Consider the following 144,179-nt stretch of genomic DNA (forward strand, 5'->3'; position numbering starts at 1 on the left):
TTAAAGGCTTGTGGCTCTGCGGGAGTCATCAATGGAGGCTTTCAATTACATAATGACATAATCCTTTTTGGCTTGGAAAGCAATATTCAGGTTGGAAATACACTAATTGATATGTATGGTAAATGTGGCTGGCTGAAAGAATCTCAGAAAACGTTTGATGAGCGAGGAGTTCATGATGTAGTTTCTTGGAATGTGCTTATTGCAGGGTATGCCGAACGGCGGCTCGACGAGGAAGTATGGGGTTGTTTTAGAAGTATACTGCAACAGGGGGTGTCTCCAGATGCTCTTACGTACATCTATGTCTTGAAGGCGTGTGGTGATCCTGGGGCATTTGAAAAATGCCAAGAAATACATGCTGAGATTGCAAAGGATGGGCTTGAGTCAGAGTCTCAAGTTGCCAGTAGCTTGGTGGTGCTTTACTCCAAATGTGGCATACTCTCTGAAGCGAAAGAAGTTTTTGAGACGATTTCTAATAGGGATGTTGTTTCTTGGACTGCTCTAATTGGTGGCTATGCAGACTTCGGGTTTGGAAGGGAGGCGTTGAACTGCTTTCGGAAGATGTTTGCAGATGGTGTCTCACCAAATTGCTTCACTTATGTGGCTGGACTAAGAGCTTGTAGTCTTCTTGGTGACATACAATATGGCCAAGAAATGCATTCGGAGATCTCAAAGAAAGGCTATGAGAAAAGCCCCTTCATTTGCAGCTCTGTGGTGGATATGTATTCCAAGTGTGGGTTCCTCAAAGAGGCGCACGAGTTGATGCTTCAACGAAATGTTCGGGATTTAATCTCATGGACTGCACTTATCTCGGGCTATGCAGAGCATGGTTCTTGTGAGGAAGTACTGTCATGTTTTGAACAATTGCAGCAGGAAGGTCTCTCTCCTGATTTGGTTCTGTGGAATGCTGTAGTTTTGGCTTATGCTCAAAAGGGGGAGTATGAGGCAGCTTTTAAGTTCTTCACACAAATGCAAGAGCAAGGGATATCACCAGATAGTGCAATCTTTGCTAACATTTTCAAAGCATGTGGTGATCCAGCCGCCCTTCAAGTTGGGAGGAAACTTCATGTGATGATTTACAGAGGTGGGCAGGAGATTAAGGAAGGAGTTCTCATGAATGCCGTTATTGATATGTATGGCAGGTGTGGGAGCATGGCAGATGCTCAAGAAGTCTTCGATGTCATGGCATTTAGGGATCTTGCATCATGGAATGCACTCTGCTTGGGTTATGCCCGGCAAGGGGAGAGTGACCTCGTGTTTCGCCTATATCACAGAATGAGACAAGATGATATTCTACCAGATGGATTTAGTTTCCTCAATCTTCTTACTGTATGCAGTCATGCGGGTCTTGTGAATGAGGGTTGTGACTGCTTCGAAGCTATGATCGAGGAATTTGGCATCAGCCCAACCATCAAGCACCATACCTGTCTGATTGACCTCTTTGGTAGAGCAGGCCAACTTGATGAGGCTGTTGTAGCTGTCAAAAAAATGCCTTTAGAGCCTGATTTTGTGGTTTGGAGTGCGATCTTGAGTGCTTGCCGAAAGTGGGGGGATGTAGAGCTTGGAAGGCAGTCCTTTAACAGTGCGGTGAAGTTAGAGGAGATGAATACAGGGGCTTTTGTTATGATGTATAACATTTATTCAGAGGCACAAATGTGGGCAGAGGCCATGGAAATTCATGCAATGCGCATGGAGTCCCGGCAGAAATCAAGTGAGACCACAGAGATGGATTGCTTTGTGGTAAGAGGAGCAGAATCTTTGCAGCAATGAAGGTGATGGTTCATCAAACCAGGCATATGCAACAAAGATGTCCAGTTTCAGGATTACCCAGAGTGTCGGTGTGCATTCATGCAGCTTGCCCACCAAGCAGACCAATTTTTTTTTCTTTCAACACTTATTGGAGTCATACTGGCTATGTCTCCTGTTGGTATCTTGCAAATGACGAGTTTTGGCAGCTGTAGTGCAACTTCTAATGGACAAAAGTAACTGGTTGGCACCTCAGAGTATGGTACAAAGGATTGTATTTTCCAGATGGGTACCATATTCGTATACTCTAGAGTTTGACAATGTTGTTGAAGTTTTCTGCTTCAGAGAGTCAGGTATCTGTTGATAAGGAAAAACAAGGTGAAGCCTCACCTGGGCCTTCTGAAAGAAAAAAAGGTGACATAAGCCCGTTAGAGAGAGGCACCCTTTCACAAACTAAAAATACACAAGCAGCAAATTTGTACGCCTTTCTCCCTTTTCCCTCTTGAGGCTGGTTTTATTAGGCCAAAGCAGATGTTTCAAAAGTTTAGGGTGAAACAGTTCTTTCAAAAAAGAAAGATTGGTTTTCAAATTGGCTCATTGTTTACTGGAATAATCATCGATGAATCTTAATTTGCCCGGCGTATTTGGAAAAAGTGTCTTAACTTACAGTCGTGCTACTTGAGAACTCAATAATGCTGGTAAGAGCAAGTGAAAAAGGGAAGTCCCCACCTAAAATTTAAGGAAAATAATGTTAAAATAGGAAAAAAGATTCTTTTCAAAATATCCTATAACGGAGTTGTAATTGGATAGGAAAATGATCCTTCTTAACTTTAACGAAAGTTGGGCGTGGGTCATAATAATGCAATTGTACAACTCTTTGGTACAATTCAAATATCTCATCACACCCTTCACTACATCCAAATGCTTATTGCTAGGATTCGCCTTATATCTTACTAATGACTCCACAAGCAAATGCAATGTCACCATGAGTCCCAATCATGGCATAAATCAAAGGACGCAAGCAGATGCATAAGGAATCTTGGCCATCTCAATCCTTTCCTCATTTTAGATTTGGGACAATTGTCTTAGAGGCAATGCAATTGAAATTGGCTTCCCCACCCTACCCATAGTGAAACGCTTCATTATCCTGAGAGTATTCTTTTTTGTGATAAGTAAAGAACCTTCTTTGGCCAACCCACATAATGCGCATGCCAAGAATATAGTTTGCATCACCCAAATTCTTTATGTGAGATTTTTCATGTAAATTTTTCCTTCAATGCATCTACCTCAAGACTATCGATAAGCGTACTTTGGACATATAGGATAAGCTCAGGAAAGTACCATCTATAGCTTTCTTTGTGTACATACAATGATTAATCTTACTTCGCCTATACCCTTGTGACTTCATACAAAGACGACCAAGATATGGGCTATGTCCTAAGGTAGTTAGCTTTGATATTTTAGAGCTGCTTCTATTTAAGAACTAAGTTTACACACATCTTCCTATTCTTGGGACAATGATGATGTGAGGATGTTGCACACATTTTAAGAAAGAGTTATTAATCCGAATCACGAAAGATGCGGTTGAATAGCAGGATGGACGCAGGTGGCGAGAGCAAGGACGCAACAGTTAAGGAGTGCACAAGCGTGCACAGGTGGTGAGTGCAAGGCCAGGAGGAGAGGCGCGACAGTTGAGAAGTGCACATGCCTCTGTTACAGACATGCCCTGCTGATTGTTTTTTTTAATACTAATATGGTGTTAATTTCAGCATTGAATGTGGCCTGACTTGATAGTTAAAGCATGCATGTCCTCTCCCCCACCCGGCCACCATAGTTCAAATCCGCTTTTGCTTAACTTGAGGTGATTGATGTGGGGAATTTGCGAAGAGGAAAGGTTGGGAGTTGAGGAACATTAGGAAGTGAATGTGCTATAGGAGGGCCTCTTTATTTGACAGTTTAAGGGAATGTTTAAAGCTTAAGCCAAGTTTGACCAAACCTAAAAGAGAGGGCAAAAAGGCCTATGCTGAGATTTTAAAAAAAAGCCATTTCCATATTTTGTATTTGAAAATAATCTATTTAGTAACCCAAGAGAGAGGTAGATAAATGAAATTTAAAATGTCTTTTTTCCACCCCTCTTCTCTCTCTAACATATAAAACACACTCTCTTACTTAGAACTCATTAAAGGACGCACTTTTCGGTCCCCCCCCCCGCTCTCCCCCCCCCCCCCGGTCAAAACAATTGATTTCTCACATTCTTTCACTGTATTCTCTCTAAAACGCAAGGCAATTCTCTCTCTTTCTTTTCTCCCCCTTTTTCTCTTGTCTTATCTCCTCCCAATCATTAAGGAACATTCTTTGTTGTCTCTTTCTGACAAAGTGCAAATCCTCGAAGGTTGCAGATCTGCCCTCTCTCCCACTCTCTTCCTTTATTGTCTTTCTATCTCCCACCCTCTCTCTCTCTCTCTCTCTCTCTCTCTCTCTCTCTCTCTCATGCTTCTCCCACTCTAGCTCCAACTGAGAGCAATGGAAAACTCCATTACCTCTGTGTGCAACATCATTTCTCTCTTTACACTCATGATCAACAATTTGAACTCAAAGGAGATTAAGTTGCACTCCCCCTCTTTCTTCCCTCCACAACATAATCATTTTCTTCTATCTCTGAGTACTCTCCACTTCTTTCCTTCGTAGCCACCTTCACCTGCTTGTAGCAGTCACCATTACACATTCTCTCTAATTTGCTTGATTAACTAACACAAATGTCATTCAATCCCCTATCACTGCAAGACATTACTAACAAGTCAAAACGATATCGACTAAACACTGATTTAAAGCAGGAGTACACTACTGTGCGACTTGGCACATCTAATCTCAATGCTGGAGATCAGCTACGAAACCTTGGGTGCAAGGCAATCAACTTATGGGTTGATGGCCATATTGAGGGTGAAAGGGGGGAATGGCAAAGTACTTTTTACGAGAGCCTCGCAGGCTGTAGGTACCCTGATGCGCGAGCTCCTCACAACCCTAAGGCCAGCTCATCCCGCTTGAGATGATGGAATGTATGGGTTGTTTGTTCAAGCAACACAGCAATTGTAGAGTTCATTATGAACCCCTTTGTATTTCTTTTTCCTTGTCCTTGTTCAAGGTTTTGGAAATGATTGGAGTTTGTATTTGCTTTCCTTGTTTTTGCCACCATGCTTGTTGGCTTTCTAAGCACTGCTCGACAGAAACCTAGGTCTAGTCTAATCCCACCTACAAATTTTGCAATTTACCTCAAATTGAAGGTGCAAAAAACTACCAAATTTAGAGAAATTTAGTGTAAAACCCTCAATATAGTCAATTCGCCTCTAATATTTCTCATGTGTATGTTTGCCAAGTTCTTGGAAAAAAGCTTTTTTTCGACCATTGTTTCTATAAGACTAGCTTGCGCGATCCGTCTGTCACTCGCTCTTATCAACATGCCCATTCACTGCACATGATTGTTTAAGCTCTTGACATTTAGAGAAGGCAAAAGGCGTGGGTCTCTCTCTCTCTCCCCTATTTGTGCAATGAAAGCCTCAAGGACACTCCTCCATGTCCCCTCCGATGCTGCCCTTAAATGTGATGTTAATTTTTTACTCTCTTTGTTTGGTTGTGTTATGTCCCTGTCTCTATCCTAACCCTAACATGCATTTCTAGCTCACTTTGGACTCTGCCATTGCTTGCGTGATGTTCTTGTTTCTTTTTGTAGGTCCAAAACTGAGTGATGTGTTTCTTTGTTGCTTGCCACTCGCTAGCCATAATGTTCTTAATAGCTAAAATTGAATGTGCTAGATTGTAATTCCAACTTTCTAATTACAGTGCTCATATTAGGTATGTGTAGTTCCAAGGTGTGCCTATGAAGGAAGTTGTCATAAAGGAAAATATAAACATGATTTATACCGACACATTAAGCACATACCACATTGCAGATCTTGCAAGCATTAGAAAAGTCATTGGTGATTACAGAGATCTATGCGCCTTAATAGTATTGTAGTTAAATCAAGTGATGGTAGTTAGTTTGCAAATACTTATAGTGGCAGAGATGCATGGGTAGCTCCAAGGCTTGATTCTGGTGATGGTATTCATTTGAAATAGGGTTGCAACAAATGGCCTTGATGCTATGATAGCACACATTTGGAGAGAGACGAGTTGAAAGAACCGTAAGAGCATAGGGATGCTGGCATGGAATGGTTGAGGTTGCATCATATTGTGCCACCTTCAAGGCGTGCAGGTAGTTGAGCGCGTTCTCTAAAAACATATGCTAAGATCCCAAGGGACTAATTTTTTTGCAAGGCGTTCACTATGCTAAGGGGCTAGAAAGAGGGGGGAAACTTGGGCATCGTGTTGTCACCATGTTACAATAGCATGCTGGACGTATTTGGTGAGCTTTAGGTGTAAGCGCAGGGCTGTGGAAGATGGCCATGCACCCATCCGCAAGGGAGTTTGCCTACTGTTCCGAGGCATCTGCCCAAGGAGTTTTGTGTGTTGCTTCAGAGGCTTAAATGCCACATCTTTGCTCAAGGCTACAACCCATCGTTTAAGGGTTGCCCACCTTCGAGACAGAAATTGGTCTCTCTCTCTCTCTCTCTCTCTCTCTCTCTCTCACACACACACACACACACACACACACACACACACACACACACACACACACACACACTCACTCACACACACACACACACACACGTGTGCACACACACACACACACACACACACACAGGTTAGTAGATGACCTGCATGGTGCTTATAAGTCTTACTGATGATGTCCCTAGAGATGGCGTTGCAATGGAGACCTTGGAGCCGGAATGCTTGCAGTGTCTGAGAGAGAGAGAGAGAGGAGCAAAGTGGAGGGTCATAGAGGAGTGGAGAGAGGAGGGGCTTGGTGTTTTACTCCAAGACCTGTTCCTCACACTCCCGCACTTCAAGGAGCTTTGGAGTGGGAGTCTACAATTGAAGGCTTGCATTGAGTGCTAGCCTTGTCATGGCCGTGAGAGTGCATGTTAGCCGTTTAGTGAGTAGATAGCGGGATCCATATGGTGTAGGCAAAATTCCCTTGATGTGCGGGTAGCCAAGGCAACCGCCTAGATGTGCAGGCGGCCAAGGAAACCACCTCAATGTGTAGCGGTGATTGTGCGTTGCTAGCGATGGCATGGTGATTAGGTTGCTAATATATTTGCAACTTTGTTGGTGTGGCAAGTGGCTGCTTGAGCAAATGGCGAGTGTGTTGCTAGCTCCTGGGTGACTGCATGCATTTGCAGCCACGTGTACGCTCACTTCGGCCTTTTCAATATAAATATAGATACTGTGTGGACAAAATTCCCTTGATGTGCGGGTAAGCTAAGGCAAGTGTGCTGCTAGCTTTTGGGTGACTGCATGCATTTGCATCCACATGTAGGCTCACTTTTGCAGTCACTGTTGCTGCTCACTTTTGGGTGACTGCATGCATTTGTAGCCACGTGTAGGCTCACTTTTGCCTTTTCAAAATAAATATAGGTACTGGTTGGAAAAAATTCCCTTGATGTGCGGGCAGCCAAGGAAACCACCTCAATGTGTACTGGTGATTGTGTATTGCCAATGTTGGGATGGTGATTGGGTTGCTAATATATTTACAACTTTGCTAGCTTGGCAAGTGGGTTGCCTGAGCAGATGGCAAGTGAGCTGCTAGCTCATTGGTGATTGCATGCATTTGCAGCCACGTGCAGACTCACTCCTACCTCTGTAATGTAAGAATAGATAGATAGAAGCCTTAAAGAAGAACAAGGTTAGGCAGACATTTGAGATTTTATTATATTCACCACAAGTGAGAGTCTCACCACCTCCGATCTCCCAAAGAGAGAGAGAGAGAGAGAGAGAGAGAGAGAGAGAGAGAGAGAGAGAGAGAGAGAGAGAGAGGAGCAAAAGCAAGATTTCAATGGGACTTTGGAGCATATAAGAGCAATGAATGCTTTTAAAAGTAGGGAAGAGTGCTTGTAAATGGTGGGAACGGCTGCCAGATTGGGGTGCCTAAGGTGGTAATTACCAAAATCATTTACTGAAGTAACCAACCTAGAGAACAGTCAGTCAGAGAGCTATAAATAGGGCTCACTACTTCATTTTTGAGGACTAGATCCCCAATTCCCCAATCCAAATTCTAGTGTTACTATACATTCTTAGCCAAGAGCTGTTCATACTTTGTAATTCTCATTAAGCGGAAGACTTACTTGTCTCACTGACTACACTTGTATACAATTGTCTGATCTGAATAGTACAATTCCAGTTTATGTTCTCACTTTCAGTGTCAATCTTTCCCAGTTCCAATCATCTTGTCTTTCAGTTACTGTCTTGTCTGATTTAAGGTCTCATGCCTGGTCTGAACTAACTCTAACTACCAACCTAGAGCAGCTGTCTAAAAGTGTCCAACTCATTCCATTTTGGCGATCACGATTGCTTGAGCTAAGTTGCTCTAGATAGAGAACTATCTCCCAAATGTTGTTAGAGCCAGCAGATGCCACCCAAAAGAGTTGCACGAGGTTGAAGGCCAGCTACCCGATTCATGGATGATCCAACCCATGTCAGTCCAATCTAGGAGGAATCAAAGCGAGGCTCTAGAACTGAAAAAGAACCTGGAAATGAGAAGGATGTGTCCCAAAGGCCAAGAAAAGATACCAAATTGAGGGATTTCCAACACTCAACTCATTCCAGGAGAAGGCATGCAGAATAGGCTGAACAGAGTAACTGATCCCATGGATTCTAGCGAAGCCAAAAACACACTAAGAGAGTGAGGGCAGTAAACGTATATTCATCCATCATGGCATAAACCATCCGAGAAAAAAGCTGGGGATACAGTGTGTGAGACTGAAACAGACTGACTGGATGCTGATATAGACCACTACAGTAAAAGAAGACCCAAAGTTAAGAAACCAAATCATAAATCTAGAAACGGTCACATTGAGCATTCTAATAATATGAAAATCTCCTTCCCATTATTCAAATGTGAAAAGAAGGACGATCTTGATGTTCATATTCAAGCATTTGAACAATATGTAGAACTAAAGATATAGATGAAGATGAGTGGGGGGAGTACTTTCCACAAACATTGAAAGAGGCAGTTGGGTGAAAGCACTTTAACGTGTGTCTGAAAATGATGTCCGAGACAATGCTAGGTAGTAGTGCTTGTTAGCATATGTTGAAAACCCAAGACAATTTCTGTGTTCAAATTAAAATGTCCATAAACAATTATTATCCGTTCAAATGAGGCCTTTTTTTCGGTTATTGGAGTCATGGGGTCATGGAGGGACTCTCTCTCTCTCTCTCTCTCTCTCTCTCTCTCTCTCTCTCTCACACACACACACACACACACACACACACACACACACACATCTTCATAGAACTTTCTGCCTCCTATCTATTTTTTCCCTTCTCCTCTCATCTTCATAGAACTAAGGAGAACCAGACAACAATATTCTCACTAGCCCCAATGTTGGATATGCAGATGTGTTCAATGATGGTAAGTAAATTTCCAATGTTAACTTATGATGTAGGCATATATGCCATTTAAGTGATTTCAAGTAATTAATGTTTTGTGTATGTTTGTAGTCCTCAAGAGGGAACCATTACAGGTGATGAAACATCCCAAGGAAATTAGATGAAGCATTTTTGTGAGATTACTTTGTGAGCATAGCGGGTGAACTTAATTGATGGTAGCAACATAAACATGGTACTTGATTAACTTGGCATGAACAATACTTTTGCAAGAGAGAGAGTTTAGAGAACATGACAACAATTGAGGACCGAAATCATACGGAGCCGGTCCCGTCTTCAATAGGCATTTGCATTATAGTTTCTCCCATCAAGAGAGACTTGGTAAAATACAATCTTTGTGTTCCTTGTGACCTAGGTGATGCAATGAAGATGGAAAGCTTCATGCATCACAGGCATAACATAAACTTTGTAGAAAGCATTAATTATCCCAAGCCTCAACCCAAGGCCTCAAACACCTTCGAAGGTGGAGAGAGATAGCGGGGAATGAGGATAGGGAAGAAGAGATAGCATACATAATAGCATAGTAATGAAGATGGAGAAGATGGCAAGCTTAAGCATTGAAGCATGGCTCTTGGTTGGATTTGCATTCCATAGCCAAGAGTATTGGTGTAGGTTCTCACTTCTCACAAGCTTGGAGAAGGAGATGGAGTTCCTCTCTTTTCACCAAGTGAGAATGAATCCACAAAATGAGTGCGTGTGTGTGTGTGGTGTATACCCCCCTTGCTTGCTTGGGGCGAGCTCTAACCTTTTCACATGCTTCAAGCTCATTTGACCCCTCTTTAGTCCAACCAATAGCATTCAAGCACACCATGTGGCTAAGCATAGGGAGAGTCTGACATGTGTCCCATGTGCCCCTTGAGAAAAGGGGTGCCCTTTGGGTGAGTGGGAGGTTAAGTCAAAGATTCCCCTAACTTTGGGACTTTCCCCCTCCTTTGTAGGGTCTCTTTTTTACTCAAGCACCTTCCTCATTAAGTTTGTAGGGTCTCTTTTTGACTCAAGCACCTTACCCCCCATGCATGGGAAGCTTCTCAAGCACCTTCCTCATTAAGTATGACAAGCACCTCAAGTAACCTAGTCATCAAGCATGACAAGCACCTCAAGCACCTTAGTCATCAAGCACGACAAGCACCTCAAGCTTAGGTCGGGTTCCCACCTCAAGCTCATCCCTAGCTTTCCTAAGGTCAAAGGACTTTTAACACTAACTATTGGAGGTATTCATTGAAGCTAATCCTAAGGTCTTTTAAGCTCCATTAGATGCAGGTTGCTCTTTGATAGACTACCTCCTTTTGGACCCATATTGAGATGTAACCATCTCTCCTCTTGGTCCCTTGTTGATATAAGTTTAGAAGCACTTATTTCACATTGCTCTTTGGTAGACTATCTCCTTTTGGACTCGTATTGAGATGCAACCATCTCTTTTTTTAGTCCCGTGTTGAGATAGGTCTAGAAGCACATGTCTCTATTCTAACTCTTGTTCCCGTTTATTCTCCCACATTAAATGATCAATTTAATATAAGAAAATCATTTGGTAAAGCTAGATATTATATTTTATGACATAGGGTACCATTTTTCTTCAAAACGGTGAACCAACGATTGGAGTATGGCACTCATGATGGTTCCAAAATACCCATTTGTATCTTCTCATTAACCAAATCAATAAGCTTTGTCAAGTGAGCTTTAGGAATTGGAATAGGACATAAGCTCCATGGCATGTGAGGAATAGTAATATAACCATAGGCAAGACAACACTAGGATCCACACACCATATCTCTCCTGGCTCAAAAGAAAAATCTTTACTATGTTTTTCCAGCATACCTTGAAAGCATTTGATCTCCTCTTTTAAGAAAACCATCTTCTCTAATCTTTAGTTGTTGCAACGTCTCCTTAGTAAATTTATGTCCAATGTTCTTTGGATCCCTAAGCATAGGCTGTTGAGAGGCCTCCTTTAGCACCTCATCACTCCCTTTTGGTAAAGGTGTAGACATTGTTTTTACTTTCTTTGCAATGGTTTTATACTTTGCCTCTACCTGGGCTTCAATTGCTTCACCCAAATCTTCCTTGATAAGCATAAGTGCCTTACATATGTCCAGCTCTTTATACATGTCCATTGAGTGCACTTTAACAATGTCGATTCTAGATGCTTGTTGATTTGACCATCGTAGGATTTTCTTTTGATCGAGATTCCACTCTTCAATTTCTTTGTCATCTGGTAATAACCATTTTGGTCCACCACCTTTTCTTTTTGCGAAATATTCAGTTTCCTTATCCGTATGTATACCCACTACGTATTCGTTGAAGGAATTTTCCATACCTGTTGAATCGGCTTCTCGATTTGATTGTACTCTACTTCGACCACGTATATGTGCACTTTATTGTTAATTATCCTTATGTTCTTGATCTGGTTTGGCATCCCTCATACTCTAGCTTCTTGGTTCTTCTTACAGCCTACCATCTAGATTCATTGGTCTTTCACTTGGATTCAACTTAGTGAAGTTGTCTGGCTATTATTTTCTCTGATACTTTATCATCTCCCTGTCGCGGAGTACTGTATTTAAGTCTATCTTTGCTATAGGAAGTATAGTCATGCATGCCAACATTCGTGCAATCTTGTTTGTTCCATATTTCCTACACATTTCTTCTGGACTCATTGCCCTTTTTCAGTTGCTGGTATTATATGTATTCTCTTATTAGGTCCCTGAATAGTTAGCATTTTGGTGTGCATAGTCGTGAATGGCTCCTACACTTCTAAGCCACAGCCTTCCCAATAGCATACTATATGCTCCTTACACATCTAATACCAAAACATTGGTTATAAATTTTGCAGAGCCTACCTTGATATGAAGGTTTTCAACTAAACTATTGTCCTGGACTATCCACTGATCCTCCATTTGAATTCTGAAAAGGATTTGGTTTCATATCTTGAGTCCCCAACCTATGTTTGACATGCTCCTTGAAGATGCTAATAACAACACCGCCATCAAACATTATCCCCGATAGTGGCTCCCACTATTACTAAGCTTGTAATCAATCTGGATTATTGGCACTTCATCATCTTTAATCTCAAACAAATCCATGACCATTGCATCCAGTTCCTTCTTCCTTTGCTTTTTGATAAAATTTGTAGCCTCTAGTAAAGTCCTTCTGATATCGTATAGTTCAATAGTGAGCCTTTGAATTCTTTCATAGACCTTAACATAGATCTAGTCTTGTTCATTCCTAGAGCTACTATGTAAACTCAAGACTCTCCCCTCCAAATAGCTATCCTCGTTGTGTCATGACTCTACTGGCCTCCTATGTCTTCTAATAACTGATGGATCTTTTTGTGAGGAATAAAATTGTTTCTTTTGAAAAAAATTCATCCCCAAATCTAATTTATTAGCTTCGACCACACGCCTTCCCTAACTTGTCGGACATCTTTCTGTAGGCGTTCCTTTGAGCCCTTTGCTAATTCTTTAGATTCCTTCCCAATTTCTATCTTACCATACTTATTCTCTAAGAGTCCCTTCTCCAAAACCTCTGGAGCGTTTGGCAAAAACCTTTGGATATTTTTGGCTTTTGTGCATTCAAGATTCTCTAGCATCTTATTTGAAAAATCCTTGATGATCTTGGTTGTATGCATCCTCTGCTCCTGCCATTCATCTACTTCCTTGGCCCTCCAAATGGCTCTTTGCTTCTCCCACATCTGAGCTTCTTTAATCTACTTCATTCGATCAACTAACTCAACCGGTAGCTCCTCAATGATAACCCTAGTGATCCTAGTGGTTACTCGCACCGAAATTGGGTTTGCCATTTTACTTTTAGACACTTCAGCTTTAACATTATCTAGGCACTGAGCTGTAAAGTGTCCATACTTTCCACGTGTAATAGATGAAATTATGCCTTGTAAAGCTAACTCTTCCTTGACCTTTATCAACAAAATTCTAATATCTACCTCTTCTTGGTATGTTGCTGATATTAGCCCCATTCTCCATATCCTTTGACATTCCCTCTTGCTTTTCTAGTTTTGAGTTCGTTAGTGCTATCAAAGATACATCTTTGTTCTTTAAAATGGTACATTCCAATTTTGCAACTATTTTATAGATCTCTGAATGCTTTATAGTAAGGATAGTAAGAATTTTGCATTCCAATTTTGCAGTTATTTCATAGTTGTCTCAATGTTTCACAATAAGTACACTGAAACACTCATCAGACATGTGTTCTTTTGATTTTCACTTAGCACACCATGTATCCACCTTTTCCACTGTTGGTATGGTTTTTGACATTTCAGATATCCACTTCGACATGATCTGTATCTTCTTAGTCCGCGAATGCTTTATAGTAAGTACATTGACAACCTGTGTTATTTTGACTTGCACTTTGTAGACCAAGTCTCTGCCTTTTTCACTACTGGTCTGGTTTTTGACATTTCAGATATGTGATTCAACATTGTCTCTATCTTCTTAGTCCACAATCCCCTCTTTTACTCTTTGAGTTGCCTTTTGATTCGCTTTTAGACGAATTAGAATTAGAATTGGAAGTGGACTCCTCGGTTGATGATTCACTATCACTCAAATTTCTTCTCCCCTTATGGCCCTTTTCCTTCTTTGCTTGCTACTCCAACTTCAGAGCTCTTTGTACTAGATCATTCAATTGCCTAGTCAGTGCTAGTACCTCTTGCTCTTTGAGGGTTTTGCTTTTGAATCCACTAAGGAAACATGCACACATCCTCTACTTTGAAAGAGGTTCGTTCAGTTGTCTGGTTAGATCTTTGATCTTTTCTACATAGCTTTTAACAGATAATTTGCCTTGCTTGATCTTGTCCAGCTTGCAAAGTATGTTTTCATTACCACGATTCTCACTATATTTAAGAATAAATGCCTTTTTCAACTTCCTATAGGTCTAAAGTTTGCATGTTCGATAGTAGTAATACCACTTCCTTGGCTGCATCCTTCAGAGTTTGTGGAAAATACTCAAGCCACTCATCTTCATCAATATTCTTCATGTCTGCATATTGTTCAAAGGCTTGTATGTGTACATCTAGGCCCTCCTTCCTACCACCTTGAATGTTGAAAAGGCAATCTTTAGGTCACTAGATCTTTCTCTATGTCTGGACATGTAGTGATCCAATTCTCGTTCTTTGTGTCTAGGTTTTTCCTTGTAATTAGATTTTTTCTCCTTATGTCTTTTAATGTAATGATCAATATCAACATCCCATTTGTCATTATAGTGATCGTTCGTTTTAGTCATAGTATCAATTTCGTTCCTCTGATGTGGTTTTGCATGTGACTCTACCCTTCTACACCTACTACCATCACTAGCATTAGCTACACTTTTTCTTTTCTCTTCAGATCCAATTTTCAAGACCCGTGCAATTGAGAGTGTAGCTCTCTCTAATGCCTTCTCTTGGATTGAACTGAATGCTAAGAGTCCCAAAGCACCTTAATGCCTCTCCTTCTAGGGTTGACATCAGTTTTCTCATTCTGGGATTGAGGTCCTTAATTAGATCTTTGCTTTGATTCTTCAACCATCGTGTTGATATGGTCCTGGTCTTGAACAAAAAATGTGGTGGATCCCCATCCTCTTGGTGAACATCTTGGCAGCATTGTGAATGTTTAGTTGACTTTGAATTCCAATTGGGAGACTAGTTCTTGTTTAGATCTTAACGTCACCAATGTGATTGCAAAAATGGAATGGATTGGTCACTTGAAAACTATTCCAAGTTAGAACTTAGACCATCAGGTCAACGACTACAAGGTACATACAAAATGATCGACAAGTGATAGAGATCAAAATGAAAGTAGCGGAACCTATTTATAGGTTCCCATAATGTGTTCTAATTGATTGTGCACTATATAGTTACTAGTCAATAATTACTACTAAAGCTAGTGCCTCTATAGGGGCAATTCCCACTATCTACACTACCCCACAATGGTTCATGCAATAAGTGGTAGTAGGAACCACACATAAAATGAAGCATAAAGAGAGGCCTCTAATTTTTTGGCACCAACTTAGGATTAATGAGTAAATTAAATGCACAACTCCAAGAGAGGTGTTGTGGAGTTTGGGGACTACAACTTTAGGCCACTCATGTGAGATGCTCAAAATTTTATATTTCCACTCTCTTAACCTATGTCTTGGGCTATCTCTCTATGTCATCTTCTCGTGTAAGAGTCTTTATGGGTTTGTATCCCCTTCCATGTGTACTATTACATGTGTGTGGTGTGTGTGTGTGTGTGTGTAGGATGAATTCAACCATCATAGCATAAAATAGCCAATCATCTATAGATAAAAAAGTCCAGCAATTGTATATTTATCATGTAACTTGGGCAATGTACAATCAAGGAAGAAAAAACACTCCCATTACACCACTTGCATGTGAGATATGGTAAGTCCTTCAAATGTTACCTGCCACCAACCAACAACAAAAAAGGAGTTAGAAGTGGTAGGCAAGTGTCATTAATGAAGGATACTTGTTATCGATGTCCGCCATAGCTTAAGGCAAGAAATTTAACGGGGAAGTAATCCTATGATGAAAGCCCATACCTGATTGGGGAGCTCCATATTGAATTGGTTAGGGAAGTATGGTCCAATCACAAAGTCTTGCAGACTTAAGCTCTCAACATCCCACATTGCAACCTTCATATAGATTTGTAGAGTTTCCATTTTTGAAAAAGTAGGCGAGAGTGGTTTTCTCACGCAGAGTGGGGTGGTGGGAGTAAGGGGCGACATGGGAGAGGTGGTAGGGTCACCTTCTTTGATATAGTCTTGCTTCAATATCCGTCATGCAAGGCTGCATGTCAGCGTAGTGGTCTAGTGGAAGTGTGTAAAAGTGATTTGTGGTACTTCCTATCTGGCAGACAAATATCACCCTTATGATATTAAAACCACTCACATTAAGCCTTAGTTTCCATAGGAAAAACAAATCCAAGGTGTGTGTAGAAAGAAACCTCCTCTTTACACTAGGTCATTGTTTGGGTGGATATGTATGCAAAGTGTGGTAAGCTCCAAAAAGCACAAAAAAGCACAAAAAAGTTTCAAAAATTTGTTGGGCATTGTTTGAGTGGATATGTATGCAAAGTGTGGTAAGCTCCAAAAAGCACAAAAAAATTTCAAAAATCTTTAAGCCTAGAGTGTAGCCACTTGGACTGCACTCATGGGGAGGTATGATCAAGTTGGCAATTTGGAACGGTTATTTTCTCTTCAAATCAAATTAGAAATATATGCAAATATTATGATATTCATCATCTTGTTCTTTTGAAACCATGAGCTTTGTCTACTCCATTGTGTCATCTACATAACACGTGTCTTACTTGGTTGACATTTTTAGTCGTGTAGGGCCCTTTGGCTATGCATCAAATGTGATTGAGAGGGTTGTCCATTTTGCTATGGCTAACTTTGCTAGATGCTTGCCAAAAGTATCGAAATGTAGAGCTTGGTAGGTGGAGACTTTATTGTCTTGTGCAACTAGATGCAAAATTTTATGCAACATATTTCTGCACGAGCAATTTATATGTGACTACTACCATGCCGACAAACATATCCAATGAGATATCACTTTGTGAGTAGGAGACTGTGTGCATATAATTGTGTGAGATTTACAATTATCTGTGATGGATAAGTGCACCCACTAAGGGAATTTGTGCACAATGGGATGAGGCAATAACGAGGCTCATCTTTCTCACGGTCACAAGTGCACCAAGTTCTTCTATAGTTATTCACACATTCATGCAATATTTGCTATAAGACTAAATTTTGTGGATTTTGATAGGTCGTTGTAGTAGCTGCAATGAGAGATGCCTCTCAATAAAATCTTCTTAGGTTACTCGGTGCAACTATGTCAAAATCAACATGCTTGCATAGTTTTGCAAGTACTATGTATGTGACAGAGAATGAGGCATAATTATCTAAACAAGAATGAGGCATAGTTATCTGTGAAGAAACTGGTAACTATGACCATTGCCTAATGACTATATCTCTTTTTCATTGTGAATAGAAAAAATAGAGAAATGTGACATTCAAATTAAATCGAAGTCCCATGAAAAATTCAAAATTTTAAGGATGAAAGTGTGTTTGCCAAGCCCAATGGTAGAAGTTTGCAATTTTGACTCATGAATTTTGTAATTTTAATCAAGTTAGTTAGGGCATAACATTTTATCTTTTGGGCATGTGTTTTCGGGCCCTTGGTAACTTGAGACATATGAATGGATTCTAGGGCCTTATAAGGTCCCCATCATCTTAAAAAGAAAATTATAAGGTAAAGGGACTAGGATAGTTGTAGCCCCCTTTACAAATGTTATTGTACCCATATAGTGTTGCAGGTGCACTTCGGTTGCACGGAAGACATTGTCTTAATAGTTGACATGCTATTCTATTATGGCTAGTAAGCATGGTTTGCAACCTCTTTGTTACTAACCCCTACGTGCAATATTACTTTCTTTTATCTCAAATAGTCACAATACATGTTTTTTCTCTTTAGTCACAATACCACCACCATGGCCAATCACTTTCTTACTAACAAGATTTAGAGGCTTCAAATCTACATGTTATAAATTGCTTCTTGTTATTTAGCCAGTGACCTTCTCACTTCCATAAGTAAGGCCTTGTTAGTTCCTCATCTTCGTTTATCTAGTAGCCACTTTTGACTAGTATCGACTTGTTGAGTTAATCTAGTGCAACTTTTGATTAGTAGCCACTCATCACTTGGAAAGACCATGATTTTCTTTAGTCACTTTAGAAATGCCACTAATATCTATCTCTCTCTCTCTCTCTCTCTCTCTCTCTCTCTCTCTCTCTCTCTCTCTCTCTCTCTCTCTCTATGGGTGTGTATAAGTATCTAAGGGCTGGTTCAGACTGCGCAAGCGCAGCAAGCCCTTCCAGATCTTTTCTTCCATCGCTCAATTCACATTGCCCATAACAACTAAATTTGCTGCGAAGTATCAACGAGCACAGATCTATAGTGGTGAAATCGAACGTCCTCGCGTTGTCAAGAAGTAGGCGGTCTTGCCAGGAAGGCACCGGGCCTCTTGCTGTGAGAGTTTGTGAGGAAGCTCAAGGGTTATGAGAAAGAGCTAAGATGTAGATAACATAGCTTCTAGAGCTAAAGAAGAAATGTAGCCAAAGAAGCCGCTCACTTTTCCTTACACGTGATGGAGAGAACTCATGAAAGATAGTCATAACAAAACAAAAATGAATACATCGAGATTACGATCATATCGTATCATGGGTAGGATAAAAGGGTTAATGGATGAGTTAATGATATTTAATCTTTGTTGTCCAAATAAGCTGCGGATTGCTCTTTGGAACTGTAGCTTTGTGCTTACTATAACGTATATGTTTTGTCTAGCGATTGGGATTAGTTGTGAGTACAAATCCTCTTGATTCATAATAAAATAACCACATTCACATCAAAAGAGAATTTATAGTCAATAATAGGTAGTATGATGGGATCTGGTGAGAGAAGTATTTCGTTGAGCCTTTCAGGACCAAATAGAAGCACTATGCGTTGCTGAAAGTGAATCTTTCGACTAATCCAAATGTTAACCCTAATAGATTGCACAGAATGGAAATGAAAGAAATCGCCTCTATGTGGATTATGGTTATTCATCGATGATATACTTAGTATGCTCAAAGATAAAGGTGTGAAAGAAGTGAAAGGAGAAGAAGAAGAGAGTTTCTCTCCCAAGCCCTATTGTTGCCCTTAGGCAATAAGGATACTGCGGGGAGAGAAGTACCTATAGCAAGGAGATTCTAGAGTTTGTGGAAGAGAATGAGAACCTTAAGAGAGAGAGGTGCTTGTGAAAGATGAAGATATGGTTACTAACCTTGTGTACATAATTGTTTCCCGCAAGAAGGTTGTGCCCGTTACATTGACAAGATTGTTGCTTGAATACCTTCCAATGAAACAATTAGGACACAACAAGAGAGATGAAAGGAGGAGTAAAGATAGAATTAGAGATAGATCTAAGTGTGGTGGTGGTATTAAAGATAAATAATGATATATAGAGGAGGAGTTAAAGACAAGTATTGGACTAGATATGCAAATGAAAGAAAAACTAGCAACATATATCTTACATGAGAGCAATCGCCACCACCTTAATGGAGAGAGAAGATGAGGCAAGACTTCAACCTTTCTTCAAGAGAAAGTGTGGCACTAAGATGAGTGTGACACTATGGAATTGAGCTATTCTCAGTCACTCATAAATTGTCCCCAATGAAGAGAAGGTTTCCCTTTTTATAGGTGAGGGAGCCATGTTTTACATAATCACTTGATTAGGCTAAAGAGTTAGCCCAAATCAAATGTTCTTTGGATATTTCTTAAAATGGGCAATATTAGGACTCAAAATATCATGAAATTCAACATTTTTGGTCGTTGAGGCTCCATGTGGGTGCATGATGTATGTGGGCCCCACCTAGGCATCTTTTGTGTGGCTCCAGTAGGGGGTCCCAACTTGTGTGTCTTGTCCTTCAAGGCATCTTTGAGGTGTCACATTCACATGATTGTGTCTTTTATCCTCCAAATATCTTATTTTATGGAAAAAAACCAAGATTACCTCTTTTCACTTGATTCACCTGTTTACCATCTCTTCTTGCAGTGTAGTTGTGAGAGGGTTTTTTCAATGGTTTCCCTGTAACTTTTGACCTGTAACTCGGATTGACATGCTTCAAAAGGCAAAATTGGCCTACTAAAAGAGCTTCACTTGGTTTTGGCATTTTCTGCACTCTCTTAGGTCGGGATTTTCAAATTGGGATGGTCCAAGAAGCTTTGGATCTTCCTTTTCGTAAAATCTTCTAGTAGGCCCTTCCCTCTTGTATGTATCCAAGAAGGTATGCATTATTGAAGGGTTATATTATTAAATAAATGTGAAAAGAAGAAAATCATTTATATATGGTAGGGTATAGCTGAGATATTAGAAGAAATATACAAATGCTTTTCCCCCAGACAAAAAGAGGCACAATCATTGATACTTCTCTTGCAGTACTTTCTAATAGTAATGTACATTTATATTACTTCAAAGGTAATACCAAGGTATGGTAGAAAGCTTTTATTTATGCATATGAGTATTATATGAAGTATACTTATGCGTCAAAAAGTCACAAGATAAATCGTTTAATGCCCGTTCCCACTATATACGTGCCACAACACGACATCCACCCCCTCTAAACCTGCACATCCTCTGGTATGTGCCACATTGTCTCTTTGTAAGATCAGACCTCTTGTACATCTTCCTTGCTTTCTTCTTCACTGGATGATTCCAGAGCTTCATGTTCACTTTGATCTTCACATGTGTTTTGCTCTTCTTCCTCATCAACATCTTCTAGATCATTGTCTCCTCTTCTCTTAAACATTTTAATCCTTTTTCCTGCAATGGGAATCTTTACTTCTGTACCATCTAGTTCAGACAAGCTGTAAGTAGCATTTTCATGCACATGCTTTATAACATACGGTCCAAACCATCTTTTTGAGAACTTGCGCATGACTGTGTGCTGGTTATCAAGGCTACTATCATACGCTAAAACCCACTCACCTTTGTCACTTGCTTTGCTCCTGAGTCGATGTCGCTTATCAAAGTAGTCCTTGTTTTTCAACCTTGCATTTTTGAGTCGTTCTTTTGCAGCTTTAATGTCTCCAAGTCTTCTCTCTAGTTGCCTTATACGCAGTGCAAGGAGATCTTCCCTGCTAAGCCCCTCTTGCCAAGGTAGTACATTCCATGTGGGAGTTGTATCTTCAATCGGCATCACTGGCTTTTGACCATACATTAGCTCCGCAAGCATGTATCCAGTTACTGAGCTATGTGTTGTACGATCAGCCCATAAAGCATATGGTAACAGTTTTGGCCACTCACCAACTCTTCCTTCACAAGCCTTGGCCAAAGCTTTGATGATAGGAGGATGCCCTCTTTCACTCTTTCCATTGCCTTCAGGGTTGTAAGCTGTAGTAAGAGAAAGCTTGATTCCTAATCTAGAAAAGAACTCCCTTGCTTCTTCGGCATCCAGTTCACCTCTATCTGCAGTGATTTTTCACACACAACTATAACGGCAAATCACCTCATCAAGAAGGAATTTACACACAGCTTCTGTGGTTTTAGCTCTTAATTCTCTTCCTTCAAACTGATTAGTTAGGTCTTCTTGTGTAAGAACCAAGTATCTTATCTGCCAGAGTCCTAAAGGCATTGTGACTAGATCCACAACCCATTTATAGTGCATGGCTAATGGATATGTAGGGTGCAATCCATCACGATGTCGGACATTTGAATACATTTGACAAGTTACACATGACTCTACAAATTGAGATACATCTTTATACATACCCTTTCACCAATATTTTTCTTTGAACTTGGAGAAGGTTGCCAACACACCCCTGTGTCCAGCCCATAGACTCTCATGAAACTCTTGCTGAGCTTTACTTGAGTCTCTTTTTTACATATAACCCGTTGTGGTGTAGCACCCTTTTGTTTAGGATGCTTCCACAAGTAACCATCCCTCAAAAAGTACCCATATGCTTTCCTGCGTATCCTCTTGAATTCTTGTTTAGACCAATCATCCTGTTTTGTTAGAGTACTCAAGTAGCTTCCAATAAGCAGCCAATCACCTTCATAAAGCTCTTTCAAGAATGATTCAAGTAGATTAGTCATGTAGACATTGTTACCTTTGACATGAGAGATAGAATAGAACTTTGTGCCTACATCATCTCCCTCGTCAATCATTTGTGACTCATCTTCATACCTTGCCCTTGATAGCATATCTGCCACTGTATTGTCTTTACCTGCAATGTGATTAAACTTAGGATTTAAGGACTTAATGTAGGCAATCCACCGTAACATAGCAATGTCTGGCGTTGAGCAGCTTGTAATCATCCCAAGAAGCGGTAGACAATCTGTTTCTACAACCACACATGCACCAATTAGGTACTCTTTCCCACTTTTCAAGGCTGTAACCATACCCCATAACTCTCTCTTTATCTGTGGATAATTTCTTTGGCGAGCACTTAGTACCTTTGCTCCAAATCTTACCACATACCTGTATCCTTCTTTGTCATCTTGCCCTATTGCCCATCCAATCCCTGTAGGACTGGTGTCTACTGTCACAATTACTGGCCTTTGACACTCATAGTCTACCTTTCTCAAAGTTGTTGCTGACTGGAGCAACTCCTTTAGCTTTTTCATGGATTTTCCATGTGCTTCTGTCCATTTAAACTTCTGATTCTTTCTAAGCAGCTGATAAAGATGATCAGCTACATGTGCATAATGTGGAATCCAAATAACATAGAAGACACATGCTCCCAGAAACCTTCTAACCTCAGTGATGCTAGTGCACGTTTCTTTCATTCTTTGGATGGCATCTACCTTTGTTGGACAAGGTTTCCTACCATATGGCCCGCACATGTGCCACACAATGAGAACTTCATTGACACCAAACATAGACTTTTTCCCTGACAATGTAAGATTCACTTCTTCCAACCTAGACAAAATTTTATCACAATCATTTATGTGATATACCACAAACCTGCGACATCCCTTGAGATCCAAAGCTTCATCTTTGTCACTTTCTTCACATCCTTTGATAGACAAATCATCAATGAAAGGCATTGTGATTTGAGGAATAAAGTCACGTAAGACCTTATTCATCCCATTCATCATAGTGCAACCGAGTTGGTTGCTCCCTGTGGCAAGGTACACATCCTTACCAAACCCAAAGGTGTCCTCATGGTTATCAAGTCTCTGCTTTCGATTGCAAGCTGAAATTGATCATACCCTGAGTAGAGATCCCCCATTGAGTAGATTGCCCTCCCTGCAAATGCCTCTACAAACTCATCCACAATTGGACCTGTACCTACATTTCTAATTGTCACCTTGTTTACTGGTTGCATATTTTGGATGAAGCGTAGAGAACCATTCTTCTTTGAAACTGTGAACCACTTGTTTGATTATGGAGCACAAGAAGGCTCCAAGATTCCCATTTTGATTTTCTTATTCAGTAGCTCTACTAACTTTGTCAAATGAGCCTTTCGAACTGGAATAGACTGCTGATTTCAAGGCACATGAGGTATTGTGAAAATTACCATAGGAGCTACAATAGAAGGATCAACACATCCTATCCCATGTGGCTCAAATGCAAAAGCCTTACCATGCTTTGAAAGAATTTCTTTGAAGCACTTTGTCTCCTCCTGTGTTAGAAACTCCTCGCAACCAATCTGCAACTCTTGAAAAGACTCCTTTGTGAAGGTATGCCCGATCTTTTTAGGATTCCTCAAACCTGGTTGTAAAGAAGCTTGCTCAATCTTTTCTCTGTTGTTGGGTGATAAGGGTGAAGCTACTGGTTTCACCTTCTTTGCTACACTCTTGTATTTAGTTTCAACATGGACTTCTGGGCCAACTGTTTGGCTTTCTTTAAAGGCTTCTATTACTTGATACATTTCCATAGAGCAAACTTCCACAACTTCATTTTCAAGATGCAAACTAGACCTCATTATAGCATCAAGCTCACCCATAATATCTACAAAAGAAACTTGTTCACACAAACCCAAAACATTTTCAGTAGGCTTTAGCAACCCACTCCTTTTCATGCCTATTTGTACATTATGCACATATTGCCTCTCACATCTCTTCAAATCTTCAAGTTTTGTAAAACATACTGATCCATTCCTTGTTACCAAGGAGCTCATTGAGAAAGTTTCACCTATTTTTGGATCAGGTGAGACTCTTTTTCTTTCTGTACCACTACAATCCCGCTTTACAATGGTACTTGGCCAAAACCCATCATTTCTCTTTGATCATGAAACTCTTTGCTTACCTTTGGTAGAGGATGTTCTCTGAGGTTATCACGATTTCTTTCATGGTTTACACAAGCTGTGAGAAATTGGACAGCTCGTTTACCATCTTTGCTGCATATCCTAGCATATGCTGAACCATTGTCCATTACCTTTGTTTCCATTCGAACTCCCACAATGTAGGGCTGTCCAAGGATGAGATTATATGAAGATGTATCCTGTACAAAGAAGTTTTGGTTAATCTTTACATCACCTATTGTCACCTTCACACTTGGACATCCTTTAAAGCTACTTTGAGTTCTTCCCAATTTCTCCCATGCCCATCTTTAATTGCCCTAACATGCTCCTAATTTCTGGAGCAACAACTAGCTCAAAGCTTTGAATCATCTCACCTTCTGACACTCGATGCAGCTCCATCTCCTTCACTTACTCGCGTAAGTACTTGGTTACATCTTTGCTATTGAACTGATCCATTCTGTTGACGACTGCTTGTATGGCCTTCGTTGCTGAAATCTCCCTTCTTTCAGTAGCATGTTGTTGTTGCATGAACATTGCAAATGCTTGAAACATTTGCATTGTTGCTGGGTCAAAATGCATACCCTGTTGCTCAACATGATCACCCATGGTTACCCACAAACTCTCACCCTGGAAGATTCGCGTCAGGTTCACCAAAAATATGTCAAGTAGTAGGCGGTCTTGCCAGGAATGCACCGGACCTCTTGCTGTGAGAGTTTGTGAGGAAGCTCAAGGGTTATGAGAAAGAGCTAAAATGTAGATAGCATAGCTTCTAGAACTAAAGAAGAAATGTGCCTTGGGCTTGCAATGTGAACGCCCCCTAAGAAGGTTTTGGATTGGTCCACAACTCGACAATTTCTCTATGTTCACTCTACCGGTTCCATTCTACCTTATTCTTAGAGCCCCCTTCTCCACTGGTTGCCTCTCGCACTCGCGCTTCCACACACACATTGCATGGCATTCCTTCTCCCCTTCCACTTGTTCCAAACAAATGTGGCCGCCTTCTCTTTGCAAGTTGATAGCATTTTGGTTTTCAATAGAAATCTAAGTGTATTACCTATTAAAGGCTAAATTTCATTCGTGCGAAGTGAAGCATCAATACTCTGCTCACTATATTCCTTGGGTATGACAGCACTAGGATGTCATACCATTTTCGGTGCGTGTATGAGGGCCATCATGAAGCATGCTGGAGGTCTCGCTCTCTCGCGTAGACACTAGGATATTGATTACGTGTCGTCTGCATATATTTGCCTAACCATCTGAGATAATGGTGCATCCAAACTCCTTCCATCTAGCTTTCACAGACGTAAGTGCCTTGTCAATTAAGGCCTTCTGTTCATCTAACATAGCGGTGCGCATCTTGGTGTAATCAAGACCTGTCCATGTCTCAGTAGGCCCAACCTGTGCAATCGCCTTTACCTTTCTTTTTCAATGATCTGTGCGCAAAACACCGAAAGATATGTTGCACTCAATAAGAGTGCGACATATCTCCAGCTTTGCCACCCTCTGACGCTCTTTGACCCAAGGCTTAGAAGAGATGCGACTACGCAAAGTGGTCTGCGTTGGAGTTTCGGATGTACCCTTTTCACGTGGCAAGGAGTTCTCAGCTCCACCGCCAACACGTGGCCTCTTCCTGGAAGCAGGGGGTTGCATGGAGGCCGAACCTCCTCCCACCTCTGTCTCCGCACCTAAAGTCTCCAGTTCTCCAACAAAAGCATCATGTAAAGCATCTTGTGTGCTGGGAGCACCTCTCAAACCAGAAGCACCAACGGGAAAATACTCTTCAATAAGCTACTCCCTCAAAGGTGGTGGTATTTTCTCACATGCACCAATCTGATCAGTGCACCCGTTGCCCGTCAAGTGCTTTTTGACTCGCGTAACAGTGTCGGTGTACTGGTCCCCACAATACTTGCATTGCCATAGGCGTGTGCCAAAACCTTGTGAGAAGTGGTCGTGATGATGCTCAACACATTGGTGTGGAGCGACCAGGTGGGGTTGGTTTTACGCGGCATAATGAATTTTGCACAGTGCAAATGCCAAAGAGTGCACACACATGAGGAGTACGGAGTGCGAGAAGAGTACGTAGTGCATGGTGGCAAAAGCAGTACCTTTTCACGCGCGTAGCTCGGCTCTGCAGGTCTCTGTGCACTTCTCATTAACACAACAGAGAGCCTTGTGATAATACTGGTAGATTAAAAAAGCCTAAGGCTCTCTCCCTTTCAAAATATCATCACAATCTAAAAGCAACCTTAGCGTGACCGGTTCGTAGAGATTCCGACTTTTTTTTTTTTTGTTGTATTGAACCGTACGGGATTGTTCAGTACGTACGCATGGATTCCACCTTCTTCCAAACAAATGTGGCCGCCTTCTCTTTGCAAGTTGATAGCATTTTGGTTTTCAATAGAAATCTAAGTGTATTACCTATTAAAGGCTAAATTTCATTCGTGCGAAGTGAAGCATCAATACTCTGCTCACTATATTCCTTGGGTATGACAGCACTAGGATGTCAGACCATTTTCGGTGCGTGTGTGAGGGCCATCATGCAGCATGCTTCACGTCTCGCTCTCTCGCGTAGATGATAGCTTGCTTCCAACCCATGCAGGCATTGCTCTCTCTCTCGAAAAAAATCCCCAACAACAACATGCGCTGCACACTCATTACTGTGTTGTCTTGACTTTCATGCAGCGTGAAGAATTGAAGAGTTTCATCTGCGCGCCAGGAGGAAGAGGCCTGCTGGCATGCGTCACACCGCCTATGAAAGGTGAGGGATCTCTGCCCTCGCTCAGGATTGGCTAATGATGCTCATCAGTAGGTAATTAAAATCCTGTAAATGCTTTTAAATGAGGGTAGAGGGTTTTGAATCAAGAAAAGAAGCTGGCAAAAAAGGAAACACCCAGGTAGTCCCATTTTACACGAAAAATGTTTAGTGTATATTCGACCGGCTAACCTGTTTTGAGAGAAAGTCACCATAATTTAAAACACTTTAGTGTAAAAAGTGGCAAATGCTTAAGATTTCAACCCATTTCAACACAAAATGTTGGCGATTTTTTTATTTTTTTTTATTTTTTGGGGTGAGCACTGCCATGACCGTTCTTCCCTTCCGGCAGAAGAAGAAGAGAAGTTTCAATGTTGTAAGAACAATCCATGAGACCTCGAACCCGTTTTTAACTATTATTGAACTCAAGACTTGGTACTCAAGACAGAACTGAGACAACCACCTTAATGTTAGAGAGGCTATTCCAATTGCCCCTCTCTCTCTCTCTCTCTCACACTCAGTGCTCGAAAAAAACCTAGGTTTAGTGTAATCCCACCTACAAATTTTGAAATTTATCTCTAAATTTTATTTTTGAAGGTGAGAAAACCTACAAAATTTTGGAAAAATTAGTGTATTTGGTGTAAAAACCTTCAAATTTTGTCAATTTACCTCTGATGTTTCACATATGTAGGTTTGCCAAGTTTTGGAAAAAAGTTTTTTTTCGAGCACTGTGCTCTCTCTCTCTCTCTCTCTCTATGCTTCACTCCAAACGAATTTCCATCATTGAATTGGAAATGAAAGCATGGAGAAAAGAGATGGAAGATTGGAGGAACGCGAAGACCGTTTTCCTCCGAGAAAATGAAGAAAAGGAGAAGAGGTGGAAGGACGAGAAGGATCATCTTCTCAACAAGATCACCACGTTGGAGAATAGCATTTTGGACCTCCACAAAGAAGTGTTGGAAACACGGTCAAAAAATGGGCTTGAAGAGGGGGAATTTCAGCCCTCTTTGAGGGAAGAAATTGACAACATCAATGAGGAGAAGAAGTCATGGGCCGCGGTCATATCCGAAACGCAAAAGAAAGTAGAGGAGGCCGAAAAATGGATTGAGGTTGCCAAGAAAGGGAAAGGTAAGGAAGCTCCTTGTACACCCACTCTTATCAACATGACCCTCGAAGAGGAACAAAGAAGGAGGGTGCGGGCTCTACATGTGAGGGTAACCGGCCTCAAGGACATAAACAATGTGGAAAAAGAGGTCACAAGCCTCACATCAATGATGGGGGTGGAGAAGCCTTCACACACAAAGGCATGGAGAGTGGGCAAGAAGAGTGAGGGCCCCGGAGAATCTTCAAAGGAAAGAGCTCTCATACTACGCTTCCCTTCATTGGAAGAGAAGAAGGAATTCTTGAGGAAGAGACCTACTCTCAAGAAGACAGGTATTTTCTTAGGCGATGACCTCACTCTCTCACAACTTGCGCATATGAGAGAAGTAATGCCCGAGATTCAAGCGGCAAGGGAGAAGGGGAAGATGGCCTTTTACAGAGATGGTCGGGTGGTGATTGTAGAGCGGCGCTCTACATGACGGTGCGAGACCTATGGGACCACATTGAGGATGGCGACTTGGAATTGTAATGGGTCTATGAGGTTGGATGTTGGTGCCTTTGAGGACAGTTTCAGAGACAAGGACATTGTTTTCTTTTCAGAGACTCACCAGGCCCCTGGCCAACTGTTGCCACATGTGGTGGGATACAAATGGGAGACAGCCCACAGAACAGTCACGAGATCTGAGCATGGGAGTAGAGGTTCAGGAGGAGTAGCGGTGTTGTTTAGGGAGGAGCTACAGCCACTACTACATATTGTACGGAGAGATGATCAGGCTAGATACATGTGGGTGAGGCTGAGAGCTGACACAGGTCGATTTCTATATATTGCTATATGTTACTTCCCCCCCAGTACGTCAGTATATGCTGTATCCAGAGGGCAGTCGCCTTTCTCAATTCTAGATGATGATATATGGGAGTTTTCTAGGGATGGTGATATCATCCTCCTAGGAGACTTCAATGCTCGAACGGGCAACTGTCAGACAGTCTTCTACGACACCTCAGATGAGATGCTTAGAGAGTTGGATGTGGGTGAGCTGGGGTTTGACAGATGCTCACATGACAGAGAGCAGACTGAGTATGGGAGATACCTCACGGAGATGACGACTACACATGGGCTAGCCATACTTAATGGCTTACAGCGGTTTCCTGGAGCAGCAGGCTTCACATGCTTTCCACACAGACATGGGGCCAGTACAGTGGACTATGTTATGACACAGCCGAGCTTTATTCCTTGTATTCAGGATTTCACGGTGGGAGCCAGACCAGTGGGCGTAGCAGTGGATCATGCTCTCTTGACACTGTCCGTATCTTTTCAGTTTAGTACAGCCCAGAAATCAGGAGGCAGGTCACACACCCGTTATACATTTACACCAGAGACTGACTCGGTTTATACAGAGGCGATCTGGGATCGTCTATGCACAGTTGCTCCAGGCCTCTCAGTAGAGGAGTGCACTACTTTATTGACTGAGACACTACATGATGCAGCATCAGAGGCATATCCACACACTCAACCGGATCGGAGGCGACATTCTGGGAGCATGCCCCAGAATAGTTGGTATGATGAGGAGTGCAGAGAGATGAGAGCCCAGCTTCAGAGGGATCTTCATTTAGGAGTCATCACCTACAGACAGTCGCGGATTGCTTTCCGGCGCCTTGTGCGAAAGAAGAAACGAGCTTACCTGGCCCAGATGGAGCGAGACTTGTATCAGTTGTTCTTGAGTAGAGACTCAGGCGAGGCATGGCGACTCTTCCATGAGCACTCCCCTCCCCCAGTGATTACTTCTCCTGATGTGTGGGGCCAGTATGCGACATCGTTATATACGGTTCCTGGGCAGGATCCCCTTCCAGATCCTACAGAGCCATGTCCACCTACGAGCACCTTCTTTACCACTGAGATGGTAAAGAGAGCCATTGACAGGATGAGGACCAGGAGGGCTTACGATCATGACGGTCTAGTAGCGGAGCACTTTATACATGCTAGGGATATGCTGATGGAGGTTCTTGCAGTGTTGTTCAATCGTGCCATGTGTGAGGGATTACCTGAGACTTGGAGGTTGTCTACTATTGTGCCTATATTCAAGGCAGGTGATCCTACAGAGCCTGGAAATTACCGCACTATTATGGTTGGACACACACTGGCACGATTGTATGCATCCATTATTGAGCAGCAGTTGAGTAACTGGGCAGAGGGTGAGGGTGTACGGGCAAAGGGACAGGCAGGTTTCAGGAGGGGTTTCTCCACTCTTGACCATATTCTGACACTCAGAGCTATCATTGAGGAGGGCAGGTCACATGGGAGACGGATTTATTGTAGCTTTGTGGATTTCCGCAAAGCATTTGACATGGTACCGAGAGCTCGACTGATGCGCAGACTGCAGGAGATGGGGGTGCCCACAGTGTTGATTTGGGGGATTATGGCTTTATACAGATCAGTGATGGGACATGTACGCACCCCAGAGGGGATATCTGACTTAGTTCACTCCACTATCGGGGTGAAACAGGGTTGCCCATTGTCTCCTACTCTATTTGGTATGTATGTTGATGAGGTGTCTGATTACATTGACAGAGAGGGTGATAGAGGTGCCCAGCTGGCAGGGACGTGGATCCCATTGTTGTTATATGCTGATGATATTGTCTTGATCTCTGACTCACCAGAGGGTATGCAGCGACAGTTGGATGCATTACACAGTTTTGCAGAGGATAGTGGATTGTCTGTAAACCTTGGTAAAACCAAGGTCATGGTGTTTAACACCACACCGCAGTGGATCAGGAGATCGGCACCGACCTTCACGTATGGTCAAGAGATTGTGGAGTATACAGATGCATACACTTACCTTGGGATAGTCTTCACTGGGCCGAGGTTTTCTTTGGGGAGAGCAGCAAAGACTAGACTAACCAGAGCTTATGCGGCCTTGGGAGGCTTGGAGAGGATGTGTTCGTAGGTTCAGTTCCAGGAACCTCGGACAAAGTTATGGCTCTTTGATACTTTAGTAGCCTCAGCTATGATGTATGGGGTACAGGTATGGGGACCTTCTGTAGGCCAGGATGGTTGGAGAGGTATGGAGAGGCCCTTGGTATCTATGATCTCCCGATTGATTAGAGCCAAGGCCTCCGTACCTCACGCGATCATTCGAGCAGAGCTAGCTGCCCCCCCCATGGAGATTGAGGCGCTTACCAGATCAGTGTCCTTTGTGCACAGCCTATGGGATACTACTAGAGACAGATATGCTAGATTGGCCCTTGAGTCTTCCAGACAGTTAGCTCTACAGGGGGACACTTCATGCTGGTATGCACAGATGACTTCATGGTTTCAGACGCATGGCTTCACCATGGACAGGTTGCCCCCTTTCCAGTATTCTCTTCAGGCACCCTCGCTGTCTCTTACACGGGTGGAGATCACTAGACTCATTCGTCAGGACCTGATCCAGCTCGACACCAGGAGGACATGGATAGAGCCGCCTCAGGAGTTGAGCACAAAGATGGCTTTCTATAGAGAGCATCTTCTCCACCTCACAGGAGATGGGTTTGTGATTCGACCCAGCTACATGGACACACATATGTCTCATGGTTTGCGTTGTGCCATTGGTCAGATACGCACATCCTCACATCAGCTTGAGATTGAGACCGGTAGATTCAGAGGGATACCAGCAGACAGCAGGATATGCCGATTATGCCAGAGAGAGCCAGAGACAGAGTTGCACTACATATGTCATTGCACAGTGTTCTATGAGATACGGGGGCGTTTCCACTGCTTATTCAGAGAGGGTTTTGGTCCTCTATCTAGGGTCATGAGTTATGAGGATCAGAGATGTCTTGGACTATATCTACTTGAGTTACACAGGTATAGAGACACTTTACTGGGGAGAGCTAGAGAGAGGCAGTCCCAGAGACACATTACAGATTTCTTTTCACTAGATATGGGACAGCCAGAGGAGCAGCCACCACTGCAGAGCTCGTCCCACACTCATTCGACCACTACTGGCACTCTCATCGACCGAGCATTGGAGCTACAGAGATACAGACGACCGCGACTGAGGAGAGGAGCTACACAGCATCGACGGAGACTACAACAGAAGATTCGAGCCATACTCTCTCGACATCCAGAGTGCAGATGAGGATGGATCCTCACCATTTCTTCCATCTTTGTTTCACACACTGTTACATCCAGTTTACCGGGTACCTATTGTATCAGCTGCTACACCCACGTAGTTTTAGATTGTAGTAGTAGTAGTAGTATTTTGTTCCACTTCTAGTTCTTTTCTAGTTCTTTTGTACCCAGACATGGTATTAGATTCACTATTTTGTAACTGATTGGTCTCATAGGTCATTTTGGCCTTTTGAAGACGTTAATATAACATTTCATTTCATTTCATTTCATTTTCTCTCTCTCTCACACACACACACACACACACACACACACACACACACACACACACACACACACACACACACACACACACACACACAACCATAGTTTTATCGTACGGCAATCATACGACAAACGCATATGGGCACGGAAGTGTGGTTCAGATACTCGAGAAATTTCCATACGTAGGATAGCACATGGTATTGGAAAAAAAATGCTACTTGTGATACATTTAATATTTTTTGCATCTCAAAAACTTGACACACAAGAAGATTTAGAAATTTCTCATGTAAGAAAATGGGGTCTTTTTTAGTGTTTTTCATACAATGCATAACATCACGAGCTTCTGCTCGAGAGGCGCCACATGTCTAGTTAGGTACGATTGGGGACAGGGGACCACTGGCCCTCTCACCGGGCCAACGGAAGTGCCATTGAGATACTTGAGAAATTTCCATACGTAGGATAGCACACGGTATTGGAAAAAAAATGCAACTTGTGATGCATTAACTATTGTTTGCATCTCAAAAACTCGACGACAACTTTTCAATTCACTCTTGATATAAAGCATGATTAGTATGTTTGATCATATCGTACTCATGTAATAAATTTATTATATGAGTATGAAAGAAGCTATGGTTTTAATGCTGCAGAAACAATCCCACCAGTCCTCAAAAGGTCTGTTTGACTAAAATCTTGAATTCAAGACCTCTTACTCTAGAGGGAACCGAAGGTCTATTTGACAAAATCTTGAATAAAAGACCTCTTACACAAGGAACCGAGACAACCAATCTACCACACTGGGGTTATGAAAAGGTTATCTCAATTTCCTCCTCGTATTCAAACCCATACACACATGCACCACAAGAGAAGTTTTAACTTTATAGGAACAATCCCAGTCAACCTCAAAGAAATATCCATTGAGTCTTGAACTCAAGAGGGAATTGAGGTAACCAATTTACCACACTTGAGTGATAGAGAGGTTATTATTCTCTCTCTCTCACACACACACCTATTGGAAGAGAAGTTTTAATGTTGTAGGGACAGTCCCAAGAGGCCTCAAAGATCTATTTGACGAGTGTGACACTCAAAGATGGGTTTCCGAAACCCATGAGGAAACGATATAATAACTCTGCCACGCTTGGGTGATAAGAGAGGTTACTCCAATTTTCTCCTCATTGTCTCACACACACCCATGAAAGACAAACTGTTAATATCGTATAAGGGACAATTCCAAGAGATCTCAAAGATCTATGTGACAAGTCTTGAACTCAAGACCTAGTATTCAGCAAGGAATTGAGATAATTAATATGTCACCCAAGGGTGACAGGGTATTCTAGTTTTGTCCTCTCTCTCTCTCTCTCTCTCTCTCTCTCTCTCTCTCTCTCACACACACACACACACACACACACACACACACGTACACGCACACGCGCGTGCGCGCACACACATCCATGAGGGAAAATTTTAACGATGTAGGAGCAATCTTGAGAGACCTCTATCTATTCGTCGAGTCTTCTATCCCTAGGAACTTCCGTTCTTTATTCTAAATCCGCGAGAATTTAAGTTATCGCCTCCGGATCTCATTTTCCCGACCCGGGGTATGGCTTCCCTGCAACCCTTTTTTCGACTCTAATCCCAGAGTCCTCTTCTTGCAGAACAACTCTGCTTTCTCGGATACGAAGTCCTCCTTGGGAATCTCAAGTTCTTGATCCCAACTCAAGAGTCTTATCACTCTCAGATTCGTGAATCTACTTCCCAATCTCGGGTACGAAACCCTTGGGTTGATCCGGCTCTAGTTCCTCAGAGCGCTTTTCTCCTGTAGAGGCTTATACCTTCCTCTACTCCTGCTCCTCACGAAGAGGATGTACACCTGCAAACAAATACTTAGAGATCATAACATAAAAATCGTTACCTTCAAAGTCTCGATGCTCGAAACACAACTCGGTTCTCGAAAAGCAATTCCCCGGAAGAGATCTCTACATAGAAAATCCTCTCTTCCAATCCTACACACAAAAGAGGTGTGTTCTCGGGTTCCTTCTCGTAAATCAGCCCCGTCTACGACGTTTATGGGCTGAAAACAGAGAAAAACTACAGCTTGTCGCGATGGAAACACGCTCTGTAGGCACTATTTCGCGAGGGAACTCGCGCACTAGGTCCTGGCGACATCTGGTACACTTGGGGCAGCCATGGGCATCACCGGCAGCGTCTTCCTTGCGGCTGAAATCTACAGCAACATCTCCTCCTTGCAAAAACTGGTCTTCCCTCTAAGAGAGAGCATGTGATGCTTTTAAAGCTCCCTGGCCACGGCAAAGATAGCAGAGCACTGCTACCCGCGTAGAGATCGCGGTCGTTTTTTTATTTTTTTGGCGTTGTTCTGCCAGAAAGAGAGAGAGAAAAAATTATGGCTGATCTGTTGCCTTATTTTACCAGATGGCTGCCCACTTATTAAGTGGGCGGCCGGTGTATTTTAAAAATGGTTTGAATCTGCCCAAAAACTCAATAAAACCTTATAAGTTGACAACAATGCTTTCACAGCACTTTCCAGGCGTCCTTGGATGCAATCATTTGCACAATTGCAATGCAGACATAGACTTCCTTCCGGAAAAGCATCTGCTTTCCTGAAAAGCAATCCCGCTTTCTCAAAAAACATCCGTTTTTTCTCAAAGTTTTCTCTTCATTCAAGTGCTTGCTCTTCCTTGTGCACAATTCTGACACAATTTGGAATTTCCTCTTGACAATGGATATTCCCTTTTTGATGCACGCGTCACCCACCTTGTGACGCATCAGGAATACCCATCACGTAGTCCTTTTCTACCGAACTTATGGTACAATCTCCTTCGCGATGCTCTGTCACTTATCCTATGACGCATCAGAGATGTCCGTTCCCTGATGATCGGATACTTCTTTTCGATGCTCCCTGTCACCCATCTGATGTGACGCATCACAAGTACCTCTTCCTAGTGACTGCAACTTTTGGCAGAATGGGGTATCTTGAAATGCTTGCCATGGAAACCCTAGCGGATTATAACTTGAAACTTCTCTACATCTCTCAATAGATGTCTCTTCACAAGCTAATGACCTTGGAGGTCTAGTGTGATTGCTATGTCTTGGGACTACCATCGCCGCAGAGGAAGACTGTCTGTCCAAGAGCAGATGGACCATGTTGTGGTTGGCTACGACCTTATTTCAGGAATCTAACCCGAATTTTTGGTGCAGGTTTTAGGATGGAAAGTCAGTCGACTCTTCGAGCTCGAATGATGTCGAGTTTGCTTTTTGAGTTTGAGTTCTGTTTGAGAACTTGTTTGGTGATCTTGTTTGAAATGGATGTTATCTGTTTTGAACCTGTCTTGGTGCCGATTTAAAATGTTTGCCTCTGGTTTTAATATTGGTTGCATTGATTGGTGATTTGACTCCCGGGTGGAGAAGTGAGAAATACTGTTTTGGTATTGTTTGAAAACCTCGGAACGACGAAGGTCGATGCTTGGGGAGCGTTTCGTTGTATGTTTGGAAACTTCGGAACGACGCAGACCGATGCCTGGAGAGCGTTTCGTTGTATGTTTGAAAACCTCGGAACGACGCAGATCGATGTCCGGGGAGCGTTCCATTGTATGCTAGAAAACCTCCGAACGACGCAGGCCGATGTCTGGGGAGCGTTTGGTTGTATGCTTGAACCTCCAAGCAACGCAGACTGCGGTCTGGGGAGTGTTTGGTTGTACAGTCTTCTGAGCTCATGGCCTAGACCCTTTTAGGTTATTTGCGGGGGGAGTGACGAGGTAGTCGTTGAGTAGCTTCATACCGCAGACCATTTGTCTTGGGGGAGTGCTCAGCGGCGCTGTTTGTTGTGTCACAAGACGTGCACCACGTGCCAATAGAAAAGAACAGACTGAATAGACTTTTAACACTTCAATAACAACTGAACTGAAAGAGAGAGACGACATGCGACACGGAGTGGCGGAATTTCACCCCAGAGAGTATTGGCCCCAAACCTTGGCGCCCCTTTCGGTATTTCTTTATATTGTATCAACACAGTACAAGCCGGTATTCCAGACTCTGCACCTTCTCTAGGAAGCATGCCAGAGAATGAGCCCTAACCTCATATTTAAAGACCCTTGGCCTAAAAAGCAATTACAGTGAAAAGCCTTCAAAACTCAAAAGCATATGGTCCAAAAGCAATGCTCAAAAGCTGTCAACGTAAAATTCGGAATTCCGTACAGTTGCCACGTCAGCAGTCAACGAAAAATGCAGAAATCCGTATAGCCTGCCATGCCATCATGCCAACGCAATTTTTGGAAATCTACCACATCATCAGTTTTTGTGTCTGTGCGGGTTCTGCTTTATTTTAATCCTTTATGTCACTTGGGGTCCCATCGGACGGGTTCCCCATAAGTTGGGAGGACTTCTTTTGTTACTTGTTCTTCTTAGGGTTTAGGCCCCTCGATCGGCATCTGTAAGTTGGCTCCATTCTTTAGGCTTTGACATGTCAGCAGTTTGTTACATGTTGTGTCTTGTAACGTGTATATGTAAGCATTTGTGTTGCATTGTGATGGGTCAACTACTGAATGTTCCTAACTGGATGAGATTGCTTGGGTATATAATTTTAGGGCATTAAGACATCCGTGGAAGATTAGTGCAGTCTGGGTGTGATGGCTAATTTTACTACGCCAGCATATCAAGAGTTCCGAACTGGATGAAAGGAGAAGCCAACTTCTTGACCAAAAGAGTCGAAAGGAGAAGCCAACTCCTTGATCAAAAGAGTCGAGAGGAGAAGCCAATTCCTTAACAAAAAAAAGCAAACTGATTGTCCCTCAGAAATTTTTTAAAGCTAACTTGAGTTGTTTTGCAGATATTTTGTAATCGCGGATGATTACTCTTTCAAGAAGGGGGGATGTCACAAACTGCTGATGTGTCAAGTCAGTAAAGAGCAGAGCCAACCTTCAGATCACGGCCGAGGGGCCTAAACCCTAAGAAGAACAAGCAACAGCAGAAGAAGTCCTACCAACTTATGGGACCTCGTCCGATGCGGTCCAAGTGACATAAAGGATTAAAATAAAGCAAGACACACACACACAAAGAAAGACTTGCACGTAGCAATTGATGACGTGGCAACCGTATGAAAAATCCAAAAATTGCATTGACATGGCAGATTGTACGGATTTTCGCGTTTGTGCTGATTGTTGACGTGGCAGTTGTACGGAATTCCGTGATTTTTGGCATTGCTTTTGGACCAGAAGCTTTTGAGTTTGAAGGCTTTTCATGTAAACTGCTTTTGGGGCCTAGGGCCTTTAAATATGAGTCCATGGGCTCATTCTTTGGCATGCTTTTTGGAGAAGGTGCACAGTCTGGAGTACCAGCTTGTATTGTTTTGATGCAATATAAAGAAATACCGAAACGGGCGCCAAGGTTTGGGGCCAATACTCTTTGGGGTGGAATTCCGCCACTCCGTGTCGTGTGTTGTCTCTCTCTCTCTCTCTCTCTCTCTCTCTCTCTCTCTCTCTCTCAGTTCAATTGTTATTGAAGTGCTCAAAGTTTGTTAAGTCTGTCTTTCTATTGGCACTAGGTGCCTGTCTTGTGACATTTCCCATACTATCTACAAGTACTGTCTCTCTCTCTCTCTCTCTCTCTCTCTCTCTCTCTCTCTCTCTCTCTAATTTTACAGATTGTATACGTGTGCGCTTGCGTGAACCTTTTGGCCGATCTGTTGGATATATAGAGAGTGATGAAGATTGTGTGTGCGCTTGTGAAGTTTTTGGCCAATCCACTACAAGTATAGAGAATGATGAAGAGAGATTTGTACCTGTGAAAGCATAGATATATATATATATATATATATATATATATACATAGAGAGAGAGAGAGAGAGAGAGAGAGAGAGAGAGAGAGCTCTGTACTTGTGAAAGAAAAAGGCACCATGTTGAAGGTTTCCAACTCATAGCGTGCTTGTGGAGATGAGAGTGGGCAATGGCGGTGTCCATGTTCTAGCATTTAATCTTTCCTATTTGGTTGCAGGGTGCCAAAATTGCCATCCGGTTAAATTTTGAGTGCTCAGTGCCATGTGATACAAGTGACTATCCTTCGATTCCTCTGATCTGAGACTTTGAAGGGTGTTCACTAGTGCCACGTAGACACTAACACTCAAAATTTATCATCATCCCTAAAATTGCTATTGACAACCTCTCCACTATCCACGGTTTTCCCCTTCATGCGCGATAGGGTCACTTTTGAAGCTAATTGACACCTCCTTTTGGGAGGTGGGATCAATGGCTCACTATCGTTGGTTGATCGTGACCGGTGGATTGTGTAGAGAATGCAAAATACTCCCACATTTCTGGATCTGGGGTTTGAATCTATGTCCCCTCCCTGTTGGGATTGACTCTAATCGCTTAGCTATTGGGTACTTGTTGAAAGGTATGTGTGTTAAGTTTATAGATCATGTCGTTGTAGATAAGTTCAAACCTAGTTCACACTTAGTTCACATCGAGTTCACACACTAAATTTGGTGTGGTGCATATACCCTCCCAAGTTCACACCAAGTTCACAAGTGACGGGGGATGGCCCGTGTGCTCTTAAGTACCACATGGGAGGGATTCACTTAGTTTTTTGTGGCACTTTGAGCCACTCCGAATGCTTCATGGGATGCAGTTCTAAGCTTGAGAACCTCGTTCTTTGGACATGACAGTACTAGCGTGATTATTTTATTCATGTAAGTAGTCAAGTTGTCAGACCATTGTTGGTGTGTGTAAACTATCATGCAGCATGGTGGAGCTTGCTATCTGTTTCTTCTAGAAGTCTTTTTCCCTCACATAGATGATACCTTGCTCCCAATGTATACAACATTGTGCTCTCTAACATAGCTCTGTCTCAACGCATTCAAGCATTGTGCTCTCTCTCTCTCTCTCTCTCTCTCTCTCTCTCTCTCTCTCTCTCTCTCTCTCTCTCTCGATTAAGTTGTATCTCCACGGTTTACCAAGGTAACCCTTTCCCCCCTCCCCGGGAAAAAAACCCAGCGATGTCGCCCTCCCTTGTGGACGGGGTGTTCCTCGAGACCGACCACAAACAAGAAAAATCCACTACACACATGCGTTGCACACTCATTATTGTGATGTCTAATTGTGAATTGTGAACTGGTAATCCTTAATTCAAAATGTGAAATACAATCCACAGAGGTAGCTGCAGCGTGAAGAATCGAAGATTTTCATCTACCAGGATTAAGAGACCTGCCAACAAGTGTTACACCGCCTATCTATGTAGCGTGAAAGGCGAGGGATCTCTTCCCTCGCTCAGGATTCAACTCGTAATCCTTAATTCAAAATGTGAAATAAAATCCACAGAGGTAGCTGCAGTGTGAAGAATCGAAGATTTTTATCTACTAGGATTAAGAGACCTGCCAACAAGTGTCACACCGCCTATCTACGTAGCGAAAAGGTGAGGGATCACTTCCCTCGCTCAGGATTCGCTTTACCACCACATTTTGTATAACTAGTTGATGAACATCATTAGGTAATTAATGTGTACATATTTTTAAATGAGGATGCTTTGTTAGTAGTATTTCGTCCTTTCTAATGTTGGTGAGGAATTTGAATTAAGAAAAGCAATTGACAAAAAAGAAAACCCCCCATCCAAGTCCTTTTTTTCACCATGGTCCAAGGTGCACCTATATGGCACTACCGTCCACGTGTGTGGCTCTTTCCTCCTCCCATTTTGTGATTTAGTCCCCATTGTACATATTTTGTTTTCTCACTGGGAGAGTCTCCCCTTGTTTTTTATGTAGCCCACTCTAGTAGAGGTGGTTGTAGCCCTATGGGCAGTTTTATTAACTAATGGAAGGATCTTTTTCTCGGAAAAAAAAAGAAAACGCCCATTTTGTCACGTTTTACATGAAAATTGTATATTTCTTTAGTGTATACTATATCGTCGATTGGCTAAGATTTCAAACTTGCTTTGAGAAAAGATCACCATAATTTTATACACTTAAGTGTAAAAAGTGGCAAAATGCTTCAAATGTCAACCCATTTTAATACAAAATGGAAGAAAACCATTGTTCTTTTCTCATTGTTGGAGATTTTTTAAAGGAGGCTATGATTTGTGACAAGGTGGACACCAAGCTGTAGGAGAAGACTTTGGAGAAGGGAAACCTCACATTGCAAACCCTAGAATGTCGAAGCATTCAAAAGCTTGGGCCCTTGGACTAAAAAGACAGTGAGACGCACCTCAAGCATCTCATAGCGGAGGTGGCTCTGCTAACCTCAAGAGAGGTTGTTGGGCTAGCTACTGAGAATGAGTACAAATGGTGGCTCGAAGCTAAATCTAACCTGGCTAATGAATAGCTTGAGGATTATTGGCTAGCCAGAGATCCAACCCCAGGAAGTGGATGAAGCTAGAGCGACTTCGCTTGAGAGTGTCGAGAATAAGGTTCCTCGATTGAAAGCCAACCTCTTGGAAGGGGCATTCTCTGAAGACGAATGTTCACTAGCATTGCAAGTGGCAAGGAAAAGTCCCCTGGTTGGGATGGAATGATAGTTGAATTCTTTAGAGAATTTTGGGATGATCTCAAGGTCCCAGTCACGCAGTTGGCTAACCAAGCCATTACTTGGATGCAAGTGTGAAGAGAGGGCTTATCAAACCCAGCCCCAAACAGGTCTGTTGCTCTCAACTTAAGCATTGGCGCCCTATTACGATGATGTCAGTAGCTTACAATATCATTTCCAAGGTAGTAGCTAGCCCCCCTATTGGATAGGATATGCAGCCTCCACCAAGCAAGAGTGCATTCTGCTACAGCTTGACCTTGATAAGGCTTGTGATAAAATAACATGGTCATATATAGAAGCTGTCATGGAAGCTCTGGGCTTTGGGCCTTGCGCCTCATTCACATAGTGGGGGCTAGCTACCATTCACAGCTCCTGTTTAACAATAAAATTGCAGGCTACTTCAAGGTCAGATGGTCTATTAAGCAGGGATGTCCCCTGGCCTCCTTGCTTTTCGCCATCGGATTGCATCCTCTCATCACGATGCTCGAAGCCAGTGCTGCGTGGGGGGAGTTACAAGGCCCGACTTTACCGTGTAATGATCAGCTCCCGGCAAAACTATTCGCAGGCGATTCGCTCTTCTTGAAGATGTGTCCCCAGGTTGTTAGGAAAGCTCTGGAGATGGTGTAAACATGTGTCGTGGCCTCAGGTTTCAAGTGTAATTATATTGAGAAGTTAAGGTTGATCTCCCTATCAGAAAATGACTCCTTCGACCCTCCTGATTGGTCAGGTGAGATTGTCTCAAAAGGAAATATCTTCAGGCACTTTGGGGGCATCCTTGGGAGTGGATGTAACTCACAAACGAAGATTTCAGTGGGTCCTTGAAAAAGTCTGAACAAAATGAGAAGGTGGGAGTATGCTATTCTCCCATTCTCGAGCCGGATTAAAGCGATAAATTCATTTATGCTTCCCTATATTGCCTTCACCAGTCCACTTCTCAAGATGCCGAAGTGACACTGGAAAGAGTTCTTAAAACCAATAAAAAGATATTTATGGAAAAACAACACGAAATCCTCCAGACCATGGCAATGGGCCATATGGGAGTCAATCGCTTGACGGGTGGTGGACCAAGGAGGTGTCAGAATTTTAACCCAATTGCCTATGCTGAGGCCCGTTGCGCAAAATATGTGGTCCCATTGGCTAAATAGGACCAAGCTTTGGTTGTCATGACCAAAGACATGTTAGATGCACCTAAACTTGGTTCGAAAGGTGGTAAGTGGAAAGGAGTAGAGTTTCACGACAAACTCTTAGCCCTGTCGTGGTCTAGCATAAGTCTAGGGGGCATCTTAGGGGAAGTGGTAAGGAAGTGCAATAGAGTAACTGGGGTTTTGGAGTGGGGGGGAAGTACTTCTAGAACTCCATCTTGCACTGGTCCTCTTGACTATCTAAAGTTGTGGGACCACCACAAAACCCCTATTGGATAGAAACTACCAGGAAAGTGAATAGTAGGGGTCTAAATCGGTTAGCTCACTTCAGGGACGATAACGATAAGAGCTAGAAAACCATTGATCTTCTGGCAATCCAATATCAAGTAAATGGTTGTGAGATATTGTCAATCAAGAGAGTGATAAAAGAGCTTGCCAATGTTGTAATGCCAATCTGTGAATCCGGGTTTGAGCGGAATGTGTGGAGATGGCCTGGAAGTAGTCTGTTATGGAAACCCCGTTCTAAAGGCATATATCATGCAATTATACACGAGAATAATTGGTCTAGTAAGAGACAATGGCCGGAAGAACAATGGGAGGAAGTCATGGAGAATATCTGGAAGCCAAAGTGGCCGCAGTTCATGAAGATATTTTTATGGAAGGTAATATGGGGTGGATGCTCTATCGATGGGCGTAAAGCTCAAGGAGAGAGGAATTGGGTCAGATCGATCCTTGGGGTGCAAGATAGCTAGTGAGGATCTAGTCCACCTATTCATGGAATGCCAGGCGATCAGAGGCTTGGCAGGGAATATCTGCAAGTGTGTCCAAAGGACATGGCATATCAGATTCTTCAAGACTAATCGTGTCCTTGGTGGCAAGAAGTTGGGAAGTCCTGCTCTTCTCATCTGCACTCAAACTGTTAGGTACTTCTTCTTTTATCATATATGGCAGGCAAGAAACAACCATGTGTTTGAAGGAGATCTTGGCATGGCAAGCTTCTCGGAGATTATAAAAGAAAGCAGAGTGGTAATCTATACGCTCGAGACTCGGAAGACTGGTCTAGGGCTACCCATGCCGTGTTGTCAACTTGCGATAAGTAAAGCCTAGAACTATAGTTCACTTACTTTGTTAAGCCGATGATGATAAGCCTCGATGAGAGATGTTAGACATTTAACTTGTAGTCTTTAGCACCTCAAGGCTCGGCTTGAGCTTGAGGTTGTTTTGTAATTTTATGCTGTGCTTAATACAATTCACTCACAAATTGTGAGTTTTGCAAAAAAAAAAAAAAACCAAAATTTGATGAGCATTGCCATGGTCGCTCTCCTCGTGGTAGAAGAAGATAAGGAAGAGGAGAAGTTTTAATTTTGTAGGAACAATCTCAAGGGACCCCAGTAGATAGAAATGTTATTTCGGTTTCCTCTTCCTATTCACACACACGCACACACAACCCCATATCCATGAGAAGAGCAGTTTAAACGTTACAAGAACAATCTTAAAAGTTCCAAAGAGATAGAAAGGTTATTTCAACCCCACCAATGAGAGAAGTTTAATGTAGTAGGAACAATGTTTTTTCTTTGCCAAACTCACAATTTGAGTGGGTGTATGTATTAGAATGTTGAAGAAATGTATAAAGCAGCCTCAAGCTCGAATTGAGCCTTGAGGTGTCGATAGATTGACCATTCCAAATTACAAAGGGCCAATCCTAGGCTAGAGGGCAAAAATCATTTTCTTGATTTCTTGAATAATCTTCATGAAGCTCGCTATTGAGCAGTTATTTTGGAATACCTGACGGTTTTTGGTCTTCCAATCATGCTCAAAATAGAAAAACCTAATAGTTTGTGCGAAATTAGTATCGTTTGACTTATCATCATTGTCCCTTCAAAAAACAGATCGTGCTTGAGCCTTGAACCCATTCCCTATCTTCCAAGTCCTTTGAACCCATTTGCCTAACTTTCCTGTTAGGCCACTGATCGTTGGGCATCCCCTGAACAAGTGAGAGAGGTCCTAAATGGCCTTTTACACCCCGAGCACCTATTTGAGCCAATATTTGTAGCCAAGACGTTCACACTTGTTGACAGAGCCCTTCCATAGCACCTGTGCAAGAATATCTTGGTGGGGGATCAAAGTCACAACCTCAATAGACTGAAAGAGAGAAAACAACAGTGGTATATGGCTGAAATCTGGGAATCTTGCGAGCAAAGGCGCACCAGGATAGGCAATATCTGTGGGTGAGAAGCTGAGCATTGCCCTTCCATGCCTAAAAACGCTGATGCTCCCATAAACGAATATAGGCTGCAAAAACGCAACTAGAAAAGGGGCATTTCCGGCGTACGTACCGTACCGTACGGAACGATCCGTATGCCTTTTTTTTTTGTGTTTGGGAAGCCCGTACAATGCTGATTTAAAATAAAAATCCAAATCTCTTGCAATAGTTACATAGTATATGGTTGTCTTGTAAAACGTGTCTTTGAATGTCTCTATAAGTTGTTGGCTTCTCTCTTGTTTTTTATTGGAAATGTCCTAGAAAATTTAGTACTTTGCGGTTTTTTTACAAGAGTACATATTTTTACGTACGTAAATTTTTTTCCTGTACGGAACAACGTATAGTACGTACATATACGCCACGTACAGTACGTTTGGTACCACCTTGCACTTGCAGACTGTGCCCGTCATGAAGATTCATTTTAGGATATCCCCATAATAGGTGCGTGAGGGTTTCATTCGGGTGCCTGCATTTGATACAGGCACCTTCGGCTAGACCTCTTGATTTTGCCTTATCTCTGGTTGGCATGAATCCAAACAGTACTTTCTAAAGAAAAACTTTGTCTCTCTCTTCGCATTTGGCCTTTGAGATATTTCCAACTACTTGACGCCATTTGCTTGCAGCCCACTTTTTGGACGAGATCTTGTTGAGGTATTCGATCCAAACCTTTGCAGAGCAAATCTTTTCATTAATTGTTTTAGTCTTGGGCGAGCAAAATAGTCTTTCTCCAGGCCACTTCCAAGATTTCCAATCAAGCGGTGTGGAGCAGGGAGGAAGGGTTAGGTTTGAGAATTTTTGAGTAATCTTCCGATGAGGATCTCCTCCTAGGGTGAGAGATTGCTGCAAAGATTTAGATGCTCCAAGGATTGCCAATCCCCTTTTTGATAATCCCAAAAAGAATCCAAGGTGTCAAAGCTGTTGTTGTTAAGATTCTTGGCTATTTCAATCCAATGGTTATTAAGGCCCAAGCCTTCCACTATGGGACCCCAAGGAGACCAGTTTCTGCAAAGATTTAGATGCTCCAAGGATTGCCAATCCCCTTTTTGATAATCCCAAAAAGAATCCAAGGTGTCAAAGCTGTTGTTGTTAAGATTCTTGGCTATTTCAATCCAATGGTTATTAAGACCCAAGCCTTCCACTATGGGACCCCAAGGAGGCCAGTTTCTAGTCGTACCTTTCTTGTACTTGGTCTCTTCCTTCCACATGAGTGCATTTGCGGCTTTACAACATTTTTCAATAAACTTCCTAATAAATCCACCTAATTGAGCCCTTACTTTGATGGGTGAGAGAAGTCTATTTTGTAATTTGAGGTTGGACCATGAGCCACCTTTAGACCTCGTGCGATCTTCCATTACCATTTGCCTTGCCATACAAGCCTAGCTCTCTTCTGAAATGGCAAAAATAATCTAGCACATAAAGCGAGATCATGAGTGATAGGGTCAAGGATGCCTAGTCCACCTTGAGCTTTTGGTTTAGCAATAGCCGCCCCTTTACCCCATTGCCGCGGTCTGCCTATAGCCAGTTTATTTCCCCACCAAAACTCTTGATTGGATTCAAGAAGAAATTCCAAATTTTTCGGGATAATTGCAAGAATGGTGACTTGAAGGTTATATACGGGATGAAGAAGGTTTTAATTATTGTAGCTCTCCAGTGGAAAGGAGTTAGGATGAACTCTCAACGCTCCATTTTCTTTTTAATTCTTTCTTGAACCAAGTCAAAGGCTGTCTTGTGAATAGTTCCTTCCCCAACGGGCATCAAGTGTCGGAAGATGTTACCTCTCTTAACAAGCTCTCCAATCCAACTTGAAGAATCAAAATTATCTTCTTCTGACAAAGAGATAAGTCTTGATTTTTCTATGTTACATTGAGACCTTGACGTTGTGGCAAACACTTGGGCAATCTCCAAGGCTTGTCTAACATTATTGCTATCCGCTTGGAGGAAGAGTAATGAGTCATCAACGAACATCTTGATAAGCAGTTTATCATTTTGGATTTTAATCCCTTTAATCTCTTCGCTTGCTGCCGCTTGCTGCAACATAGCAATTAGAGGGTGGTGGTAGGCGGCGAACCAAAGTGGCACTAAGGGCACCCTTGACGAATGGACCGCTTGACATCAAAGAAGCTAACTATTTTTGAATTGAGGAGCAATTCTAAGGAGCTCCCTTCCCCAAGAGCACTTGCAGCTTGACAGATTCGTAGATCGAACCCCAAAGTTTGCAATGTTTCTTGCACAAATGACGAGGTTATCCTATCATATGCCTTATCTCTTTTCCACAATCCCTTTGAAGTGCTATAGGAAATGAAGTCCCTTGACTCTGAAGAGCCTCGGGATTCTCCTGGGACCAGAGCTATGGAGACTGGGCAGGCGTCGGCAGATGTTGAGGAGTTTGTCCCTCTCCCCCCATGAACCCCACACTAGAAATGCTCAATAGAAAATAACTAACGAATCACCCACACTTGGGTGATAGAAAGGTTCTTGGAGTATTCTCTCACACACACTTCCATACACACCCATGAGACGAAGTTTTAAAGTTGTAGGGACAATTCCAAGAGACCTCAAAATTCTATCTGACAAGTCTTGAACTTGAGACTTGGTATGCAACAGGAAACTGAGATTAGCAACTTATCACCCAAGGATGATTATAGAAAGATTATTCTAGTTTTGTCCTCTCTCTCTCTCTCTCTCTCTCTCTCTCTCTCTCTCTCTCTCTCTCTCTCTCACACACACACACACACACACACACACACACACACACACACGCGCGCGCGCGCGCGCGCACACACACACACACACACACACACACACACACACACACACACACACACACACACACACGCACGCACACACACACGCATACACACACGAGGAAATGAATTTTGACATAGGAGCAATCTTGAGAGACCTCAAAGATCTATCTGATGAGTTTTCAACTTAAGAGCTCTTACTCGAGAGGAAACTGAGATAAACATTCTATCAAACTTGGGTGATAGGTATTTAGAGTTGTTTGTCTTTGTGCGGCTACTTTGTTTTGGAAGGGAGCTTCCTTGCGTGATTGCTTGTTGTCATGCCTTGCCTCCATTAGAGTTGTCCATTCTTACTCGAAGCTTAGGAGACTTAAATATTGGTCACTCTTTCAATGACTAAGCCTTATGCATTGTCACTTGCCTATATTAGCTATAAATGTTTCCTTTTGCTTGATAACTTTGTCGTTTTAGGTCTAGTTGCAATCATTAAGGCTTAGTTATGCCAAATAGGCTACAATGCGATGAAGTCTGACTAACATTCGATCTAGTGGACGACTCAACTTCGATAAGATTCTCTGACACAAGAGAACACTTGCAAAGCCATATATATATACAAGGTATCTATGGAAAAGAGATCACAGAGGTAGAAAGAGATACCAAGGTATCTCGGTCTTCTCTTCATGTCTCCCAAAGGCTCTCAATTCGTGTCTAAATTAAATCCACATGAGTTCTCTATAACTTCTTCTTTTCTCTCTCTTGTTGTCATACAAGCCAAGTCTGGTGTACGTCTAAGAGCACAACACATCACACCTCTCTAACCACCCTCATTTCTTGAATGTTGTCTTTTGGATTGCACTTATTTTAGGTTATGTCCAACATGGAAAGGGAAAAGAAACTCTAGGTTGCTTTCGTTGAATGCAAGTGAGGGCATGTCTTCAAGTGTGATCACCGATGCTTGAAACTCTTAGACGTATTATTTTGATGATGGGATTATCGTTACCCTCTATATCATGTACGTGCAAGGGTGATTTAAAACCCCTCCATCATCTATAAATTTTTCATGAATAAAATACACCCTTTTCCAATTCAATTTGTAAGTACGCACATGAATGGGTCTCTTTTTCATGGAAAAACAACATAATATAAGTATTTTAGGAACACCTTTGTTGAACTTACGTGCTATTTTTATATGTATAAGTGAGACGTCCCTCTATCCTCGCCTCCCTTCCTAGCGAGATATATGTTGCCAAGAAAGTCATCTCATGACTGCAATGTTTGTAGTATATACTAGATGGTGCAACATCATACATGTCACAAGTGCACCAAGAAGCATGGGGTTATTTGTGGTGAATGTGGAGTGAGGATAATGCAAGAAGTTGACATGCGTAAATGAATTCATGATGAGGTTGTTAGTCATAGGCTTTGTGAAAAATATGCCATCCTTCGCATTGCTTTGTTTGTACCAAGGGTTGGATGATGATGATATTCATGACGGTGAGTTACTGTAGACACATGCTTAGGAACACACACGGAGGGTGCATCTCCACCAATGTAAGTAAAATGAATTCATGATGAGGTTGTTAGTCATAGGTTCTGTGAAAAATGTGCCATGCTTTGCATTGCTTTGTTTGTACAAGGGCTGGATAATGCTGATATTTAGTGCAGACGCATGCTAGAGAACACATACAGAGGCTGCATCTCCAACAGTGTTAGTCCCTTGTTGGATCCATCCTGCACGCATGACATGGCAAGCTAAACTTACACCTAGACACACATAGTGAGCGGACATCAGGCACACCTCCCAGCCATAGAGCCAATACGGGCTCACCCTCGAGCCTGGGAGCCTGCAGCCAAGCAGGCTAGCCTTTGCGACAAGGATCGGTCTCCCATACCACCGAACCCACACCAGTAGGGGTGTGCGGGCAAAGCTTCCAAGGGCCAAGAGTCCGAGTGTGGTGATCACACAAGATGTCTTACAAATGAGACTCAAGTCCTATTTATAGGACTTCATACCCAAAGGGCCATGTTCACACTGGCCGGACATAACTGCAGACACCCATCCTGATGTCTGGGGACGTTACACTTCCCCCCTTTTTTTAAATTGTTGTCCTCAGTAATATCCTTGGTTATTAAGCCGGGGAAACGATTTCTTAATGATCTGACCGACTCCCAAGTGGCTTGGGACTCGAGACTACGCTTCCACTTGATCAAATATTTGGGGTATGAAGACTTGTGAGACTTGTGGACCCTTTGATCGAGAACCGATTCGGGTTAAAATGGAACATAACGGATGGTGTCTTCTAAGTTCGGGACTTTCTCAGGAGGAATTACTAAGTCATCCTGCCCCGTCGTTCTTTCAGACGGCTCACATGGAACACGGGATGAACAACAATACGTTGAAGTAGGTCCAACTTATAGGAAACTCCACTTATCTTCTTTGTGATCTGAAATGGACCATAATAGCGAGTAGAAAATTTCGAGCATTGACCAATTCGGATCGTTTTGGAATCCTTTGGTATCCTAAGGTACACCCACATGCCTTCCTGGAGTTAGCAGATCTGTCGATTCTGATTGGCACGATCTTGTGCTGTCTTTATGCTCTCTTTTACGATCTGAAGTATTTCTTGCATATCGTGTAAGAAATTGGCTACCAATCGCATCTTGATCCCCTTGAATCCGGTGGCAATTGGTGGTTTTGGCTCATAACCGTACATAAGTATAACGGGGCTATAGTAAGTAATCGAGTGCTTTGTACCGTTATAAGCAAACTCAATCTGTGGGAGATAGCGTTCCCAACCATATTGATGTCGGGAGCCATACGCTCGTAGCATGTCATCCATAGTTTGATTCGTGCGTTCGGTCTGTCCATCAGTTTCAGGATGGTTTGACGACGACATGCATAGATCGGTCTCCAATTTTTGGAAGACCGTTTGCCAAAATTTGCCTGTGAATTTTGGATCATGATCACTGACAATTTCATTGAGCAAGCCATATAGTTTGTATAAGTGTTCCACAAAGCGCGGAGCTAACTCATGGCTCTTTTCATTCCACAATTTTGTGAGTCGATCGACAACGACCCAAATGGCATCATGCCCACGATTGGTTCGGGGTAATCCAACTACAAAATCCATAGAAATGCTTGTCCATTTTCTATCGGTCCAGAGGTCTCTTTTGTACATAATATACAATTACTTTTCTTGCCCCACACTGACGCGCATACACACACACAGAGACCCACACACACACACACACACACACACACACACACACACACACACACACACACACACACACACACACACAGAGAGAGAGAGAGAGGACCACAAAGAATTTCTTGCTCAAGATGTTTTGTGACAAAGGTCTCATTTGAGCTTTTGGAATTGGGAATCTTTCAAATGAACAAAACCTCCATAAGTCATGAGGGGTGTGTTTTTGTGAGAAAATCCATTTTTTCCTTGGAGTTTGGAAGTTTTGGGTTAACCTTTCAGACGAATAAACCCCACGTAGGTCTTGAGGGTGTGCTATTACTTCAACATACTCATTTCGTAGTTTGCAGTGCTTAACTAATGTGTTGTAGCTAGTAGCTCCTCAAAGGCGGGGTCTTTGAAATTCAAAACAAGCGAGTATCTTGATAACAATTCAAGGCTCTGCTAATACTAGCATTTGCCAAGAGATAAGCCATATTAAATTTGGGATAGGTTTTTTGAATATTTTGAGAGAAAATTTGCTAAGGAACTGAAGAGTATTCTCATAAAAAAGTAATATATTATATGGTCAAACTAGTGACACACATATTACAACCTATATTAATTAAGGCTGGATTCAAAGGGACCCGTGATGGAAGGAGCCTCGCTTGCATGAGAGATTTCATGGGCTATCTCAGAAGCTCAAGGCTACTAGATTAAAGCTCGTCGCTAACATCCTACAAACTAATTCTTTTTGTTGTCATTTTCTACCCACATAGGCAGCTTATCTTGGTGTCGCTACGCTGTGTGAGCATGCTAGTGAAAAGCTTGTTCGTGGAAAACTTCTACCGCCGCACCATCTGCACCCTGCCATAGCTCCCTTTAACTTGTGTAAAATAAAAAGTCAAAAGTATTGTACTATGCCAATGTCTTTTTGTCTAAACATGATTCCTAGTGTGCATGCATATGGCTGAATATTATATCTACCTATTTATGCTTTTATATTTGCATGCACTATGTCCTTCTCTATATCTATTTTTGCTTGTGCTGCTAGATGTTGACACATCAATGTCCTTGTGCAAGTGTACCTGCAAATCACAGGCCATGCTATAGTGAGACTTTTCAATGCTCGAAAAAACCTTTTTTAAAGACTTGGCAAGCCTACATATGAGAAATTTTAAAGTTAAATCGACTAAATTTAAAGGTTTTTACACTAAATTTTGTAGGTTTTCTCACCTTCAATTTTCAAATTTAAGAGGTAAATCTAAAAATTTATAGGTGAAATTACACTAAACCTAGGTTTTTCCTGCTTGCACTCAACAAAGCAGCCCTTTTGAATGCAGTTGCCCACCAACCTATTACAGTTGTTATGCAAGCCGACAACTTTACAAAAGCGTTGGAATCTTTGCATTATGACATCATAACCCACTTGATGTGTGAGTAAGGAATCAGGTGTTGAAGACTATTCGATCGAACAAAGGTGGGAAGTTTACCTCCAAAGCATTCGTTTAGTTTTGTGCGGACAATGGCATGAAGCGAGAGCTTGCGAATATCAGATCTCCTCTAGAGAATGGAGTTGTGGAGTGGAAGAATAGGACAGTGGTAGAAATGGCAAGGACCATGCCTAAGCATCAAGACTTGCCAAACTCTTTATGGGCAGAGGCGGTTGCGACGGCAATTCATACCATAAACAGATCTCCAACCTCTTTAGTTCTAAGCAAGACCACATTCCAAGCTTATTTTGGTAAGAAGCCGAACGTCTCCCATTTTCGGATCTTTGGCAACGATGCATATGTCCATGTACCAAAGGAGCAGAGGGGGAAGTTTGACCGTCCAAGAGAATGTTTTTTGTCGGCTATAATACTCTTTCAAAGGAATATCGACTTTATGATCTAGAGAAGAAGGATGTTGTACTGAGCCATGATGTTGTCTTCAACGAGTTTTTACTTTGAGAGGAGGCTTCCACTCCCAAGTCCTCCAAAACGACCATTGATTTACCGAAACTTGGAGACCTAGATTATGTGTTGCCTCTTGATGAACCCTCTTCTCCAACCCCTGTACCTTAGGCTTCAGAGGACAATGCATCCATTTCAGATGATGCAGTGGCAATGGTTCTCATCATAGTGCAAAGTGAGCTCCATCATGCATAGTATTGACTAAATACCACGACATCCCCACTAACATCATCGGTGCCCAATATTGGGTGTAGACCTAGGTACTAACATATACTCCCAAACAAAACACACACCACATGTGCTCACACGAGCATACATCAACACAAAGTTCAACATGCTAAGTTTCTATCATGAAATCGGAGATCAAGGACAAACTCGGCCATAATGAAGCCTAGTTCATTTACTATGTATTGGATATCGATTGCACGATTCAGTTATGTTCTCTTCAGCACAAGTACAAAGGACAGTTTTGGTGAAGATTTTAAGGAAGCAAGTTACATTAGTGGGATTATAGGTGCTCTTCCGAGTATGTATGCAATTTGGCATATTGTATTGGATTGTCAAAGCCTGGACGGCAAAGGAAACGTGACACTTTTAGAAACACACTCTGACCATTCCGTCAAACCAAGGAAAAGAAAGAATACCATCGATCTTAAAATTGCTTTTTCAACTTTCTTAGGAAGCAAAAAGAATGATCTAGATGTATACATCCAAGCAATCGAGCGATATATTGAATTCAAGCGCATAGAAGGGGTAGATTGGACAAAATATTTTTCCTAAACTCTACAAGATGTTGACAGGAAAAGTGTAAAGGTCCAGGAAAGAGGAATTGGATCCGATCGATGCTCAGGTTGCATGATGGCTAGAGAAGACTTGGCCCACCTTTTCATGGAATGCCAGACAATCAGGGGCCTTGCAACGAAGATTTTCAAGTGGGTCCAAAAGACATGGCAGATCAGGTTCTTCAAGATTGATCTATTCCTTGGTGGAAAAAGATGAGAAGTCCTGCTCTCTCGTTTGCACTCAAATTGTCAGATACTTCTTTCTCCATCATATATGGAAGGCGAGGAACTGCCCGATGTTTGAAAGAGACCTTGTTGTGGCGAGCTTCTCAAAGATCATCCAAGAAAGCAGAGTGACGATCTATCTGCTCGAAAACAAACAAGACTTGAACGATTGGTATAGGGCTACCATGCCGTTGTGTCAAACTGAGGTAAGTAAAAGGTTGTTATTATAGTACACCTACTGTGTTCTTGTTAGCCTTTAGGAGAGGACATCCAAGGTGTAATCTTCAATACCTCAAGGCTTGGCTTGAGCTTGAGGTCGTTCTGTAATTTCTTTGAGATTTAAATACATTCACTCACTATTGTGAGTTTGGCACAAAAAGAAAAAGATGTTGACACGAAATGATATTACCATTACACAACGATTAAACTCAAAACTTAGTCCAAACTTCAAAAAAACCTTTATTCTAAAATATAGTGAGCATAAAGGAGATGAGGATTTCCTACGTGAACTAGAAAAGATACAACAAGGCAAATTTATCAATGAGAAGTTATGTAGAGAAAATTAAGGAACTTCCAAGCAACTACATGAACCGCCTTCAAAGAAGAAAATGAGAGCACGATTTCTCAGCGGTTTCAGAAGTAAGAAGCTAAGGGAACAAGAGGTGCCAGCTCCAACAGATATGTTTTAACGATTTGGTTCAGAGAGATTTGAATTTGGAACAAAAAACAAAAGAAAAGAACCGAAGAGCTAAATCTAACTCCAATCCTAATACAAATGCTTCAAAAACAACTTCATCAACTTCTAGTTCATCAGAAACTAAGCAAGACATTTAGAAACAATACTTTGAGAACATCAAACAATTTAAGTAATCCCAAAAGCTACCATTATCACAAGTTCACAACACACAAAAAGCTCAAAATGAAAGTACAACATTCCATCACCTCTACAATGCTTTTGCATCAAAAGATTTTCTTTGCAACATTCAACTATAGAGCAAAAAGTTTTGAAAACTCACTGTTGGACACCCATGTATCCCAAGTTTTGAAAACTCAACGTTGGACACCCACGTATCTCAAAACACTCACCAAGCCAAATTGCCCATGCACAAATATGCACGTTTCAAATTTTCTTCCGAAACCAAACAAGGTAGTGTACTGATCAATGTTTACATACAAATCTTGTTTTGTATGTTGTTTGGTACAATATGGATCACTGCGTTGAATGTGTGCAACCTTAAATGGTACTATGGATTTTTCTTACCATGTATTTGTTGGACACACACCTGCAATAAATACACTCAAAGAGATACATCCCCCACATGAAGCTCATCAAAATCTACTTCTACTTTCAAAAGCACCACATTTGACGAACCTATGAGACAAAGCATTGCCAAGCACTACACTGTTTTTTAAAAGGCCTTGACTAACAATCGCATCATGAATTTACTTACTTGCCCATCTTAACACCTTGCATGATGTCCCATGTCTTCAAGATACAAGCATAGGTAGAGGCATGGACGCATCTGTGATTGCATCTAGAAAGAAACCCTCAATCCACATTCATTGAAAATAGTTTATCCTTGTTGGTATACTTGCAAACATTCCATTTCCAAAAACCACATAGCGAATGGGAAGCTCCTCAAAAGCCTTTTGTGCTTTCAAAAAGTCCACTTAACATACTCACTCTGCATCAACCTATAGTTTCTTTGGCTTGCCCATGTTGGACATGCCCGACAATCAAAGCAATCCAAGAATCAACACCTTGTATCGACGTAGATGTGAACCAAAAGACATCGAAGATATACTCCGCTTGGCATAGATACTAACAAACGCCTTCCTGAAGCAGGTGTCCTCCTCAAGTAACATACATATTAACCAATGTGTTCCCTCGAGGGGTTCATTTGTAGGAAAGTATCTATCACATGAACTCAAAGGAGTGTTAAAAAAACACCATATACTTCTTGCCCTTTCTATAAATGTAATTTACAGAAGGGGTAAATGTAATTTAGTAAAGTCTAGAAAATTTTGCCAATAAAATACCCCTTCTTTTGAACTCATATGCTATACTTACTGTTACGTCCCCAGACATCAGGATGGGTGTCTGTAATTATGTCCGGCCAGTGTGAACATGGCCCTTTGGTTATGAAGTCCTAAGTAGGACTTGAGTCTCGATTGTGAGACATCTTGTGTGATCACCACACTCAAACTCTTGGCCCTTGGCTTCTGCCCGCACACCCCTACTGGTCTGGGTTCGGTGGTATGGAGGCATCAACATTCTCAGATGATGATATTTTGCAAGTTGCTGCTTGTGGCTGAGGTTCAACTTTGAAGAGCTAAGGGCAATTTGCAAGAAACATTTACCCGCTTGATTTGGTCCTCAACTCCTTGTCCATACTCCAAATTCTAGCGTCCAACCTCTAGAGTCTAGACTCGTCCAGATCTCAGAAGTCCACACTCCATTGTCCAACCTCGGGAATTTGGAGTCCAAGCTCTAGGCTCCAGACTATAATAAATAAATAAATATAAGAGTTTATATTATATATCAATTTTTCTCAAAAAAAGTACTCTCAAGGGCAATATTGGTTTTAACCAACCCTTCCATAAGAAGGGCAAATTTTTGATACAGCCCTTCAAAGGCAAACCCTTGAAACTTTTCTAGTTCCCTTGAAGGTCAAATATGGCCTCGAAAGGCTCTGCAACTTCAAAAATGAACCCTGACGTCGACGTTCCAGTGGCTCAATATATTTCCCATAGAATTTGAATTTCTTTGAATACATCAAATTTGAGAATGTCATAATTGAAGAAGATGTGGCAATTTTGTTCAAACCAGTGCTCGAAAAAAACTGTTTTCCAAAAACTTGGAACACCCACGTATGAGAGATTGAGAATCCTACTGCAAGGCGAGTCCATCATTGATAGTTTATTGGCGAATTTGTGCAAATGAGGGCTCTTTCTTTATCTACAATAATTTTGTGCTTAACTTTTGTATCTTGTTTTTTGCATCGACTTTACATTTAGCATCACCTCTACTCAGTATTGCGTGGTAACACTTTGCACTATGTGTGTGCATGTTAGGCTGTATACTTTTTGCTTAAAGCTTGTTCTGCGCATATGGGGCAATATCGCAGATGAAGACGTGTCGTTCTTCATTCTAGAAAGTGACTTCTCTCTCTGGATACTTCTCTGTAAACACTTTTAAAAGGCTTAAAAGATTTGAGAAAGTGGTCCACAAATAGCAAAATGGTGTCTTCAAACCTAAGAAATAAAAGCTGGTTTAGGTAACAAGGAGTCCATCTTGATAGGGGACAAAGTGCATGTAGGTGGGTCCTAGCTTTTACAGTAGCTTTTAAGGACAATCATAAGGTTAGCTCTGAAGTATAAGGATAGAACATGCTCAGCCACTTTGTTTGCAGGTTCTGAAAAAAGTAATATGGCTGGGCCTCTGTGAGAAATGGGCTATGATGGATCTGTGGGAGGTGGGTCCTTGGAATAGCACGTCGGGCTTGACATACACAAGCCTACAATATGCCCTCACGACTTCCCGGCTTGACAAGTGCTACTGCTCTCACCAAGCTGACTAGATCCCGTCGCTACTTGAGATGAAGGTGCTGATAATGAAGGGCGTGTCAGACCATCTACCTTTACACATGAAACTCAGGAAAGCCAAAGGAAAGGGGCAAGCCCCTAGAGGGAGTAAGAAGCGGCTTATTACTGGGGCATACCTATTCAAAGACCCTCTCTTTAGAAGGCTTACCAAGAAAGCTTTGAGTAAACTCAATAATTCAAAGACCCTCTCTTTAGAAGGCTTACCAAGAAAGCTTTGAGTAAACTCAATAATTCAAAGACCCTCTCTTTAGAAGGCTTACCAAGAAAGCTTTGAGTAAACTCAATAAAGATATTAATCTAGAAAAACCTAAAGCTTGGGACCTCTTTGCTCGGAGTATATAGAAAGCGATCAAAAGCTTGGGCCCTCAGATAAAAAAGGCTTGGGAAGAGCATTGGAAGCAGCTCGAAGAGGAGGTTGCTCGTCTAACTTCCAAAAAAGTTATTGGGTTGGCCTCCAAAGAAGAACACAAATGGTGGCTGGAAGCTAAAGCCAACCTGGCCGAGTAGCAACTCGAGGAAATCAAGAGGTGAGATTGATATCCAGGGAGACCTTCCTTCAACCAAAGGCCGCTAATCAAGCACACTTTTTTAGGGCCTTGAAAATCAAGAAAAACCAGGGCTCCATCCACTCGCTCACATATGAGAATGGGAATGCTATGCAAGACCAAGACGAAGTGGCTAGGATGATACTTGATCATCTAAGCCAAATCATTGGTTAAGCAGAGACCCGCTCTCCAGAAGTGGATGAAGCTAGAGTGACCTTGCTCGAGAGTGTCAATAGGAAAATTCCCAACCTGAAGCCAATCGTCTTGAGATGGCCTTTTTTGAAGATGAGTGCTCGCTTGCATTGCAAGCTCTTGGCAAGGAGAAGTCCCTTGGTTGGGATGGTTTGACCAGTGAATTCTTTAGGGAGTTCCAGGATGACCTCAAGATCCCAATCACGTATAGGGCTAACCAAGCTTTTGTCAAGTGGTTGTTGGATCCTAGTGTGAAAAGTGGGCTTATCAAGCCTATCGCGAAACAAGTTTACTGATCGCATCTTAAGCACTGGTGTCCCATAACTATGATGTCTGTGGCATACAAAATTATAGCCAAGGCTGTCACTCTTAGAATCGGCCCCTTCCTAGGCAGAGTCATCTCCCCTCATCAGCATCAAAGGAAGGTCAATATATGACATTATCTTGGCAACAATGGTTGGCATTGAGTACGCAGCCTTAACGAAGCAGGATTGCATTTTTCTTCAGCTAGACTTGGATAAGGCGTATGATAGGATTATGTGGTCCTTCATTGAAAATGTCATGAAATCATTGGGCTTTGGGCCCCGCCTTTGTCGACTTATACACACTCTGGGTGTAGGCAGCCAATTTGAGCTTTTGTTCAATGATAGAATTGTGGGCTCCTTTGGAGCTAGAAGATCTATCAAGCAAGAATGTCCCTTGGCCCCTCTTCTCTGTGCCATTGGGTTGCACCCTCTAATAACAATGCGCGAAGTTGTTGCTGCACAGGGTGAAATTCAAGGTTTAACTTTGCTCAACAAAGACCAGTTCTTGGTCAAGATGTTTGCATATGACTCCTTCCTCTTTTTAAAAGCCTACCCTCAGGTACTCAGGAAGGCGTTAGAGATCGTGCAAACAACATATGACTCCTTCCTCTTTTTAAAAGCCTGCCTTCAGGTACTCAAGAAGGCGTTAGAGATCGTGCAAACATTTGTTGTGGCTTCGGGATCAAAGTGTAGTATTGAGAAGTCTAGATTGATCTCCCTGACGGAAAACGACTCATTTGAACCATCAGTATGGTCAGGGGAGATTGTGTCTAAAGGAAGGATATTTTGACATCTGGGCGCTCCCTTGGGGGTGGACATTACACACAAGCGGAAGTTCCAGTGGGTATTGAAGAAGATCTAGAGAAAAATGAGAAGGCGGGAGTATGCGTTGCTTCCCTTCCCAAGTCGGGTCAAAGTGATCAATTCATTTATGCTTCCTTATATTGCCTTCACCAACCCGCTCCTCAAAATAGCCGAATGTAACAGGAAGGAGTTTTTGAAACCTGTTAAAAGATTCTTATGGAGGAACAACACTAAAGCCTCGTCGCCATGGCAATGGGCAAAATGGGAAGTTATCGCTCGATCGGTGGTCCAAGGTGGCCTCGGAATTCGCAACCCTGTTGTTCATGCTGAGGCCACGTGTGCCAAGTTTGTGGTCTCAATCGCAAAACAAGACCAATCTTGGGCTATCATGACCAAGGATATGGTAAACAAGGCAAAACTTTGCTCTATAGGTGGTCAGTGGAAAGGGATCCATGTGCACGACAAACTATTAGCCTCGAGGTGGTCTAGCTTGGGACTGAGTTGCATCAAAGGAGAGCTGGTGTGAAAGTGCAATAAAGCAACATGGGTACTGGAATGGGGTGAATTAACCAGATACTTGCAGAACTCCATCTCGCACCGGTACCCTTGGCTGACTAAAGCTGTTGGTGTAATTTTGAACCCTTATTGGAGAGAGATTGCAAAGAAGGACGAACAATAAAGGACTCCAACGGCTGATCCACTTCTGGGATGGAAACAAGAAGTGCTTGAAATCCTCTGACCAGTTGGTTGTCTAGTTTCAACCTAATAGCAGTGAGAAGCTACTTGTCAACAGAGCTATAGAAGGCTTGGACAATATTCTGATGCCGATCTGGGAATCTATTTTTGAGTAGAAAGCTTCAAAATGACCCATGATTAGCCAATTCTTTAAATCTCGTACCAAGGGCATTTACCAAGCGTTCATGCACGAGGCTAATTGGTTCGCCCCTTTGAACAAACAGTGGAAGAAACAATGGTGGGAAGCTCGATGGGTTGAGGTCACAAAGAACATTTGGAATCCATAGTGGCCTCATTTTACAAAGGTATTTCTGTGGAAGGTGTTGTGGGGGGCTTTGCTGATAGGTATCAAGATTCAGGCACGTGATATCGGGTCCGATAGATGTTTAGGGTGTAGATTGGCTAGCGAAGAGCTCGCCCACTTTTTCATGGAATGCCCGGCAGGGAAGGTGTGCCTTGGTGGGAAACAGTTTCGAAGTCTTGCACTTCTAATCTGTACTCAAATTGTCAGATATTGTTTCTTCAGTAATATCTGGAAGGCCAAGAACTGCGTGTATTTGATAGCGACCTCTCTGTGGCTAGCTTCTCTGAGATTGTACAAGAGAGTAAGGAGATAATTTATGTGATAGGTAAAAGGCAAAACTCGGATGATTGGCTTAGGTCGGCCCTTGCCATCCAGTCGAGCCTTGCTGCGTAAAAAGGACTCGGCTTTTGGTAATAGTACGTTACTAGGTACCTCTAACTAGGATCTGATGTAATCATCTCTAAGTCTTGGCATGAGCTTGAGGTTGATTTGTATGTTTCTTGATGGCATTCTAATACAATCACTCACAATTGTGAATTTTGCACACAAAAAAAAAGAAAAAGGTTAGCTCTCAAGTTGATTGAGCAGTCAGTTTGTATTTGCTACAAGTCATCTGCGGATTACACTATTTATTTTCTTGATAACACTCATTTATTCAATAGCAATCAAGGGGTTTTTGGGGATTACATGCCTGAAGCAAAGATTCATTTTTCACCTTGTTACTTGCTCTCCATTTGTTCATCGCCATTCTCAAGTTTCAATAAATGTTTCATTATAACTAGACTCTCACCCATCTCCCCCCCCCCCCCCCCCCCCCCCCTCCTTGTTCTTGTACACTTATGTAGTACCATATGGAAATAGACAGTGAATCCCCTGGGCATCCCCCTACATTTATGTTAGCAAATTCCACGATTAGGTAGCTATCGATGATGAGAGATGTTTTTTGTTCAAGACCTCTATTGCTGGCCTACATTTAATCTACAATATGAAGAGAAAACGTGCTATGACCTTTGACGATCTTGGGTATGTACTATGTTTCGATCACGTCTGTAGAACTAAGGGGTGTGTCACGTGCACATGGCTCTGTGTGCCACGTGGACATGCTTCATCGACTTCCCGAGCCAGTTCTCCCTTTGTTCTTAGATAGGAGTGTCTAGAATCCTAGGAGGATTAGCCCCGACAATTTTGTGAGCCTGTTCGTAGGACTTGCATGCCCAGACGAGTCCATTAGATTAGGTTTTCCAGCTTTGGAACCCTCTTGCATAAATGGTTTATACACGCGTTTTGACAGACATTATTACACTACAGTGAGCATCCGGCATAATGTGCATGTGGTTTTAGGTTAGAGGAATCCAATGAGCCATTCCCCACGTTGATTGGATTCTCGGATGGGCAGATGTGTGAGAGTTCCACCCGGAAACGGACCCCTTGGCCAAACTTATTAAAAAATCATTTTTATGATTTAATTGTTAGATCTGGTGGACGGATTGCCCTATAATTTTATAGCCCAATTTTCATCCTATAAAGGGAACCCTCAGCCTAGCAAGAGATCTCAAATGTGGAAAGCACTAGCAAGAGTTTCAGATCAGCCTAACGTTTTCCAACTTGAGATCAGCCGTGGTGCTTTTGGCAGAGATCCACCAATGTTTCAGATTTCAGCTCAACGCCATCCCTGGCAGCAGATCAGCCCCTAGCATTTTCAGTTTCCAGCCTTCCCTCGCTAGATCGACTGGGTTTTGCACTCGCTGGTTCTTTCCAATGCAGTCCGACCCTTCGGTAGCACATTGAGCCTCCCCTTGTCCATTCCCTCGCCGACATTGAGTGCTCCATTGCTGCCCATCATCGTCGTGATCGAGATCTGTGTTTTCAGCCCTGCTTTACGCAAGAGAGTTTCCACGGTTTGCATTGCAGATCTGCGTTTTTGCAGCCAGCTTTCAGCCCTTCATTCCTGTCACACCGGGAGCGGAATTTATCTCCGGATCTTCCCCTTCCACATCGAGAAGGATCCAAAGGTGCATCGAATCAGCCCCGGGGTTGCCTCCTCTTGAGGAGTTACCATAGCCACAATCATCCTTTGAGTCAGGTATTGCATGTGTGCAGATTCCATTCACACAACCTAAAGCAAATACCACATTGGCAACGGTGTAGGGGGCCCTTTGTTAGATTCTTCATCTCCAGATCCTTCACACCCCTTGGTTGTGGGTTGGCCACCCATACACCTGCTGGATAGGGATCTCAGGCACACTTAGGGTTGTTCAGCACATTTCCCACTTTAGACCTGTTTTGATCACATATTCCCCCATTTATATTGGAGGGTCATATTTTTAGGTCATTGGGCTATATTGAGGATTATTTCCTGACCAGCCCCTATTCTCCTATATAGGAGAGTTGGGTGCCAACCTTTCCACCATCTCTGTGTGTGTGTGTGTGTGTGTGTGTGTGTGTGCCATTGTCTCTTTCTCTCTCTCACCTTCCGTTGCACACTCTGACATGGTATTCAGAGCTTTAGGCTTGGATTTGCCATCGCCTACACCTGGGAGGACTCTGCGAATGATTTCATCGCGAAGAAGTGCTTCTTCCCCATCAGTGTTTTTTTTGGGATCTGGCGTTTTTGCTGCAGACCTGCGTTTTTTTGGTGGACAGCATCTTCTTCTGCACCCTTTGCTAGCATACCTCCCTCCCTTTGCCTCATCACCACCACCTGCCCTCTCCTTTGCGTGGCGTTTTTCAGCCAGTTCTGGACCAGCGTTTTTGTAGGAAGGCAGCCCTCTGATCTGCATTTTTCAGCCCTATGCCCTATCGTTTTTGGGCAGGACAGCAGCCAGCATTCCTAGTGTTTTTTTTGGGCAGGATAGTAGCCTTTAGACCAGCGTTTTTTTAACCTTTTCTTCAGCCTTTCCTACTTGCCGATCTTGGACAGCCGGAGCATCGCTCCTTGCCCCTTGGTTTCCCCGCTTGGAAGTTGAACCCTCATGTGACTTTGCCGGCGACTTCCCGATCAACCACTTGCTGATTTTCAGCCTGTTTTGGTGTATTTACAGTCCTCACCTTACACTCTCGGCGTCCGGTGATTCCATCACTTGGTGTTTTGCTCAAACCCTTGCGTTCTCGTGGTGTTTCCAGCTCCCTTTTGCTGTATGGATAGCACCTCTACTTTGCCCATTCAGCATCCTTTCGGTTTTCCCTTGCCTCTCCCGTCACTTACACCCACCCTACTTCGCGGTCATTTGGCGTTCGGGCACAGTTATTCAGATCCTCTTCTTACCTTTGCTCCTTCGACATTGAGACGTGGACTCAGATCTAGGTTTTGGCACAACGGACGGATCTCCCTCGACATTACATATCTTCCCTCCTCGAGGTTCTCTTGCCCTTGGGAGGATGCAATGGATTGGATTGGTACAGGTACTTATGTGGATGTGGCTTGTGTTTTCCACCTCTACTTATTCCTCAGTAACCCTCCCTCCCTCTCCCTCGATTGTTGTCTCTCTATTTGGGATTGCCCTATCCACCTCCTTCATTGGTTCTCTATATGATAGACCCATGCCTCTTGGCACGTCAGACACTTCTTTTGGACATGTACTCCTAGATGTGAGTATCCTTTGGCATCTGGATGCCTGCATGGTCTCTTTCGACACACTGCTTCATGGTGGCTCTTTTGCCTTGCCTATACTTGGTAGAGCCTCTTCCTTGCTTCTGTGTGGTCGTGTCGCTCCTCCACTTGCAGTTTGGATGTACCTATGCACTACTTACACGGTGAAGACCTCTTGGATGATTCTTGCTTTGCTGGTTTACTCCGAGGCTATGACTTCTACATCTCCGGTCATTCTTCCCGATGCATCCTCTCGGCCGTTCTTTACCTCACCACATTCCTACCCTCCTAGGGGGGGAGTTCTCCTATGTCGCGTGTCTTCACGACTTGCACTTGCAGACTCTCTTGGACATTTTGTCCAGACCCCAGGGGTGGATGTGCTCCCACAGGTTGACTTTCCCCAGGATCTCCTCCGACTCTTTTGTCCGATATTGTGTGTCTGCCATGGAACGACATATCATATTGCAGCTTATATACCTTGAAACGAACAAGGAGATGGATCTCCCGGCTACACAGACCGCCTACAGATACGCGTCGGACGAACCACCCGACCATAGCCACCATCCGGTAGCTCCCCCGTGCTGGGGCCAACGTCCGAGGACATAGGCGTGCACCTGTAAGACCCGGCGTCCCATACCACCCGGCCTCACCTCCCCGAGGTGACCTCGCGCACTCCTAGCCTTGCGGGCTACCCACTGGCACTTTGCCAGTGGGGGTCGATAACTGCAAATGAGGCCTTGGCCTCCCTTTTATAATAATGGCTGGCCACATTGGCCGTGTTCACACTACGTTCGCCCGGACACTGGACGCCCATCCCAACGGCATCTGAGCTAGATCCCCTCTCCTATGAGCAGGACATAACATACTTCCCCCCTTAAGAACCATTGATGTCCTCATCAATGAAGTGGGGATATTGAGCCTTCAAAGCTCTAACGGGTTCCCAAGTAGCAAACCTTTCAGATTGACCCTTCCATTTTATTAAGTACTCATCATAATCCTTTTGACGTGAATGACGGGTACGATGATCTAAAACTGCTTTTGGTTCTCGAGGAATATACTCAGTTTGCATATCTTGCCATACATTTTCCTCGATAGGCACAACAACGTCGGCTTTGCCCAATTTGACTTCAAGGCGGATGACATGAAACACTGGATGTACACTAACATCCGAAGGAAGAGCCAGTTTGTAGGCAACTTGGCCAATTTTCTTTGTGATCAAGAACGGACCACAATATCTAGGTGAAAGCTTATAATGCTTTCATGTTCGCATAGTCTTGGAATCCTTGGGTATCTTCAGATAGACCCATTGTCCCTCATCTAGAGTTCTTGGAGACCTCTTTTGATTAGCATAAGTAGTGACTCGATCATGAGCCGTTCTTATACTATCCTTAGCCAATTCGAGCATTTCTTGCATGTCATACAAGAAATCACGAGCTTGGCGTTCCTTGACTTTCTCTAAGCCAATAGCAATTGGGGATTTAGGCTCAAATCCATACATCAACATGAACGGGCTAAATCCAGTAGAAGAATGCTTGCTACTATTATAGGCAAACTCTAACTGTGGAAGATACCTTTCCCAATCAGATTGCCTGTGAGAGACATAGGCTCTAAACATGTCCTCTAATGTTTGATTCATCCTCTCAGTTTGTCCGTCAGACTCAGGATGATCAGAAGACGACATACTCAACTTCGTTTGAAGATGAGCAAACACATCTCGCAAAAATCGGCCAGGGAACTTAGTATCTCGATCATTGACGATATCCTCTGGCAGACCATACAACTTATAAAGCTGATCGACAAATAAAACCGCCAACTCATGGCTTTTTATTGTCGACTTCGTTGGTATAAACTTCGCCATTTTTGTGAGTGTATCGAACACAACCCAAATAGCATCATTGCCCCGACTAGTATTTGGCAAACCAACAATGAAGTCCATGGAAATACTTTGCCACTTGGCAGGTGGGATTTCCAATGGGTGTAGCAGGCCAGCTTTTCTAAGGCGCTCTGCCTTATTGACCTGACACTGAGCGCATCTCTTCACATAGCTCTCTATGTAAGAGCGCATCCTTGGCCAATAGAAATATCGCTTAACCAAAGCCAAAGTTCTCTGGATGCCTGGGTGCCCAGCGCTAGGAATATTGTGGCAATCGCACAAAATCTTTTTTCGAATTTCATCGATTTTTGACACGCAGACTTTACCATTTCTGAACAATAGTCCACCTCTAATGGAATATTGTCGCTGTCTCATCTCTCCAGCACGACTCACTTGGGTCTCCGGATCACCCAAGCTTGTATGCGAGTCATGCCCTGCTTTTCGACCTCGTTGCATATCTTGCCAAAATGGCCATTAGAACAACATAGCCCTCGGAGAGAAAGATAGAAATCCGTCGAGATTTCATCCATAGACAAGGCATTGACTTCAGGAATCCTGTTGAGCGCATCAGCAACTCGATTGCTGTATCCTTTTCTATAACGGATCTCAAAGTCAAACTCTTGCATAAGCTCAACCCATCTAGCCTTCCTGCCTCTGAGATCACCCTGATCACAGATATAGCGCAGGGAGTGGTGATCTGTCCATGCAACAACGTAGAGCCATACAAGTAGTGCTGTCATTTCCTTAGTTCGTGGACTACGGCGTAAAGCTCCTTCTCATACGTTGGATAACGCATCTCAGTGTCAGAAAGCTTCTTACTTTTAAACGCAATTGGACGTCCATCCTGGTATAATGCCGCACCAATAGCATAATCACTAGCATCCATCTCAACCACAAACGGTTTGCTAGGATCCACAATGTGCGATATTGGCGCAGTAGTCACCAAGTGCTTTAGTGTTCGAAAGCTCTCGTCGAGATGCTCATTCGAGACAAGAGGGGGATTACCTTTATGATGAGGGCCCGAAGTCTTTGACCCTTTTACCCCTCCTTTTAATAGTTGCGTAAGCGGAGTAGCAACTTTAGAGTAATCCTTGATAAACTTGCGAAAGAATCCAGTAAAGCCTAAAAAGGACTTTACTTGGCGTACATTCTCTAGAATGGGCCAATTTCGCACTCTATCCAATTTTTCAGGGTCGACGCGAATTTCATCGCGAGTAATGATATGATCCAAGTACAGAAGCTCTTTCTTAAAGAAATCACACTTAGAAGCCTTAGCATAAAGCTTCTCAGTTCTCAGTACTTCGAGAACAGTGCGCATATGCACTAGGTGCTCAGACAAACTTCGGCTGTAGATCAAGATATCATCGAGAAATACAACAACGAAGTTGCCTAAAAATGGTCTCAGCAGATCATTCATCATCTGCTGGAACGTAGCTGGAGCATTGGTCACACCAAAAGGCAAGACCAAAAACTCGTAGTGACCATAATGCGTAAGGAAGCCTGTCTTAGGAATATCTTCCAGTTTGATCCGTATCTGATGATAGTCTTATCGCAGGTCTATCTTCGTAAAATACAACGCTCCATGGAGCCGATCTATCAGATCATCCATGCGCTGGAGCGGATACTTGTTCTTGACAGTGAGCTTATTCAATCCCTTGTAATCCACGCAGAAGCGCATAGTGTTATCCTTCTTTCGAGAAAGTAACACTGGCGCTCCCCACAGGGACTTACTTGGTTGAACAAAACGCTTGCCGAGATAATCTTTGGGCTCGTGGATACGCGTGCCCAGCACATGCCATAGGCTCCACTCTGGAGCCAGCGCATAGAAAATTTTCCACGCTGGAGGCCAACAGAGCCATCGATTTCATTCAATGCCACAGAAGATGCTCTCCCTGCTTCATGTGCAGAGGAGACAAGAGAGAGGTAACTCTCTCTCTCTCTCTCTCTCTCTCTCTCTCTCTCTCTGTGCGCCTCGCACAGACATAGAGGAGGTTACAGAGAAAGATTATTGAAGTTATCTAATGCTGAATTTTAGTCCAAGACCAACAATTAAATGAGGGATTTACTGATTTTCATCGAAAGTAAGCAAAATCAATAGAAAACTTCAATTTTTAGCACTTCCGCCTGTCAGATTGCTGAATTTTATAAAAAATCAGCGAGCAACCCATTAAATTTCACCTGCACACAAGCTTATGAGAAGAAACTAATCAGTTAAACAGTTAATTCATCAAAAATTACATAAAACAGTGATTATCCGACTCAAACCAGCTCGTAGGTGTGCGCACGGTCCTTCGTGCAGCCAAGCCGGCTCTGATACCATGAAACGAAAAAGGAGATGGATCTCCCGGCTACACAGACCGCCTACAGATACGCGTCGAACGAACCACCCGACCATAGCCACCATCCGGCAGCTCCCCCGTGCTGGGGCCAACGTCCGAGGACATAGGCGTGCACCTGTAAGACCCGGCGTCCCATACCACCCGGCCTCACCTCCTCGAGGTGACCTCGCACACTCCTAGCCTCGCGGACTAACCACTAGCACTCTGCCAGTGGGGGTCGATAATTGCAAATGAGGCGTTGGCCTCCCTTTTATAATAATGGCTGGCTACATTGGCCGTGTTCACACTACGTCCGCCCGGACACTGGACGCCCATCCCGACGGCATCTGAGCTAGATCCCCTCTCCTATGAGCAGGACATAACATACCCCCAAGACGAGTCTTCTCCTTGAAGATTGTAGATATTGCGGTCTCTACACAGGGATGGATTGCTTATCCTGCCATCTTGTCTACTATGATGGACGATGCCTTACCTATTGAGCCTCTTCTTCCTGCTCTTCCTCCCTCTTCTGCTCGAGCTTCTTTAACTTGGATATGCTACCGGTTTCCCACCTCGACAGTTCTCCTCTTCTCTTGGTTAGAGTGCTCCTCTTCTTGGGGGGGTCCCCATGTCTTGTCTCATGCTGCTACACTGGGTTCCTCCATCCTAGTGGTGATCATCACTGATGGGCTATTGGACGCTCATCTTAGGTCATTTCCCTATATATATCCTCTTCATCGACTTATTCCGTAGCTTGCCACTCCATCAGCTTCCTTGTGCGATTTTATCGGAGTTTCCTCACTCTTGGTCATCATCACATTGGTGCTGTACGGATTATCGTGTTGTTTGACTGGTGCTCCTCATCTTTTTCTCTCGGGATTTACATCTTCTCCAGATTTACCAGGCGTGCTGCATTCTCCTCGACAGCTTCTCCGCATCTATTGTTGAGGGGGGTGTTAGATTCTGTAACATCTAATGGCCTAGTAACTTGTATGTAGCGGAAAATAGCATGAACATAGTGAGCATTTCATTTGAATAGATTCCTAATGATAATAACAAGAGTGCTTGGGTGGAGAGAGAGCAATAAAAAGCATAACACCTAGTTAGATAGCATGAACAATACTTCAAAAGAGAGAGAAATTAAGCAATCGACAACAGTTGAGGACCGGATTTGCATGAAGCCGGTCCCCCCTCCAAAAGGGTTTGTATTATGGTTTCTCCCATCAAGAGACATTTTACAATACATTTCTTTGTGTTCCTTGAATACTAGCTAGTGCAATGAAGATGGAAACTTCGTGCACTAAGCAAAACACTTATCAAACACAACATCAATTCCCTCACGGTCTCAGATCCAAGACCTCACACACCTTCGAAGATGGTGAGAGCTAGCGGGGTATGAGAGTAGATTGAGAGGAAGAAGGAGTATTCTTACGAGAAAGATGTACATCTCCTCACATAATCACTCATACTAGCATAGCTTAGCTTAGTAATTAGCAGCTTTCCATTAAAGCTTGAGAAGGAGATAGAGTCTTCTTTACTTCACACATGAGATTGTGTGAGTGTGTGTGTGATAATGCCTTGTAAAAATCAGCCTCCTCTCTCTCTTGGTCGACCCCTCTTGCTATTTGCTCTTGCTAGCATCCTATTGGACCTCCCTAGGCTTAGCCAATGGTAATTAAGCAGCATAAGTGATAGCCTTGTGACAGGTGTCCCCCTTTCCCCTTTTGTGAGAGCTTTAGGTAATTATTTAATTCAACTAACTCTCATTGGACCCCTTTGCCTCTTGGCCAATAGGAATCAGGCAAGTCATTGGGCTGCTGAATGCTCATTGGTCCCCTTAGGAGACTGTCCAATAGTCTTCTAGAGAGCTTAATTCTTATTGGTTATTTTATTCCGTGTTTTTAAATTAATTAAACTAGATTTACTCTAGCCTAATTCTCATTGGTCCACCTCCAAGGCCATCCAATAGGAATTGGGTACACCTTGTGGGCATCTGGGCGAGGGAGCTGACATGTGTCCCTCATTTCCTTTGTGTAAAAGGAGCTTGTGTGTGTGTGTGAGTTTCTCTCTCATCCCCTACTTGCAAGGCTTCGCCCCCTCGTATGTAGGGATTGCAAAAGACTTTTGGGACACACACAAAGCATCCAATTCTCCCAATGTTTGACCTTTGGACACAACGTTTGAATTTTGGAACCTTAGCATTTTGGAAGTCTTAATGGGCTGAACCTTAGGGTCTTTTAAGCCCATTGTTGCACATGGCTCTTTTATAGATGGCCCCCCCTTTGGATCCCTATTTTCCCTCCTTTGGATCCCTATTGTGGCCAGTCTGCTAGCTTAACCAATATTCTAGCTTTTTCTCCCCTGGCACTTCCCCATATTAAATGATCAGTTTAACATGAGAAAATCATTTAGGAGAATTAGATATTGATTATTATGACATTACCTCTCTCTTGAAATCATAGTTGTCCTCGACTATGGGGTAGGGAAGATAAAGCATATTGATTAGTCTTTTTCTTAGCGGGTAGAGGATCCCTATGTTACCCTAGGACATCATTCCACAATGGATGACTAGTCCATTTGGCGCTTGAGAGCCTGAGGCTGCCACAAGCATGTCTCCACATTAGTCCTGTGATCTTCCATAGTAGAGTGACAAGCTCTACTCGGTGTTCGGGAGACGTCATCTCCGCAAACTTGATCTAAGCATGCATACTACATTTTTGTGCACCATAAAGAAAAAGAGTCTTATAAGACAAAAATTTTGTTCATTTTTAACATTTGTACATTTGCTTACTCTTGGGAAGCATTGTAAGCATTGACAAGGTTTAGGTTATCCTTTAATTGTATCCCTTGCCTCCATCTAGCATCTTCAAAAGGATAATTCTTAAACTTAATAAGATATCGTCGGATAGTCTTACCACCTCTTAGTACCTTGTCTTTATGTCGGAGAATGGACTCGGGCTGCAACACCTCTTCTTGGTCCTCGATCTCCGGCGGGTCTTCAATAGTTGGTTCTTGAGGTGGATCTCCTTTGTAGGGCTTTAATAGGCTCACATGGAAAGCATTGTGTATGAGCCAATGACTGGGCAACTTGAGTTGATAGGCCATCTCATTGATTGGCCTAGGAATCTGGAAAGGACCATAGTACCTTTTTGCTAACTTAGCATATTACTTTTGGTGTCCCGTAGGATTCTTGCCCGTCGTGTGCCTTAATCAGGCCTTGGGCTTGGGCTCTTCTGTGCTTGTCAACAGCAGCCTTTTGGCTTTGCTGTGAGATAGAGATAGCATCCTTAATTTTTTGGAAAGATTCTTGTAGGTCTCGGCTATACTCATCTGTATCGAAGATCTTCCCGTGTACCTTAAGTAGCAAGGGACTTTTTGATTTTCCCTCAATTACCTCAAAAGGTGCTTTTCTCGTGGAAGTATGTACAGTGTTATTGTAGGCATACTCAACTAAGGGTAAGTACTTCTCCCATTGGGATCTTTGATCTACTTCCGTTACATAGGCTTTTGGTAGATCGAGAATTGTTAGGTTAGCTATTTCACTTTGGCCATCCGTTTGCGGGTGATAGGCCAAAGAGAAGTTTAGCCTTGTTCCTAAATTCTCAAAGAGACCCTTCCAGAAATTATTGGTCATTCTAGGATCTCTATCCGACACATACACTATCGACATTGGCAAGCCATGGTACTTGAAGATTTGTGAAATGAAGAGGGTTGCCATTTGATGGGCTTTGATAGTCTTTTTGACAGGTATAAAATGAGCTTGTTTACTGAACCTGTCTACTATCGTCCATATTCCCGTATTCCCATGGATAGATTTAGGCAATCCAAAGATAAAATCCATGGATATGCTCTCCCATGATGAATTAGAGATTGGCAAAGGTTGAAGCAATCCAAGTTGCTTTCCTCTATCAAACTTTGTCTTTTGGCATACCACACATTTAGAAACATACTCTTGTATGTTTGCTTTCATGGTAGGCCAATAGAAATATGTTTCAATCCCCTTTAGGGTAGACTGAATCCCTCTATGCCCTGCATAAGGAGGAGCATGAGATTCATACATTACTTTCTCACGTAGTGAGCTAGTAACGCATGGTCTATTGCCATAGAGAAGATAACCATCTTGTAAAGTAAATGGTTGCTCTTTCTTCCCTAGTACAAGGGCTGAAATCACATCTCTAAAATCGGGATCAATAGCATACTCATCTATCATAGAAGATAGATCATTGTGAGCTGCTATGGAAACCGCATTCACTCTCGGTTGTCTTGAGAGTGCATCGGTTACTTGATTATGCTTGCTAGCAATGTGAGCAATATGAAAATGAAATTGCGAAAGAAAATTTGCCCACCTCATTTATTTGTCGGAGAGCTTGGTCTGCGTCATGAAGTACTTAAGACTTTGGTGATCCGTTCGCAGAATGAAAGAAGTCCCCAATAAATAGTGCTTCCATGAGTCTAAGGCATGTAGAACTGCAAGGAGTTCCTTTTCATATATGCCTAGAGCTTGCTCAAAAGGGTCAAGCCTTCGACTTTCATAGCCTATGGTGTGGCCTTCTTGAAGCAAAACAGCTCCAAGGCAATCACCACAAGCATCACATTGGACCTCAAATGGCTTTGAGAGATCCTGTAGTGTAAGCACATGTTGAGAGATAAGCTTTTCTTTAAGCTTTTCAAAAGCATTGTTCTCCTTGGCAGACCTGGGATCATATGTACCTAACGTTTTTCTTTGTTAGGTCATGTAATGGTCCTGCTATTAGTGAGAACTTTTCTATGAAGTGTCTATAGTATGCGCACATACCTATAAAGCTTCTTAACTCATGAAGATTCCTTGGTTTAGGCCATCCTTTTATTACCTCTAACTTTGATAGATCCATTTGGATGCCATCTTGAGAGATAATGTGACCTAAATACTGAATCTCTTGTAAGAAAAATTCACTTTTCTTTCAATTAACATAAAGTTTATTCTCTCTTAGAACTTGAAATATTACTAGGAGGTGTCGCTTGTGTTCGTCTAATGAATTAGAGTAGATGATGATATCATCAAAGAACACTCCAGTAAAGGTTCGGTGAGGCTTGAATAGCTTCTCCATCAAGCGGTTGAATGTGGCTGGTGCATTGGTCAAGCCAAAAGGCATGACAATGTATTCGTAAAGACCAAACGTAGTGCGAAATGCGGTCTTTACAATGTCTTGATCAACTATCCTTATTTAATGATAGCCACTTTTTAGGTCAATCCTACTGAAGTAGGTGGACCCTTGTAGCTTATCAAATAGGTCTTCTACCCGTGGAACGGGAAACCTATTCTTGATAGTGATCCTATTTAGTGCTCTATAGTCGACGCACATACGATATGTGCCGTCTTTCTTTTGCACTAATAGCACATGAGGACAAAATGGAGATGAGCTAGGCCTAACGATGCCCTTCTCAACTAATTCATGCACTTGCCGCATAATCTCCTCTTGTTGAGCTTGAGAAACTCTATAAGGAGGTTTGTTTATTTTCTTTTGCTAAAACATTAGGTTCATTTTGAGAATCTTTAACAAAAAACATGTACACGGAAATAGAGCTCTTTATTGACTTGTTGAAAGCTTGTGTATGTCAATGGGTATAGTGTTACCCATTTCCTTAGCATCTATATATATATCTTTTTCCCTGAACTTAAAGGAGATTCTCCTTTTAGGGAATTTAACATTGGCAGCCATGTGATCAAACCATGGTGCCCCTAGGATTACATCCTCATGCTTGAGAGGAGAGATAAAGAAGTCCTCTTTGTCCACATAGCTTTGAACATGGAGCCTCAATTTCCCGATTAAGGGAGTGATTGAAGCTTCTTGCCCCTTGAAAGCACCGTTTGCGGGTAGGACATCTCCCATCTCGTAAGTTTGTATGCCTAGCTTGGTGGCCAACTCTACAAATATTAAATTATGAGTAGAACCGGGATCAAAGAGAATAAAAGCATCATGTTCTCGTACCTTTCCCCAAGCATGGCATAGAGGAGATCCTTTGTGGTGAGTTTCCTCCTCTTGGATTTTGACCAAGGTAGCTCTAGGAGGATCATGGCGGTTGTTCTTTTGGGGACAAGCACGGTACGCATGTCCTTGTTCGCCGCACTTGAAACACCGGTTATCCTTGCGATAACGCTCAAGCTCTTCAGGAGAGAGTTTATTTTTGCCTTTATAAACTCCTTTCTCTTTAGCTTTGTTGGAGTTGCCCTTAGGAGACTTTTGGACATTGTCCTTCCCCTTAGGCTCATTGGAACCCTTGTTTTCCGTGGGCTTAGAATTTCTTTTAGCCCCCGTTTGGAAATTGATTCGAAAGGCCACCATAGTATGGTGTATAACCGCCGATATGGTGCGTGGCCTTTGGGAGTTGACGTACTCCGCCATTTCTTCGGTTAAGTTCGCGCAAAATTGCTTCTTTTGCTCTCCAAAACCCAACTTTTTGAAGACAGTGGCTTTGAGTTGTAGGTTCCAAAACTTGTCTACATATTTGTGGATGGATTCATAGGGGGAGAGCTTTAAGCTTCGCCATTCGGTGAGTACTTTGTCTTTGGCATCGGTGGCCAAAAACTGCTTCATAATGCAAGCTCATAAAGCTTTCCATGTTGGTGGAGCTTCACCGTTGGCCCGTAGGCTAGACCACCATTGCCTGGCAGACTTCTGAAAGTGTATAGCTACATGGCGTAGCTTAGAGGACTCCGTGAAGCCCTCATCTCTGAACGCCGCATCAAATTGTTGGATAAAGGCCAAGACTTTGTCCGTAGCACCAAAAGTGCCATCATAGGTAAGGAAAGAGATGCTCTTCCCTCCCTCTTTCAATTTCTTGAGCTTGGATGACCTCTTCAACGCGGCATAGGATTTCCTATGGCGTCTTCTTTTTGATGGTTCAAAGGTTGCACCATCACTTTCTTCAGAAGATGAAGAATTTGAGGAAGATGGAGAAGAGGGTGACCTCTTTCTCTCCTTTTTCTTGCCTTGATCTTCGTTGTCTTGACCATCACTTTCATAAGAGGAAGAAGATGGAGAAGAGGGTGTCCTCTTTCTCGCCTTTTTCTTCTCTTGCTTTATAGCTAGCTTGAGGACCTCTCTTCTTGAGCAAGAAAAGAGAAACCTTGTGCTCTTATACCAATGTAACATTTAATGGCCTAGTAACTTGTGTGTAGCGGAAAATAGCATGAACATAGTGAGCATTTCATTAGAATAGATTCCTAATGATAATAACAAGAGTGCTTGGGTGGAGAGAGAGCAACAAAAAGCATAACACCTAGTTAGATAGCATGAACAATACTTCAAAAGAGAGAGAAATTAAGCAATTGACAACAGTTGAGGACCGGATTTGCATGGAGCCAGTCCCCCCTCCAAAAGGCTTTGTATTATGGTTTCTCCCATCAAGAGAGACGTTTTACAATACATTTCTTTGTGTTCCTTGAATACTAGCTAGTGCAATGAAGATGGAAACTTCATGCACTAAGCAAAACACTTATCAAACACAACATCAATTCCCTCACGGTCTCAGATCCAAGACCTCACACACCTTCGAAGATGGTAAGAGCTAGCGGGGTATGAGAGTAGATTATGAGGAAGGAGGAGTATTCTTACGAGAAAGATGTACATCTCCTCACATAATCACTCATATTAGCATAGCTTAGCTTAGTAATTAGGATGGTAGAGGAGATGAGCATGCATTGAAGCTTGGCTCTTGGTTGGATTTGCATCACAAAGCCAAGAGTTGTTGGTGTAGGCCTTCCTTCTCACAAGCTTGGAGTAGGTGATAAGCTTTCCATTAAAGCTTGAGAAGAAGAGAGAGTCTTCTTTACTTCACACATGAGATTGTGTGAGTGTGGTGATAACGCCTTGCTAAAATCAACCCCCTCTCTCTCTTGGTCGACCCCTCTTGCTATTTGCTCTTGCTAGCATCCTATTGGACCTCCCCAGGCTTAGCCAATGGTAATTAAGCAGCATAAGTGATAGCCTTGTGACATGTGTCCCCCTTTCCCCTTTTGTGAGAGCTTTACGTAATTATTTAATTCAACTAAACTCTCATTGGACCTCTTTGCCTCCTGGCCAATAGGAATCGGGCAAGCCATTGGGTTGCTGAATGCTCATTGGTCCCCTTGGGAGACTGTCCAATAGTCTTCTAGAGAGTTTAATTCTTATTGGTTCTTTTATTAAGTGTTTTTAAATTAATTAAACTAGATTTACTCTAGCCTAATTCTGATTGGTCCACCTCCAAGGCCATCCAATAGGAATTGGGTACACCTTGTGGGCATCTGGGCGAGGGAGCTGACATGTGTCCCTCATTTCCTTTGTGTAAAAGGAGCTTGTGTGTGTGTGTGAGTTTCTCTCTCATCCCCTACTTGCAAGGCTTCGCCCCCTCGTATGTAGGGATTGCAAAAGACTTTTGGGACACACACAAAGCATCCAATTCCCTCTATGTTTGACCTTTGGACACAACCTTTGAATTTTGGAACCTTAGCATTTTGGAAGACTTAATGGGCTGAACCTTAGGGTCTTTTAAGCCTATTGTTGCACATGGCTCTTTTATAGATGGCCCTCCCTTTGGATCCCTATTTTCCCTCCTCTAGATCCCTACTATGGCCGGTCTGCTAGCTTAACCAATATTGTAGCTTTTTCTCCCCTGGCACTTCCCCACATTAAATGATCAGTTTAACATGAGAAAATCATTTAGGAGAATTAGATATTGATTATTATGACACATTCTTCATCTCCAGATGCTTCGCACAAGCTCCTCATCACTCACTTGAACTGGCCCTTGGTTGTGGGTTGGCCACCCGTACACCTGCTGGACAGGGATCTCAGGCACACTTAGGATTGTTCAACACATTTCCCACTTAGACCTGTTTTGGTCACATATTCCCCCATTTATATTGGAGGGTCATATTTTTCGATATTGGGCTTTATTGAGGATTATTGTGCGACGAGCCCCTATTCTCATAAATATAGGATGGGGGGCACCCTCTTTCTCATTGTCTCATCATCATGTAGAGTTTGCCATCTGGAGTTATTGGGCTGCCAGCCTTTCCACCATCTCTCTCTCTCTCTCTCTCTCTCTCTCTCTCTCTCTCTCTCTCGGTGCCATTGTCTCTCTCTCTCTCACCTTCCATTGCACACTCTGACACCCTTGAGAGGGTTGGTTGGGACCCTATTGGGCGTTAATTCTCCTCTTCTCTTCTCTCTCTCTCTCTCTCTCTCTCTCTCTCTCTCTCTCTCTCTCTTTCCCTCTACATTCTCCTCTTCTCTTCTCTCTTTCTCTTTCCCTCTACACATCTCTACCGCACTCTCTCATTCCCCCTCTTCAGGGAAAGGTAAAAGGAACCATCATTCAAGCTTAAAAGGAATCACTAACGCATGGAAAGAAAGAAAAAAAGATTTGTGGAGGTGTAGAACCTAGATCTTCACCATTTCAATTCCGTTGCACCTAACAATGGTGTGAGAGCTGTGTGATTTTGCACTAATCCGCTAATCTTTGACTTTTTTTTCCTCCTCTCTAGTGTTTGAGTGTTTTGTAAGGTTTCACCCAAGGAAGCTTCTCGCTTGGGGAAGTGTAGGACCTACAATTGCGTGTAGGACCATGAGCCTTGAGCGTAGGAAATACAAACATTGTATATTGGGGGTTACAGTTGTGGTGCATTTGCGAGAGGGTAGTTGACTTGGTGTGCACACTTGACCACCTCGACACAAAGAAATCCTAGCATGGATATTTGCAATCATAACTTCTTCGACATGATAGATGGAATCATTGAAAACATGCATTGGAAACATGAATATGTTGATTGCGAGTTTTAGGATTTGTTAGCAGACTATGACAACGAAGGAAGGCGCCATCCAGATCAGCCTATTAGCTTTGGAGTCTTGGCATTGGTTGCACAACCATCTCTCTCGTCTTCTTGGAGAATTCCATCATTCCAGAAGAAGCATTGCATTTTCATTGATTTGTACACATCTTTGGCAACACATCGGGTCCACACCATGTGTATCTTCTTAGCAATCGGTAGCCATCAATCCAGAGCGAAAGGGTTCCAATATGAGGCAACCACCACAGGAGTTCGCAGGCATCGCGAGCCACATCCGTTGCAGACGAGGATTTATCTAGAGCTTCTATCATACGACAATCTAGTCGAAGCTCCAAGAGGAGACTCTTTCTTTGAGGAGTTACTTTGCGGTTTCATAAGACATCATACAAAGGACTTGCCATGGTTCGTGGGCATTCCAAAGGACATCCATCTTCATCTCGCATTCGATGTTCTTCATCTCCCATTCGGCGTTGCTCTCGCCAATCTTCCCGCGTAGGCTGGTCGATAACCTTCGTGGACATCATATCCATCCGGTTTGCAGTCTGGTGCACACCATCCGAGCTGGGACAGCAAAGTTTATTGTTGGTCGGTAACCAACAAGGGCATCATTGATCCAAGAGGTAGTCCATTGTTTGCGAGTAGATGCATCATCACCGTCCTTGTGTTTTGGACATTTCCACATCACCCAGGTGAGCCTCTCTCTCAAAAATCGCAGTGGAGGACATCATCTAGAAGGAACTTCGCCTGAGACCATCTTATGGCGTGCATGGAGTTTAGTACCACTACCTCACCTTAAGCAAGAGGGGATGTCACGTGCACATGGCTCTGTGTGCCACGTGGACATGCTTCATCGACTTCCATAGCTAGTTCTCCCATTATTCTTAGATAGGAGTGTCTAAAATCCTAGGAGGATCAATACCGGTAATTTTGTGATTCTGTTCACAAGACCTGCATATTCGAATGAGTCCATTTCCATTCCCCGCATTGATTGGATTCCCAGGTGGGCAGATGTGCGCGACAGTCAAACGAAAACTGACCCCCTGGCCACACTTATTAATAAATATTGTTTATGATTTATTTGTTGGGTCTGGTGTACGGATTGCCCTACCTAAGCCTAAATAAGTTTTTAGCCCAATTTTTAGCCCTATAAAGGGAACTCTCAGCCTAGCAAGAGATCTCACGATGATTGGGCCATTTTTGAGACAGCAGCAGTAGAAGTTGGAAAGGAAGAGACCAACTAGCTACGCAGTTTCACCTTAGTGGGATTGAAAGAGTGTTGCTCAATAGAGCTTTAGAAGGGCTAGACAAATTTTGTCTGCTTGCTTATGAGTCCAAGTTCGAGTGGAAAGCATGGCGGTGCCCCAAGAACATACATTTCCTTAAACCACAAACCAAGGACGTTTATCACACTTTAATGATTTTGATGGATTGGTTCTCCCCTTGATAAGCAATGGCTGGAATCAAGATGGGTGTCAATAGCGAAGAACATTTGGTGCCCACAATGGTTGGATGAAGGTTTTCTTATGGAAGGTACTATGGGGAGCCTTGCTGATTGGTGTGAAGGTTCTAGCCAGAGGTATCGGTCATATAGATGCTCGCAATGCAGAATGGCTAGTGAGGACCTCCCTCAATTGTTCAAGGAGTGCCCAATGATTTGTGGCCGGGAAGGGAAGATTTGCAAATGGATTCAAAAGACTTGGAAGATAGGGTTCTTCAAGAACGATCTCTTCATGGGAGGGAAGGTGATGAAAAGCCAAACATTGCTTATTTGTACGCAAATTGTTAGATTTTGTTACTTTAAGCAAGTGTGGAAGACTAGGAAGTGTCGAGTCTTCAAGAACGTCGTGGAAACAACTAGATTCACGAAGATTATACAAGAAAGTAGGAAAGCGATTGTTGCCATTGGGAATCGAAAGAACTTTGAAGAGTGGAATAGGGCAATTGGCACCGTAATAATTGACTTGTATTTATGAGTGTATGGGTTGTGGTCCGCGGCGCCTCTATCTAGGGCCTTGGAGCTCTTGGGCGACACGAGCTTGAGGTTACTTTTTACATTTCGTTTGGATTAATTTAATACATCCACTCACAATTGTTTGGCCAAAAAAAAAGAAAGATGAAAAGTAGCTCCTATGTCCAAAATCCAAGTAGCATGTGAATTTGTGTTGTAGTTGTGGGCAGCCATGAACCACTAGATGAGCTCTGCCATCATACTCATAGTTTGAACAAGTAAAGAACGGGGAGATGTGGACAAGGATTGAGTTGGGCCGCTAGGTGGTGGGGCAAGAATGGGTGATGTAGCCAAGGAGAAGAAGTGATGCTTTACATCCAAATATGTGCCAGTTGTTGGTGTAAGTTGGGTGGTGATTAGGTTTGTGCATGGAAGAAGAGGGGAGTGGAAGTAGCAAAGAAGAGGGGAGTGGAAGTAGCAGGGATGGAACAACAATAGTGGTATGCTAGGTGGGTGGCGGTGGTGGGGGAGGTCGATTGGTGGTGGTTGGGTTGGTGATGGTGGTTGGAGTGGCGCCCAAGGAGGTTGGCCAGTGGAGTTGGGAGGGGGTAGGAGGAGCTGAAATGTGGTGGCTACTTGGAGGTGGAATGAGAAAAAGAAAACTCGCTCCAGAGTGCTCTCTCCATTCCATCCGTGTATAGTGCTACCTAAATGTTGCAATTCCTCTCTTTGTAATTCTTTCGGCACCTCTTTGTGGAGATTTCTCTTAACTACCTTCAACCACCTGTCCTTCTTGGCTTCAATCTTCTCTTCAATGCTTGGGTTGATGACCTTAGTCAATTGATGGCTGGTGCTCTTCCTAGGTTTGTGGATATTGAGGAGGGTAGGTCACATGGGAGACGGATTTATTGTATCTTTGTGGATTTCCGCAAAGCATTTGACATGGTACCGAGAGCTCGATTGATGCGCAGACTGCAAGAGATGGGGGTGCCCATAGTGTTGATTTGGGGGATTATGGGTGAAACAGGGTTGCCTATTGTCTCCTACTCTATTTGGTATGTATGTTGATGAGGTGTATGATTACATTGACAGAGAGGGTGATACAGGTGCCCAGCTGGCAGGACGTGAATCCCATTGTTGTTATATGCTAATGATATTGTGTTGATCTGTGACTCACCAGAGGGTATGCAACAACAATTGGATGCATTACACAGTTTTGCAGAGGATAGTGGATTGTGTGTAAACCTTGGTAAAACCAAGGTTATGGTGTTTAACACCACACCATAGTGGATCAGGAGATCAACACCGACTGTCACATATGGTCAGGAGATTGTAGAGTATACAGATGCATACACTTACCTTGGGTTGTCTTCACTAGGCCAAGATTTTCTTTGGGGAGAGCAGCAGAGACTAGACTGACTAGAGCTTTTGCGGCCTTGGGAGGCTTGGAGAGGATGTGTTCGTAGGTTCAGTTCCAGGAACCTCGGACAAAGTTATGGCTCTTTGATACTTTATTAGCCTCAGCTATGTTGTATGGGGTGCAGATATGGGGACCTTCGTATGGAGAGGCCCTTGGTATCTATGATCTCTCGTTTGATCAGAGCCAAGGCCTCCGTACCCCACGCTATCATTCGAGTAGAGCTAGCTGCCCCTCTTATGGAGATTGAGGCGCTTACCAGATCAGTCTCCGTGCTCAGCTTGTGGGATACTACTAGAGACAGATATGCTAGATTGGCCCTTGAGTCTTCCAGACAGTTAGCTCTTGAAGGGGACACTTCATGCGGGTATGCACAGATGAAGTCATGGTTTCGGACATATGGCTTCACCATGGATAGGCTCCCCCCTTTCTAGCACCCTCGATGTCTCTTACACGGGTGGAGATTACTAGACTCATTCGTTAGGACCTAATCTAGTTGGATACAAGGAGGACATGGATAGAGCCGCCACAGGATTTGGGCACGAAGATGGCTTTCTATAGAGAGCATCTTCTCCACCTCACAGGAGATGGGTTTGTGATTCGACCCAGCTACATGGACACCCATATGTCTCATGGTTTGCGGTGTGCCACTGGTCAGATACACACATCCTGACATCAGCTGGAGATTGAGACCGGTAGATTCAGAGGGATACCTGTAGACAGCAGGATATGCCGCTTATGCCAGCTAGAGCCAAAGACAGAGCTACATTATATATGTCATTGCACAGTGTACTATGAGATACGAGGCCGTTTCTACTTCTTATTCAGAGAGGGGGTCATGAGTTATGAGGATCAGAGATGTCTTAGGCTATATCTACTTGAGTTACATAGATATAGAGACACTTTACTAGGGAGAGATAGAGAGAGACAGTCCCAGAGATAGATTACAGATTTCTTTTCACTAGATATGGGACAGCCAGAGGAGCAGCCATCACTGCAGAGCTTGGCCCACACTCATTCGACCACTACCAAGCATTGGAGCTACGGAGATCCAGACAGCCACGATCGAGGACAGGGGCTACACACCATTGACAGAGACTTTAGCAGAGGATTCGAGCCATACTCTCGACATTCAGAGTGCAGATGAGGATGGATTCTAGTAGTAGTATCTTTGTTCTAGTCCTTTTGTACCTAGACATGGTATTAGATTCACCATTTTGTAACAGATTGGTCTCATAGGTCATTTTGGCCTTTTGAAGACGTTAATATAACATTTCATTTCATTTCATCTCTCTCTCTCTCTCTCTCTCTCTCTCTCTCTCTCTCTCTCTCTCTCTCTCTCTCTCTCTCTCTCTCTCTCTCTCTCTCTCTCTCTGTGCATGACGAATTGGGTGCTTGCATAATAATTTGGTTGTCAACGTGCTCATGCCCTTAGTGTGACATGTGCTCGGTTTTTTCAGCCGTATGATCTCAAGTCCAAAGGCATTTTTAGTAAGCAAGGTGGTGCGGCTTTACTTTACAAGGGATAGGAGGCATGGGATGAATTATAGGGGTTGAATCTGGGGGGACATAGAGGATCTCCATTGTTGTGGGGTCACATCTAAAACAAGACGACACACGCGGGTGTAATGGTTAGGGCATTAGGCTCTCAGCCTATTGGCAAGGGTTCAAATCACAAGTGCAAGGGAGTGGCATCCATAAAATCAGTTTTTACTTGCAAGCATCTCAAGATCCTGAGATTACTTTCTGGTTGTAAATCCCAAAATGTTAATCTCCTTATTCCGAGGTTAGTTTTCAAGATCTACACACGAGATCAAGAAACATGGCCACCACTACAAGGAGACCATTGATCCCGCGCCTCCCACCCCATGTCAAATAAAGTTAAGGATGCTTGATTAGGCAAGCAAGGGGTGCTTGGCAACACCCATGAAGAGGAAACTCTCTCTCTCTCTCTCTCTCTCTCTCATCCATCCCAAGAGGCTTATAGGTAATCCATTGAGACTATGTCTCCTCGGGTGAGACGATTCGCAAGGGATAGCCCTTGGGACACTTGCGCTGAGTGTCAAAATATGATCAAGAGTGGATAAACCCCTCTTGAAACCGGCGTGGCCCTTTGCTCGTACACCCTCACCCTCTACCCAATTACTCAACTGCTGCTCAAGAATGGATGCATATAACCGTGCCAATGTGTGCCCAACCATTATTGTGCGGTAATTCCCAAGCTCTGTAGAAACACCTGCTTTGAAGATAGGCACAATAGTAGACAATCTCCGACTCTCAGGTAACCCCTCACACATATGGTGCGATTGAACAACACTGCAAGAACATCTACCAACATATCTCTAGCATGTATAAAGTGCTCTGCTCCTAGACCATCATGATCATATGCCCTGTTGGTCCTCATCCTGTCAATGGCTCTCTTTACGTCAGTGGTAAAGAAGGTGTTGATAGGTGTGCATGTAGGATCTGGAAGGGGGTCCTGTCCAAGAATCGTATAAAACAATGAGGCATATTGGCCACACACATCAGGAGAAGTAATCACTGGGGGAGGGGAGTGCTCATGAAAGAATCGCCATGCCTCTCTTAAGCCTCTACTCAAGAACAACAGATATAAGTCTCGCTCCATCTGGGCCAAGTAAGCTCGTTTTTTTGTCGCACAAGGCGCCGAGAAGCAATCCGAGATTGTTTGTAAGTGATGACTCCTAAAAGAAGATCCCTTTGAGGCTGGGCTCTCATCTCTTTGCAATCCTCATCATACCAACTATTTTGGGGCATGCTCCAAGAATGTCAGCCGTATCTTCGTCGGTGATGGTTAGTGGTTGGAATGAATTGTGTCATTTTTGTAAACCGATCCACGACTACTAAAATGGAGTCAAATCCTTGTGAGAAGGGTAGCTCTACAATGAAATCCATGGAGATGGATGACTATGGTTTGCTGGAATGTGCAAAGGATGGATTAACCCATGAGGACGATGACGAGGGGCGTTTGATCTATTGCAAGTGTCACGAGTGCCTACATACTCCTTGACAAGCTTCCACATTTTAGGCCACCAAAAGTCACGGGAGAGAAGCTCAATTGTCTTATTAACCCCAAAATGCCCTGCTGATGGAAGATCATGCCGTTGCTGAAGTACCTCCAAGCGTGTTGGTCTTGGCGGAATATAGAGAAGACCCTTATAGTAAATTATAAGTCCATCAATTTCTTGAAAGTCCTCATTAATCCCTTGTCCTTGTAGTTGTTGTCTAATATTCTGAGCAAGTGGGTCCATGGCAATTTGCGTCTTCACCTTAGAAAGAAAGGTAGAATCTTCAGGAGCTTAGCTTATGGTGGCGTTTAGCTTAAGCTGCTCAGGTTTCAAAATCACTGACTCTTGTTGATCAAATGCTGCGTCGCCTTCTCTAGGTGCAAGGTAGGATCTTCTTGATAAGGCATCTGGCTTACCTTGTTGAAGGCCAAGCCTATAAGAGATAAGAAAATCAAACCTTGATAGGATACCACTCCACGTGGCTTGGCGAGGATTCAAGACGCGGGATACCATGAAGTATTCCAAATTCTTGTGATCTGTATAGACAGTGATCTTATGAGGAGCTCCTTCAAGTAGGTGACGCCAAGTGTGGAAGGAGTCGACGATTGCTAAGAGCTCTTTGTCATGGATTTCATAATTGATTTTTGTAGTTTGAGAACTTGCGGGAATGAAAAGCCACTGGATGTACTCGACCATCCTTACCTACTTGGGATAGAATAGCGCCAAGGGCAAAATTTGAAGCGCTTGTTTCAAACTGAAAGGCTTTGTAGGATCTACGTGAATTAGAATGGGTGCGGTTGTGAAAGCTTGCTTGAGAGTCTGAAAAGCTTTCGCGGCCTCTGAGTCCCAAACAAACTTATTATGGCATGTCAACCTTGTGAGTACTGTAACCACCTTGGAGTATCCCTTGATAAAGATACGATAGAAATTTGCAAATGTGAGGAAACATTGGACATCTCTTACCGAGGTGGGTCTCTCCTAATCAAGGATGGTTAAAACCTTCTTTGGATCCATGGAGATTCCCTTTTCAGAGATGACATAACCAAGAAATTCCACCTTAGATTGATGAAAAGAGCACTTCTCCAACTTTGCATATAACCCTGATGCACGAAGCTTTTCAAGCACTAACCGTACATGGTGCTCATACTGTTCTTGATCCTTGGGAAATATCAAGGTATCATCCAAGTATATTACCATAAAATAATCCAAATACCCCCGAAAGATGTTGTTTATTAAATGTTGAAAAACTGCTGGGGCATTTGTGAAACCAAATGGCATGACGGTATATTCAAAGTGGCCATACCTTGTGCGAAAGGCTGTCTTCCATTCATCACCTTCTTTGATTCTGACTATGTTGTAAGCACCACGAAGGTCTATTTTTGTAAATATTCTCGCCTTGCCAAGGTGCTGGGATCAAGGGAAGGGGATAGCGATTCTTGACGGTGATCTTGTTCAGGCCTCTATAATCCACGCACATCCGGAGAGTTCCGTCCTTCTTTTTTAAAAAGAGTATTGGAGCTCTTGCTGGGGACTTTGAGTGTCGTATGAACCCCTTAGCAAGATTCTTATCAATATTTTTTCGTAATTGTACCAATTCCTCTTGAGATAGCTTGTATATTGGGCCAAAAGGGGGTTGGGTTCCCTCCTGAAGCTCTATAGCACAATCATAGGGTCGATGCTCCGGTAAGAGGTTTGCATTCTTCTTCTCAAAAACATCATTGTAATCTTGATATTGATGTGGCAATGTATCCATGATGTTTGTTGTTGACGTGTAGCTCGGTGTTACGAATATCAGGAAAGTTGGATACTTTTTTGCTACACGCATGAAGACCTTGGCTCCAAGATATATAGGTCTATTATGTCTTGCCTTCTTCTTTTGGACTTTCCGTGGTTCAATTCTCCAAGCCCTCCAATCGATGTTAGGATTATGTAATTCAAGCCACGATAGCCCAATAACAATTGGATTGCTTGAGCTTTGTATGATATTGAACGTTATTCTTGAAACATGCTCCTCCAATGTTACTTCTATGGGGCGAGTTTCATACCTGATATCCCCTGAAGTGAGGAGGCGACCATCAATGACTTCTACAATTGCTGGATTAGACTTCTCCACAAGTGGTATGCCTTGCTCTTTTGCAAATTCTTTGTCCATGAAGCACGCTGTTGTGCCTGAATCTAGTAATGCTTCATAATCCATGTGCTTATCCAGCATATGGATCTTGACTAGTAGCATAAAACTTGAAGTGGACTCAACAAAAAGAAAGAGACCTTCTTTTGCTTGACTTTTGTCCAAAACGGTCGGTCTCTATTGAGGTTGGACATCCATGTTTTCCGAACACATTGAGGCCATTGCATCGTGAACCTTCATCCTTCTCTTCCTTGGACACTGTTGAACAATGTGCCCTGCTCTCCGCAATACATACATAAGCCATTAATGTGTCGCCTTTGCTTCTCTTGGGCTGAGAGAGGTTGAAACCGTGCTGAATCAATTTGCATGGGCTCAATGCTCGATTCATGGCCCTGTTGAGGTGTGTAGTCATTATGTATCACTTTTGTTTGGGATCGCAATGGTGCCCCAAGACGCCTCTCTTGTTGTCTCTCAAATAGTCGATTATCACATTCTATTGCTTGAGAGATGAACTCGCTTAGTGTGTGAACCTTTGGCATAGTCAATAAAAGATCTTTTACGTCATCCTTTAATCCCCACCGAAATTGGCTAATGGAATATTCCTCATGCCAAGTTAAATCACAAGTGAGCTGTCGAAATTCGGATGCAAGTCTTGATCCTTGGCGGAGATTTCTAAGTTTGGGTTCAGCAACCCTTGCTCTATCAGTATCCCCAAAGGTTGCAGAGAACTCCCGCACAAAAGCTTCAAAGTCATGAAGGAGAGGAGATTCTTTTTCAAGTAAGGGAGCAAACCAAGAGAGAGCTGTACCCGAGAGGAGGGTCCCAATAAGGCCTACTTGAGAGGCATCATTTGGATAACGCTCTTTTTGTATTCAAATGAAGAGATGCACTTGTTGGAGAAAACCTCTAAACTTTGATCTAGTCCCATCAAATTTTTCAAGCATGCTGACCTTCGGCTCCTTATTGTTGTTGAGAATAGTTGGATCTTGCAGCTTGTACTTGATGTGTGCTTGTCTTTTGAAGCTCTTGAATTTGACGTTGAAGATCTTGCAATGTCGGTCCCAAGATTAGGGATTGCCCTGCTTGAAGTTGAGCGTTACTTACTGAGCTTGGATGCTTTGCAATGCGTTGATGACACCTTCCATCGTCGGCTCCATGATGGCTTGAGAAGATTAAGAGATGGTAGTCTTGCCAAATTGTTATGAGCGCGTATAGAGCTAGAAGAGAGCAAGAGGAGGCGCTCACAATGTACAAGAACTTGGACTTGATGATAAGCTTAGTATTGATTACAAGACTTAATACTTTATTAAGAGAGCTAGATACAAGACTTGGATTACATGACTTGAGTACAAGACAAGGCTTGATTGCAAGGACAAGACTTGAACATAAGAACTAGAAGAGGGATTTCCTCATAGGAGCCTCACAACTGGTGTTGGCAAGACTGAGGGGCTTGTGGCCCAAGACCCATTTATACTAGTGCTTGAGGAGGTTAGAACTTTCTAGGTTCTTCTTGAGGAGGTTAGAATCTTCTAGAACCTTTTTGTTGATTGAAGGAATGCGGCGAATGAATAAGTGAAACTCTGTACATGGACGAGCTCCAGAGGGTATTACATCACAACTGAGCTGAATCTTCTTGAGGAGGTTAGAATCTTCTAGAACCTTCTTGTTGATTGAAGGAATGCGGCGAATGAATAAGTGAAACTCTGTACATGGACGAGCTCCAGAGGGTATTACATCACAACCGAGCTGAAACATGTGAATGAATAAGTGAAACTCTTTACATGGACGAGCTCGAGGGTATTACATCACAACTGAGCTGAAGCTGAGATATGTGAATGAATAAATGAAGGAATTTGGAGAACTGACATGATGCATGACACGAGGAATCTTGAAGTTAAATGTTTGGTTCCAAAGATCTCATGTTAAACAATTCACTCAATGCAAACTGACCTAGGTTTGGTGTTGCTACCCTTCATATCTTAGAAACATGGCAGAGGCAAAGGCCTATACTTACTTGGAAAAGATTACTAATTGAGTAGAACAGGGCCAGGTTGCTCGTTTGCAATTTAAAGATCGCATTCTCTGGACTCAACTATGGTCTTCACAAGAAGGATACCGTGTTTGAACTTGTTTCATTGCCGAAAGGAGGAGCTTCAAACTTCGTTTTTGTTTGATTCATTGTTGCTGAAGTCATGTGTTGTCAATCCTGACATGGTCCTTTGTCTCTGCAGGTATTTTGGTATGTTGTCATCCTTGACGTATGAATGCTCGGAATATTCATCAAGGACGCATTCGGATTATCGGAGCCTTCAATGTAAAACATAACTCTTGCTGTTGTGGATGAATCTTCCATATGATCTAGCATTTTGAAATGGCTTGTAACACACAATCATAATTGATGTGAACAAAGCATCTGGTGACATGTTTACATAATTGCTTACAAACGATTGCTTATAGTTGAGGGTGGCGCCATGTGCTCTAAATTAAGCCATTCATACTAAGCCTGTGGAATGTTTGCAAATATGAGTTAATTCTTGTTGGTGAAAGCTTTTTGAGGGTGAAAGGGGGGATATGGCAAAGTCCTTTTTACGCGAGCCTCGCAGGCTGTAGGTACCCTGATGCGTGAGCTCCTCACAACCCTAAGGCAAGCTCATCCCGCTTGAGATGATGGAATGTATGGATTGTTCGTTCAAGCAACACATAAATCGTAGAGTTCATTATGAACCCCTTTGTATTTCTTTCATAGTGCAATTTTTCCTTGTCCTTGTTCAAGGTTTTGGAAATGATTGGAGTTCGTATTTGCTTTCCTTATTTTTTCCATGCTTCTTGGCTTTCTAACACTGCTCGACAAAAACCTAGGTTTAGTCTAATCCCACCTACAAATTTTGCAAATTTACCTCAAATTGAACGTTCGAAAACCTACCAAATTTAGAGAAATTTAGTGTTAAACCCTCAATATAGTCAAATTCACCTCTAATATTTCTCATGTGTAGGTTTGCCAAATTCTTGGAAAAAAGTTTTTTTCGAGCATTGTTTCTATAAGGCTAGCTTGCGCGAGCCATCTTTCACTTGCTCTTATCAACATGCTCATTGCCCTGCGACCCGTTTGTGCAATCAAAGCCTCAAGGACAAATTCTTGGAAAAAAGTTTTTTTCGAGCATTGTTTCTATAAGGCTAGCTTGCGCGAGCCATCTTTCACTCGCTCTTATCAACATGCTCATTGGCTGCACATGATTGTTCAAGGTCTTGACATTTAGAGAAGGCAAAAGGTCCCCCCCCCCCCTCGGGCCGCCCTGTGTCCCGTTTGTGCAATCAAAGCCTCAAGGACACTCCATGTCCCCTCCGATGCTGCCCTTAGAATGTGATGATAATCTTTTACTCTCTTTGTTTGGTTGTGTTATGTTTCTTTTTTTTATCCTAACATGCATTTCTAGCTCACTTGGACTCTGCCATTGCTTGCTTGATGTTCTTGTTTCTTCTTCTAGGTCCAAAACTGAGTGATGTGTTTATTGAATGTGCCAAAGTATTGTAGTTAAATCAAGTGATGGTAGTTAGTTTGTAGATACTTATAGTGGCAGACGTACATGACTAGCTCCAACGCTTGATTCTGATGATGGTAGTCAATAGCTTCGCTAGCAATGCGGATAGAACCACCTATAGGATAGGCTACTTCAAAGACGGTCCACAGGCATAAAGTGTCATCAGAGCATGCAATAGAATATCATGAATAGAATAATTTGAAATAGGGCTGCAACAAATGGCTCTGATGCAGGCACGAGAGAGAGAGAGAGAGAGAGAGAGAGAGAGAGGAATTGACATAAGAAGTTTTGACAAATTCTCACAATAATTCCCACATTGTGACGTACGTGAACATCATGAGCTTCTGTGAGGGAGGCACCACATACCTATCTAGGTACGAATGGGGGCAGGGGACTGTCGGCCTAGGGGGGGGGGGGGGGGGGGGGGGGGGGGCGGTCCCTGCCCCAAATCGTACCTAGATATGTATGTGGTGCCTCCCTCACAGAAGCTCATGATGTTATGCATTGCCTGAAAAAGACTCCGTTTTTCTACATGAGGAAATTTCTAAATCTTCTTGTGTGAAAGAACTGTAAGATCATAGGGCCGTTGGCATGGAATGATCGAATATTGTGCCACCTTCAAGGGCGTTAGAGCGTTCTCTAAAATCATTTGCTAAGATCCCAAGGGACTAATTTTGTTGCAGGGGCTAGAAAGAGGGGGAAAACTGGGGCATCGTGTCGTCACCATATTACAGTAGCATGCTGGACATATATGGCGAGCTGTAGGTGTAAGCTCAGGGCTGCGGCAATGGAGACCTTGGAGCCGGAATGCTTGCAATGTCAGAGAGAGAGAGAGAGAGAGAGAGAGAGAGAGAGAGAGAGAGAGAGAGAGAGGTGTATAAGAGCAATGAATGCTTTCAAAAGTAGGGAGGGGTGCTTGTAAATGATGGGAACGGTTGCCAGATTGGGGTGCCTAGGGTGGGGTTAGCAAAATCAATTAGTGAAGTAATCGACAAAGAGAACAGTCAGTCAGAGAGCAAGTAGAGAGCTATAAATAGAGCTCATTACTTCATTTTTGAGGATCGGATTCCTGATTCCCCAATCTTCCAAAGTCTAGTGTTAATTACTACGCATTCTTAGCCAAGAGTTGTTCATACTTTGTAATTCTCATTAAGTTGAAGGCTTACTTGTCTTAATGACTATATTTGTATACAATTGTCTGATCTAAATAGTACAATTCCAGTTTCTATTCTTACTTTCAGTGTCAATTACTTTCCTAGTTCCAATCATCTTGTCTTTCAGTTTACTGTTTTGTTTGATTAGAAGTTTAATGCCTAATTTGAACTAACTCTAACTACCAACTTGGAATAGATGTCTGAAAGTGTCCAGCTTATTCTATCTTGGTGATCACGGTTGCTTGAGCTGAGTTGCTCTAGGTAGAGAACTATCTCCTAGTTGTTGTTATAGCCACTAGACATTAGAGATGCCACCCAGAAGAGTTGCACGAGGTCGAAGGCCGGCTACCCGATTCATGGATGATCCAACCCATGTCAGTACATTATAGGAGGAATCAAAGCGAGGCTCTGAAACTGAAAAAGAACCTGGCAATGAGACGGATGTGCCCCCAAGGCTAGGGACAATTGCCAAATTGAGGGATTTCCAACACTCAACTCATTCCAGGAGAAGGCATGCAAAATGGGTTGATTGGAGTAACTGATTCCATGGATTCTAGCGAAGCAAAACACACAATGAAGAGAGTGAGGGCAGTAAACATAGTCACGCATCAAAGCATAAACCATCAAAGAAGAAAGCAGAGGATACATTGTCTGAGATTGAAATAGACAATGATTGGGATGCTGATATAGAACACTACATTAAAAGAAGACCCAAAGATAAGAAACCAAATCATAAATCTAGAAACAGTCACACTGAGAATTCCAATAATCTGAAAATCTCCTTCCCAATATTCAAAGGTGAAACGAATGATGATCTTGATGTTCATATTCAGGCATTTGAGCAATACGCACAACTTAAAGATATACATGAAGATGAGTGGGGGGAGTACTTTCCATAGACATTGAAAGAGGAAGCTCGAAAATGGTATTACCATTGTCCAACTTCCCAACTCAGATCATACAACAAGCTCATCAAGGCTTTTAAATTGGAGTATTCAAATATAATAGAGGAGATGAAGACATTTATGTGAGCTTGATAAGATGAAGCAAGGTAAGTTGTCGGTCAAAAGTTATATTGAAAAGATCAAGGAATTGAATAGACAATCAAAAGAACCTCCTTCTAAAAAGAGGATGGGAGCTTGGTTTCTGAATGGATTTAGAAGTAAGAAATTAAGGGAACATGAGGTTCTAGTGCCAACAAATAAGTTTAATGACATGGTACAAAGAGCTCTGAAATTGAAACAAGCTAAGAAAAAAAAGAGTCACAAGAAGAGACAGTCCAGTGACAACGGGTCTACCATTGAAGAGAGTTCTAGCTCAAGTTCTAGCTCCAGTTTAAAATGAGTCAGATTATAAGGGCAAGGGGAAGAAAAAAGGATCATGGATGAGGAAACTGGAGGAAATGTCAAAACAAAATGGTGAAATTGCAAGACAAGGCCTTCAATTAAAAAGACGGAGATTTGGTGCTCCAAGTGTAGATCCAAAGATCATAGGTTTGACGAGTGTTCACAATGTACTTATTGTAAAGCCTATGGTCATGTTTGGAACAATGTTTGAATCGGAATCCATCATTTTAAAAAAGAGAAGGATCTATCAATGATTGCATTGAATAACCCTAAATCGGCCAAAGCAGATGGGGACAATGGGTCCAAAGACAATAAAGCTAGTGCAATTACTGGTACTGGCAGGGGAAGGTACTAGAGTGGTACTGGTAGGGACACGGACAAAGGAGGTTTTGCAAAGCTAAGCCTGAATTGCTACACATGCGGGAAGTATGGTAACTTTGCAGCAAAGTGTCTAGAAGCAAGAAACCAAAAGTACCTACACCAAAACCAGTGTCAGTCAGGGTAGTCACCCAAAGTAAGGAAGTCATCATTGAGGAGATTCCAAATGATAATGAGGGAAAGCAGGCTATTGAAAGTAAAAAGTGGGAGCAGTAGATAGCAGTCTGTAAGGCTAAGGACATGGCAGGAACAACGTGAGATTGCAGCAAAGATCACTGAAAATTTGGCCAATTAGCTGCCAGAATAACTAGAATGTTTTGAAGCTTGCACCAATTAAAAGCTGCCTCCCAATCTTCAAAAGTGCAAATTTCTTCTCTACCTAAGAAGAGATGCACCCCTCTAATCTATAAAAGGTTGGACTTGTTCATTTCAATAGGGTAAGTGGCTCTGGGATTTATTATCTCGATTGGCATGCCTATTTACAGGGTTCAGGGGACACCATCGGGAACTATGGTCTTAATAATGGAGTATTTTTAGAATTGCATATGGTTTAACCATTATTGAGCCAATAGCAAGCTTGATAGGAATCGGTGCCAACTTAGACAGTTAAACCCACTCCACTGCTCTTTGCAATAAACAATATTCTAATCCATGGGTGTACTTACTTGAGTGCATTTTTTTCAAAGGCTAATAGAAGTGGTAATCGAAGCTTTAATATCTGTCTATCTCTATCCTCTATATACATGAGAGAGAGAGAGAGAGAGAGAGAGAGAGAGAGAGAGAGAGAGAGAGAGAGAGGAAAGGGGTAGATATAGAGAGACCTTACCTCACCAATGGATTTTTTCCATCTCATATGCACACCTTGGGGCGGATGTGGGTGAAAACGGACCGAAGGGATGTTTTTGGCATAGATGTGTGTTCTATATGTCTGTCTCTATGCATGAATATATGTGTGTGTATATGTCTGTATCTATGTGTAGATATGTATGCACGTGTATATGTATATATGTGTGTATGTGCATGTATGTAGACACTAAGAAAGGGAGCATAGCACCTGATGGCACGCACTCTCTTTGCGGGACGAGTACCTCCGTTCGACGAAGGGATTGTTTGGTCGTTACACTCCACAACAGCTTGCGGCCTATGATCTTTCTCAGTAGACCACGTCATGGGGGAGCCACAAAGGGACTCCTACATCCAGAGCCTTGCACTAACGGCACCTCCTTCTACAGCCCCTTCTTACTCACCTAGTCCCCTTCCATCGCAGGGCTCACCTACTCCCCTTCCATTGCAAGGTCCCACTCCCCTTCCATCATAGGGCTCTATGCCATTCCATTCGACTCATGCTTCACCCGAGCATCGTAGACAGACCGCAGTTGGTTGATGAACTTCTTCAGACAGTGCGGGGCGACGTTCCTCTCAAGGTAGCGAGCACTGTGAGAGGCTGAGCGACAGGGGATCCTGTGGCTTTGCTTGTTTTGGTAGTGGAGGGAGGACTCTATTCCCTATTTCAGAGCATGCCGCTCTAGATGTTGAGGATGAGAACATTGACGCACCCGTGTCAGACACACATAGGCGCTACTACAAAGTAAAGTATGGTGGTGAAGTGAACTTTGGTACAACACATGGCAGGGTGTTTTGACGCCATATTTAGATAAGAATTGTTTTGTAAAATTTAGAGACCAATAGCCCGATCATGCACACTACATCGAGGAAGTATTGCATGCTCAATTTCCAAATGCCCCAAATGAGCGTTTTTCAGCACAATGGTTGGAAGGCTATATCAATTTTTTTTAAAGAAAGAAGCAATCAAGTGTATGATACACAGTGTCCAACCAGGTCGCAAATTCAAACATGAGCTATGGCAGATGCAAAGTGGGAGTGGGTAATGCAGGAAAATGCAAACAAGCTGCAACGGGCTCATCCTATAGTCAACAACGTGATGCTCGGGCCAGACAAACTGCCACACACTATGGTTTGAGTAGCAAAGTAGCTTGGAAAGACAAATATGTAAGTTTTTTAAAATTGGAGCCTAAACCGGTTCAAAAAATGTTCTTTATAAATTTCTTTTGTTATTGCTAACTTAGGAAATTATCACTCTGAGTTGCCCGATTGGAGAGATGATCAAGTATCAAGAGCGACACACATAATTCGATACTTGGCAATGACTGTTGGAGAATCATCACATCTCTCGCGAGCAATTCGACTCAACAGTCGGATCTCTACAAGTGGTAAGTGTGGACAAATCATATTGTATTAATTGCTTTGAGTTATTAATTTCTTTTATTGGGTTTTGGTTAATGTAGAGTTAGGGTGACCAAACGTATGTACCTATGGACAAGGACAAGACGAGGATGAGAACAGATAGATAAATTTTTGTAGTCCTCTTTTAAAGTGCAAATGTGGCACAAAAAAAACTCTATGAGCAGTGCATGTATATACAACTCAACTAAAATTTTGATCTTATTTGTAAATTTTTTAAATTATTTCTCTTTTTTTCTTTAAGTTGTTAAGGTAAGGTATATTCAAAGTCTATTGTTTATTTTTTTCTGTACACTTTCCAAATGCAACTCATGTTTTATGCAAGTCAAAATAAAGCTGCTCATTTGGGAAACCCAAATGAGCACCTTCATTTTTGAAAAGCCGTATAACGGTAATATCCACGATAATATGCACGGCAATAGACGCGGTAATAGTCTCCGATCTATATCCGTGCCTATTGCTAACAAACCATTGCCGCGTCTATTGTCATCTCTATTACTGCCAACGCAATGTTTTCTCTCTCCATTTTCATTTGTTAATCTGCAATAATGACCACGGTCCTCAATTTTTCCTCTTATAGTGTCTTACAAAAAGATTTGAAGTTAGCCATCATAGTCTACCACCACAATTCTGCTTGGAGAATCTTCTTATACATAATATCAATCGAAAAGTGTCCTCCTGCATCTCCATTTTGAGCTTCAGTAATAACTTGCATTCGTCCTTCCATTGGCACATATCTGCAAAGTACACCATCAATGCCTAGTTTGTAAAGTGCTCAAGTAATGATGGTAAACTTCAAACTTCTTATGATCAGTGCCTTCTTCTTATTTTGGGACCAGTTGTCTGAAAAACTTCCTAGCTAAAGCAAATCATAAACATCTTGCGACTTTGGGTTTGGTTCTCCTCAGCTTTATTATGAAATAACTCAGCATATTCTAGCTTTATTTTGAAATACTCAGCATCTACTAGCTCATCTCTTAACGATGTCTCTAAACATTCCTTTGTGCTTCTAGAAAGAAAGTTTGCACTAAAATGTGTTTTTCCCGGACTAAGATACATTATCCATATGATTAATCTTCCTTGTATGCTAACCTTATTTATAAAAAACACTAGAGCTTAATGATCCACTTAAAAATGAGTTATTTTCCTAGTAGATAGTTTCTGAACTTGGTAGCACCAAATATCATTCTCAGAGCTTTTCTCTCAATAGTAGAGTATACTTGCTAGAAGCATCTACATGCACATGGAGAATCACATCCCAATTCGGTTGGCGAAGGACTAACTTCTTGTTGATCGCGTCCTTTAAGCACTGGAAACCCTGCTCACATTCTTTAATCCAAATAAACTTGTTTCCTTTCTTGGTGAGTTCATATAGAGGCGATGCCTTTGCTCCAAATATGTGAACAAACCTCCTCTAAAAGTTGATATAACCCAGAAAAGAACTCAATTCAAATATTGTCGTTGGTGCTCTAGCCTGTTGAGCACGCTTGACTTTGTCATTAGCCATTCAATCCCAGTCCTGGACACAATGTGTCCCAGAAGCTGTCCCTTCTAGACCATAAACAATGATTTAAAGGGGTGCAGATAGATCCTCTTCTCTCTGCACCTCTCAAATACCATCTCCATAAATAATAAAAACATTTCTTCAATGGAGAAAATTGTAAAGTCATCCATGTATATGGCCAAGAACTTATGCAAAAACTCACTAAATATTTCCATCATACATCTTTGAAAGGTCGCTGGAGCTCATTACACAATCCAATGGCAACTTGCACGTTGATTTTTGGAGAATCTGAGCAAGATATGGTTTTCTCGCATAAAAGGATGGTCGAAGAGCACGACGAGATGAACAAATTTATGTGAGACAAGCCCAGATAGATTCAGAGCCGATTGGAAGCTAGAAGCTCTTGAAAACAGCCAAAAAGTTCAACATTTACCACTTGAATCATGGCCATGCATCAAAAATATGCATGTACTTGCTATTTTAAGGCCCCAGGGACCCTCAGCGAGAGGGGCCACAAGGACGCAATGGCCATCCAAAACATTTGGATGGCCATTTTGTGCGTCCTTGTGGCCCCTCTTGTTGAGGGTCCCTGGGGCCTTAAAATGGCAAATATAGGCTTTTTTTATGCATGGCCATGAGATAGAACTGGGCAATTTAATGTGTTCATAGAAAACTCCCCCCCCCCCCCCCCCCCCCCCCCAAATGGCAAATACCTAAACCTTGCACCATGCTTATCAACCATTTTTTACTTCCTTGTGTCCATCCCCTGTTCTTGGAAATATCTTGGTCCCTATTTGTCCTTGGATGGCCATTTTGCACGCCCTTGTGGCCCCTCTTATTGAGGGTCCCTGGGGCTTTAAAATGACAAATTGGGGCTTTGTTTTAATGCATGGCCATGAGATAGAGGTGTAGTGTTTAATGTCCGGACTATTCGCTACGTAAAATTTTCTTATATCATGTGCGTTCACCACAATGGATTAAAAGCACCCCTTATAGGCCTTACCTACACATGTTTCTGTAACTTTACACGAATATAAATTCCCTTCTTTTGAACACATGTGCTATGTTACATATACTTTAGTGAACTCCCCAGGTCAAAGGCCTCACAAATTCTATGCATTAAACATTTTGCACTAGAAATCAACCAAACAAGGAGCCAATTTTTACTTCCTTGTGTTCACCTCGTGTTCTTGGGAACGTTTTGGTTAAGCCATTTCTTTGGTATTATAAACCACATGTGCCCCTACTGTTATAGTATCCAGCCAAAGGTTTCTTGATTAGCAGTTGTCATAGGCTTGAGTGATACATATCTTCTATGTTAAGCATGTATCTATAATTTATGTTTACACTTTCTCTATCCAAATGAGCTACATAGTAAAAATCAAATCCACAACTTAACAATTAAGTTCACAAGGTGATAGCTATTGGTATCATCTTTAGGAATACCAAAGAAATAGCTACCAATAGCGAATGAATAGGGATATTTAAGAAGATTTCATACCAAAAACTTGTCAACACTACTCAAAAAGGTGGAAACTCAAAGGCTTTACAATAAATGTATGATGAAACACGAATCAATAATAAGTCACCCCTTTACATCGACACCTCCATCTCAAGTTGTCATTTCTCTAAGTCAACCTTGGCATAGGCATAGTATGGAAACAAATAATATGTTGGAAAGCAAGAATTTAGATTTCTTAATTTGTGAAATGTTGGTAATGATATATATTCAACCTTCCCAAATGAGGACATCTTGACAAAGGTTATGATCCACTTTAATAAGAATAACCATTAATGATTAAATTGAAATCATAATATTGCATGAATTTCTTCATGGTGGAATGATTAAGACTTGAGACTTGAAACATCTTATAGGAAAATCAAAATATCCATAAAGATCAACAATATTTCTCAAATCTGTATGAAACTCCACTAATCTAAATTAAATCAATGCAACACCGTTTAACAAAAAGACATATTTATATTGTATTTATAGAGGAATCCATCCTTATAAAAATAATTACAAACGGAGACAATGTTGTTGTTGTTAGGCTTCTCTTACAAGTATTTGTCTTCCTCATCTAGAGACTCATATACACTTGAGTATTTGTGTGTCTATGACACTAGGGAAGATATTAGTACTATATGGATGGCTTTTCTAAGAGCTCCTAGAGAGTACCTATTGGTTTAAGATTCTACAAAAATCCTACTATTCTTATCAAAATATTTTATCATGGTAGTGAAAGGTTCCTCGTGGAACAAAAATAGGGTGATTTCTATCTCTACACATGATTGCTTGCTCATATCCTCTCAAAACAAGTTGACTCTGTAAGTAAACAACAGATTATGTGAGCACAAAGTTATAAAGTACAAAATGATATCATTCTAATAATCTAATGAGAAGTATACAAAGAATAAATTATTAGAAAAAAATTTGATGACTCTCCATAGATAACACAACTTACTTGCATTGTGAGACTCAATCACATGCTACACAACTATAGATGGCGTACCAAAGCCATTAAAAAAATAGCACCACCCAGCGTTATGAGGTGTGAAGCCTAAACATTGAAAGCCATAAAGAGGTTAATTCTCTATAACATGATAAACTTAAAGGTGGAGATAATGTTAAGCTCTGAAAGTAAGCTACAAGGGTAGTTTTCTCACCATTCTATCTTTATGTTGGAGATGAACCCTTGCAATGCCCATGCACTATTCACACCTCCTGTTGTTGTGGTATGCAAGTCATGTGAGCTCATGCTTTTTCCACCTTCTAGAGTAGAGGTTTCCATGTAGTGCAAGTGAATGAAAGTAGAAGGAGCAGAATCTTGTTTCATGTTGTAATGGAGGTGAGAGAAGGGAGAGGAGCTATCTTGGTGTGAAACTATGTGGTGGACAGGAGACAGAGATGGGGGAGAAGCTCGCTTGGTGCTACAATGGAGATGGGAGAAAGCTAGCAGAGAGATAATGTTGGACTATAGGGGGTGCATGTGGTTGTTGGAGCCATGGAGAGCTTAAAAAAGGGTTTGTAGAGAGAGAAAATCACTTTTTAGCTATAGAATAGGTTTGGAAAGACTTTGGAGGGTGGAAAATGATGTTTTGATTTTTTTGGGAAAAGTAAAAATTTTGGAATTTTTTAGTATACGTTTTTTACTTTTGGAGATCAAAAATACTTTTTTGACCATGAAATAGGTTTGGAGACCTTTTAAAGAGGGAAAACTTGAAATTTGAATTTTTTTGAAAATTTAAAAATTTTAGTGTATTTTTAAATCCGGGCCAAAAAGTGGGGAAAAGAGGTCAAAGTGATCCCCCCTCCCCCCCCCCATCCCTTTCCCCTAGCCACCTCTCTTACCTTCTCACTAGGTAAGAGGCCATTAAGAGGTGTAATGCTACCTTGTCCCCCTACTTTTTTGAGGGTATAGAGTGTGTCCACCACCCTCTTCCTATTGGCTGGCCTCTAATTAACCTTAATCCTAAAGGGCCCATAGAGGGTTCATATTTTTCCTAATGCTTATGGTGAAAGAGGGTGAAAGAAAGCATACATAGGTATAATAAAAGACACACCTAGGCAGAAATATTTATAAAAATATCAAAATTTGATTTTAAAAATCCATATATTTAGGCCTATATACAATGAAATATTTACACACAAATGGGACATAATATATTTTTATATTTTTATTTTGGCTCAACTAACCCAATGATTAGCTAGCTGGGTTTTTTTTTTTTTGGTAAATTTTTTTAACTCACACACGCCTATGTACAGTGAAAGGGTGAGGATAACCACAGTGTTTGAGTGATTTTGATAGGGTGAGGTAGCTCACTATGGCAATTACGGAGAGCCAGAAAACAGCTTTCAATAGCTTTTTAGACAAATATGTCGAGTTGTTCTTTGAGCTGATTGCTTCCCCAATGAATCTATAGACTGAGGTGCCTTCCAGTGTAGCTACTGGAATGCCCTGTGCACCATCCTTTCTTTTCTTCTTCACATGTTTATCTTCTTTCAAAAATTTAATGGCTGTCTTAGTGGTGGCTGGTGTGGGTTTTGTTGTATCTAAAATCTTGAGATCATGGGTCAGTTATCTTGTTGTCAGCTCAAGTGATCTCCCATTAACCATCATTATCCCCTTACCTGCATGAAACTTTGTCAGTGTTAGGAAATAAGACGTAGCTAAATAGATAATTGAGTAGATTACTTAATGGAGAGAGACAGATTTATATACACGAGATTATAGAGTAGAGAGAGAGAGAGAGAGTACACACGATATACGTGGTTCACCCAATGTGGGCTATGTCCACGGGAAAGCAGCCACTCAATGGCTTTAGTACTTCAAAACAAGAAGTAGTTTACAAAGGGATTATACCCTTAATGGAGCTCCCACCTTGCTTCACTCTCACCACCTCACACTCACCTTGTTGTATCAACTTCACACTATGAAATGTGTGTAGAAATGGCCTCCTTTTATAGGCCAAAAGGACTGCCCTCTCTTATGAGAGACAGTCATGTGTAGCCGCCCTTGTGCGAATAAGTCCAAATCGGACCCTCCAATCGGCCCATGTGTGGCCGCCCTTGAGAAGACAAGTCCGCTTTTGAATTCGGCCACCGGCCACCGGCCATTGACTTCCGACCACCGGCCACCGGCCATTGACTTCCGACCACCGGCCATCGGCCATTGACTACCGGCCACCGGCCAACCGACCGGTTGTTTTTCGACCACTTTCCGGCCGCCGTCCGGCCATAATATTCCGCCCCTGATTCTTGTCCGTGAAAATTTTGGTTTCCGGTGAGTGATTTTCCTTCACGCACGATGGCTTCTCCTCATAATGGGGGCCTTACAAATGTGCGCTTTTACCACAGAAAATTACAAGGGTAAATCAGGCTCCATACTTAACAATCTCCCACTTGGAGACTGATCTCCAAACCAAACCTGTGACTGCTTTCCATTCTGGCTTCATATCCTTGAATGCCGATTGAAGATGAGCAAAAGCTCAACTTCTCCTTGTTGACCACCTTTGTAAACATGTCTGCAGGATTTTCACTTGTATGCACCTTTCCTAGCTTTAGTTGTCCCTCTTCCAAAAGAGTGCGTATGAAGTGATATCTCACCTCAATGTGCTTTGTCCTTGAATGAAAAGCTGAGTTCTTCGCAAAATGGATAGCACTTTGGCTATCATTGTACAAGACACAATTGTCTTGTTTGAATCCAAGCTCTTCTAAGAATCTGTGAAGCCACATAATTTCTTTGCTTGCCTCTGTCGTTGCTACATACTCTGCTTCCGTGGTAGAAAGTGAAACCACTTTCTGCAGCTTTGAAGCCCAGCTTACTGCTGTGCCTCCAACCGTGAACACATAGCCAGTAGTGCTCCTTCGAGTATCTTTGTCACCTGCCATATCTGCATCAGCATACCCTTCTAGAAAAATATCAGTTCCTCCAAAATACAAAGCATTTGTTGTTGTCCCTTTTAGATACCTAAGTATCCACTTCACAGCTTGCCAATGCTCTTTACCTGGGTTGTCCATGAACCTACTCACAACTCCCACTGCATGTGCAATGTCTGGCCTTGTCCAGACCATAGCATACATTAGAGAACCTACCGCTGCAGCATATGGAACTTTAGACATATAGGCTATCTCCTCTTGTGTCTTTGGACACATATCCTTCGTTAGTTTAAAATGACCAGCCAAAGGTGTAGAAACTGGTTTTGCATTTTGCATTGCAAACCTTTCTAGTACCTTCTTGATGTAATATTCTTGAGATAGCTTTATTGTCTTCTTCGTCCTGTCCCTTGATATTTTCATACCAAGTATCCTCTTTGCAGCACCTAGATCTTTCATTGAAAAAGATTTGGACAGCTCCTCTTTTAGGTCTTTGATGTCCTGCATGTTAGCACTTGCAATCAACATGTCATCAACATACAACATTAGGATGATGAATTTCCCATCTCCCAAATTCTCCGTGTAGACGCAGTGATCCGAGTTGCATCTTGTGAATCCATGATCCAACATCCATCGATCAAACTTCAAGTACCATTGTCTTGATGCTTGCTTTAAACCATACAAGCTCTTCTTTAATCTGCAAACCATTTTCTCCTTACCTTTTACTTCATACCCCTTTGGTTGAAGCATGTAGATTTCCTCCTCTAAGTCACCGTGAGGGAATGCCGTATTTACATCCATTTGCTCAAGATTTAGATCATGAGCAGCCACAAGGCTTAAGACAAGCCTAATTGAGTTCATTTTTACAACAGGAGAAAATATTTCATTGAAGTCAATACCTTTCTTTTGAGAAAAACCTTTTACCACAAGCCTAGACTTGTACCTTTTCTTCCCACCTTCTTCTTCCTTTAGCTTGTACACCCATTTGTTTTGAAGTGCCCGCTTACCTTTAGGCAACTCAACCAACTCCCATGTTTGGTTCCGATGTAGTGAGTCCATCTCCACTTGCATGCTCTTCGTCCATTCTTCTTTGGATTCATGTTGCATAGCTTCTTCATATGATTCCGGCTCTCCAGAATCTGAGATCAAGAGATGGTTGAAGGAAGGAACAAACCTTTCTGGAGGTCTACTTGCTCTTGTAGATCTTCGGGGAATAGGTTGAGGCTCCTCATTTGGTTGACGTTGTTGCACATTGTCACCATTTGCAGTCCTTGAGTCTTCACCGTCCTCAAGCTCCATGTACTCATCACCCGTTTCTTTTGTTTGTTTTCTTTCCAAGTAATCTTTGTACATATTTTGTTCGTTAAAAATTACATCCCTACTCCTTAAGATTTTACCATCTTCAGGATTCCATAGGCGATACCCAAAGTCTCCTTCTCCATAGCCAATGAAGAAACACTTTTTGGACTTTGCATCTAACTTTGATCTTAGGCTTCTATCTGTGTGCATGAAAGCCTCACACCCAAACACTTTGAGAAATGCATAATTCACCGGTTTACCTGTCCATGCCTCTTCTGGAACTCCCCCATCCAATGCCGTTGAGGGTGACCGATTGATTAAGTACACAGACGTACTTACAGCTTCCGCCCAAAGCTCAAGCGATAGGCCTGCATGTAGCCGCATGCTTCGTGCTCGTTCCATGATTGTCCTGTTCATCCTTTCCGAAATCCCATTTTGTTGAGGTATCCTTGGGGTTGTCCTTGGCTACGATATCATACCATACTACATGTTGAGCAAAATTGTGGAGGAGGACGAGAACGATGGAGATACTGAGAATATGAGGATCAATAAAACAGAAACAAAACTTGAGATTAAGATAGTGGGCTATGTGGACATCGCCACTAAAGAAATCAAGCAGGAGGGAGAAGAATTTTATGATTCTTCTGATCAAAGTGAAAACAAGGATAACGCGGATGACGAGAAGTCGGAAAATACGGAGGGAGACGACAATTAAGATCAAGACAATGAAGTCTTCTACAACTTCCCAAACCAAAGTAAGAGACGCCAAAAAAGATACAAGAGTAAACGACACCATATCAGTCCACCAACCAGGCTGAGACCCATGCCAGAGTTTAAGGGTAAGACACATTTCCTTATGAACATTCATGCTGTTGATTGTGCTAAGGATAAAGTGTCAGGAAGATTTCTTAAGGTTGTTGAAGACTCAGGATTTAAGTTCAAACTGTTGAACCCTAAGAAAACCAGCAAATAAAAAAAAAAGAGTTGCAACAGAAAAACTGAATGTATGTGGTAGTCCAATTATGACGAAAATTGAACGGAAAACGAGATACAATGAGTTGAAACAAAAAATTAAAAATGTATGGACAACTGAAATGGAAAGTAGCGATGGAACGAACGCTAGTGATGGGAGTAAAAAGATAGATGTACCTCCTCACTATTGTAAGTACACCATTCAAGAAAGAAGATTGGTGGTTCAACAACCAATGAGGGAGCCTAAATCAAACGAGTCCTACGATGGGCCAGAGAACGCCAAGAAAATAGACTTAGCAGAGCCAGGAGAAAATCCTCGACCTGCTTACATTGCCACAGATCTAGGTCGAGAAGAAGAGGACTTACTGATCAAAACACTTAAGGAATTTCGAGATGTATTTGCATGGTCATACAAAGATTTGAAGGGAGTAGATCCTAACATTTGTGAACATTCAATCCCTCTGAAGTCTGATGCAAAGCCAAGCAAACAACATCCATACACGTATAATGAGACATTCGCCAAAAGGATAAAAGAGGAGATAGACAAACTTATGGAGGCTGAATTTATTTATGAGATAGAACACACGGACTTGGTGTCCCCGATAGTGGTGGTACCCAAGAAAAATGGGAAATTACGAGTGTGTGTGAATCTCAAGAAGGTAAACGTAGCAAAAATAAGGGACAACTACCCTCTTCCTATCATTGAACACGTCCTGGAACGAGTAGCAGGCAAGCAAGCCTATAGCTTTAGGGACGGATTCTCTGGTTATAACCAATTGGGGGTCAAACTAGAAGATCAATACAAAACAGCGTTTGCAACAGAATAGGGCATATATGCGTTTAGGATAATACCATTTGGCTTGACCAATGCTCCAGCCACATTTTAGAGATTAATGACACACGCTTTTAAAGAATACTTGCAAAAATTCTTGGATATTTACATGGACGTGTGTCTATTCTCTATTGAGAGAAGACCATATAGATCATCCGAAAAAGGTATTCGAAAAATGCAGAACGTATAGGATTTGCCTCAACCCAGAAAAATGTGTCTTCATGGTACGACAAGGTAAAATCTTAGGCCACATAGTGTCGGCTAATGGAATTACCACTGATGAAGACAAGGTAATCTAAGTGGACCACCTACAGAGCCGGTATTGTATGCCTATTTCAAACAGCTAATGTTTCTGCCAAGCTACCATCTCCAAACCTTCAAAGAAGCATTTTACACAGGCTTCTTCATGTACAAGTCAAAAAATTTTGGCCCATTAATGGCAAGCGAGTCTATGCGATATGATGCGTTTCTACATCAAATCAACCAAGAAAGACGACAACAACAATGAAGACAAAGACGATCATGTCGTGGTAGACATGAATTAGGAGGGGGGGAGTGTTGGAGCCCCATTTGTCCAACTGTTGTAATGAGCCCATCTTGTAAAGCATATCAAATTCCCGTTTTATGTCAAAGACGTCTTATCATTTTGATCCATTCGTCTGGGTTATGTAAAGATTAATCAGTTAGTCAGGACTTAGATTTGTTCCCACTTTGTAATAAGGAGTAAGAGAACCCCATGTACATTTTTGAGCTAAGGTGACTAAAGTATAAAAGTCACCTTAGAACCATTTTTAAAAAACATTTGAATATTAATTCTGTGTCGTACGAGTCTGAGAGAGAGAGAGAGAGAGTGTGTCTTATCCTCTTTGCTACGCGCTTCTCCCTGACCGGATTCACGACGTGACCACACCATCGCGGTAGTCTTTCCTAGAGCTACGCGCCCATGCCACACATTCACCTTTTCGAGCTGATCGCGATCAATCCTTCCTCGAGCTTGTTTTGCTTATAAGTAGCACAAACAGTGTCTCTTTTCAATAATCAAGTGCTTTATGGAATGAGACAGAGATTAGCTACACATAGATACTCATAAACTTAAGTTTCGCCCACTTTTGGATTATGACATGTTAGTCTATCGCGATTGTATTCGAAATAACTAGGGTTCAAATCTGGTGAGATTAGACTTATAGGTAAGTATATCCTAGTGAGAGGATGGTGCCTAGTAAGTTTGATGCGATTCCGAGTTCATTGGAAGTGTAAACGGTGTTGTGACCGTTTAGGGATAGAGTGGGTTGCATTCTACCAGGATTAGTGATTGATGCATCATAAAAGTGCGTATGTGTAGATTGGTCTCAGCCTGACAAGGTAACGAGATTGCCTACGTGCACCTACGGGTTAGTCGTGTCATTGGATGATAAGTATGTTGTCTGTGTCGTGCTCGTGAGTATGAACAGGGGAGTAGTTCTACCCTAAAACAGAGGTCAAATATAACCTATGGGATCAAAGATACATTTGATGTAATCTCTATGTGGTTAACAAGTGATTTTCAATGCTCCAAGATTGTGGTGACGAGAATCACAATGGATTGCCCACACTGTGGAGGGAGAGGAAAGTGTGGTCTAAGTTATGGTTGAAAATGTGAGGAAAGCAAGTTCAGATGTGAGCGAACACTAAGCACTCTAGTAATGTGTGGTACTTAGACTCTCAAAGCAGCAATGAGCATAATGTGCATAGGCGATGTGACTCTTCTCCATTTTACTAGTGCCCTGACATGTCGCATCAAAGGGAGTGGGAGCTAAGCTGAATGGCAGCGATAGTGCATATCACCAACAAGAGGATATACTCAAGCATATATGGGTGAGTATAGTTTTCTATTTCAATAAAAAACATGGTTTTATAGTTGGGTGCAATATGGGTGGCATAATGTACGAAGCGCAAAAGATTCCTCCCTGTAAGGTTCCCAACCCGCCTATACCGAGATCGGGATGGGATCCTTGACAGGTCTTTAGGTCTGATAAAAATCAGAGTCTCTAAACAAGAAAAATCCAAGGAATAGACCTTTGCCATTGACAATGGCTTGGGTCTATAGCCTTAGAAGAAGACCTAATCATGTCTCGCAGCGGAAACGGGACAACCTTTTAAAAGTCCAAAAACTACTTCAGCCCTATACCTTCCACAAATTGGACTAAGGTATCCTCAACCAACGCTTTTTTCCCCCTAACATATGTGAGGGCACAGCCGCTGGTAGGTTCCTCTTCCAATTGAAGAAGTTTTCTAAACGTTTTAGTGCGCAGGGATGGATAGTTACCTGACTAATCAGGTCCACCCGTCCATGATTGACAACCTTAGTCAATCCCCACTTACCACCCCGCACTCACACATGATTCGTTTATGTTACTATCACATTGTTTTAAACATTTAAAATAATGGTTTCTTTTAACGTTTCATCACAGTAATTCCTTGAAGACAGCATTGAAAGCATTCCTTTAGAAAACAGACATCTTTAAACTTAAGACAGGGTACTGTCAATCAAAACATTGTCTATAATAACCATGACCAGTACTCTTCTTGTCTCAAGACCACCTAAGGGTGAAAAACGGCACCCATTCCTTATTCAAATCCGGAGTGGATAAACCCCCACCCAAGGTTCCTGGTGCCCATACAACCGGGCGGCTCCCTTAGGATAAAAACGGTATCCTAACTTATGTAGAAACATCAAGACATGACACAAAGTAGAAACTCATCGTTCATGGGGGTAACCGACTTAACCGTGGCTAAAAAGCCAATCATTATCATCAATTTATATCAAGGAGTCGGAGGTGTCTTGAGACAAGTTGTCTTAAGGATGATCAAACATATCTTTCCTAATTCAACCAGTTTTAACCCAAACAAGTCTTTCCTATATTATAAACAAATGCACTCTGGAAGTTACCTTCCGTTTTCAACCAATTATCCTTCTTATGTATGCAATGCTAACTTATAAAAGAACTTAAACTAATTAAAGACTTAATTGAATAATGGGACACCCACCTGGGATTGATTGGCCATCTGTTGCTGCACTGGCGCCTGAAGACTCTCTTCCGTAGGCCTACTACTAGGCCTGGCTTCGTCATCGTGCGACGCTCTAGTTTGTTTTGAAGCTACTTCCTCATCATCAGATGTAGGATTTTCTCGGGTTCTTTTTGGTGCCATAACTTCTTATCCGTTTAAAAAGGACGTCTAATCATTAGGTAAATAAATCAAAATCTAGACTTAGCCTTTATATTCAACCGTAACCCATCCAAGGTTAAATTTATAGTTTTATTTGATAAATTCTTGACCTAGTAATTTCTTATTTGTCTATATAAGCATGATAACTTCTTCCACCGCTTCCCTAAGGGTTTTCTAAGCTCTCCGAACTTTCTTATAATTTTCTATATCTTTTTTCTAATTTTCCTATCAACTTTTAAGATAATAATTTACTTATTTTGGGCTTAATATTTATTGTATTTAATTTCTCTTAAAGATTTCATTTCCTTAACTTGATATCATAAGTTTACAATTACTATAATTTTCCTAAAAACTTTTGACCACAAAGTCTATTTATTAATTAATCATTCGCTAAAAATAAGACTTTTGGTCAATTATAATTTTTTTAACCTCACCAATTAACTATGGTATAATTACCACAAGTAGATAATGATATTTTTGATCTCTGGTAATTATCTTATTATTTTCCAACTTAGTTATATAATTTCCATCTTCAATTTTCAGCTAAATTTAAGATAATTTGACTTAAATAAATACTTATACTACTTTTTTAACCTTGAAATATTCATCACGGCCTCTTTATTATGTAAACTAGCTTTGATAAACAGAATATAATCATATAGCATGATTTACTAATTTCCCCCTTGAAATTTCCACCAAAATTAGTATATTTTGACTTATATAAATATTTATACTACTTTTCTAACCTTGGCATAATTATCACGGCCTTTTTACCCTATAATACAGCTTTGGTAAATAGAATGTAATCATATAGCATGATTTACTAATTTCCCTCTTGAAATTTCCACCAAAATTAGTATATTTTGACTTAGATAAATATTTATACTACTTTTCTAACCTTGGCATAATCATCACGGCCTCTTTACCCTATAATACAGCTCTGATAAATAGCATGTAATCATATAGCATGATTTACTAATTTCCCTCTTTAATTTTTATCTGAAAATGGTGTAATTTGACTTAGATAAATATCTATACTACTTTTCTAACCTTGGCATAATTATCACGGCCTCTTTACCCTATAATATAGCTCTGATAAATAGCATGTAATCATATATCATGATTTACTAAATTCCCTCTTTAGTTTTTAGCTAAAAATAGTGTAATTTGACTTAGATAAATATCTATACTACTTTTCTAACCTTGACATAATTATCATGGCCTCTTGACCCTATAATACAGCTCTGATAAATAGCATGTAATTATAGCACATGATTTACTAATTTTCCCCTTTACTTTTTAGCTAGAAATGGTTTAATTTGACTTAATTAAACATCTATACTACTTTTCTAACCTTGGCATAATTATCACGGCCTTTTGACCCTATAATATAGCTCTGATAAATAGCATGTAATTATAGTGCACGATTTACTAATTTCTCTCTTTACTTTTCAGCTAGAATTAGTATAACTTGACTTAGATAAATATCTATACTACTTTTCTAACCTTGGCATAATTATCAAGGCCTCTTTACCCTATAATACAGCTCTAAAAAATAGCATGTAATTATAGCACATGATTTACTAATTTACCCCTAAAAACAGCGTAATTTCACTAAGATAATTAGTTAAACTACTTTTTTGAGCTTCTCCTAATTATCACAGGTTCCTTAACACCTAATTAATCACTGATAAATGTATCTCAACAATTGAAGTCAATTTACTAATTTCCCCTATTTAAATTGGTCAAAAAACAGAGTAATTCTACCTAATTAATTATCTAGATTCATTATCTAAGCTTTTCCTAATTATCACGGGTTCCTTAACACCCAATTAACCACTGATAAATATATTATAGCAATTGAAATCAATTTACTAATTTCCCCTATTTAAATAGCTCAAAAAACAGAGTAATTTTGCATAATTAATTAGCTAAATTCATTATCTGAGATTTTCCTAATTATCACGGGTTTCTTAACACCCAATTAACCACTGATAAATATTTTATAGCAATTTAAATCAATTTACTATTTTCTCCTATTTAAATAGCTCAAAAAACAGAGTAATTCTGTATAATTAATTAGGAAAATTACTCAGAAAATTATAGGATAATTTTTCTAGCTTAATGACTATCTAATGCAACTTTGATAATTACCTCATCTTAATCTAAGCTTAATTAATATATTTATCATTAATTCATGGTTAATTTGGCTAATTTCAGCCATAATATGATAGGGTAATTAATTAGCTTAATATTACTAAGCTTAATTACAATAATCAGCAGAGATTAATTAATTTAAAGAGGTTTAAGAAGCATGCATAGGCCTAATCTTTGATTTATTAACAATTTATCTTAATCTAACCTTGCTAATTAAGAAGGATTAGGTTAGATACCGTTAGGGTTAATCAATTAGAGATTAAACTCTAATGATTTCTGCGTAGTGTTCTCTCTAGATGAGAGAGAGAGTAGCAAGGCTCCGAGTCTGTCTAAAATGTGAAGCTAGGGGTCCTATTTATAGTTTTCTGGCACTCATAAGCTCTCACCGGCTGAAAAAGGCAGTTGCTTGAAGTTCAAGCAGCCCCCAGCAAGTCAGAAAACGACCCCTACTGCTAAATGAGTCCCTGGCAGGTCAGTGACGACCCTCCCATTACCTGTCAGCTTTTAAAATATCAATTTTGCTATATTTTGACCTATTTTTGCTTAATTGGTAAATATCTTGTAAATATCTAGAGGACTTTAATAAAGTCTATGCTTAAATGATTACTGCAACCCTTCAATTTTTTCTATTTTACTCAATTCACAGTGGAAACTTCCAGTGTTCATAACTATGCCAGTTTTTATCGGAATTGAATTCTGAAAATTTCTAGCCCGGGGTTTGCTGTGCTTAAGATTCCAAAAATACCAATATTTGCCATGGTCAGACAATTCTACATTGCTTTTTCAATAATCATATCAGTTTGATTAAGCTTTATACAACCTTTAAGGTTTCAGAAACTGGAAACCTTACACTCCCAAGCCATCATACCTTGGTATTGTAGGAAAGCTTCATTCCCTTGGGAGTCTAGAGAGGAAGAAGTAGAGCTTTAACAAGTTGTTCAAAGGTACCTCAAAGCTAACAAGAATTTTTTATCAAACCAAGGATCAATGCATTGCATACAAAGGTGATGCAAATGAGCTACAGCTCCTCCAATTCTCATCTCATATAGAAGTCCACTTGGGATTGTCCCTACAATGTTAAATTTCTCTTATTTTGATTCTTTTTCTTTGATCTATTTGTGTGTGTGTGTGTGTGCGCGCGCGCGTGCGCACGCGCGCAATGGAGAATGACACACTAAGGGTTCTTGTGGTTGAGAAAGAGAATCTCAAGTGGACACTTGAGATGCAAACAACACGTTTGATGCAACTTGAAGAGGAAGTCAAGGAATGTAAACGCTCTCTTGTGGACTTGAATGCTTTGAAGAAGGGCATGAGCAAAGTAGAGCATGACCATGTATTGAAAGAGCAAAAATTTGACACCATGAGTCGGGATGTATGAAACATGAAAAACATATGCACAAACAAGTCTTGGGATGATGTATGTGGTAGCATGTGGTTCCTGATTCCTCCCTCATGCAAGCTTTGGTTCAAACAAAGAACCTTGCTACATGATGCTTCAATTGACTCCCAAGTGAATGGAGCTTTTCTAAAAGGCTGTATTACAGCTTTGGAGAAATCCGATGGGTCAGCTTCACACATTACAAAACACATATTGCCCCCAACTACAAAACCATGTTCTTTGCTGAAAGAGGAAACCGTACTCACTCTTACATGCTTGAGTCTATCCCCTTGTTGGCAATACATACTATCACAGCCATTCAGCTTAGTTCCCATTCCCTTCGATGCGAGGCAGGGCATTGGGGAAATGGAGAAGAGTCAAATTGACTGTGCACATTATGCTCACTGCAAGTTTGAGAGTCTGAGTACCACAGAATACTAGAGTGTTTGGCTTTTGGTCACATCCGAACTTGCTTCTCTCACATTTTCAGTCATGACTTAGACCTACACAATTTCCCCTCCTAGCCACAGTGTGAGCTCTCCATTGCGACTCTCATCACCACAATTTTGGAGCATCGAGAGTCACTCATCAGCCATACACATACTACATCACATGTAACTTTGGTCCCATAGGTCATATTCGACCTCCGAGGACGATAAAAAAATCTATCTATCTCTTTGTGTGTGTGTCTGTGTGTGTGTGTGTGTGTGTGTAGATCTAGGCATCCTCTTCCAACTAATTTGAGTTTTTATGGCCACCATACATAATTAAGGCCCACTATATTTACCTCTAGCCAACTCATGCATTGTATGGCATGTATTGCATGCTTGGAATCTTTCTCTCCGAGTAGCTAATGCACCAGCAAGGCAAGTCATGGCAACTCAATGTTATGCACTATCTAGGAATCCATTTGGAATCCATGCCCGACCTAATCTGATTCTTCTTTATCACCTTACATTGTGTTAGCATCACTAGGTTTATCATCCTTGCAGAGCATGCAGGGAGTCCGCATGTGCGATAGTGAACGGTCTCTATGCTCTAGAACTAGGTGGGGCATTTCATGCATAGGCTCTCATGAAGGGAATCCTCAACTTGCATGCAAAGAAGCCCCAAATATAAGCCATTTCTAAAGCATGCAAATTTTATATGCACTCAACTTGCTAATTTAGATATCTGCTTGTGTGTACGTGAAGTTGTTGATGAAGGTCAGTATTGAAAGTTCATGCTCTACATTTTCTCTCTAAGCATGGATATTGAGATTCATGATCATGCATGCATGCATGAGAGAGAGAGAGAGAGAGAGAGAGAGAGAGATGCTACAAAGTGAAAAACATTGAATCCAAGCATTTTAATATGGTGCTAAAATTATCTTGTTTGATTTATTCTTAGGTATCTAAAATTTCTTTACAACATTTTTTGCATTTCAAAGATGGGATGGCAAGCCATTGTTGTTAACAGAGTCAATGTCAGTTAACAGAAGCTGCTAAAGACTGAAGACGTATGGATGCACATCGAAGATCAACATGAAGAAGCAGTAAAGATTGGAGTTACATATTTTTCACGTTTTCCCAAAATGGTCACGTATTGTAAATTCCCGAATTATTTCAAGCCATTCTAATATTCTAATGTGTTACGGGCTCAATAGAAGTTCCAACTTGTAAAGAACAGGTCAGTTAGTGTGTTTAGGTTGCAAATTCAGTAAGAGTGGTGGAGCCCTAAAGGCCTTGGGCGCCCGGACATTGCATATTTTTACCCTAGGTATATAACGCAGTGTGTAAAAGAAATTAGGGTTCTCAAGTCATTTGTTGAAAGCAATATTTGGTGAGAGCTCTTGAGGTGGGTGTCTATGGAGTCCTTGAGCTTCTCCTTGCTCATGAGACTTGATTAACACTAATCAATGACTCATTCTCTTTCACTATGCCTCTCTCATGCTTCTTATGATTGTCTATGATGCTTAGATTAGCTAGATCTTAACTAATTAGTGGTTAATCCCTCTCTAATCTTGTGTGATTGCCCTCTTTTGCTTGTGTGTGCATGTAGGTTTGATTGGAGTGTGGTGCTCGATAGATCTATGTGTGTGTGCTTGCGATTAGTGTGTTGCATGATAGGATTAATGTTGTGTGCATCTTGCAATCGTAGTATGTGTGATTGGGTTGATTGGAGGTGAGGATAAGTGGATGTGGAGATTGCCCTTCATTGTGGCTTAGCTCCTCCGTAGGCCGAGAAGCTCACCTCATAGATTTGTGTTGCCATAATTAGCTCATTAATCGTGTGAGTGTTTTCATGCCCTAGCCGGGTAGCTCATCCCTCCGGATTGATAATTTTGTTGGTCATTGGAACTATGCAACGATGGGACCCCCAACATTTTGTGCCACTGTCGGGGACGATGGCCTACGCTAGTGTAATTATGGCATAATCGAATGCGTTCCCTCACTAATTTCCCTTATGTGTTTATGTTTTGTGGATTTTGGATGTGTGTGCATGAAGCAATGTGTTCATAATTTCCTAATGTGTCACCATATCTTGCCAATTGTGTGTTTACACACTCTAGTTCACACTAACCCCTTGCTAATTTGACTAATTTTTGCTAACTTACTAATTTGCTATGAAGGATTGGAGCATTAGACCATTCAACTGATCTTTAATGGAAAGGTAATCAAGGTGGTATTCTCAACTTCCCTAAATCTAAGGATGTGTAGAATTGTCTAGAGATCCCACCATGATGCAATAATGTTGATGCAATGTAATGCTATTTTATATTGATGCAATGCAATGTTGATGTAATGGATGTAAAATTTTGCGATTATTCATTTTCACACCGTTGTAAAGCCAAAAATTTTAAGATTTGGTGGCATATGAATTTGATAAGTTTCAATTGCTAATTGGTGAGAATGTGTGTTGCTATTTGGGTGCCTAATTGAGTTAATTGCATGCTTGGATGGTCAATTGCAAGTGTGTGTGCATCTAATTGAGTGTGTGTGTGTATGCTAATTTTAGGTGTGTGTGCACTATTTTGCTCATGTTTGTGCACCTAAAAATCAATGTGTACGCTATGATTTTTCAATTGTGATGATTGATTTGTGTTTTGCTCATGCCCAACTAATGATTTGTGAAGTCACATTGCAAATTCGACAAGTTTAACCATTTTGTGTGTGCACCTAAAGATTGGTAAAAACTGTCAATTTGTGTGTGTGTGTGTGTGTGTGTGTGTGTGTGTGCATAAAAAGTGTTTAAATTTGCATGATTAATTCAATATGTTAATTGCGTATTGATGTGTGTAATGGTTAACTGCTACGTTTTTGTGCTTAAAACAGAAACTTACACATTTCAGTTGCATCAAATTTTGACCTAATTTTGTTGATAATTTTGTCGGTTTAATTCTCTAGTCTTGATTTATTTGATGAACTTGTTTGGCAATTGAATTGATGTGATTTGTGTGATTTTATTTGGCTGCACTATTCTCCAATGTGTGGAGAACTTTTTTAAAAAACTTGGGTATTTTTTAAATAATTTTTTGCTAATTTTTGTATTAATTTTCGGTTAATTCCATAAAAAGTTGAGATTTGGCGATCTTTACGAGCTATTTTGTGTGTGCGTATTTACGGCATCATCTTCTTCGCATTTGTGCCCTCCGTGGTTGAGTTGCTATTTCCATGGACTGGGTTGATGATCGTGTCGTAAATTGCTCTTTAGATAAAAACTGGTATTTTTTGTATGCTTTTGTGTATTAGAAATGTTCGGTTGTGAATGTTGGTGATTTTCTAAGGTTTCTAGAAATTTTCGGGAATTTTTTGACTTTTCTGACAATTTTTGAGATTTTTGGCAATTTTTTGGAGTTTCGACTAATTTTTCGCCTAATTTTGGCATTTTTGGATGTTTGAAAAAAATTAAAAAGAAATAAAAAGCCGGTTCGAGCTTCGACGTCGGTGCCTTGTGGCGCATAAAACTCTTCATTGGATAGACCTTCACGGTCTCTCGGGACAGTTTCCTACGACGTTTGAAAAAAATCTTCTTCTTCTTTCTGTCGTCCACGCTCGTCTCGTTCCGAGTGTGTTACACCCCCGCACCCTCACTCTCTCTCTAACTTTCTCCCACCTTCTCTCTCTTCTCTAACTTTCCCTCTCTCCAGTGTTAGAAAAAAAAAACCGGGGTACAGTGTATTTTTACCGCCTAAAATCATAAAATCCTAGTTAGATTTTGAGCTTGCCTTGAAGAAAACCGAGAAATTTCCACAAATTTTAGTGTAATTACCGGCAAAAGGTTCAAAATTTTGACCTAAAAACCGGTAGAATTTCAAGTTTGCCCTTGTTTTCTTCGGTTAGGAAAAAGGTATTTTTCTAGCACTGGGACTCCGTATTGACCATTGATAAAGCGTGGACACCCGCTGTCGCACGCTCTCTCCCACCGCGCGTACACTCTACCTTGTCGCACACTCACACACAAAGCGCGTCGTGAGGCCGGTCGTAACTCTCTCTCTCTCTCTCTTCCCTCCCTCACTCCCAGTGTGATCCCCCTCTTATTCTCTATGTCTTACTCTCTCTCTCTCTTTCTCGCTCTGTCTCCTTTTGTCTTCACCCACAGGCCACGTGCCCTCTAACTCTCTCCCTCCTTCACTGCTACACGCCAAGCTGCCCAGACGGTGCTGACCCATACGCTGCGCATCGGTCGCTGCCAAACTCTTCGTTGTCCAGCGCAATCAACGCCGCCATCATTCTCGTCAACGCGCTGCCAGGTAAAATTAGTTAGTTTAAGTTAGTTTAATAAGGTTAGTTTAGGTTTAAAATCCAAAAAAGAACAAAAAAAAGCAAAACAAAACAAAAATTTTAAAAAAATATTTAAAAATATAAAAAGAATTTGCAAAAAATCACTAAAAAAAGTTAAAAACCATAAAATTAATTTAAAAATCAAAATTTTATTTTTTTTTTAAAAGGAAAATAAACAAGTCGTAAAAATTCACTTAAAAAAACAAAAAATAAAAAACTCTTAGAAAATTCTTTAAAAATTAAAAATTTATTGAAAAAAAGAAAAAAACATAAAAATTTTACAAAAGAAATAAAAAACCTCACAAAAAATTCTTTTATATTTTTCTTTTTGATAACTCACAAAAACACAAAAAATCATAAAAAATAAAAAACTGACATAGAAAAATCCCCATCACATATAAATTCATGAAAACTCAAAAAATTCATTTAAAAATCCAAAACTGATCGGAAAAATCCCAAAAAAAATTTATAAAACTCATAAAACTTCAAAGAAATCACAAAAATTTTAGAAAATTATTAAAAAATCAAGAAAAATAAAAAGAAACTCATCGGAAGTACCAATAAGTGCCAGAAATAGCCAAAAGAAAAAAAGAAACACACAGAAAAGCAAAAAGTAAAGCGGAAAAGAGTACGTACGGCACACCGAGCAAACACCGCAAATCGAGTAAACTCTGCCAAAGTGAATCAGATCAATCGAAAAAAGCGAGCAAAACGACCAATTCGAAGCTTTAGAGCGGTATATAAATTTCAAAAATGTTGCATGCGAGAAATGAGCAGGTGCAAGTGTAGCAGTGCAAATTAGCTTCTAGTTGGACGAACAACAGCACAACTGACATGTGATTGCAGATTAGGCTAGTGCGAGCAGCAGAAATTCTGCTAATCAAAACCAAAACCTGTCAAGAGACAGTCTTTACAAAACAAGCCGACATGGACTCAAGCCGAGCCGAGAGTTCAAGTATAGCAGAGCAAGCCAGTAGTAGTGGTAACACATGCACAACTGCAATAGAGCAGATTCTACAGCTTTATGACTACAATGGGGATAAATTTTTGTATACAGATTCAGAAGGTCATAGGTATCTTATGAGTAGTAAGAGAAACACAGGAGCCAAGATTCTATTGATCAGGGTAAAGTTAGATCTAGAGAACTCCCAGATGTTCATAGACTTCACTGGCGCCAGGTATTGCAAGCTTAAAGATGAAGTGCAGATAGAAGTGCAAGAAATCAATCCAAGTGTTTATCTAGAAATCTGCACAAGTCTGCAAGGCATCCATTTAGGTGCATATGCAATCAGGATCATTGTACATGAATTACAGTGGTCAGATCTATAATCGAGAGCCAGAATTGCAAGATCCAACAGATCAACCAATTGAAGCCAGTCTAATTAGAGAACCAAGCCAAAGATGGTACAAAGGTCAAGATGGAGCAATTTACAGCTTGATGCTTAGTGTTCTAAAAGAAGATGCTGACAACCTTGCAAGCATAGAAGCAGAAGCTCCTCAGCAAGAGCTTGACATGACAGAACCAAATGAAATACTACCAGCCATGGCGTATTGCTCAGATTGTGGACACAAAGGTGGACATTTTTCTGAAGATTGTCCAAGAAATCTTGACAATAGGGATACATCAACTTCCAAGCAAGGTACCGAGCAAATTGGAAATGCGAATCTTTCAATGTAAGTGCATTTAACTTGTCACTTTTAATGCAATCAGATGATTCTACATTATCGTTAGAAGCACAAGTAAAAGCACTGCAAGTTCAAAATCAGCATAAAGATGCACAGACACCTGAAAAGCTTAAAATTGATTCTTTGAACAACAAATTCCTGCATGAATTTAGTCAAGGTGTCCAGTTATCACCAAGGGTTGAAAAGACTATTAGGTTTGCAAATTATTCTGCATCCACTGCCACAAGTGTGCAATCATTCATGAGTCTAAGACACACTTCAAACAGAATGATGTTAGCTTTGTATGGTACACATAATTCATATGCACATTATGTAGACCAAAAAGGGAAACTGTACAAAAAGGATCAACCTGTGTTTGAGCGGCCCACATACCAGCTCATAGAAGTGCGTCCAGTGATAGATCAAAAAGGATGGTTCATTTTAGAGGAAAGAATCTATTATAGACCATCCTCTCTAGAGCTAAAGGATGTTACCCGAGTGAACCCAGAAATTTGTTCAGAGCCAAACTCTCCTCCATCAGAAATCAAACTTCGATGTTGTGACCAAACGAACATATACTTTGACCAAAACAATCGTAGATATAGACGAGAGTCTAGCATCTATGTTGCCTTGGGTCCTGAAATCACAGAAGCTCATATCATAAGAGACCCATGGGATAGACAATATCAAGGCAAGATAATGCTATCTACAGCTTGAGTTGGGGAATAATTTGTCATGTTTCAAGTAGATACATAGGAAACTATGTAGGTTTACAGATGCCAAACATCAACAGTGCTACCCAAAGTGTATCTTCATAGTCCCAAAAGGTGAGACTAAACCAAATCCAAAAAAATTTGAACTCTTACAATGAAGCAGGCTATAATGATCACCCTAGGAAGGGGGGAGCTGTAAATCCATCAAACTCAGCTTATGTACCAGGAGATGCTACACCAATTAGAAGCCCTAGAGCCTTTAACCAACAAACTCCTTCAAAGCAAAAACCATTGAAAGATCATATCGTTTTTGGAAGTTTCCAGTTGACCCAGATTCCATCTGAATCGATAGACAAATGTATGTATGAAATATCATAAGGGACAAAAGTTTCAGCTGACCTCCACAAGTCAAAGCCAAAAGCCGACAAATCCAATAGTGTTCAAACAGTTACATGTGACCAGGCTCACATCTGCATATCAAGATGTACATGGCAACGAATATCAGCAAGATCATGACCTTCTACAAACCCCTACGGATGGCCCGACTGAAGTCAAAGACTATCTGAAGATGATGCGAAGACTCAGGCTGCCAGAATAGGTGACAAAAAAGTCAAAATCAATGAAAGCAAAAGTCCAAAAAGCTACACAAAGGTACCACCAAAATCTCCTCCGAAGAGACAAATTTTGCCAAAAAGTACAATGGATATTTTAAGGTCAAAGGTTACTCAGATGCAGGTGAACAATGCTCATCAGTTGTAGACAAAAAGTACAATATTACAGCCAATGGAGCCAACATCGATTGAAGCAGGTGATCCAAGCAAAGAAAATGCAGATAAAGCTCAACCAAAGGACTTTGCCACAACAAAAGTATTTAATACAAAAAGAAATCCTGAGACGATCAAGTGCAACATTATTGGTGAACACGAAGAAAAGTTGTCAAGTGAAGTAAAGCTAGATTTTCAATTAGATAAGAACCTCATGTCTTTTCGCACTTGGAAAAGATGTTGCCAACCACAGCTGGAAGATGCTCCTGAATTTGTGAGCATATCAGGAGACAAACGAGCAGAATGCTGGGGAATCATCTCCACCACCATTAAAGTAAGTTTACAGATCATCATAGCTCAATTCCACGTGATCACAGCAAAAGATATGCCAGATGAAATCATAATGGGAATGCCAATGACCCAGCAGATGTTAGAGATATAGAATTCAAACATGACGGAGTCATCACAGACATCAAAGAAGGAAAACCAAGACTGGTCCCTGTGGACGACAGCGCAAAGTCCTCAAGCACAGTTAAAATGGAGACTTATATCAATGCAGATCTTATTGAAGATAATTCATCTCTATCAAAGCTAGAAGTTAAGAAGAGCAGAGTTGCAGACAACCAGGAAGCAATAGGAAGTCCAAAGATCAAACAGACATTGCCAATCAAATCAACCGATGCAAGTCAGATTGGAAAAAAAAGTCTCAAACCACCCTCCATAGAGACACAGTTAGATCAAGATAAAACCATGGAAAAAGCAAGAAAAAGAACTTCAATAGAACATCCAATGAGAATAACTGTAGTTCTCGATAGTGCAAAAGGAGCAAGTGTCAAATGTAATGCTCTATTGGATAACAAAGCAAAGTACAATATGGTTGCAGACAACATATAGAGCATTCTCGAGATTACTCAGGGCAAGCCAGGTAACAGAAATCATGGGTAAGGCTACAAGTCAAGAAGAAATGGTTGCTACCCTTAGCATCCAAAATCATGAAGAGAAGGTAAAGTTTCAGGTGAAGCCTTCAAAGGACATGGATGGAGATGCCATCCTTGGACATCAGTGGTTAGATCAACATGAGGCCTACAAAGAAGATAAAATGCTAATGCTCTCTTTTCCACTAGGTAGCCAGCAACATTTACAGGAGCCGTTAATGCTAAAGTGTCAACAGTCTACACTACCCTGGCCATGTACACATCCACTCCCTTGCGCTCTCTCTACAGTGATGTTTTAGATATATTTAAAGCATTGGGCAGAACAAACATCCTCATGCATAGTCAGATTACAATGAAGCAACTAAAAAGATACAATTGCAAATGGAAAACATGTGTCAAGAGAGATAAAGGAGTGCTTTTTTGGTGGATTTTCTCAAACAACAATTTCCAGTTATAGAGATTGAATTGCGGGATGCACAAGCTGACTGAGTTCCAAGATAATGGCAAGGTGGAACAAATATTACACAACTACGACTAATTCCAAGGATGATGGAAAGGTGGAACAATTGCAATAAAATATTTCTAGACTATTATTGACAATCCAGACACTACAAGATGGTGTATTTAGCTAGTTTGTCTGATGCTCTCAATAAGGCTTAAGAGGAGATGGGCTTAAGAAAGGGAAAGCCAAGGCACAAGAAAAGACGAATTTTGTGAAAGTATGCAAACTTTTTAAAAAGTGTAGTGCCTTCCTCCACCAAAGATTCCACCTGCTAAGAATGGATGCTCTAGTATATGCAACACATGTAGTGCTTGTGCATTGAAGATGCATGATGAGGACGGACTAGGAATGTTTGTTTTGTCCTATAAGCATGCCCTTCATCTTTACTGTTTTGCAGATGTTGATGTGGCTAAGGACAAATGTGTTGCTATGGGATGCATGCCACCAATTTCCCATCATGTGAGGAACAGTATCGTGCTTAGGAACATGGATGGATCTTGCCAAGGACTGGAATCACAAACCACACAATCTTCACTACTTAACAACTCTTGTGTAGAAAAACATGTGGCCTATGTATGGTATGCATCCTCATCTCAATTTCTATCATTCGTGTACTCTTTTAATGTTTTTTTGAATAATGTAGGGTTTTATGTTTATTGGAAAATAAATTTGGTAGGTAAAGGTAATGCATACCAGATTATGATTGTGAATGCAAGCAGATGCAATAAACTAGGATCAATGATAGCTACGTTTGCCTGCAGGCTTAGATAGCTATTGGAATTTAATTGTGTTGGAATGAGAGGAATATCTTACTGTGTTGTTTGGGCAGTGTCTAGTCCTCTTGTTGTGCAAATTTGACAATGATAAGATCATGGAGGATGATTTAACATATCTTGCAATGGTGCAAATAAGTAGGACTTGGAGTTTTCATTTGTGGGACCAGTGAGATGGCTACCAAAATAACCACTTTAATCAGCGATGAAGGGTTTGAGTAGTGTGGTGGTGGGAAAGGTTGAAATATTGAGACAATGGGAAATCACTTTTACTTGCTTTCAAGAGCATATGGTGGAAACAAGAACTTTAAAAAATTGAATTGTCTAAATTACATGTGGTGATTGGTAGTGTGGGGATGGGTCTGATGGACTGGTGTTGATGCATCAATTTGCCAATGTGGAAGGTTGTGCATACTTTTCCCTCTGATAGCCAGAGTTGTGGGTCATGTTGTCACAACAAGCAGGTGGGCTATGGTGGGGTGTATACGTGCATGCATTTTGTTTGAGATGACACATGCCAGCAATTGAGGAGGCCAATGCAAGATTTTGGAGACTTGGAGTGTTGCAACGCCACTGAATCGGGACAGGTGCTACTCGACAAGGTAGGGCAACAGGAGGTTCACTGTAGAGAGAGCGCAAGGGAGTGGATGTGTACATGGCCAGGGTAGTGTAGACTGTTGCCACGGACAGTTTCCAAGAGGTAGCCAGCAACATTTACAGGAGCCGTTATGCCATTTTCCTCTTGAATAACAGGTCTTGAGTTCAACTTCTCATCGGCTAGATCTTTAAGGTCTCTTGGGATAGTTTCCTACAACGTTAAAACTCTCTTCTTCTTCTTCTTCTTCTTCTTCTTCTTCTTCTCTCTTCTCTCTCTCTCTCTCTCTCTCTCTCTCTCTCAATGTGTGTGTATGCATTCTTTGTTTATGCATGTATGTGTGTGTGTGTGTGTGTTTTTTTTTTTTTATGCATGTGCTCTCTCTCTCTCTCTCTCTCTCTCTCTCTCTCTCTCTCTCTCTCTCTCTCTCAAAAACACAATGTGTGTGTGTGTGTGTGTGTGAGAGAGAGAGAGAGGGGGGGGGGGGGAGAGAAAGAGGGGAAGGGAACATGAGACAAAGGAGAGGGAAGGCAGCATACCTGGCTCTCCTTCCTCTCCTCGTGTATGTGTGTGTGTGTGTGTGTGTGTGTGGAGAAGAAAGAGAGAGAGAGAGAGAGAGAGAGAGAGAGAGAGGGAGAGCGCAAGTTACCTCTTTGCTTACTTGAGCACCAAAAACTCAGATCTGAGATCTGAGTTTTTGGGCACTCTCGGTTTATTTTTTACCACTGTCGGCGTCGCTATGTTACAAATGAACTAGCGACGCCGTGAATTTTCACTTTTAAGCGTCGCACTGCGAGCGTCGCTAATGTGAAGTACCTCTTGTAGTGATTCAAGGCTTCTGTTGTCATAAATGATGTTTCATTTTGTTTAAAATTACCTTCACATTGACATATTCACAATGCTTTTCATATTAATCTCTTAATTAATACCCTTTCAAGGGCCCCTAACACCACATCATATTTATGAGGATCCTCCTTCACTTGTAGATTAAGAAGAGCAACTCATCCACCATGACCAAATAGTTAATCATGAGGCCACCACCACATGCACTAGCATGATTTACAACCGTTATCTTTTGACTTTTAAAGGCCACCCTAGAGAAGATGCTAAATGGATGTCTAATTTTTTTTCAAAACTATCTAGATCTTCTCTAGTTGATTCTCTATTGAGCAATTGAAGATAATTTCTATTACTGGTGGGAGGGATGTTACAATATTGGGCACCTTGCATCCTATGTGGTTATCTTTACAATTGGGACAACTGACATGTAATGGTTAATTACGATGATGTCTTTTATTTTACTAGTAGTGAAATTGATATTGTGTTTTGGAACTCTAGGAACTAAAGAGAAAGCGCCAAATAATATATCTTGGCCATTTATATTTGCACAATGTTTTAGTTTTTTTTCCAAAAAGCCAATATGGTTTCATTTATATATTTATATATCTAATGAGAACTCGCCCTATAAAGGGTCATGTAATAAGGGATATCCACCACTCATGGTCTAAATTGTATAGAGGGGCTTGAAATACTTGGCCCCTAAAATAGACTCATAATAAAATTGAATACTCAACTCCAAAAGAGGTGCTTTAGAATTTGGGGGCTACAATTTAAGGCCATTCTTGTGCAAGATTACCTCAAATACATCAACATTCAAGTCACAAGCTAGAAAGACCTTTTGGAGTGCACCACATATTAAACACAATCCATTTATAGTTTGTCCTTGTTCTCATCTCCATCTCCATATCATTTAACTTTATTGTGGACTAGTAAAATTCACATATATCAGCGCAATTTAAACATGGCTACTAGAAAAAACTCCATCATATGCTTTCTCTTTCAAAGAATTTGTTGACATTCACATTCACAAATTAAGCATGACTAGTAAAATTCACATATACCAACACAAGTTAAACATGGCTACTGGCAGGAACTCCACCATAGAAATAGTCCATGATGTATGTGCATTACGGACCTTTAAACCAAATAGACTCCATATCCCGACCGCTACGTTGGATATGTGAGCACTTTGTAACAATTCAACCATTAGGGAGAGGTTGAAGGTTAGGAGGCATATGGGGGCAGTGGGGTGCTAGGGACAATCCGTACTCCTGTTAGGTACATATCATGCAAGCCTGCCCTAGTTTCTCTCAGTGCATTTTGTTTGCTCTTCCTAACCTTCTTGTGTTGATTTCCCCTCATGCCTTTCCCCTAGGGGGAGGTGGCATGGGAAATCTCAGAAAAATAAAATGCTCTTGTACCACTAGCTTCCATTTTGAGGGATAATTAAGAATTTTGGTGAGTAATTTCTTCCTAGGTCTTGACCTAGTAGACCAATTGATGCTTGATGCATACACTCTATCTGCTACAAGATAGGAAAATATATTTTCAATTTTTCTACTCCAAATCACATTCATTTGCCATATCTAATACTGACACTTTCCCACAAGCATGGATATATTCACTCAACACAACCCATTTCAATAATTTGAGGCCTAGCTCAATTTTGTAGTCATCCACCATACCTACATATGCCGGCTAAGGTGCTTTCCTCCTCCTCATCACTATCGCCTCCATACTTCTATACCAACATGCTTTGCATATTTTTGTGTTATCTCTCTTATGGTTTTTGTTACTTGCTTCTATGCTTCGGTAACTTGAATGTACTACAATGCTATTGTATTGTTGCCATATAAAAGATAAGTTTTGTCTCATGTTTGGGTTCAAGGAAACATAGACAGTTTGTTGTTATAAATCTCACATCTCCTGTTCTTATTGGTATGGCCATGGATAGTGAGCCTTTGCTCTCAAGCTCTCATGTTTTGCCTCTTAATTGCCTTACATCTCTCTTTATTATACTCTTTAAGAGATTCAATTTTCTTATGGTGATTCAATGCCCACACTAACACATTCGCAAGGACTTTTTATCAAACCATTACTCATAGTCGCCAAAGCTACCTCCATATCTTTTGCCTCACTTTCTTTTCAAGGCTTGTATTTAGTAATTTCACAAAACTGTCTCATAATCCCAAGGGTGTGTTGCTTTGGCATGTCCCTACCTTCTCGTGTTGATTTCGCCTAGTGACCTTCCCAAGGGTGTCTTGCTTTGGTGCAACCCTTCCTTCTCGTGTTGAGTTTCCTTGGTGCCCTTCCCTTGGGAGGAGGTGGTATGGTCTTGCATGAAGCCTTGCACAATGGATTCATCAGAAGTGATTACATCCCCAACACCATTCATCCCAATTTGCATCAACATATCATCCCTATTCCTCTTGTTCAAGGCCATAACCCTAGCCAAGGATCCCCCTTCAATGGCTTGCAAAGGGGTGCTAGGCAACCTCTATTTGCACAAAACCCTGGCCCTATTTCTTGTGCCAATGTCTTGTGGTCAAATCTAGTACTCGATAATAGTATTAGTATGAGGCCTTTGATGGAGATTGAAGCACAAGAACAATTGTCCTCCTGTGCGTGGAGCTTTGAACAACTATCAAATTACCCACATATTGCCTTTCAATCTCCATCAATACAATGATGTAAGTCTACATCATCCTCTCAATTCTAATCAAGATGAGTTTTCAATTATTTCCAATGTCTGGAACAACTTTAATAATAAGCATGAAGGGGGATCTGAGAATGTAGAAGAAGGGAAAGAGTTTCCCTCTAAGGGTGCTCAAGGGTAGCAACATTACACTCCCAATAATAATAGGGGTGGTCCAATATGTCTAGATGGGGAGAATTTGGAGAAGCCCAATGTTCTTGATATTTTAGATGAAAGTTTTGGTTGTACAGGGTAGGGGGATGGTTTTGTTATAGAAGGAGCAGTAGAGTTAGAAAACTGGTTCAAGCATTTGCAAGAAAGGGTGGTCATTGGTTCATGTCCTGGAATCAGACCCCTTTGTAGAGGTTATTAAGCAATAAATAAGCCAAGAATGGGACTCTACAAACCTCTTTCCTTGTCAAGCTCATTATTTACCTAATAATTATTATTTGTTCTTTTTTTATGATGTAGTTAGTGCATTAAAAGCTATTAGCCGAGGGCAATGGCTCGTAAGAAACACTCCCATGTCCATGGTTAAAGGGCACAAAGGCTTTGACCCAAAGAGTAAGAAAAACCTTTAAGATTCTAGTGTGGGTGGAATTCCCCTTGGAATTCTACCCTTGCCTAAAACATGTGAAGGATCAAGTAGGAAAAGTGACATGGCAAAAGCCGTATCAACCCCAAATGGGACACTGAGCTTTTAATTAAATATGATAATAATCTTGTGCTTAAGGATTCCATCAGGATAGGTACTACATAGGCAAAATATTGTTTATAGGAATCTGCCCAATGCTTGTTTTCATTGTTTAAAACATGGACATGTAATTAAAGATTGTCTTAAGCTTCTTAAGAAACAACAGAAGGAGGCAAAAAGAATAAGGAAGCAACAAGAGCAATCAAGGCTATTAGCAGGTCAACGAAACGGGAGGGAATACATATAGACCCTCATCCAAGAACAATAATAGTAGAAATTTCAACAAATTAGGTGCATTGTTTGATGATGTCTTTGACCCTTTTGTTCTTGAGGGAGCTAATGTAGAGGATGACACATATTCCACTTCCCAACCATTGGAAGAAGATAAGGATGTCAAAGAGGCTAACCACCCAAAAGTCCAAAATACTACTGTGAATTTTGATACCCTTGTTCCACCTGAAAGCGCCTCAGATAAGAATAGAGGGATGTCATTTGGGTCTCAAGATTTAAAGAAGGAGGGAAACTTTGTGTCCGAAACTCAAGCTACCAATCAATCTAAAGAACCTATATTTGGCCAAGAGAAAGAATTGAGTAGTGAGGAGTACTTTATCAAATAGCTAGAGGAGCATGACAATGAGGCTATCAATAAAATGACCCACTCTCTTATCAACTTAATGGACATCATCATAACTCAGGCTGAGGTGGAAACTCTACCCCAAAAACAAGATTTCAAATCCAAGAGGAAGAAGGAGAAGTCCAAATAGAGCTTTTGTCTCATTAACTAAACCTTTCAACAATTCTAAGAAATGAGTTTCAAAACCATTGGTTTTTCCCTCAACTGCAAAGGACTCAATGGCCCTACTAGGGATGTCTGCATCAAGAAATGGATGTCTAATTATTGGTTTCTTTTTTACTTTGTTTACCTGCATGAATTTAAAGTTGTAGGAGATTCCCTTGTTCAATCTTCAAAGAATCAATAGAAAACATAGATGGCTCCTTACTTCCCATGGCTCGGGCAAGGGAGAAGTTGTATTGGGTGTAGTTGTCCAACATGAACACTTGATCATTGATATTTAGTTCACTCAAAGAGACAATTGGGTGTTGCTTCCTTGGAGGAACTTTTCAATTATATGGTTGTTTTCACATATGCTTCTAAATGTATTTCTAAAAGAGCTTCTAGCTATACAAATCTTAGTTGCTTGTCTTATCCTTTGTTAATTGCAGGGGATCTCAATATGGTTACTTGTATAACTGACAGATGGCCTTCCTTAGGGAAGGTTATTCAAGGGAGACAAAAAATATTGCCAAAAAGAAATGTTTGATAAGCACTAATTAATTGATATATGTCAAAAGAGTATGGATTCACATGGTCTAACAAGTAGCTAGGTAATTGCTACAGAGTTGCAAGGCTAGACAAAATCTACATGTTTAGAGATCTTATGCAAGAACTCTAGCTGGTAAAATGAAAATCCAACTCTTCTTTGCTGATGTTTGATCATAAGATCTTGATCATTGAAATGAATCAAGGAGAGCACCACTTTAAAGCAGGTTGGCCTCACTTGCATATTTCATTGTTTAAGCTTGAGTCAATCGGAGTAGAATCTTGTGTAGAAGCGTTTACTTGCAATAAAAAAGGTTTCAAACTTGGGATGCTGCTATTAAAAATACTCAAAAGGCTTTGACCGTGTTTAAAATAATTTCTATGGAGAGTAGAGATAAAAGAAGAATGATGATAACAATCAAATATCTAATTTAGAGAAAGTGTCTCCAATTAGTGACCCTCCTTTGAGCTTCTAAATATGAAAGAAGATTTGAGAAGGGGAGAGATCCTAGAGGCACAAGGTACCCTTGCTTGGATCAGACATTTTTGGATGGAAAATTTGAGAAGCCTAACTCTCAAATTCTTTCACTATTGAAGAAAAAGAAGTGCAAGGACTTCATCTGAAGACTACTAGACCCTTCTCATTAAGAGAAACATGCACATGTTCCATCTCAAGGAGTACAAAGCCTGGAAGGAACTAAGATTAGCCGACATTATCATTTTGAATGCTAATATTGCTCCAAAAGGATCTTATCTTGTTTGTAGGTTCTCAAAAGCTTGGTTCAATTTAAAAAGAAAATGGGCTCCTCCCAAGAAATTTATTGCTTTCTAGAAGTTTTTGTCTTCATGAGTCCATTTGGTTTGTTCACCATAGTAAGACCAACCAAACATAGAGGATTTCATGGAATTCTCATCAATGGGTAAACAAATTCAAATGCTTGTGGGCCGACCTTGTATCAATCAAACATAGCTAGTCCTACACTAGCATTCACAGACACGAAAAAAGCTAGGTCTTTTGGAATTTCAAGGGGTATCTATTGTAGATGTAAAGTGCAGGAGGAGTCTATTTGTCATTTGTTTATTATCAATTGCCTTCACAACCTTCAATTCAAAGGGAACTACAATTACCTTGTGGTGCTGATCACTCTTAGATCTTTTGGAGGTCTCTTCGGCTAGGTGAAAGTAGACACATGGACATTCCCCTATGGACCTGTCTCAAGAGTGCCTATTTATGGCATGTATGGCTTGAAAGGAACAAGGCTTTCTTTGGTAGAGCCTTCACTACAAATGCCGGCCAATCTCTCGCTTAGCTTTTTAAATGTTATGAAGGAACTCAAATCTCATGTGAGAGATGCTACCCTATTGGATGTCAAGGTTATCAAGAAAACCTTAAGGTGGCAGCAATGGAGAAGCGTCATTTTGTCCCTTTATGATCCTGTTAGACTTTCCCTGACTCGTAACTACTTGTCTGAAGTGCAAGGACTTCATTTGAAGACTACTAGACCCTTCTCATTAAGAGAAACATGCACATGTTCCATCTCAAGGAGTACAAAGCCTGGAAGGAATTAAGATTAGCCGACATTTTCATTTTGAATGCTAATATTGCTCCAAAAAGATCTTATCTTGTTTGCAGGTTCTCAAAAGCTTGGTTCAATTTAAAAAGAAAATGGGCTCCTCCCAAGAAATTTATGGCTTTCTAGAAGTTTTTGTCTTCATGAGTCCATTTGGTTTGGTCTCCATAGTAAGACCAACCAAACATAGAGGATTTCATGGAATTCTCATCAATGGGTAAACAAATTCACATGCTTGTGGGCCGACCTCATATCAATCAAACATAGCTAGTGATCCTACACTAGCATTCACGAACACGAAAAAAGCTAGGTCTTTTGGAATTCAAGGGGTATCTATTGTAGATGTAAAGTGCAGGAGGAATCTATTTGTCATTTGTTTGTTATCAATTGCCTTCACAGCCTTCAATTCAAAGGGAACTACAATTACCTTGTGGTGTTGATCACTCTTAGATCTTTTGGAGGTCTCTTTTGCTAGGTGAAAGTAGACACATGGACATTCCCCTATGGACCTATCTCAAGAGTGCCTATTTATGGCATGTATGGCTTGAAAGGAACAAGGGTTGCTTTGGTAGAGCCTTCACTACAAATGCCGGCCAATCTCTCGCTTAGATTTTTAAATGTTATGAAGGAACTCAAATCTCATGTGAGAGATGCTACCCTATTGGATGTCAAGGTTATCAAGAAAACCATAAGGTGGCAGCAATGGAGAAGCATCATTTTGTCCCTTTATGATCTTGTTAGACTTTCCCTGACTTGTAACTACTTGTCTCGATTTTATCATCAGCTCTAGGAATCTTTCTTTGTAGTTTTTTCTTTCTATATAGGATGACCTCTATCCTTTCCTAGGGATTCTTGTAACTCTCTCCTTTTCTTTTTATTCTAGTACTTTTTCAACAAAAAAACAACTCGACCATTTAGCTTTGTATGAACACCCGTTTGAAAATCCTTCGCGCAGGGGCGTCAAAGTTGGGTGGCAAAACTTAATTCGTTGCAGTTGAGATTGCCTTCCTCTGGGCCCCGTCATTTTTCTCCCTCCCCTCTCGGAAGAGCTGCTAGCTTCTCTTAACCTCTCTACGTTTTTCACTCTTCCTCCTCCAACATCGTTCAAATGAGAGGACAATAGACTTGCACCAAGCTTTTTTTTCCTCCAGCTTTGCCTGAACTTTGCCTCTCTCAACCTCTCTATCTTTTTCGCTCTTCCTCCTCCATACGAGGCAACGGTAGACTTGCACCAGCTTTTCTTCCTCCGGCCTCGTTTGAACCCAACCTTATAATACGTTTTTAAATTCTTTCATTACGATAGTACGAGTGCATTTAGTTGTTCATTTATTGACACTACATTTCATTAGAAAGAGAGGGTAAATACGGGAGAATTTCAGCTCATGTACAAAGGAGTACCCTTCCATTTTTTGGTTGGTATGTTTTATTTTCCTCCTCTTTAATCTGTAGGCTAGCCTCTCTTCTTCTTAGTTTCCTTTTCCTTTTCCCTCTCTCTCTCTCGCTCTCTCTCTCTCTCTCTCTCTCTCTCTCTCTCTCTCTCTCTCTCTTGCTACATCAATATGCATAGTGCAGAGCTCTCTCTTCTCTCACCCACCCACCAACCCCGTCATCAGGCCGAATGAAACCAGCAAAAAGCCATGCAGTAAATGCACAACTTGCAGACACATGAGGAATTCTGACTTCTCACTCAAGATTGGCTTTGCAAGTCATTCACATTTCCATACACAATTTTTTGGTTCTAATGACTATTTGAAAGTAGCTTCCCCTGTTTATAATCTTGTCTTTCATTATCTCAGACACAAAATCGGCTTTTGATTCTAATGACTGTTCTTAATTAGCTTCTTCAGCATCCCGATAATCGATCCACGTAGTATGTATTAGGCAAATTCTTTCGTAGATTCTAGAAGCATCTTAAAAGGAAATATCTCCCCCACCCCCCAAAAAAAAAAAAGATTTAGAAATTTTCTCATGTAGGAAAAGGGAGTCTCTTTCAATTTTTTTCATATGATGCATAACATCATGAGCTTCTGTTCGAGATGCACCACATACCTAGCTAGGTATGCAGTGCCTCCCTCACAGAAGCTCATGATGTTGAGGTAAGTCACAATGTGGGAATTATTGTGAGAATTTGTCCAAAACTTCTTGTGTCCCCCGCCCCCCACCCCCCCCCTTCTTCCTTTCTCCAATAAGCGCGTCCTAATCAAGCCCGACTTTGGAAATTATTATAACTTTCAATGCAAACTAACAGCACTACAAACTCAAAATTGTCTGCTTTGATTTTCCTTTTTTGCTGCCCCAAGGAATCTTTTGAGATTCCCTCGAATACAACTTTTGTTCAGCCTGCTCATGAATCTTTGTCTTGTGGTTTGAAAGGCTGAAAGTGGTAATGCAGTAAACATGCGAGAATGTATTAAGAGAGAACCAAAAAAATACCTGACACTTTTCGTCTCAATGTATTGAAAAATTACTGCATCTTATTTGATTTTTTTGACACAATGTTTGATATAATTATAGGAGGGTTAAGTCTGCCAAAGCCTTCAAATTAATTGAAGCTATCCACTTCATGAGATTTTCTTTTGTAAATGTCAGCGCTCTCTCCGGCTCTACTACCCACAAATCCATTAATTTCTACTCGAGATTCCTTTACACGAATCTCACAATTTTAAAGGAAAGTCTACTAGTTGTTGCAATCACTTGCACTGCATCCCCCTCCTCGCCTAACCTCATCGTCATCTGCTTACTCCACAACTTCCGCCTAAGACTCTGCAATTGTTCAATCGCAAGCTCGTGAAGTGAAGTGGCAACCCTCCCTTGGAATCTCCCAACTCGGAAGTAAAAGTGTGCCCTTGGGTTGCCATCGACATGGGCTCTGCTACCCTCCAACCTTACCATCGCCCTTACCTCTACTACCCTTTGCCTCCGCTTCACCTCTGCCTATACTTCCCTTGGACTGCCTTGGCTGGACTCTGGGAGACAAATGTGATTCATGCAGTACATAGAGACACGGCAGTGTGCGCCTGTGAGAGAGAGAGCATGTACTGCTCCTCTTCGCATCTATGCAGACCTTGCCATGCTACTTACTGATCCTCAACCCCTCCGCCTTCCCTTGCTGCACAACCCTGCCTCTGCCGCAATGCCATCGACAACAACCCCTTGCCCTGCGATTTGTGGCTACACCGTCCCCTACCATGCAAGAGCTGGAAGACTTGTCTCTCTATTTGAATGCTATCAACAGCTGTCCCTGGATTGTGGCACTCATTGCTTCTCACAAAATGCTCCTCTGTGCAAATTGCAAACGCTCCTCGACGTCAGACAGACCATCCCCTTGACACATACCCTTCCGGTCCTACTGTCCCACTCTACACTTATGCATGGCCTGCTATCTTGGCTCTGCAAAACACAGTCTCCCAACCTACCCATTTAAAAGCTGCCTTACCGAGCCCATCGCCTCCAACAAGCTGCAGAGAAACAAATGCGAGAGAGAGAGAGAGAGAGAGATGAGAGAATCGGTACAGGTTGGCGCTCACACATGTCGTCTCTCTCTATCTGTACTGGACCTCTGCCTGCTGCGTTGACTGGACATGGAAAAATCTCCAACCCTCTTCAATCTCTTGAAAGTTGACACACGGCATTTCTCTCTCCCCCCCTCTCCCTCCACATCCCATTTCTCCCCTTTTCACCCTCAAAGGCACACGATGATCTACTGAGATTCTATCTATTAAAGCGGGTTAAAAAATTGGTTGGGCCTATTTGCCAATTGAACCATAAGACTTATGTTCCACAATCAAGTTGTGGATTCAATTTATAAAACAATTTAAATTTTGACATTCGTCAGCTTGAACCCATCCAAGGGTATTTTTGAAAGTATTTCATCCTTTGAAAATGCAAAACTTCCAAAACAGGTTGAAGACCCAATGAAAAGCAATTGTCACTTTGAATGGTTGGCCTTGCCAAATACCTTCGCCTTACATGCCAGAGGCCTTGCTTGTACCGGCCTTGCTTGAACCTAAGGAGTCAACATTGCCTAGGAGTCCTGGCCTTGCAAACTTGCGTGACCGTTTCTTGGAATTGTAGTTAATGGTCGGCCTTGCCGAGTATCTGGACCTTACAAGTCACAGGTGTATTGTTCAAGCCACAAGCCTTGCCATACTTGCCTGCACTGCTGAAAAACCTTATTTGCACTTGTTGTTGGCCATACTTACACTATGACAATGTCCTTGACAAACAACCCTTGGAACAAGCTCTAAAGAGAGAGAGATTTGCAGATTGTGGCTTTGGTGGAAGGGCCTGTCTTTCAAAGGATGTTGTCATCTTCTCTCCATTTAACTTAGCAGGGAAAATTTTATTGTTTGTAGGAGAGGCTTTTCTCTAGTTCCTGTTTTTTCAATTTGCACATGTAGCTAGTTGTACTCAGTTCCAATTTGTTGCTTTAGTGCCTTCAAATTATTCACCATTTGGCATTCTTAAAGATTTTTCATGTAATACAAATAACCCTCTTTTGTTTGTGTGTGTGTGTGTGTGTGTGTGTGTGTGTGTGAGAGAGAGAGAGAGAGAGAGAGTGAGTGAGAGAGAGAGAGAGGGGGGGGGGGGGGGGGGGGGGGTTAAAAATTCCTGTTTATTTCTAGATGTAGTAGCTTGGTTATCCAAATTCCTTTCTAAGGAACACAGTCCCAGATTTATTGCAGGTAGAACTAATCTTCTTCCTCCTCCTCCTCCTCCTCCTCCTCTCTCTCTCTCTCTCTCTCTCTCTTTCTGTGTGTGTGTGTGTGTGTGTGTGTGTGTGTGTGTGTGTGGCCAACCCACTGTCTCATCGCAAGAAAAAACCCATTAATAATCTTTTACTAAAATCGAAGATACTTTGACGTGAGCATTTGTTGAAAATCAGCCTTTATGTTATCTCTCTCTCTCTCTCTCTCTCTCTCTCTCTCTCTCTCTCTCTCTCGCCTTTCCACAGTCCCCCCCTGGGCGAGGGGCAGCCCTGTGGGGGGGGGGGGGGGGGGGTTAGCTCTGAGCTTTGCCTCGCTTTGCTCCAAGCCGATTCACAGCCCTTATCCAAGCATATTCAACTTGCCGACCTGTAGCGAACACTTTCAACCTGCCGACCTGCACTTCAATCCTGCGACATCTGCGTTTGCAGCCCTGTCCCCAAGCCGATTCAACACCTGCCTTCAACTCCACGGCAACCTGCTACAGGCCGATTCAACACCTGCATCTTCAACTCCACGGCAACCTGCATTTGCAGCCCTGCCCCCAAGCCGTTTCAACTCGCATCTCCAAACCTGAACTGCCGACCTGCATCTCAAGAAGGGCGCCATTTGCAACATTGAGCTTGCAAAAATTTTCAACTCTGGCCGATTCAACCCTGCACTGTCGGTTTTCGATCTGCTCATTTCACAGAGAGCATTTGCGCTTTTGTAAAGCATTGATTTTTGACTTCAAGATCTAGTTCCTGCGCATGAGCATCTGAGCATGCTTTTGGGGTTTGGTTCGGCCCTGATTCTGGTTTTTTCTGGTTAGGCTTGCCGACCCGTGCCTCAAACTCAAGCTCTAATCCCTGCGTGTGAGCATTTGAGCATTTGGAGAGAATGTTCTCACCAAAGCCATCTTCAGCAAGTGAGAGGATGGCGACCAACAGCACAAAAGCATCGGGGAGAGACCGGGCTAGCTTTGCCGCTGTCTTGGCAGCCCCGAGCAAAACAGATCGCATCGGACAATTGCAAGTTGCTCTCGACATGGTCATGGAAGAAAACCGCGACCTCAAAGCGCGCCTTAGCACGCTCGAGGCACGCTTTGACTCCATGATCGGCCTCACAACAGACAAAGTGAAGGGAGTCGAAGAAAAAGTCACTCAAGCGCACACGAATGCACTTGCCAAAGTGGAAACTTGTGTAAAGACAGAACTGCGGGAACATCAACTTCAAGAAGAGAATGTCCTCAAGCTTCGCATTGGAGGACTGCCCCAAGCATGGGACGAGTGCAAACAAGATTTTTGCAAATTAATCGACCTCCTCAACGAAACTCTTAAACCGGTCCATGTCGACTACGATGCGGTAGAATGTATCGTCAACAAATTCAACACCAAGCGCACACCTAGTGGACATGCCATTCTTGAGTTCAAAGACAAAGAGGAATGGCTCTGACTACTCCAGCAATCGCGTCTCCTTAGAGACACCGAATTTTGGATCGCCGAAGAACTCACCCCGACACAAATCAAGCACAAAGGCGAAGAGCTGAAAAAAGTGCGTGAAGCACGAGCCAAAGGCAAGTGGGCAGTATACCGCAGAGGGAAGGCCATCATCCAGGAGTTTCGAACTCCTAAACCGGCCCCTGCTTCTGCCCCACAGGACCCCCCTTAGACTTTGCTTTTTCTTTTGCTGGACTCTCAGTCCTTAACTGATATGTATCGATTGCCCTCACTTAGAAGAAGTGGTTGTAATGTTTGTTTTTGGTCCCATGGGTCATATCTGACCTCCGTGGACGATAATTCAATCTATCTATCTATCTCTCTCTCTCTCTCATATCTTCTTTTCATTGATTAGCACTTCTCTGATCTCTCTGATCTCTCTCTCTCTCTCTCTCTCTCTCACACACACACACACACAACCCCTCTTTGCTTTCTTCTTGTTGTTGATTGGATCTCTCTTTCAACACACACAACCTCTCTCTACTCTCTTCATCTCGTTAAGCAGTGCCCTTTGATCTCTCTCTCTCTCTCTCTCTCTCTCTCTCTCTCTCTCTCTCTCTCTCTCTCTCTCTCTCTCTCTCTCCGTCCAGTGTGACAAACTTGAGTTACATTTGGAGCTCGTATGTGGATGGCCTAGCTTTTCCCTAAGCAAGCAAGTCCCCCTCTATTCATAAAACTATACTCAACCTTCAAGTCTTCCTTAGTCTCTCTCGCATGCACGCATGCATACACACACTCATTGCAACAATCAAGGAACTGGTGGGGGAGAGGCGAAGGCAATACATTTTCTCCCAATGCGTGGAGGTATCAATTTGTTAAGAATTTCAAGCAAAAGTATAAGAGTGCCTCTTTAAAATAATTTTAAAATACACAATTGCACAATTTGTTAAGATAATACCAATATTAGTCTTTAAAAAACCCCTTTTAAAAAATCCAATTTGCATTGAAGATCCCCTCAAATTTATCTTTTTTCTATAGGAAAATTTAAACTAATACATTTACCCTATGTAGAGTAAAAAATCTTCTAACAGAAAAAAAAGTAAATCTTTTAATTTTTCATTGTCAAAAGGCTTTTCATTCATACACTCTTACCCTTTCATTTTTGCACTTTAGATTATATGTTTTGCAAGGTTTTCTTCAAAGTGAACCAATGATTGGCACGTGGAGCCTCTCCTTTCTTGGAAATTTTAATTATATTGGCCTTGACTAATTGACTAATTGCAATAGTAACTGAATAAATAAGAAAATATCACATTTATAGTATCACACCTTGATAAATTGTTATCTATAACTTGACCATGCATCTCAATCACTAAGTAAAGCATGTTCAAGATAAGCTTGACTAACTTTATAGAGTAAGCATAGTCTATATAGAGTCTAAGATCTTTAGATGATCGGGGCAATGATTTATGGTCGAGTGGCACTTTGAAAAAGTTAGTGGTCATGTTTTTTGTTTATAAAAGAGCCTTGTTGGTGTGTTTGAATATTTCCTTCCACACTAAGATTGTTGGAACATGAGAAACCAAGAAAAATGAAGCTTGTGCTGGATTCCATTGAGGTTGTGGACCATAAGTGGTGTGACGTCGTGAAGACCTTTCCTTCCAGTCAAAGACTTTAGGGATGAGGATGGTGGAACTTTGTTATTCAAATGGAAATCAATGTTCTAGAAGCTACAGATGTGCTAACAAAGTAACATTTTATGAAACTGCTTTGCTGCCAATAGGGGTATCACAAAAGAGAGTTAATTGTGATGCTATAAAACATCAAGGTCGTAAATTACTGTGAATTGACACAAGATGAAAGGTTCAATATTTTGTTTTGGTTGGAGGTGACGAGTAGAGAAAGAGAGATTTAGGTGGTTATGAGCTGCTACCTTGCTTTGCTTGTGATAATTTGGTTAGCATTCAGTATTGTCCCGGAGGTAACTCCAGGAAATCAGTGCATGGGAGACGCGATTCTATATTGTTGTATCTATTGTGTGGCTGGATGACAAGCATGCTGCTCCTATTTGTGTGCTTGAGAAGTGCCTACAACACTTCCCCGTTGTGAAGAAATCTATCTAGTAACATGCAAAGCTAAAGCAACAAAAAACATTGAGAGCCATTTCAGCCAATAAAAGGAGACGTGTTGTTTCCATCGAATGGGTATGGCACGATATGGCTCTCCAGAATGGTTGAAAAACAGTAGCAAAAGTTGACGCTCCAAAGAGGGAGGTAAACCCCGTACAAAATCTCACTTAATTGACATTTTGCAATTAAGTAAGAGAGGTCTGCAATTGTGCTCGAACACGAGGCTATGACCACATATGTGCATATAATCACTATCGAAATCAGCGTCATATTTGGTTCATCATCTTTAAGTGCCTTTCGAATCAAGATCTTGCCAATTGAGCCTAGCTTTGCTAGCTAGAGTAGAAAATATGGTGGCAGTGATGCAAGGTCTCCAACATTGCCAGAAACACTACCGTTGATAATGGTTGCCTTTGGCATGGAATTGTGACTGGCCACGGCAGCAGATAAAGGGGCTAGGGAAGGGGAAGGGTTTATGAGGGTAGGGAGATAGGAAGGTATTAAAGGAGATGGGACATGAGCATTTATTACCTCAGCTAATGAGTGTGGGATGTCATCCTCTACGTTGATTAGTACATGGAATGGCGGATGATGCTTCTTCATTGCCATTTCCAACCCACTATCAAAGCCATGTGAAACCACCCTGTTGTTAGGGCACTTTCCTTGCTCGTCGGCTCTTCATCTACTTCTGCATCCGCCCACTAATCCTTATAATTTATTCCAGTTGACAAAAGCCTATAGGGGGCACTGCAAGTATATGCCATAATATTGTCCAAGGGGACAATACCGTCAATCCACTATTATTGACGATAGACTATTCTTGCAGAGTACTATGCTTCTATCTACAGTGCCTTACTTAGTAACTTGGCCATTAGTAGAGAGAGAGAGAGAGAGAGAGAGAGAGAGAGAGAGAGAGAGAGAGAGAGAACCCTATTTGCCATGCGTTAAATAGGGAGTTCAAGAGAGAGATTGAGAGACTCTATGTGTGTGGCTGCTGGTTGAAGAGGGAGAGAGAGTGTCGCGTTCACGTGCCATGCAAGCGGGGTGGTTGGCAATAAACTTTGTTTGTGGTTGCTATGAAACGATGATAGAGTGAGGGGAATATCTACCATCTGTGTAGTGGACAAGATAAGGTTTCATGTTTGTGTATGTGTATGTGTTAGTGGCAAACAAGAAGGTTAGAGCCGCTACATGGTGTGCAAAGGCCAAAATAGCAACGCTTTAGAGAGAAAAAAATTGTATTTACTTTATGCATGTGTGCAGGTCGAGGGGGTAGCTGGTGCCCGAGAGAGAAAAAAACAACGGCTAGACTTTGCTATGAATTGCATGTTGCATGTGGGTGGTGCTTTCCCCAAGGTAGCCGTCTCATTGGTGTCGTAATCTATCAACTGCACCTATCGTTTTGCTGCACCGTCTAATGTCTAGTGTTGCTACTATTGGTGCTACCGTAATTGGTTCTGTCTGTCGGCAGTTTATTGATGCCATCGCGTGTTGGCACTAGCAAGGCTACAGGGTCAAAGATGGGTTCCATAGGTTGAAAACATAGCAGCACCCTTATCGTCTTTCCCTCCTAAGACATTTAGGTAGGTTGCTTCCCACATATGTGTAGAATCTCCAAGCTTCCCACGTTGCGTGATGGTAACGATGCAACTCAGTCCAATGTGATGCATGTCCATTGTGCCAAAGTGTTCTAGGGTCAATTCCCACAACCCCTCTCAAAAAAGTACCTCCTCTTGTTGCGCCATCCTTGCTACATTATATTTGAAGTCTAAAAAAGTATGATGCCAATCAAAATTGGTAATTGCTTTGACAAGGAACCCAAAAGGAAACCATCTAGCAACTCTCAATTAAGTTCATGTTTCCATGTCACAACCTGACTCTACACTCCGATGAGCTTGTCACCAATTTCTAAAAATTTCTTTCTCCTAGAAATATGGACTGCTCGATTTTTCTTCCTCTCATCTTTCGCATTCTACTTACATCCCTTATACCTTCTCTATTATACATGTATTGCTGATGCAATCAAATGTTCATCGATGCATCAACTCAAATACAACTAGTTTTAGTCCATCATACATGATTAATTTCTTTGATATGTAGTTTGCTTAGTCATACCTAGCTACTCAAGCATAAACACTTTGCCTCCGAGTGAAGATGGAAAATCAAGAGTAAAAAATCAAACAAAAATTGCCAACATAATGATCAAATACACTTATCTTTGGTAGTTTGATCTTGAAGTTCTCCGTATCTATATGTACATGCAAAGCTGGGAGCATGTCTATGGCTTTGATACCAGTGCTACAAATGGAAGGCGCGGTAGCCCTCCAAAATACCAAAAACTACATACTACAACCCATAAAATTGACAAATCTGCATACTTGGCCAATCCCATAGTACATAATCAAGACTACACAGGATCAGAGAGATAGAGAGCGGGAGAGAGAAATAGAGCACGTTCAGATGCACCTCCTAGGACGTAGTGCTACACCAACACGTTAAGAGAGAAGAAAGGAGAATAAAGAAGAATAGACACAGACAATGGGTGCAATCTCCCCCCGTGCAACAGTGAGAATTTTCCTCTTGCACGTATTTATTTATAGATTTCTTGAATGCTCAAAGTGAATACACATTGGCCGATCGAACGTAAATGGCCATAGCTCATAAGCAGCACTTGAATAATAAAATATACATAAATGTGATGTCCTCTTGCATAGCCCATAGCTCTGTCATGCTTTCTCCATGTGCGATCAACTGCACTAAATGACAAAATATCAATTTCCATTACACTGTAAGGACTACAAGTTTGAATTCTTGCCTCCCTCTCTCTCTCTCTCTCTCTCTCTCTCTCTCTCTCTCTCTCTCTCACACACACACACACACACACACACACATAGAAAGAGGGAAAGAGAGAGTCTAAAGATTCAATGTTGAAAATCATTGATGCTTGCTTTTCCTCACTCTCAATCTCATGTTCACCTAGCTACGTTAGTAGACCAAGCTCCCATATGATTTTTTACATTTGGTTACTCCAGTGTTATTTGGATCCTCAAACATAGAATTTTGTAAGGTACATATGATGTTATTATAGATCTTGGCAAGAATGAGTGGGCTAGGGTAGCAATGGGGAGAGCTATGAGCATTATGTTAGGCTATGTTGATATGAGTAGACAAAGTTTGAGTGTAGTAATGACTTGGGATTGCATTGAATCTAAGTTCAAGCTACAATTACAAAACAATCATGAAAATAGTCTCTTTTTCTTTTGTTAATACAAAGTGATTAAGAAAGAAAGAATGTCTCGTTTTTTTCAAACAATGACAAGTAGAGAAATAAGGTATCCATGGCATTAACAGAGCCCACTACAATACCCACACACAATGCATCAAATATGTCCACTGCCTAGCCCAACACGTAAGTGAACAAAGTTAGCGGCCATATTCGGGATACAATTCCTTCAAAAAATGGTCAAAGAAAATTCTCAATGGAACCTTATACAGCTACGTCTTCCTTTGTAAAGAACAATGTAGTATGTGAACATCCCCTTTCACTTAGAGAGAGAGAGAGAGACGCATGCATCTGCTTTTTGATAATAGCAAAGGCCACACTCTTATAAATTATGATTGTAATATTATATGATATGCAAGTCTACAAACCCTCATAAATTATACACCATGTATACCGAGGTTATACATCGTATCCATAGGTCCTAAAACAATTTGACCATGACACAAGCACAAAAAAATATTACCTTTAAGTCGCTTGCTAACCACCAATAGACATAAAAAAATAGCTAGTTCAATGGAACCATACAGGAACAGCAGTCAACAATTCCTTTATGTTTCAAGAAGATTATAAGGATCAATTAAACATGGTGGATCTTTATTGAATTGTCTTTTGAGAGTTTTTAGCTGTTATCTCCTCCATTTTAAGACACGAGATGTCACTATTGATAGTTAGCTAGAGTTGCCTTAGCATAGCTTTGGAGGATGATCTTATTTAATAATGAAGCATCCAAGAATATTTGGCACTACCTTATTGATGCGTAGAGAATATTTGCACATGTTTCCACCTTTGAGGGAAGGTGAGGGAGGAGAGTGCCATAGCTGCTTCTTCTTAGCCGTAGCAACGTGAGAGTCACATACTAGTCTATACTATATATAATGGACCTTAAAATTTTCAAAGAAGGAGAGAGACTCTGTGTGTCACTCTATGGTTCATTTCAAAGAAATTAGAAACATCCAATTTGGAATGTCAAAGTAAAGGGTAAGTACTAAGATTAAAAAAGTAAAGGGAAGCGTTAAAAATACACTACACCGTGGTCTATTACAAACATTGGGAATCTCAAATAGCTCCAAAATGGAAAGTCATGACAGACGTAGAAAAGTTGAATACCCAGTATATCCACGATCACTCTCTCACCACCCCAAGGACATGCTATGCAAAGAGAGGAGGGACAGACCTGTTGAAAATATGTTACAACCTCGCATGGGCATCAATGTAAATGTGTGTGTGTGTGTGTGTGTGTGTGTGTGTGTGAGAGAGAGAGAGAGAGAGAGAGAGAGAGAAGCCCTTGAGTCATCAAAGTGTCATTTAAAGAGTGACTCCACTTTTCCTTTTGAAGGCCATAAAAAAACTCAAAGCCCTCAAATTTTTTGGGTGACTCTAGCTTAATACTTTATCTTAAAGAGCTTCAGGAAATCTGAGCTCTAGACGCTTCCATTAATCCCACAATGGAGAGAGAGAGAGAGAGAGAGAGAGAGAGAATTCCAACCCACCAAAAATAGAATTCCAATAGACTTTAAAGATCCACTTGGCCAAGACTTGAAGAGAGAGAGAGAGAGATTTTAATGTCAGAGGAACACATCAAGAGACCTCAAAGCTCTATCTGACAAGTCTTGAACTTAAGACTTGGTATTTAAGAGGGAAATGTGATGACCAATCTACCACACTCAAAGATTATCATAGTTTCCTCTTCTTATTCATTGAGAGGGATCCCAAACATCTACTCGACAAGTTTTGAACTTTTTTTTTGCGTGTGTGTGTGTGTGTGTGTGTGTGTGAGAGAGAGAGAGAGAGAGAGAGAGAGAGAGAGAGAGAGAGAGAGTAGAAGAGAAACAAGGGGAGAGAGACTAAGAGCAAGGGAAGGAGGAAAAAGAAGAGAATTATTATTATCATAAGAACAATTTGAACATATATAAAAGGTCTACTCAACGAGTCTTGATCTCAAGATCTGATGAGAGAGAGAGAGAGAGAGAGAGAGAGAGAGAGAGAATTGCCATCTTTGTGGAGTGATTATAGGGACTACAATCCACCCTCCTTGCTTGCGCGCGCATGCACATAATTGCAACTCCCTATGAGCTTGCATTTGCCCATAGGGAGATAAAGATTGATGGAGGGACATAGAAAGGGTAACCAAGGGGCTTGAATGCCTCTGTGTGTGTGTGTGTGTGTGTGTGTGTGTGTGTGTGTGTGTGTGTGTGTGTGTGTGTGTGTGTGTGTGTGAGAGAGAGAGAGAGAGAGAGAGAGAGACGAAGGAAAAGATTTATTTGGCCAAGAACTAAATCTATATATATATATATATATATATATATATATATATAGAGAGAGAGAGAGAGAGAGAGAGAGAGAGAGAGAGAGATTTTAATGCCATAGGAACACATCAAGAGACCTCAACGCTCTATCTGACAAGTCTTGAACTTAGGACCTCGTATTTAAGAGGAAACTCCGATAACCAACTTGCCACACTCAAAGGTTATCATAGATTCCTTTTTTTATTCACTTAGAGAGATCTCACGAAACTCAAAATTGTGTGTGTGTGTGTGTGCGCGCGCGAGAGAGAGAGAGAGAGAGAGAGAGAGAGAGAGAGAGAGAGAGAGAGAGAGAGAGAGAGAGAGGGGGGGGGGGGGGGGGGGGGGGGGTGGGGGGGGAGGGAGGAAGAAGAAGTGAATTTTTATCATCAGAAGGACAATCCAAACTGATATCAAAGATCTACTTGACGAGCTTGATCTCAAGATCTAATAAGAAAGAGAGAAGGAATTGCTATCTTTACAGGGACTAAAGTACACCCTACTCATTTGTGCACCCACAGATATGTGTATGTGTGTGACCCAATGGCCACGCTTTTCTTGGCTGCAACAATGTGCGGGTTACACACTAGTATAACACACATTAGGCTTGGGCCTTGTAGTTCGATGCACACGTTTTAGAGGTTGACTTTTGTCATCTAAATATATCAAACTCATGGTAGACATCCATAAGGCATCGCCTTACATAAATTCACAATTGAGGTTTGAAGGGTTTTCGAAGGAAGTATGCTTTCTTATGGAGGTTTTTTTATAAAATCTTCTTCCCTGAGGAATGGCTTATTCGATGACTTGCCCGTTGTTAGGCAAAGCTAGAAAAATTTTACCATGCATGTGCATGAAAAATCTCAAAGGAAGGGTGGGAAGGGTTGCATCACGTGCATGATATAAAGATCAAAAGCTCTAGCACATCATGCTCAACGTCTCCTCGACAAGAGAAAGGCTACGGCCTACTGGCTGGTTGGAGCTTATGAAGCTTGAGCACATCACGATATTTGTTGGGGAGGAATGGTGGAGAAGAAACCACACATTATGAGGGAGAAGGCGTGCAGATCTTGGAGGAAGACACTGGTTGGCAGAGGCAGGGCTTGAGATTTTCTGGCAAGGCCAACCATCCGCTAACCATTGAAAGCACTTGCCAGATCAACCCACGACCCTAGGAGAAGTTGGTTGGTCGGCTAGAGCACCCTACGAGAAGGGGCAGGCACATGCAAGCCCATAGTTTTGTGAGATGATGTTGCGAACGGGCTCGTCGATCATTGCTTTCACACACATGCACCTCAACAATTTAGTTTGCAAGCTTGAAGCATTTGTAAAGGCTGCAAAAGTTCCTTTGCACGCATCAAAAGCTGTAGGAAAATCTAAGCAAGAGTCTGTAGAAGAAATCTCTTGCGTTCCCACCATAGCCACCGCTCCATTTGCT

The 144,179-nt window shown here is 41.7% G+C and overlaps 1 protein-coding gene and 2 long non-coding RNA genes across 3 annotated transcripts in view; all 3 read left to right on the forward strand.

Annotated features, from left to right (window-relative positions):
- The window catches only part of LOC147450654 (pentatricopeptide repeat-containing protein At4g39530-like), a 4,263-nt gene extending 1,887 nt beyond the window's left edge, over nucleotides 1-2,376 (forward strand). The window contains exon 1 of the mRNA XM_086519795.1: nucleotides 1-2,376. This exon is cut by the window's left edge and continues 1,887 nt beyond it. Coding sequence (XP_086375921.1) covers nucleotides 1-1,767 — 1,767 coding nt within the window. The 3' untranslated portion in view covers nucleotides 1,768-2,376.
- Nucleotides 2,377-26,486: 24,110 nt separating this feature from the next.
- Nucleotides 26,487-88,188, forward strand: LOC147450655 (uncharacterized). The gene is made up of 3 exons (XR_015189287.1): nucleotides 26,487-26,645; nucleotides 26,729-26,804; nucleotides 87,919-88,188. It is a non-coding gene; the product is annotated as an uncharacterized LOC147450655 (long non-coding RNA).
- Nucleotides 88,189-93,949: 5,761 nt separating this feature from the next.
- Nucleotides 93,950-94,532, forward strand: LOC147450656 (uncharacterized). Its single transcript, XR_015189288.1, has 3 exons — nucleotides 93,950-94,114; nucleotides 94,192-94,335; nucleotides 94,411-94,532. It is a non-coding gene; the product is annotated as an uncharacterized LOC147450656 (long non-coding RNA).
- Nucleotides 94,533-144,179: the final 49,647 nt, after the last annotated feature.

This window comes from Adiantum capillus-veneris, chromosome 9 (genome assembly GCF_014529385.1).
Source record: "Adiantum capillus-veneris isolate H3 chromosome 9, ASM1452938v2, whole genome shotgun sequence".
NCBI lineage: Eukaryota > Viridiplantae > Streptophyta > Polypodiopsida > Polypodiales > Pteridaceae > Adiantum > Adiantum capillus-veneris.